The sequence below is a fragment of the Scylla paramamosain genome, unplaced genomic scaffold (genome assembly GCF_035594125.1).
Source record: "Scylla paramamosain isolate STU-SP2022 unplaced genomic scaffold, ASM3559412v1 Contig96, whole genome shotgun sequence".
Taxonomy (NCBI): Eukaryota; Metazoa; Arthropoda; class Malacostraca; order Decapoda; family Portunidae; genus Scylla; species Scylla paramamosain.
Genome location: NW_026973761.1, coordinates 112,501 through 215,000, shown reverse-complemented (window position 1 = coordinate 215,000; position 102,500 = coordinate 112,501). Strand labels below are relative to the sequence as shown.

General features: G+C 41.5%; 2 protein-coding genes across 16 annotated transcripts; one reads left to right on the top strand and one right to left on the bottom strand.

Annotated features, from left to right (window-relative positions):
- The first annotated feature begins 22,068 nt into the window (after positions 1–22,068).
- Positions 22,069–45,882, top strand: LOC135098971 (uncharacterized). Of its 4 annotated transcripts, XM_064001436.1 has the most exons (8): positions 22,616–22,882; positions 34,836–34,904; positions 35,039–35,231; positions 41,781–41,830; positions 42,089–42,218; positions 42,819–42,961; positions 44,338–44,485; positions 45,344–45,542. In XM_064001436.1, exons 3-6 carry the CDS (start codon positions 35,114–35,116, stop codon positions 42,869–42,871), a joined length of 351 nt encoding a protein of 116 aa, XP_063857506.1. In that variant the 5' UTR covers positions 22,616–22,882; positions 34,836–34,904; positions 35,039–35,113; the 3' UTR covers positions 42,872–42,961; positions 44,338–44,485; positions 45,344–45,542. The 4 variants fall into 4 exon arrangements, with proteins under 4 accessions (XP_063857505.1, XP_063857504.1, XP_063857503.1 ...); XM_064001434.1 differs by lacking the exons at positions 34,836–34,904; positions 35,039–35,231; positions 45,344–45,542 and adding an exon at positions 45,710–45,882 and having other exon boundaries at positions 22,117–22,882; XM_064001433.1 differs by lacking the exons at positions 34,836–34,904; positions 35,039–35,231 and having other exon boundaries at positions 22,117–22,882.
- A 331-nt stretch (positions 45,883–46,213) lies between these two features.
- Positions 46,214–87,998, bottom strand: LOC135098969 (lymphocyte-specific helicase-like). Of its 12 annotated transcripts, XM_064001427.1 has the most exons (12): positions 87,818–87,998; positions 71,775–71,853; positions 71,391–71,598; positions 67,428–67,549; positions 66,271–66,452; positions 66,018–66,173; positions 64,280–65,641; positions 60,103–60,259; positions 59,074–59,356; positions 58,338–58,548; positions 57,116–57,375; positions 46,214–46,815 (listed from the first exon to the last, which is right to left on the bottom strand). In XM_064001427.1, exons 7-10 carry the CDS (start codon positions 64,312–64,314, stop codon positions 58,472–58,474), a joined length of 552 nt encoding a protein of 183 aa, XP_063857497.1. In that variant the 5' UTR covers positions 64,315–65,641; positions 66,018–66,173; positions 66,271–66,452; positions 67,428–67,549; positions 71,391–71,598; positions 71,775–71,853; positions 87,818–87,998; the 3' UTR covers positions 46,214–46,815; positions 57,116–57,375; positions 58,338–58,471. The 12 variants fall into 12 exon arrangements, with proteins under 12 accessions (XP_063857497.1, XP_063857493.1, XP_063857499.1 ...); XM_064001423.1 differs by lacking the exon at positions 67,428–67,549 and having other exon boundaries at positions 66,018–66,196; XM_064001429.1 differs by lacking the exon at positions 67,428–67,549 and having other exon boundaries at positions 66,271–66,432.
- Between the last annotated feature and the right edge of the window lie 14,502 nt (positions 87,999–102,500).

The following is a 102,500-nucleotide window of genomic DNA, read 5'->3' as shown; positions in this document are numbered from 1 at the left end:
GACGAGAAAAAGAGTGAGGAATGTACGCCTCCATGCCAGACACTATCACCTCTGTTATGCGCTCAGCACACAAAGACGGGTCTCTGACACGGAAGCATTAGTCATTCCAAGGAAAATCAGCAAAATACCTCCTCAGGTCCCCCTAACTAGCAGAGGCAAAACGCCAGAGGCACCTTCGCTTAGGGGGATCCCGAGGAGGGATTGGAGCGATAGGACAAGATACAGATATGAGATTGTGATCAGAGGAGCCCAACGGAGAAGAAAGGGTAACAGCATAAGCAGAAGGATTAGAGGTCAGGAAAAGGTCAAGAATGTTGGGCGTATCTCCAAGACGGTCAGGAATACGAGTAGGGTGTTGCACCAATTGCTCTAGGTCGTGGAGGATAGCAAAGTTGTACGCTAGTTCACCAGGATGGTCAGTGAAGGGAGAGGAAAGCCAAAGCTGGTGGTGAACATTGAAGTCTCCTTGACACAGACCCTCTACTAAGTACAGGCGTGGTCAAAAGTGTACCATTTTGCACTCATTTTCATTGTGTTTAACTTTTGCTCAATATGAAGTGTGGTCTGCTGACAGCCTCCTTACAGAATAGAGAACAGATAGTGTGTCGGTGGGTCAGAGGACTTAAAGACTGAGAAAATGTCAAAATGTTCGATGCAGTGAAAGTCAATAGAGAATGTTACTCGACTTTTGTCCATGCTTGTACTCGTATTGCTTTTTGTTCCGAGGCCTCATAACTCCGCTTCCCTCATTCCGCCGCATTCAATAACTGTTCCGCGTGCGTGCGTCAGCTGTGATGTGTTGCAGTTTTTCATCACCATATTTCACGAGCTCCGCGCCCCTTCAGACCTTGTGAAGCAATAATTTGTGTGAATTCTGACACACGCGATACCAAATTTATTGTCGGAAAAAACATGAGCTTGTAGCAACGCATCATCACCACCCCTACAAATTTACGTACATGCATACATACCTTCTCTGTTCAAAATTACACATTGAACTTAAGCTTCAACATTTAGTGACATTTATTAACTCAGAGGTTCTTAACTGAGCAAAAATATAAAGACACTAATAAGAGCAACGGCTACTTATTTTGCTGCCATTATCTTTCGAAATTAGAGCATGGACTTACGCTACAACATTCTATTAAACTCAGGAAGCCAAGGCAGTGGAAAGGTGAATGGCGTCATCAACCTTCATCAATTTCTCACGTGTGTTTAGCGTAGTACCTTATGGCATTTCCTTGGGACGACCTGTTCACCTTATGGTAACACGTTAATTATTCTATTTCATCCGCAGGAGCTGGGTTCGGAAATAGCGGTGATTTACATTTACTGAAAGAGGGAGAAAATATCACCTCGGAATGAGGAAGATTGTTCACTTATTCGCGGTCTAATTGTTATTTAGCTGTGGTTAGGTTTGGCTGGTCAGGTCAGGAGTCTGTAGGCGTTGGTTGGACGCGAATACACAGTTATTGAGGTGATTAAAAGTACTCCTGTAAAATGCTACGTGGCATCATCAAAGCGAGGGAGGAGGGAGGAAGGGGGGGGAGCGAGCCCGAGCGACCCTGAAAACAGCTGAGAGATGATGCCACGTAGCATTTTACAGGAGTACTTTTAATCACCGCAATAATGTTGTATAATGCTTATCGGTAAATTGCATGCTTTTTAACACCTCCGTTGCTCCGTGTTGCCTGCTGCCACCACCCCTCCCCAATCTCTCTCTCTCTCTCTCTCTCTCTCTCTCTCTCTCTCTCTCTCTCTCTCTCTCTCTCTCTCTCTCTCTCTCTCTCTCTCTCTCTCTCTCTCTCTCTCTCTTCGATTGTCACAAAGCATCACGCACTCATCCCTTCTCTCCAATACCTCAAACATTCCCTCGTCCCGCCACATACAACCACACTGCTCGCCGTCTAGTCTACACTCACGTATAACAAAATAAAAGGCGAGTAGAACACAGTAAAGAATGCAATTTGCACCGACGTAAAGTGATGGAGATTCCCCGAGGACGCTAATGAAGTCTTATTACTCATCCACTCAGCTGGGTAACTCGCTGAAGTGGGGAAGGAATTAACTAAGGAACCCACCCACACACAAACACTCACCCACACACACACAAACACACACTCACACACACACACACACACACACACACACACACACACACACACACACACACACACACACACACACACCACCATCACGAAGCAAATATTTTCTCACCTCTCAGCAAAGACTGGCCCTCACAGAAAGTTTGTTTCAACCTTCGTGCGAGAAGTAGTAATGCAGAAGTTCATTCCTGTATGCCCAAAAGTATTTAGTAATGGTACAAGGTGTAGTGTAGTGCTGCTTGGAGCGGATTTGTCGGTTCAGGTTAACACGATATCCTGCCCGGAGAGAGCATTCCTGAGCACCCTTGCTGGCGCCCTCTGGCAGTGTGTCAGTGAAGACACTTGGCGAGGACAATGCGCCGTTTTTTGGAAAGGAAAGTGGAATGTTCAGGTAACTCTGCATGCCGAAGTGAATACTGAACGTGTGCTTACGTTTGTTGCTCCTCAGTAATCACCCACGCCGGTGCGGCGGCCGAGGCGCGCTGCTCTACTGCTTTAAACGTGGCTTAGGGAAGTGGCCTGAATCTCCCCAAATAAGACACGTACAAAAATATCAAATGCAATGAAAGCTCAGTGGATCCACACACACTTCACTGCCTAATACCGTACCTCACAATTTTATATAATGAATTTTATTTGGGGCTCAGTAATCATGTTGTTAGTGCTGGAACATTAGGGAGCTTTAAGAGAAGATTACACGGGTTTATGGATGGGAATAATAGATGGAAATAGGTAGGTATATTTGATACAGGGACTGCCACGTGTAAGCCTGGTCCCTTCTTGCAGCTTCCCTTATTTCTTATGTTCTTATATACCATTTAAGTACTCACACACACACACACACACACACACACACACACACACACACACACACACACACACACACACACATACACACACACACACACACACACACACACACACACACACACACACACACACACACACACACACACACACACACACACACACATGTATCAGAGAAAGAGAGAGAGAGAGAGAGAGAGAGAGAGAGAGAGAGAGAGAGAGAGAGAGAGAGAGAGAGATTAATACCAAGACCACCTGGTAATATAATCGCACACTAATAGAATTCCGGGCAATACGCAATAAGTTCATTACTCCCTTATTAAATATAGCGCCTCCTACAAGGCGAGGCAACACACACACACACACACACACACACTAGTAATAGTAGTAGTAATAGTAGTAGTAGTGGTAGTAGTTGTTGTTGTTGTTGTGTTAGTAGCACCATATCATATTAATCAGAATCATTGTAGAGCAGAAATTACATAGCTTCTTGTGCCGCCCCCTCCTTTCTCTCTCTCTCTCTCTCTCTCTCTCTCTCTCTCTCTCTCTCTCTCTCTCTCTCTCTCTCTCTCTCTCTCTCTCTCTCTCTCTCGTTTAGTGTAGCAAGGAAATAGAATATAATTGTTTTGCATACCACATTTCATAGTATTTGTATTGAAACTATTGGTAATGGGAATAAAGGTATTTTACAGAGAGAGAGAGAGAGAGAGAGAGAGAGAGAGAGAGAGAGAGAGAGTCGAATAAAGCATCAATATTTAGTCATGCTGAGCTCCAGTGATCCTCTTACGCCACGATGGAGAGAGAGAGAGAGAGAGAGAGAGAGAGAGAGAGAGAGAGAGAGAGAGAGAGAGAGAGAGAGAGAGAGAGAGAGAGAGAGAGATGGATGCTACTCTTATATGTTCTATAACGACTATGATGATTATTTTGATATACTACTACTACTACTACTAATACTAATACTAATACTACTACTACTACTACTACTACTGCTAATAATAATAATAATAATAATAATAATAATAGTAATAATAATCCTGCTGCTGCTACTACTGCTATTACCACCACCACCACCACCACCACCACCACCACCACCACTACCACCACTACCATGACTACCAACACCACAAAAATGAAAAACATCACTAACAATAATAAACTCAACCATCTCTCTTCTCCGACAGACTCAAAACAGACCACCACCACCACCACCACCACCACCACCACCACTACCTAACGCTGTGTCCAGGCTGGAATGTGTGACCTCTCTGCCAGGAATGTCACCGTCCTCTCACACTCTGACACCAAGTACCTCACAACAACACCTGCAATACTACACCTCTGAGCCCCCCCGGAGGTAAAACGTGATTTTTGAGTTGTATTGTGTTTGCTAAAGTGTTTGCTTCAAAAGAAATGGTTACTTATTTATTTATTTTTTTTTGTGGATGTGTGTTATTTACTTGTGTGTGTGTGTGTGTGTGTGTGTGTGTGTGTGTGTGTGTGTGTGTGTGTGTGTGTTGCCCTATATATAGAACACATTTTTGAGGTAGAACAGTTTACGTGACAACAACCACCGCCATCACCGCCACGCATGGAAACACTTGCCCGGCTCATTACGAGAAGTTACAGTAATTTCTTCCCCGCGTCCCGAGTCTTGTGATCTTTTGAGCCAAACTTACCCCGCAGCTTACGAGTACTTAACACGAGGCGAGTTTGTGTAATTATTTATGTTTGTCTGAGTGGAGCCAATTTGAGCGTGTGGCCCTGAGTGAGGCGCCACACCTGCCTGGCTGCCCTCTTCTAGTCCACGTCCTCTTCCTTTTCCTCTTCGTCTTCGTCTTTTCCTTTATCTTCCTCTTCTTTTTTTCTTCCTTTTCCTCTTCCTCTTTTCCTCCTCCTCTTCCTCCTCCTCCTCCTCCTTTCAGAAATTTTCAATCAATCAGTGCTCCTCCTCCCAGCACCCTATCACCTGAGTTCTCCCTCTTCGTTTTCCATCACAAGATTAAGCATGGTTCCAGCACAACGTAATCCTGGATAGAAAAAAAAAGCTATGGGTGTTTAGATATTGGTCCTGAACTGCTGGTGCAATAATATAATGTCAGTGCAGGCCATAAAATAAATTGGCTTTTCTTTTCCTCCTTTTTTTTTGTGTGTGTAGAAATGACATTTTGAGCGGACTTTTTTGTTATTCATTTATTCTATTTCCTATCTTATTTTTTTTTTATTTATTTACTTACTTATTTTTTTGTCTTTGATCGGTCTTCCTGATACGTAAAATCCTTATAAGGCATGAGATACAGACTTCATGATCTTGGAACACAATATTATTTGTTGCTTTACTAACCGACTACATTATTCTGCAATATTCATGGAAGTTGGAAGAAACAAATGTGCAGCAACATAATACATACAAATTACTGGAAATCCTTCGACAAGCCCGCTGCATGAATACTTTTAGATAAGCACGTCGCATCAGCCTTTCAACTGACGTAATTCACTCCGGCATAATTTTAATTTCTTTTAAATAACATTAAAGTAACAGACAGCTTCGTTAGCCACAGTAGGGCTGTTGCTGGCTGTTCTTTCCTTTGCATTTCTTTGTTCCTCCTCCTCCTCCTCCTCCTCCTCCTCCTCCTCCTCTTCCTGTATTACTGAGGCACCAAATGAGAATAGCTAAATATGCATTTTACGCTAACACTAATTAAACTAAGCATGAGCCCTGGTTTTTGCCCTGTTGTTAGACATGGTGGGACGTCACCGCGTCAGCGTGTTTTCGTGAGCGTGATGATCCTCATACAGCAGCGGTGAAGAGCGAGGCACGTTCCGGGGAGCTCGTAAGTTCCATGTGAATCATGAACTGTACTCTGCTTCACCAAGTCTGTCTTTGCAATTTTGCCACCTGAGGGCACGCCATCATGGCAAGTCTGCCACTGACTGATGCTCTTCCTCGGTGACTGGTTTGCATATTCTCGTCTTGTTTTAAAAAGTGCGGCAAATTTATTCTGTTTCTACCAAATTCATTGCTTAAATACACGATACCAGATTTTTTTTTTCTACTTGGACAATTAGGTGCCATAATAATAGGTAAGAATTTTAGTAGAAATTCAGTATTCTTCTTCAGACAAACGTGAATTGTCCTGCACGAAAAAAATGTAGCAACGGTGCTCCTCAGTACACAACTTGGTGATCCTCGTACAGCGAATGGTGTCTGATGTGAGGGTTGCTGCGAATGCTCAGTGGCAGACGGCAGAGAAATGGCAAGCTTGTTCTCGTATCGGCCAAGAACACTGTGATTATCCAGGCTGTGATTACTGCGACCATTGCTGCTTTGACGTGGTGTCTGAGGCGCTGCAAGGACGTAAGGCTCCCGGTGGACTGTGTGTGGTGGCAGAGCTGTCTTGATATTCCTATCTTGAAATAATTCCAGTCGTTGTAAATGGAAAAGAAAAAAAACGAGTTTTGGGATTTACAAGTGAAAGGGATGAAAACTAACTACTGACAAACACAACAACAACAACAACAACACGCCCTCTCAACCTCTCCACCACCCGCCAACCACTAGCCACCAACCAGAACATCTCCACTCCATCAACCACCACCACCACCACCACCACCGCCACCTCCCCAAACTCCCCAAGCCGCACCCTCTCTACTCACACACACACACATACACACGCACACGCACTCTCTCTCTCTCTCTCTCTCTCTCTCTCTCTCTCTCTCTCTCTCTCTCTCTCTCTCTCTCTCTCTCTCTCTCTCTCTCTCTCTCTCTCAAATCTTGCTCTATGACAGAGGAATTATGAAACACTCAATTGTTTCTCCTTCCCTTCACCAAATATACTTCAAAAATTAAGCGTCAGTACCTCAGCTGATGGTACTTTGGTGAGCTTCACGTGTCATCACCTGTTTGCATTACGTTTTTCCCCCATTATATATCCTTCTTAATCTCAATCTTCATTTCTTCACCTTCCTTGCACTAACAGTCTTCAGAGATCAAGCGTCAGTACTTCAGTTGATGCTACTTTGGTGCGCTTCACGTGTCGTCACCTGTTTGCATTACTTTTCCCTATTTCATCTCCCCAATCTCAGTCCGCGCGTGTCCATTATAAAGAAATGGGGGGGGGGAAAGTATTCTCTCGTGCCAACAGTGTGCCGTGTGGTGGAGGGGGAGGCGTAGACATTAATTAGGGAGCAATGACCCTCTCCCCCAGTAGCCCTGACTCAACAGGTAGTCCTTAGTAAGTGATTAATTACCGTTTGCTACGTATTTACATAACGTTTGTTGCTCACCGCCGCGACACAAGTGGTCCTCATGTTAAGAAATGCTTGCTTTTTAATTTTCTTGTTGCTTATCCTTCACGCGCTGTATTGAACTGAACTGAAAGGGGAAACAAGAAGTGATGTGCAGTCTTTCCATTTCGGCGGAATGAACCTTGCTCAAGTTGCTTTTTAATTTAATATTTCGGATAATTATGAAATAACACTTGTTTTCACTTGAAGATTAGATTATTTTAGATTAGGCTCACTGTTTTCATTGCTGATCCATGCATTATGTAGATCACGAAAAAAGGGGGATGTCTTGCCGAGAAATAAGTAGTGTCTGGGAATTAGTTAGCGAAGGTTATTTCCCTTAAAACGCAATATCTCTCAAAAGCCTAAATGTTTACCGGTGTGCCTCACTCATCCCTCTCCGCTGTGGTGAACTGAAAGGTAACAGCGCTCACCTTTCCGCTACGTGACCACTGAGCATCAGCACAATCAGGTAAGAGTGATGGCGTGGTGCTGTGAGCCGAACACTGGCGGCGATCAGTCCGGCGCCGTACAAAGTGTTTTTTCTATATATATTGTACTGTGCTCAACTTGTATTGATTTTTATACTGAGATATGGAGTGTGCTGTATTCTGAGTCCACAAATCATTAATGCTTGCAAATTTGAGCATTTGATACCTGTCGAGATCAATCCCCCCCAAGCACACACACACACATACACACGCATTACTACACGGGTCGCTTACTCGCCCCGGGTCTCGTACAACACAGAGGATTCTCTCCCGTAAAGTTGTACCATGAGAACCTTTGCCATCGCCGCGACACACAGCACGCCCCTCCTTCCCCGCCTCGGACCCGCTGGCTTGGCGCTCCTCTTGTCCCGGTGAACACTGAACATTGCACCGTGCCGTGGCTCATGTCTTGGCTCACACTCAAACTCAACCGGTCGTCAGGTGTTGCCTCACTTGACGTGCTGCACGATTATCATCCGCTGAAATGCTTGCCGTGACTTACAGGCGGAAAAACTCTGTACCACAGCAAAGTGAGGATAGGATCTGTCTTTGGTGAGAAAAAGCATCATTTGTTTACGATGTTCGATATATGAAGCTGTGTTGTACTTTTAAAAATTGTGTTGTAAGATTATTAATTTCTATTGTTTGAACCTGATTCATTAGGAGAGCTGATGTTGTTCTAGGCCCGCATTAGGTTTTTGTTAGACTACGTGAGTCACGTAAAATAAATTAGATGAATGGTATTTTTAATCGAATTCAAGTCTGCCGTGCATTATTTTACCAGTTCTGTGTCGCGGCTTCTGTAACAAACTGTAACAAACACTGCAGGGGATATTATATTGGGAGGAGGCAGTAGACACCTGCCGAAACGATAATTACTCCCAGTGAGGTGTGCAGCACTGTTCAGGGGGTGCTGTGAACTTATCATTAAACCCAGCTGTGACCTCACTGAACGTTTCCCTTTGTGTCTCACAACACAAGGGGGCAGTCACAGCCTGCCCTCTAAAGACAACTCTCTTCCTCCACACAAACCTACAAGCACCTAATAACACACACACCCTTCACTCAAAAATTTTTAAATCATCATGGCGACTCCTACACCAGCCTCGGAGTCCCAATCTGGGGAGGGGACCATAAATGTCCCCAGGTCGGACTACTTTTCTGTCGAGGACCCTAACCCTCCTATTGTTCTCCGAAACTGTGCCTCCGTGCTTGCACCTTGCCTAGTCAAACTCTTTCAGCTCTGTCTGTCAACATCTACCTTTCCTTCTTGCTGGAAGTTTGCCTACATTCAACCTGTTCCTAAAAAGGGTGACCGTTCTAATCCCTCAAATTACCGTCCTATTGCTTTAATTTCCTGCCTATCTAAAGTTTTTGAATCTATCCTCAACAGGAAGATTCTTAAACATCTATCACTTCACAACCTTCTATCTGATCGCCAGTATGGGTTCTGTCAAGGCCGCTCTACTGGTGATCTTCTGGCTTTCCTTACTGAGTCTTGGTCATCCTCTTTTAGATATTTTGGTGAAACTTTTGCTGTTGCCTTGGACATATCAAAAGCTTTTGATAGAGTCTGACACAAAGCTTTCATTTCCAAACTACCCTCCTACGGCTTCTATCCTTCTCTCTGTAACTTCATCTCAAGTTTCCTTTCTGAACGTTCTATTGCTGCTGTAGTAGACGGTCACTGTTCTTCTCCTAAATCTATTAACAGTGGTGTTCCTCAAGGTTCTGTCCTGTAACCCACTGTCTTCTTATTATTCATTAATGATCTTCTAAACCAAACTTCCTGTCCTATCCACTCCTATGCTGATGATACCACCCTGCACTTTTCCACGTCTTTTCATAGACGTCCAACCCTTCAGGAGGTAAATATTTCACGCAGGGAAGCCACAGAACGCCTGACTTCTGATCTTTCTAAAATTTCTGATTAGGGCAGAGCAAACTTGGTATTGTTCAATGCCTCAAAAACTCAATTCCTCCATCTATCAACTCGACGCAACCTTCCAGACAACTATACCCTCTTCTTCAATGACACTCAACTGTCCCCCTCTTCTACACTGAACATCCTCGGTCTGTCCTTTACTTATAATCTGAACTGGAAACTTCACATCTCATCTCTAGCTAAAACAGCTTCTATGAAGTTAGGTGTTCTGAGACGTCTCCGCCAGTTTTTCTCACCCCCCCAGCTGCTAACTCTGTACAAGGGCCTTATCCGTCCATGTATGGAGTATGCTTCACATGTCTGGGGGGGTTCCACTCATACTGCTCTTCTAGACAGGGTGGAATCAAAAGCTTTTCGTCTCATCAACTCCTCTCCTCTAACTGACCGTCTTCAGCCTCTCTCTCACCGCTGCAATGTTGCATCTCTAGCTGTCTTCTACCGCTATTTTCATGCTAACTGCTCTTCTGATCTCGCTAACTGTATGCCTCCCCTCCTCCCGCGGCCTCGCTGCTCAAGACTTTCTTCTTTCTCTCACCCCTATTCTGTCCACCTCTCTAACGCAAGAGTTAACCAGTATTCTCAATCATTCATCCCTTTCTCTGGTAAACTCTGGAACTCCCTGCCTGCTTCTGTATTTCCACCTTCCTATGACTTGAATTCCTTCAAGAGGGAGGTTTCAAGACACTTATCCATCAATTTTTGACCACTGCTTTGACCCTTTTATGGGACTGGCACTTCAGTGGGCATTTTTTTTATTAGATTTTTGTTGCCCTTGGCCAGTGCCCTTCCTACATAGAAAAAAAAAAAAAATATTGTATTTCTTCACTAATTCACCTCTTTCATAGTTGCTTCCTTCCTCCTGCAGCAGACGGCTCCTTCCTTCCTTCCTTCCTTCCTTCCTTCCTTCCTTCCTTCCCTCTTGTGGCTCAAACTTTTCCGTCCCTCCTGCTCGCGTCCATCGGTTTTCCAGGGGAATGTGGACTCAGATATTCATGTATAAATTTCTTGGTGTAAAATATTCCCTGATAAGTGTTCGTTCTCATTCCACTGAAACTCATTCTTGCATAATCTCTCCCGCACCTTCCCGCTGAATGTAAAAATGGACCATCCCTGCCTTCCCTCCGACACCTTCACCTCCTGCTGTGCACTCCAGTACGGTCCTTATTCTTGTTCATTTCGTCTACCAACCTCTTTTTTCTCCATCACACCTTCACGTCCAGCAGTGTACTCCAACAGATTCCTTATTCCAATTTAATTCGTGTACCAATTTCTATAAACGCACCACCAGATAAGCTTCCTTACTCTAGTTCAGTTAGTCTACCAAACCCCTCGTTTTCTGTGATGCAGCACCAGACATACGCTTACTAGTAGCACGTGCACCTCCCAGCAAGACACCAGCTGCAGGTTCCTTACTTTATATCAGTTTGTCTACTAAGTTTCTCTTTCTCTATGAGGCAGCATCATACACAAGTTTCCTACACCTGCGCCGTCCACGAGCCTGTTCCTTTATGCTTTTCTTTCTCTTCCTCTCTTGATAATTTGGCGTAATGTCAACGGCCGCCCTGAGCCTCCCTCTTAGCGCGTGATCTGTTACTCTTTCTTCCTTTCTTGCTGTGGTTCCTCTTGCTGCTTCTTTCTCTCAGCAATTTCTCCTAGGGTTCCTGTAGCGGATGTAATATCAAGGCTTAACTTCCCTCTTTGCTCGTGATCTACGTACAATTTTTACAGAATTAGCAGAGTGTGTGGAATCAGGTCTCAAATTGTGGTCCCAGTTCATCAGTTTGTTAGTCATTCCCGAAAACAATGTAGCACGACCTATGAAACTCGTAGTAGTAGTAGTAGTAGTAGTAGTAGTAGTAGTAGTACAGGTGACAGGTGTTGCTACTGAGTAATTATATGGCCCAGGATTTGCAGAATGTTTACTGCTGGTGACTGTATACCTCCTTATGTCCCCTCTCCTTCCCTCTCCCTCCACTCTCCTTTCCCCTACTCCTTCCTGCACTCCTTTCTCATGCTTCCTATGTTATTTATTGATTTATTAATTTTCTATCACGCTAATCTTCCCTGTTCTATTCCTTGCCCTTTCTTTTCTCTCTCCCTCGTCATCGCAGCATTTGTATGTAAGTAAGACTTTATTTTGTGACATCATGATATTGCTGAAATCACCACCATCACTACTGACATCAGTATCATTAACATCATCATCACCATCATCATCGTTATCATCATTATCATCATGCTTTCCTAGATTTTAATTACCTCTAGTTCCCCACTAACAAAATTGATTATTCTCTGAAGCAGGAGATAAGTGAGCCACTCAGAAAAGTGAGATTCGACAACAAGAGGGCTGACTTTAGACAGACCGACCCTTCTTATCGCTGCCACATCACCAACATGGGAGTATCTCGTATACCTGTCCATAAGTGAGGTGCTACTACTATTACTATTACTACTACTAATAATAATGATAATGATAATAATAATAATAATAATAATAATAATAATAATAATAATAATAATAATAATAATAATAATATTTTTTATACTGATGTTGCTGCTGCTGCTGCTGCTGCTGCTACTACTACTACCACTACTACTACCACTACCATTATTACAACTACTGCTGCTCCTCCTGCTGCTGCTGCTGCTGGTGCCGCTGCTGCTGTTTTTTTTTTTTTTATGCAAGAGGAGCACTGGCCCTGGGCAACAAAAAGAACGAAAAAAATAACCCACCGAGATGCCAATCCGTAAGGAAAAATAAAAAATAAGATTATCCAAAATTGGAGGGCGAGTGCCTTGAAACCTCCCTCTTCAAAGAGTTCAAGTCATAGGAAGGAGGAAACGCAGAAGCAAACAGGAAATTTCAGAGCTCATCAGTAAAAAGGATGCATGGATGAGAACACAGGTTAACTCTTGCATTAGAGAGGATAGAAGAAGGACAAAGAAGTATTACTTCCTCCGCAGAGTGCTGGGCACCAACACACAAGCTTTCTTCATAACTCTCCTGTAACATTTATTCATCTGCTTGTTTTAGCTATTTATTTATTTATTTATTTGTTCTCTCCGTGGAAGAACACACCGCGCCCTCCTCACTGACGAGTGAGGGGCGGCACGACCACACCGCAGAGCAGTGACACGCGCATACACACACACACACACACACACACACACACACACACACACACCCATCTTATCATTTGTTTGAAATATAAATATCTCTACTTAGATATGTATCTGAGAGAGAGAGAGAGAGAGAGAGAGAGAGAGAGAGAGAGAGAGAGAGAAGGGGGGGAATAATAATAATAATAATAATAATAATAATAATAATAATAATAATAATAATAATAATAATAATAAATTGTTTATTGCATGAAACATGGTTATTCATTTGATCATACACAAGTACAAGTAAAATAAGAAAGCAAATGTAGCTACATCATCAGCTTAGCGTAAGGCCATAAATGCTAAAATGATGAGATAAAATCTATGAGAAATACTATAAAATACTATAAAATAATACCTAAAATAAAGCTAAAACTAAAATAAGACTAGAAACGAAATTAAAATATTGGAGAAATCTAGCTAGATAGTGTAAAAAATCAATACAAATGTGGAGACCTAATTCAACACATTTAACAGTAGATTTCTAAGACTAGATTTGAAACTGTGTAGGCTTCCGGAGGCGGTAATATAGTGAGGGAGCTCATTCCATAACTTGGGCCCACACACCGTAGTGGCCCTGGCACCAGTGTCTGTTTTAGTTCTTTTTATATACAGGTTATTTCCTTGTCTTGTTGTGGTGGTTATATTATCTCTGACTGTGGGAAGGTTCAGGTACCAGTCTGGGTATAGTCCATTCATTGATTTTTACACTGTAGTACACTTCTCTAAATAATATTTGTTTTTCACAGTCAGCCACTCTAGGTCTTTTATGATAGGAGTCACGTGGTCATATTTTCTTGCACCTCCAGTTACAACTTTAGCAGCAAAGTTCTGTAGTTTTTGTACAGTATGAATGAGAGTTTTGTTGGGAGAGCCCCAGATACAAATACAATAATTAATGAGGCTAAGCACTAAAGACTGTACAATAACTTTACGAGTGGGTTTGTCAAAGTTCTCACTAACTCTGTTTATAAACATTAATGTTCCCATTATTTTAGTATTTAATTCTGCAATGTGCACATCAAATAACATGTATTTGTCAAAATAGACACCCAAATTTTTTACATGCGTAGTCGGGTATATATGTACTCCATTACAATTTATAGAAATGTCAGGGGGAACATGGGCTAACAGTTGCCTATTTCCAATGAAAATGCATTGCGTTTTTTTGTTATTTAATAATAGACCATTTGTTAGGAAATAAAGTTCTATATTTTGCAATGCATTTTCAGTGTTGGAGATGAGCTCATCAAAATTTTCGACAGTATCAGCTTCGAGGAATTGGGTGTCATCCGCGTATTGTATCAAAGATGTCTCGACTTTCTCATTAAGATCATTGACGTATATAGAAAATAAAATTGGGCCGAGAATTGAGCCTTGTGGAACCCCGTAACGTACGTTTTCTTTCTTAGATATTGTATTATTTAAGCGAACGGATTGTGATCTATCTTGAATATAATTTGCAAACCAAAAATTGTCAATATTAAGCTTAGTGCACTTATTTAATAAACTATCGTGGCTGATACTGTCAAAGGCTTTTGATAGGTCACATAAAGTCAATACAGAGATTTTCTTTGAGTCCATATTATCATAAATTTTATCTGTAACGACAGTAAGAGCAGTTTCTGTAGACAGTCTAGGACGGAACCCGTGCTGCGTATTAGACAAGAGTTTATTAGTTTCCAAATAATGCGAGAGCTGGCTAACAACTACTTTTTCAAGAATTTCAGAAAGAATGGGTAAAAGAGAAATAGGTCTGTAATTCCTGCTTGATTTTCGTTTGAAAATTCTATTCCGTGTTCCCGGGAGCTATCACAGTCCGTATTTATTTTTTTTTAACTCTCTTTCTCTTTGACTTGTACACTTGAGCGAGAAGTCTCAATGAAGCCCTACATAAAGTACTTTGCAGTTGATGATCTATAATATATCCTGGAACATTGTTACTGACTTTCCTGACATGCTGATACACTGATGTTATTTTATCAACGGAAACTCTCAGGTCGTGCTCCTGACTTTGATGTAATAACGAGTGATGGGTGAGAGGCTTCCTGGTCATTCATGGACGCCTGAAATGTAAGCTTCGGAGACATCACCGGTAATTTTAAGACAAAGTAAACACATGTGTTTGTTTACATTTTAGAAGGTTTCTTTCATAAATCAGAACGTAAGAGTATCAAATTATAGTATCATTTTAGTGCACATGAATCGGATGGAGAGAGTTCTTCATAAGCACGCCGGCCACCCGCCTGCAAGAGTGCTGCTTAAAAAATTTCGAAGAAATTGGCGGAGGGTGCGGAGCTCAGTGTGGAGTGTGGAGTGCTCACAGGAAAGGTTCAATTTTGAATCAAGAAGGGAACTCATCTCCATACCAGCCCGCTCTGGCCTTCTCATCCTGAATTACATATTTTCGCGATGTTTTGATAAAGTCTAAATTTCTTTATACCTTGCCATTTACCAGTGGGATTAGCGACGATTTGGCGCTGAGAGGGTGTCATTATTATAACTTGATTAAGTACACAGACTGATTAAACACTTGGGAATATAGATGGACGGACCTGGAGACGGTCGTGGCTGACTCGGGGAGCGGAGGAAGGAAGGAAGGAAGGAAGGGAGGAAGAAAGGAAGGAAGGAAGAAGGGTGTGTGAAATATCGTTATTGTTGCCAGAGTTCATGAGAAGGAAGCGAAACAGACAATGTGTCAAGAAAACCTAATTGACAGGAAGATGAAACATTCTGTAAAGCAAATCCAAACACGGAAAATAGAGTATAATCGTACAACAGCAAATATTCACCTACTCTCTCTCTCTCTCTCTCTCTCTCTCTCTCTCTCTCTCTCTCTCTCTCTCTCTCTCTCTCTCTCTCTCTCTCTCTCTCTCTCTCTCTCTCTCTCTCTCTCTCTCTCTCACACACACACACACACACACAAGGAAAGGACACACAGGTTACATGAAAATAAAGAAACCTTTAAAAAAAAACCGTGAAATTTCAATCAGTCGCAAAGTGTCTATTTCTATTCATAATAGTGATGAATTGAAATATTTAATCCTAAAGCAAATCTTTAGAAATAATCGCCATAATGTTTGAAGGTGGAATAACTATCTTGAACTATAGATGTATTGAAACCAGGCGGTCACTCAGGAAGGTTTATCATCACGTGTGGTGTGGAAGTGATGGCGGGCCTCGATCATGACGACCAGGACAGAAATGGAGGACTCATTTGCCGCACAGCAGTAAACAAACTTTGTGGCAGCCGAGGAAACGAAAAGCCAGACAGCAGCGGTCGTTTTGAAGACACACCGCCATCTGAGTTGTGATGAGCTGTGATGAAGCCTGATGCACGCGTGACAGCCCAGATAAAATTGCAAGTCTGTAAATAAACTGGCCAAGCCGATTGGAACTTTTCTGTATTAATCTTTTTTTTTCTTTTTTTTTTTTTTTAGAGAGAGAGAGAGAGCGAGAGAGAGAGAGAGAGAGAGAGAGAGAGAGAGAGAGAGAGAGAGAGAGAGAGAGAGAGAGAGAGAGAGAGAGAGAGAGAGAGAGAGAGAGCAGTAATTAAATCCACTGAGTTTTGCTAGACGCTTTGTAATACTTATTTATAAAAACCGCCAATTCCATCATACATCCACTCCAACCGACTATCTGCCATAATGGAGGGAATGAACTCTTTCAGCTTTACTAAACAGAGTGGTGTCAAAAGCTTTCCGCCTCAAAAAACCCCTCCTTTAACTGAGTGTTTCCAATCTCAGCCACTGAGATTGCAATATTGCTTCTCTTGCTGTTTTATAGCGATATTTTCATGCCTGCTGTCTTTCTAAACTTAAACTGCCTACCTCTCATTTCCCATGCTCTTATTGCACACGACTTTGTACTCATTCTGATCCTTATTCTGTCCACACTGCTATTGCAATACTTAATCATTGTCTTCACTCTTTCATTCTCTTCACTAGAAAACTAAGGGAGTCTCTATCTGTTTTCTTCTTTTCCTCCTTCCTACGACTTGAATAGTGTCAAAAGAGGAGTATCAAGACACTTACGCCATTAAAAAATAAATAAATAAATAAAATAACAAGATTTTCAGGAATCTCTTATATAACGTGTTATTTAGAAACGATGTACTTAGCAAGCTCTTTACCTCATTTTTGTGTTTTTTCCAAACTTCCTGACATGTAAAGGAATATCACCAAATACAAAACCCTACATAGACAGATATATAGATACAGACAGGTAGGCAGGAGAACAGATGGAAATTTCTTTAGAAGTGGTCAGTAATTGGCCCATAGGGGAGGCTAGTCATCCAACGGAACAGCGGAAACTGGCGTGGCTTTTCATAGAGTAATTCTGTTTCGTATCTCCCTTTCCTACTCTTGGGGTAGCTGTTCCGTCGGGATATTGCGTCCCTGTCTGTGCTATGGCCTGGAATGGCAGCCTTCTGATGCCCTTAAGAGCACTGCTGCGGTTTCCTTTGGTCGGGTGGCGGGTAAGTGGGCGTGGGGGTGGGACAGGCAGGACTGATGAGGGAGGCACGGGAGGAGGGGTACAAATAACACAGGGAATGAGGTAGACAGGGAGGAAGGAGGAGAGGTATTGTGACGCTTTTTCCTGCGGGATAAGGTCCCTTGGGGGATGACGAGGGGGAGCTGTGATGCTGTGATGGTGTGATGCTGAGGCGACCAGGGCGATAAAGAAAGTGTCAGGGGATCAAGGAGGAGAGAGAGATTGGAGAGGAGGGAAAAGAAGGAAGGAGGAAGGGAAGGGAGTGAGGAAAGAGAGGGAGAATGGAAAAGGGAGGAATGAGGGGAGCAGGAGAAAGGAAAGGTGGGATAGGGGAGGGATGGGGGGAGGGAGGGTCGCCACACCTGTCCCTGTTGGCTTTATTGAGCGGCCAGGTGGAAGTGGTGGGCCGCTCACGGTTATTGTTGTTTACATTTTTATTGGCGATTCTGTGTAGCCTTCATGTAAACTTTTATGCTGGTGGTATTATTATTGTTGTTGTTGCTGTTGTTGTTGTTGTTGTTGTTGTTGTTATTATTATTGTTATTATTATTATTATTATTATTATTATTATTATTATTATTATTATTATTGTTATTATTATTATTATTGTTATTATTATTATCATTATTATTATTATTATCATTATTATTATTACTGCACATACTGAACCGCCACCACCATTACCACCACCACCACCACCATCACAACCACCACCACTCTTTGAGACACTCTAAGAATTAAGAAAAAATTAACAAAAATAGCGTAGCGTGAATGAAATCTTTGCAAGAACAACTTAAACAAGAATAAAGAAACAGATTCACAAAGCCAGGCACACGTAGGCAGAGGGAAACATAGCCAAACCCGACACAAACGAACACTTGATGCATGCTTCATTAGAATTCCCGGTGGATCTGCGTCATCACCTGCGTCTCTCACCACAACAAGCCGAGTCCTGGAAGCACGCGTCTGGTGTTTAATTGCTATCCTCTTCTCACTCTTATAAAAGTCATCCCACGCCTTGTTATTGTTGGAGTTTGTGAGTGTCACATTAAGTAGTGCACGAGAAGAAAGCAAATCGAATACAAACATCGTAACATTGAAAAGTGTTTGCTAATATTCATCAATAAACGAGATATATAGTCATTACATAAACAAACTGGTTAATTAATACCTTCATGTTTCTTCAAGAGCGAACAGTTAAGGTTTTCATGGTCACTGACACATTTAGTTGCTATTATGTGTAAATGCCCCTGCTGTTCGCCTCCTTACATCTGATACCTCCTTGCCTCTCCGTAACAGTGGGGTCAGACACACACACACACACTAGAGATGTATCGGATAGTACAGTTAATTTTAGAGTTCGGAGGAGATGGAGCAGGAGCCGGATATGTATTTCTTTTTAAAATGCTGTTGTAGATGAAATTAGTGCGCTGTGGTGTGAACTGTTTAATCATGACGGGCTCCAGGGAACACCAAGAGAGGCATTTTTGCTACAGATGTTACAGATGTCCACCAATATTTAAAATGGTTTTAGATCACAACCAACAACTCCAAGCTGTGGCCGCCAGATGATGCTTCCTGACCTCAGCAAGGGTGACACTGAACACTGAACCTCCACCAGGAACAACCGTGTCCCGAAAATGTGTCCAGCAAGCCAAGATTTTATTTAGCCTTTCTCATTAATAATGACTACTCTCTCTCTCTCTCTCTCTCTCTCTCTCTCTCTCTCTCTCTCTCTCTCTCTCTCTCTCTCTCTCTCTCTCTCTCTCTCTCTGCCATAACTGCAGGATCTACTGAAACACACTTCATAATGTATATACAAAGCGACTGGTGTGTGTGTGTGTGTGTGTGTGTCTGTGTGTCTGTGTGTGTGTGTGTGTGTGTGTGTGTGTGTGTAAGAGAGAGAGAGAGAGAGAGAGAGAGAGAGAGAGAGAGAGAGAGAGAGAGAGAGAGAGAGAATGTTACAAATTAAAATAAAAATAAAGAACAAACACACATACAGACACACAAAAACACACACACACACACACACACACACACACACACACACACACACACACACACACACACACACACACACACACACACACACACACACACACACACACACACACACACACACACACACACACAAAACAAAACAAAAAAATAAATAAATAAATAAAAAATCAGATAGATGTAGAAGTAACTCCAAACAAAAAAAAGTCGACAGAGAGAATGAATATGAAGTGTGTCTGTTTCCTTTTTTTGTTTTTTCTTGGTTGGACGACTGTTACGTTCCTCTCTCTCTCTCTCTCTCTCTCTCTCTCTCTCTCTCTCTCTCTCTCTCTCTCTCTCTCTCTCTCTCTCTCTCTCTCTCTCTCTCTCTCTCTCTCTCAAAACAAAGATGTTAGTTTATTTTTTCCCTAGAGAAGTGCCAATCGCACAATTTTTTCATTCTTTCCCAGATATCCATAGACACATCTACGTATATCCCCTTTTTTTTCCTTTTCCTCCTCCTCTTATTCCATCTCTATATCCTGCTGCTTCTCTTCTTGTTCCTACTTCATCAGTGGCTCCTTCCTCACGGGCGAATTGGGTGCATTGGAATGAATTACTGCCTGGTTATCCATTTCCTCGATTCGCTGGATAGCATTCCGATCCCCACTGCTAGCTTCAGCTTTACCTCGTCTCTCTCTCTCTCTCTCTCTCTCTCTCTCTCTCTCTCTCTCTCTCTCTCTCTCTCTCTCTCTCTCTCTCTCTCTCTCTCTCTCTCTCTCTCTCTCTCTCTCTCGCTCGCTCGCTCTCTTGCTCTCTTGCTCTCGCCTCCACATAACACTGACCCTGAGATGCTTCAACAAATGTTTCCTCGTATTTCACTTTAGGGAAGACCTCCATTGGAGTCTCTGGTTTATTTTTGTGCATTTGTGTGTGTAAGTTTCTCGTGTTTCCAGCCTGACGTGTTATCTGTTATTTTTGCCCTCGTTTTCACTGTGTTGTTTACCTGAGTGGCTTACTTTTCTTTTATCTTCTTTTTACTGTTTGTTGTGGCCACTGTAAGGTTGGTTGAGTTAAGGAGTTGCCATTACTTTCAACTTCAGTCACAAATTGTTGTTGTTTTGTGCCAGAGGAGGCAGACCGTATTTCTTTCTCTCTGATATTGTTAAGTTATTGTATCTCAATTTCTGTTCTGACCTTGTTTTGCGTTGTGAATAATTACGTATTGTGAGTTGTCCCTGATTCATCATTTATTTGCCAGATTTATTCCACTCCTTGATCTGTTTTTTCTAATATTCTATGCAGTTGATCCGTGTATGGCAGTGAAGGCTCATTGAACACTTGGCTAAGAAGAGGTGCAAATGTCACTTTCGTTTGTCAAGTACATTTTTTAATGTAAACGCATCGCCTTAGCAAGTTCATTTGTATAACCAATTTATTTCATCATTCTTTAAGTTTGTTACGCCTACGCATTGCCTCACCAACTTATTTATACTGAGCTTGTCTTAATTTCATTAGCTTCTTACGCCTACGCAGCAGCTTTAGCCTAACTGTATGACTCGCCTACGAGAAAATCAAGCATTCAAGAGATGCAACACAATCTGCGTCACCTCCCACCGTCCTCCGCCTCCAAGTCTTGAATCCCTAGATGAGAACCTCGCCCGCCACCTGCCGCGTGACGCCGGTCAGTCCGCGCGTCGTGTTTGCCATCGAGGTAAACCAGTCATCGCCATGCAGTGGTCGTCGCGTTGTGTGTAACTCTTCTCTACACTCTGCACTTCCAGATATTTTCTCGTGATTAATTATACTCATTGTCTCGTTCACACTTGTTTTCACTTATTCTGTAATTGCCTTGCCACGCCTGCAACTAATGTCGCTCTCTCTGAAAAACTCGGGATGTCCTTGTTTTCGCCTCAATGTAAATTCAGCTCCTTAAAGTTTCACCTCCGAGGATTCCTCCGTAAAAGAAAAAACATTCGAAATAATTCCGCCCAGGATAAATTCTCTCCTCCTAGCAAAGCGTCATCTAACTTCACGGGAAATGTTCGTGAGTCAGTTAAATATATTCTATCTCCTCTTACATGTCTTATAATTATATTACTTTTTACGCAGTCTGAGTAACTAAGCTTACTCTCTGCTTCTTTTCACCGCGCGTGTTATTATCTTAACGTGGCCTGCAATTGCCTTCACGCCGCTTTTGGTACAACACTACAGACACAGCGCTCACCACCACCACCACCACCACAGCCACCACCACCACAGCCAATAAAGTTAACTGCACCGCGCCACACTTCATCCCCTCCCAGTGATATGCGAGCAATCTTGTTTGTTACATAATATTAATATATATTTTGCATCCTCCGTAATTTCTTTCTTCTTTTGCATTGTGCTCTGGTTTCGCATTCTGTAACAAGAGAATTGTTATTGTTGTTTATTACGTACAAAATCGAATTTTTATCAGTAGTAGCAGTAATAGTAGTAGTAGTAATAGTACTAGTAGTAATAGAAGTTACCAGCACCACCACCACCACCACCACCAACAACAACAGCAACAGCACTGGCAGCAGCAGTAACAGTAGTATTAGTAGTCGTAGTAGTAGTAGTAGTAGTAGTAGTAGTAGTAGTAGTAGTAGTACTAGTCCACGTCATCACTCTTAGTTCTTCCGTTTCTCTTATGGCACATTATGTGAGCACGCCTTTTTTCGTGCATTTTCGTGCCCTTGGCCAGCCTCCTCGACATGTAAGAAAGAAAAAAATCATCATCATTTTCATGTTGATCATTATCATTACCACCGTCATCACCATCGTCGTCTTTTGAGCAGTATATGCATATGGCTCGTGGCAACACCTGATATCAGCGGGTTGAGCACCGCGCGGCCCTGCTGCTTCCCTCAGACAATATTGAAGCGAAATTGCCAATTATATTTCATTTCACATGCAGTGTTTCCATTTCATTATTCGCTGTCATTATATTTCTAGAACGTCTTTCTTCCGTGTTACCTGCCGAGACCAAAATGTCTTTGGTTATTATTATTGTTATTACAACCTGCTCACAGCGCCCCGCCCACTGTCAGCACCGGTAGTTCACGAGAAGCGCCGCTCTTCTCGCTCGATTTAGGCACAGTGTAATACCCGTACCATTTTTCTTGGTATTGATTTACTTGTCATCTGAATTGTGCCGCGATAGATTAAATCATTGCTGACCCCGAGGAAATGACTCAGGGAGTTCATTGTGACACACTGGTGCTCCTCGTGACGTTCCGCCTTTTATTACTTTCGCTTGGGACAAACAGGCAGCGACGTTTTCAGTGGGTGACACCATTGTATTGTTTAACATTATTGTCGTCGTCGTCTTCATCATCATCATCATCATCATCATCATCATCATCATTATGACTACTAGCAATAACAGCGGCAGCAGTAGCAGTATTAAAGTAGAGAAATGTATGCTATACATTTTTATAGACATGACTTTTCACGTGTCCCATTCCCTTCAGCAAACAATAACGTTTTGTCTTCTCTTTTTTCTCAGGTGTGTTGGTGTCCGTGTGTGGGTCTTCTGCAGAATTTGCTCACATCTGCCGTCGCGTGTAGGCGTTACTGTCCCGGAGCAGGTGAGGGAGAAGGTTCGTTTTCTTGCCCTGTTTTGCCCTTCCTCTAATAGTTTTCCTGTCAGATTTTTTTTTTCCACCATACTTTGATAATTCATTAAAGCTGCGCTGAATTCAGAACGATATACTTACTACATTATATATATTGAACAGATCTTACAAGTCCTGCTACCTTGCATAACGAGAGACTATTAGTATATTCAATGAAGGTGTGTGTGTGTGTGTGTGTAATTTATCACTAAACAGAGAACTGTATGATGTAGGGCGTTCCGTGAGAGGTGACGGGAAGAGGGAAGGACGTGGTGACAGGAAGCGGATGGACAAAACAGAATGAGGAAAGAAGAGAAATATTAAAGATGAGGACAAGCTTTGGAAAATACAAGAAATGAGGATGATGCAATGATTACATGTATGAATAACCCTCTCATTTATTTTTTATTTTTTTTTATCTATTTTTTTTTTTTTTTGTTTATTTATTTTGTTTGCGAAATATTTCAGAGTTTTCCGCTTGTATGTCTTTTTCAGTTATTTTTTTTTTCCTCGCCTGTCTCGTGCCATTATGGTGGTGGTTCCCTCTTCACTTAATTCTCCCCATATTCTAAGTTTTCGCTAAGCAAGATGTGTTTACTTTCAATCCTCTTTTTCCTATAATTCCTGGTCTTCTACTTTCGCCTCATCCTTGTACTCGTCCTCCTCCTACTTCTCTTTCTGTTTCTCTTCTTCAGTTTTCTTCTCCACTACCACCCTATTTTCTTCCTTTACTTTCTCCTCTTCATCGTCGTTCTCTTCCTCATAATTCCTGGACTTCCTATAATTCCTGGTCTTCTACTTTTGCCTCGTCCTTGTACTCGTCCTCCTCCTACTTCTCTTTCTGTTTCTCTTCTTCAGTTTTCTTCTCCATTAACACACTATTTCCTTCCTTTACTTTCTCCTCTTCATCGTCGTTCTCTTTGTCATTCTAGTTACCTTTTCTTCATTCTCGCTGTTGCCCTTCTCTTCTTCACCCTCGTTCTCTTTCTCTTCGTCTCTCGTTCTCACTCACATTAGATACACACGTAAAACCCTCTGCTTACTTTAGAATCGTGTGTGTGTGTGTGTGTGTGTGTGTGTGTGTGTGTGTGTGTGTGTGTTTGTGTTAAGGATTTCTTTTCAGCAATATCGAAGCTTTTTTTTTATAGACTCAATAATTCCCATCCTTGACAAAGTGTGTGTAGCGGAGGCAAAGCATAATGTTATGATTTTTGTGCTTGGAAATTATGAAGAATTTTTCACCTTGTATTTAGAAAAGTATTTTACTTGAATACTAAGCAGTTTCTCTCTCTCTCTCTCTCTCTCTCTCTCTCTCTCTCTCTCTCTCTCTCTCTCTCTCTCTCTCTCTCTCTCTCTCTCTCTCTCTCTCTCTCTCTCTCTCTCTCTCTCTTCTCTCTCTCTCTCTCTCTTTTTGTGATCTTTAAGATCACAAAAAAATGACCCTAAGATCACAAAAAAATGACCCTAGGTTAAAGCATTATATAGGGCGTAAGAGAAGTATATATAAGAGATTAAGGGCAGGTGAGGAAGTTTTAAGGACACAGTATAATGAATTAGTTAGAACAGTCAGGAAGTTAACGAGGAAAGCTAAGGAAAATTATGAATTAAAGGTAGCCAGCCAGGCGAAGACGGACCCCAAGGGATTTTATCAGGTATACAGGACGAAAAATAAGGATACTGTAGGTCCATTAAAGGCAGCAGATGGGGAGCTGGTTAGTTCTGGGGAGGAGATTAGTAAACTTCTGAATGATTATTTTTTAACTGTCTTCACTCAGGAAAACATGCAGGATATGCCAGATAGTGAACAGGTGTTTAGAGCAGATGAGTATGAGAAGCTGACGGATATTTCCATAACTAGGGAGATAGTGGAGCAGGAGATAGATAGGCTAAAAAAGTTCAAGTCACCAGGACCTGATGAAATATATCCCAGAGTACTGAAGGAATGTAAAAAGATTATTAGTGAGCCGTTAGTTTCTGTCTTTAGGAAATCACTGGAGTCGGGTGAGGTACCAGAAATGTGGAGGCAGGCTAATGTAGTACCCATCTTTAAGAAAGGGGATAAAACTTTAGCGTCTAATTATAGACCGGTCAGCTTAACTTCAGTTGTAGGTAAAATGTTAGAGTCAATAATAGCCAGGAACATTAGGGAACATTTAGACAAACATAACTTGATAAATCAGACACAGCATGGCTTCACGAAGGGGAAGTCTTGCCTGACAAACTTGTTAAGTTTTTACAGTAAGGTGTACGAGGCAGTAGATAATGGTGATAGTTATGATATCTTATATCTGGACTTTAGTAAAGCATTCGACAAGGTGCCCCATCAAAGGCTCCTGAGAAAGGTTAGGGCGCACGGGATAGATGGGAAGGTGTTAGGTTGGATAGGGTCATGGCTTGGTAACAGGCGACAGAGAGTGCTAATAAACGGCTCGAAATCCGAGTGGGATCATGTCATTAGTGGGGTGCCACAGGGATCAGTATTAGGGCCATTATTATTTCTAATATATATCAATGACTTGGATAGTGGAATTAATAGCGATGTTAGTAAATTTGCGGATGACACAAAGATAGGTAGATTAATTAGGTCAGAAGCGGATGCCATCGCCTTGCAGACAGACTTAGATAGAATGAATGAATGGACGGATAGATGGCAAATGCAATTTAATATCAATAAATGCAAAGTGCTTAGCGTGAGGTCTAAAGCACTGTTCAGGGGGTGCTGTGAACTTATCATTAAACCCAGCTGTGACCTCACTGAACGTTTCCCTTTGTGTCTCACAACACAAGGGGGTAGTCACAGCCTGCCCTCTAAAGACAACTCTCTTCCTCCACACAAAACTACAAGCACCTAATAACACACACACCCTTCACTCAAAAAATTTTAAAATCATGGCGACTCCTACACCAGCCTCGGAGTCCCCATCTGGGGAGGGGACCATAAATGTCCCCAGGTCGGACTGCCTTTCCGTCGACGACCCTAAGTGTCTTGACACCCCCCTCAACTTTTTCTTCATTAACTTCTGCAACATTCGCGGTCTAAGATCTAATTTTCAATCTGTAGAACACCACCTCTCCTCTTCTAAACCTCATCTTCTTTTCCTCACTGAAACTCAGGTGTCTGAGGCAACTGACAGTAGCCCCTTTTCTGTTCCCTCCTACTTTCTCTATCCTCATTTTCGATCCAAAGCTGGATGCTGCGTTTATGTGCGCAATGACTTAACCTGCTCTCGTGCCCACGCTCTTGAATCTTCCGAGTTTTCCACCATCTGGCTACGACTACAGAGTCATTCTCATACTAAATTTATCTGTGCTGTATACCTCTCTCCTAACTCCTCTGACTATAAGAAATTCTTTGACTACTTAACTTCCAAAGTGGAGCACATTCTGACCCTCTTCCCTTTTGCAGAGATCTCCATTCTTGGAGACTTCAATGTTCACCACCAGCTTTGGCTTTCCTCTCCCTTCACTGACCATCCTGGTGAACTAGCCTACAACTTTGCTATCCTCCATGACCTAGAGCAATTGGTGCAACACCCTACTCGTATTCCTGACCGTCTTGGAGATACGCCCAACATTCTTGACCTTTTCCTGACCTCTAATCCTTCTGCTTATGCTGTCACCCTTTCTTCTCCGTTGGGCTCCTCCGATCACAATCTCATATCTTTATCTTGTCCTATCACTCCAATCCCTCCTCAGGATCCCCCAAAGCGAAGGTGCCTCTGGCGTTTTGCCTCTGCTAGTTGGGGGGACCTGAGGCGGTATTTTTCTGATTTTCCTTGGAATGACTACTGCTTCCGTGTCAGAGACCCGTCTTTGTGTGCTGAGCGCATAACAGAGGTGATAGTGTCTGGCATGGAGGCGTACATTCCTCACTCTTTTTCTCGTCCTAAACCTTCTAAACCTTGGTTTAACACAGCTTGTTCTCGTGCTATACATGATAGAGAGGTGGCCCACAAAAGGTACTTAAGCCTTCCTTCACCAGAATCTCATGCACTTTATATTTCTGCCCGGAACCATGCCAAGTCTGTTCTCCAACTAGCCAAAAACTCCTTCATTAACAGAAAATGTCAAAACCTTTCAAGATCTAACTCCCCTCGTGATTTCTGGCATCTAGCCAAAAATATCTCCAATAACTTTGCTTCTTCTTCTTTCCCTCCTCTACTTCAACCAGATGGCACCACTGCTATCACATCTATTTCTAAAGCTGAACTCTTTGCTCAAACCTTTGCTAAAAACTCTACCTTGGACGATTCTGGGCTTGTTCCTCCCTCTCCTCCACCCTCTGACTACTTCATGCCTCGTATTAAAATTCTTCGTAATGATGTTTTCCATCCCCTCGCTGGCCTAAACCCTCAGAAGGCTTATGGACCTGATGGGGTCCCTCCTATTGTTCTCCGAAACTGTGCCTCCGTGCTTGCACCTTGCCTAGTCAAACTCTTTCAGCTCTGTCTGTCAACATCTACCTTTCCTTCTTGCTGGAAGTTTGCCTACATTCAACCTGTTCCTAAAAAGGGTGACCGCTCTAATCCCTCAAACTACCGTCCTATTGCTTTAATTTCCTGCTTATCTAAAGTTTTTGAATCTATCCTCAACAGGAAGATTCTTAAACATCTATCACTTCACAACCTTCTATCTGATCGCCAGTATGGGTTCCGTCAAGGCCGCTCTACTGGTGATCTTCTGGCTTTCCTTACTGAGTCTTGGTCATCCTCTTTTAGAGACTTTGGTGAAACTTTTGCTGTTGCCTTGGACATATCAAAAGCCTTTGATAGAGTCTGGCACAAAGCTTTGATTTCCAAACTACCCTCCTACGGTTTCTATCCTTCTCTCTGTAACTTCATCTCAAGTTTCCTTTCTGACCGTTCTATTGCTGCTGTGGTAGACGGTCACTGTTCTTCTCCTAAATCTATTAACAGTGGTGTTCCTCAGGGTTCTGTCCTGTCACCCACTCTCTTCTTATTATTCATTAATGATCTTCTAAACCAAACTTCTTGTCCTATCCACTCCTATGCTGATGATACCACCCTGCACTTTTCCACGTCTTTTCATAGACGTCCAACCCTTCAGGAGGTAAACATATCACGCAGGGAAGCCACAGAACGCCTGACTTCTGATCTTTCTAAAATTTCTGATTGGGGCAGAGCAAACTTGGTATTGTTCAATGCCTCAAAAACTCAATTCCTCCATCTATCAACTCGACACAATCTTCCAGACAACTATCCCCTCTTCTTCAATGACACTCAACTATCCCCCTCTTCTACACTGAACATCCTTGGTCTGTCCTTTACTTATAATCTGAACTGGAAACTTCACATCTCATCTCTAGCTAAAACAGCTTCTATGAAGTTAGGTGTTCTGAGACGTCTCCGCCAGTTTTTCTCACCCCCCCAGCTGCTAACTCTGTACAAGGGCCTTATCCGTCCATGTATGGAGTATGCTTCACATGTCTGGGGGGGTTCCACTCATACTGCTGTTCTAGACAGGGTGGAATCAAAAGCTTTTCGTCTCATCAACTCCTCTCCTCTAACTGACTGTCTTCAGCCTCTCTCTCACCGCCGCAATGTTGCATCTCTAGCTGTCTTCTACTGCTATTTTCATGCTAACTGCTCTTCTGATCTTGCTAACTGCATGCCTCCCCTCCTTCCGCGGCCTCGCTGCACAAGACTTTCATCTTTCTCTCACTCCTATTCTGTCCACCTCTGTAACGCAAGAGTTAACCAGTATTCTCAATCATTCATCCCTTTCTCTGGTAAACTCTGGAATTCCTTGCCTGCTTCTGTATTTCCACCTTCCTATGACTTGAATTCCTTCAAGAGGGAGGTTTCAAGACACTTATCCACCAATTTTTGACCACTGCTTTGACCCTTTTAGGGACTGGCATTTCAGTGGGCATTTTTTTTTATTAGATTTTTGTTGCCCTTGGCCAGTATCCTTCCTACATAAAAAAAAAAAAGGTAGAGGAAACCCACACAATAGGTACACATTAAACACCCAAACTCTGGTAGGTACAGGGTACGAGAAAGATTTAGGAGTTATAGTTAGCTCTGAACTCCGTCTAGGGAAACAATGCATAGAAGCCAGAAACAAGGCAAATAGGGTACTAGGATTCATTTTTAGGAGTGTTAAAAGTAGAAGGCCGGAGGTAATATTAAAGTTATACTTGGCGCTGGTCAGACCTCATCTAGACTACGCTGTGCAGTTCTGGTCCCCACATTACAGGAAAGATATAGGTCTATTAGAATCAGTACAGAGGAGAATGACTAAAAGGATACAGGGGATGAGGAGTATTCCTTACGAAGCGAGGTTGAAGCGGTTAAATTTACATTCTCTAGAGAGACGTAGGTTAAGAGGGGACCTGATAGAGGTCTTTAAGTGGTATAAGGGTTATAACAAGGGAGATGTAAGCAAAATTCTTAGGATCAGCAACCAGGGTAGAACAAGAAATAACGGGTTCAAGCTTGAAAAATTTAGGTTTAGGAAGGAGATAGGAAAAAATTGGTTCTCGAATAGAGTGGTAGATGAGTGGAACGGACTCAGTAATCATGTAGTTAGTGCTAGGACACTAGAGAGCTTTAAGAGAAGATTAGACAAGTTTATGGATGGGGATGATAGGTGGAAATAGGTAGGAGTGTTTCATACAGGGACTGCCACGTGTAAGCCTGGTCGCTTCTTGCAGCTTCCCTTATTTCTTATGTTCTTATGTTCTTATGTTCTCTCTCTCTCTCTCTCTCTCTCTCTCTCTCTCTCTCTCTCTCTCTCTCTCTCTCTCTCTCTCTCTCTCTCTCTCTCTCTCTCTCTCTCTCTCTCTCTATTTCATATGTTCATAAGAAATGTGCCGAAAATACGACGAAATTCTGCAGCGTGACATTATTGTATATCAGAGTTTTATTAGATCACACCTGCACGCGGCAGACTGGCAGCAGCAGCATTACGTCATGAAGGAAGGAGCGCACACGTATCACCCACACAGCCTGCAGCGGCGCCACGACGCATAAGTTTAGTCTCCTTGCAGGACAACTTTATATACTGCAGGAAAACAAAAGGGAGAGATAGTGTCAGCGAGGAATAATACATGATAAAATTGAAAAAGGTGGCACGAAAAACCAGCAGCGTTCAGGAGCCACGGAAACACACCATGAAACACCACTAGACGTACAAGCTCACCCACAACGAACACACAAACGCACGTACATGACGAATGAGGCGCCCCGTGTGTGCAGCCAGCGTGGAAAATAAATGTTGGGAACTAATCCGGAGGTACTCAAAAGCAGTAATTATAATTGCATGTGGAAAGCGAGGAAATACGCGCGGAATTTTGCAATGTGTTTTCACCCAACCCTGAGAACTTACTTTTGTTTTTGACCCACGCATGCTTGACTACGAGCGATGAGTTCAAAACGATGTGAGTGCCTGTTTCTGTTCCGTGTGTGTGTGTGTGTGTGTGTGTGTGTGTGTGTGTGATGATAAAGGGATGTTAAACAGAAGCAAGCGATAAGTGTGTGCTTTGAAAATCCACGCTACGGAAGTATGTGTGTGTGTGGGTGAGAGAGAGAGAGAGAGAGAAACTGTGTGTGTGTGTGTGTGTGTGTATGGGCGCGCATTTGCTTGGGTGCACATATGTATCAGCTGTGTGTACGTGACGTTGGGGATAGAGAGAAGTGTTTCTTCCGCTCCCATGTACGTACGTAATTTACCAAAGAGCTTTGTCCCTCCATCTTGAAGTGTGTGTGTGTGTGTTTAGTTCCTTGCTTTCTCTTTAAAGCCGCAGAGGCAGAGAAGAGTGATCAATTTCTTCATTCCCTTCCTAGAATGGTAGAGAGAGAGAGAGAGAGAGAGAGAGAGAGAGAGAGAGAGAGAGAGAGAGAGAGAGAAAGAGAGAGATTTAGCTTTCAAACAGTATGAAATATAATGGAATAATGGGGAGAAGAATGAAAAAAAAAGGAGACTTGGAATGCACGCTTGAAAATTAAAAGAAAAACAAAAGATAATAGCAAGAAGACAAAAGATACAACAAAGAGAGAGAGAGAGAGAGAGAGAGAGAGAGAGAGAGAGAGAGAGAGAGAGAGAGAGAGAGAGAGAGAGAGTGGAACAACATATTGTCAAATGTGAAACTGTGTTGGAGATAAATTTGTCTCTTCATATTTGTATTTATTTTTTTTTTTGTTCTCGTTTTTATTTGGCAGTATATTTTTTTTTCGCGCCCTGTTAATTTTACTTTCTCTTTATTTCTAAGCCTTGGTTGGTGTTGATGTGGAGAGATGATACCTTGATAAAGATACATTTATTCAGAGATACGTAATTTGTGTGTGTGTGTGTGTATGTAGAGGTGGACAGGAGTACACTAATTTGAATATTTGCTCTCATATTTATTATTCATTTTATTTACTTATTTATTTATTTATTTTATTCTATTTATTTATTTTTTTTTTTTTTTGGTTAATTCAGATTAGCAGTAGGCGAGCACACACACACACACACACACACACACACACACACACACACACACACACACACACACATGACTTACTGAATACCGAACTGCATGCTCGTAACACGAAAATTTTGTATACATATTGACAAATAAAGGGATGGTGGATATTATACAAACTAGGAAGACGATCTGTTTCGTGTGCGGCTGCCTAAATTTGAAAAAAAAAAATTACTTCTGGCAACAGTCTTAATAATGCTCCCAATGATTCTTGAAATAATTGAAGACGTCTATGGAAAGCAGCTATGAAGAATGGAAAGCTTTATTTTGTTTACCCTGACGAGACCACTTAGAAAAAAGATTACTTTCTTGGAATTGCGGCGAGTGGTGTGCCCCAAGGTTCAGCAGTAACTTCATTTTTATAACTCTTTTTATGTCACTGATATTCCTGGTGGACTGTCGTTACATAGACAGACACTAGACCAGATTAAGATTGTGAAGTAAAACTATTAGTGTTGGCTATAAATGACTTGGGTAAGATGTAAAGATTTAGTAAGGTCTTGCAAGTTCGAGGTTAATGTCTAATGGGTAAATATCTCTCGCCCACTGAAGAGTTGTCTAGTGCTAGTTAAGTGTATCCCTTCATAACAAGACACCACTGACAATAAAAGGAGTAATCGATTGGTTAAACCCTTCATAGTTCATAATCTTCCTGTTGTTCATGAAATTCTTCTTAAGCTGCTTACTTAGGTTAACATATTATCGTACTATTGGCAGTCACAGGATTAGTAAGTCACAAATGAGACTCGAGAATGTTGATAACACAGGGGAAACAAAGGAGCGTGCGATGGCAGTGCAGGATCATTTATCACCGAAAGAAAGCTAATAAATTCATTGGATGTATTGGACATTAGCAATTCAAGCAGGGACAGAGAGATAGCAGAGCCGGTGCTGCTCCTGAAATCTGTGTGTATGACAACAGCGTCATCACCACACAGGAAATGAAATCACAAAAGGGAAAGTGAGCGGCCACAAAAAGGAAAAAAAATATCAACAAAATTACTTGTCCGTATGAAAAAAAAAAAAAAGGCGTGCATAGGAAAAAATAAAAAATAACGAAATCACATACCCACATCACCGTCAGAGAGAGAGAGAGAGAGAGAGAGAGAGAGAGAGAGAGAGAGAGAGAGAGAGAGAGAGAGAGAGAGAGTTTAAAAATACGCGAGGAATAATGTGACTGGAAGATGAAGGAGTCTCACAGAAGGGTAAAGAGAAGATTGTGGCGGGGTAAGAATTGAGAGAGGGGCGAAAGAGGGACGGCGACGAGGTGCAGGGAAGGAAGGCATGGCATAGTGCTGGCGAGGTGAAGGAAACTGTGATGGATGGAGGGAGATGAGCAAAGAGATTAGTGAGGAAGAGGAAGGAAAGGGAAAGCAGGGAAGGAAGAGAGTGAAGGGAGTGAAATAGGTAGGAAAGGAAGGAAAGACAAGAGATGCCAGTCCGTTAGAGGAATGCGAATAGCGGATGAAATGGAGAACATAAAAAAAAAACAAGGAAAAGAGAAGATGAGCAATTGAGCGAATCTGGGAAGAAATCTAAAGTCATTAAGTGAGAGAAAGAGAAAGGGAGAGGAAGAGTCGATTCAAGACGCAGATGCTGGACAGAAGATTGCCTTTTTTTTTTTAATGAAGGTTATATTATTGTTCCTTTTTTTTTTTACTTTCTCTTACTCATGGCATCTCCCAGTTATTCTCTCTCTCTCTCTCTCTCTCTCTCTCTCTCTCTCTCTCTCTCGCCGAAATCCTTCTCTTTTTCCATAGGGACTCATCATCTTCCTACTTCCTTCTTTCCTTTCACCGTTACATTTCTACATTTTCTATCATACCCTGCCAATCTCCACCTTCCCCACTTTTGCCCTCGTCTTTCCGTCATATTTTGTCATATTTTGCCCTCATCTCCTTCCATATTCCTTGCAACCTCATACTTCCCACATTCTTTCCCCTGGCATCTCTCCTCCGTTCCCTCTTTTCTGCTTTCTATTCCCTTTCTTTCCCCCTTTCTTTTATCCTTTCGGCATTTTCTTCCGTTTTTATATCTTTCCATCTCTCTCTCTCTCTCTCTCTCTCTCTCTCTCTCTCTCTCTCTCTCTCTCCTGGCTGCTGGAGGGGAGAGGACGGAGTTTCTAGTGTTTAATCAGCGCCATGTGGGTCGTGATGCTTCCGGAATGACACTGAAGCGCAAGATTTCCGCATTTCAACAGTGTTTTCCAGTGTCTCGTCAGGACAAGCTCATCCTCGCGCGCCCCAGTGAGGAGGAGGGTGGATTGCCGCCTCGTCAAGCAAGGCACAAAAGCAGCGGCGTTCCCCTATGCAGGCACTTGACGGAGCCCGGTTTATATTGTTAGCGGCGCGTCTCTGGAATCAGGTCAAGAAGCCGCATGTGAGCTGAGAACCGCGTCTTTGTAGTGAGTGTAGACTGTGCCGTGGCCTGCTTACTCCTCCTCCTTCTCCTCCTCCTCCTCCTCCTCCTCCTCGTCGTCGTCGTCGTCGTCGTCCTCGTCCTCGTCGTCCCCAGCTCATCTTTTTCTTTCACATTTTATTTTGAAAGATTGTTTTTCTATTATTATTATTATTATTATTATTATTATTATTATTATTATTATTATTATTATTATTATTAATTTGTTTACCTGTCAGTCCAACCTTTTGTTCTCTCTCTCTCTCTCTCTCTCTCTCTTTTCTTCTTGTTCTTCTTCTTGTTCTTCTCCTTGCACTCATTGCCCTTCTACTCTGTTCCCTGTTCCTTGTTCCTCTGTTCCCGGGCGCTCATCAGTACAAGAGGAATGATCACTGTTTTTTACATTTTTTTTATTTATTTGTCTTTTTTTATAGCAACGCGTTCCGTACAGGGAGTTAATTGTACTCGTGACAGTTAATCTCTCGTAACATTTAGCTTCCCTGCAGTAAGTGCCGTTGATGTTGACGCGTGTACTATTGTATATGCGTAGGGTTTCTCTAACGTGAGACTATGAGCGAGTTACTCAACTTTGGCAATACACACTACACACACAACATGATTCAGGAATTGTTAAATCCCTGTATTATCAAGATTCATATATTAAAGCCGCACAATAGCTGTTAGTTGCTGTCAGACACAGTCGTTTAAACATTCGTCACAAACCTGAGTTGAGATGAGATTCGTAAAGCTTCGCATGCGGGAAATCGCTTGTTATAAAAATGTTTCGAAGCTTGGAGCGTCGGAAGGAGGAAACTCAAGTGGCTATCAGTTGCACTTCCATGTATTTTGCCTCAGATATTTTATTGTCCGACGGAGAGAGAAAATGTGTAAAGATTCTTGAAGGTTTCTTGTTGCATTTCTACTTTAATATTTTACTTAAAGAAATACATACCTGATGTTGATCTGAAATTGTTCTGAAGTACGTAAAAGCAACACAAATGAACTGTTTCGGTTTTTTATGATCAACTTCCACCCTCCGAGGCCCGGCTGTCTAGTGGTCGCCAGGCCGTGCTGAGGGAGGGGTGATGTTACCACTGCTCTTCACTTGAGGTAAATTCGTAATCTGGTGTATAATACATCAAATTACAGCTTATTTCGTCTTGTATGGGATTAACTTGGTCGTATATTCAATTATAGATTTGGTAAATGTAGCAACGAAGGCTTAATGACCACTGCTTGTGAAGGTTGCACGTGGCCGCTGCTGAACCCGAGAAACGCCTCAAGCCCGCAGGAGCCACGCAGAGCCTCTGACGTCACTCATGTCCCTGGAACCCTGCCTAAACCGCATTTCCTGCTGCCCACCCAAGTGCCCGTGCCGCTCCTTGTCGCAGCCGCCACACCAAGTCTCACCTTGCTCTGCATGCGCTGAAGGCAATGGCAAGTGACAGATTGGCAACGTTTCAGGTACAATGTAAAGGTTATGGTGGTAGTTATTTTGCCTTTTCATATTGTTGAAAGGGTTTGGTAGGAATGGTGTTTGCAGGAGCATTGCTTAAGAGCTTGGTACATCCCTCCTCCCTTCCCCTCAGCGCTCCACTCAACACTACATTTTGCCGCACCTCATCACACACGAGACCAACCCACACCTCACCATGCACCTACCTATGTCACACCACATCACAGCAGACCACGCCACACCACACCACACCTACCTATGTCACACCACGCCACACCACGGAACGCTACATCACGCTGTCATATCACACTACGCCATATCAAACTAAGCTACACCCAAAACACACCGCATAACGCCCCACTCCACTCCACCCAACCCCACCCCACCCCATTATCCCATTCCACCTGACACTCTACTACTGTTTAATTCTCCAGATCACCACCTGAAATCGGTACACACACACACACACACACACACACACACACACACACACTAAACTGTTTACAACACACAATGAACACGCACGCTTCACTTGAGACTTACAGAGAGTAAATTTAATCGTGACAGTTAATCTCTCGTAACATTTAGCTTCCCTGCAGAGGAGTGTGAAGGAGTTGTTGTTACGTTAGTGGTCCCAGCGGATATACGCGTTGTTTTGGCCTGGCGGAGAGGCAGTCATTAACATCCTCGTAGGTGTGGTATGGCTTATTAGGCAGTCAGTGGAATAACTGGAATCCTTTTGAGGTGGAAAACGACGACGAGGAGGAGGAGGAGGAAGAGGAGGGAAAGGGAGAGGAGGAGGAGAGGGGGAAGAAAGGAAGTGGTGGAGGAGGAGCAGGAGCAGATGAATGGTATGCATGTTCTTGACGACTGTTTTGTTACATTCACTTAGGTGTTATTCATTTTAATTGCACTCCTCACCTGTTCAGCACGTTATTTGTTCATATATTCAGATTAACAGGAGACTTCATGCAGAGTTCGTTAAATCGAAGGTGTGTGCGTGCTTCATAGCAGTTATGCGAGTAAATTCAACTTTAATGTCAAGATGAACTGAGGAACTTTTTTTTTTCCCCTCTCTCATCGCAGTACTGGTAAGAGCGATCAGACTTGCTGTTCAAGTTGGGAACAGTCTGCCTTCTGCAGTTATCTTTCCTTTTACGACTTGGACACTTTAACGTCACTTCCAAAAGTTAAATCGATTTCCATCATTTGGACTTCCTCTTAATGTTCCTCTGGACACAAAGGTACACTCACTCGCCCTCGTCTACATGTAACGTATTTATTTTTTCTATAAGTAACTGTTGTTACGAGTCAGTTTATAAACATCCTCAGTTTATTAAAGGAATGTATATATGTAGAGCTTGTGGGTTGTGGTTTGTACGTGAAGGACTGACGCCCACTCAGCGTGTGAGTGAAGGTTACTGGGGTGGGAGGCGAGGGTCGTTGTGGGAAGCGATCAGCGAGCGATGTGTGGCGTGGTGGGCGTCCACTCGGCTCAGTCAATTGTAGTTTCATTCAAACAAAACATTCTGCCTTCCCTAAAAAAATTGGTTCTCAAATAGAGTGGTAGATGAGTGGAACGGACTCAGTAATCATATAGTTAGTGGTAGGACACTAGAGAGCTTTAAGAGAAGATTAGACAAGTTTATGTATGGGGATAATAGATGGGAATAGGTAGGTGTGTTTCATACAGGGACTGCCACGTGTAAGCCTGGTCGCTTCTTGCAGCTTCCCTTATTTCTTATGTTCTTATGTTCTAAAACAAAGACTACAAGAAAAGAGAGCACTTTTCCGTGTTGCACAACTTTCACCCAGGCTAATGTTTTCTTTGCCATTCTGTGTGGCCTGGACCAGCCAGCCTACCGCGGCCTCCTAGCGGCGCCACTGTAAAGACTTGAAAATCTGTTTCGAGGTCTCCCTGAGGAGACGACTAAACAACACGCGTCCTTGCATGACGTGACAAACAGCGCCGTTCCTCGCGTCTCAAACTGATCCTGGCAAATTGTTCTGGCAGGTCTTCTTTACGGAGAAGCATTGACACTTTTTTTTTCGTATTATCGAACCGGGTGTCCCGAGCCGGATGTTCCGCGCCGCTGGTGGAATATTGCTGCTCAACCAATGCGACAAATCAGCAGCTGAATGTTTCTTGCGCAGTTGACCAAACTTCATTTTCTTCTTTGGCATTTCCCGGATCTGGAAAAGAATCACCATTGGGCGAAGACATAAAGCGCCGGATGGATTTACAGGATTAGAAATCATATGCATTTCGAAAGAGAAACCGGAAAGTATAGTTTGGGTCGGGAGCGCGTCTGTTGGTGCGGCGCCTCCGTGTCTGCTGGGTATCCTCCGTCCCTACCCGCTATCTATCACCACCACCACCACCATTAAAGCTTACCGTCACTCTGCATTGCTAGACGACAGGCAAGACATAGCACGTCCTGAAAATTATATTATCTACTTTATTCACACTACAGCTTCCCCTCCCCTTCCTTGTAGTGCGGAATAAAGGACAATAACAACTTTGAAGAAATTTGAGATTCAACGCCTTCGCAGACTATTGGGTAGGAACTACCAAGCTGTGTTCTCAACGTTAACAACGCAGGTGAAGGGAAATCTGCCTCAGTATCTGGCTCAGTATGTACATTACTATTAATTACGGTCTTCCTACGGTCACTCGGTTTCCTATTACAATACTTCACAACACCTCCCATGAAACAATCAGCGCATTGAAAGGTAACCGTTTTCGCATCAGTGATTGAATATACAGAAACTTGCCTATTCCCATTTCAAAACACTGCATTGCGTTCTGCTAACTAACTGGTATTAGAATTAGGACGCCGCAATAAATAACCCATATGATGCCAGTTTAGACTAGAAGAACGCGTAACCTCTTTCAAAAACAACAACAAAATGTAGTGAGGATCGAACTCACAACCTTTAGGGCGCGCAGACCTTGAGGCAACCCGTGAAATCCGTTCCGCCACGCTTCACGGCCGGCGCTACTGTTCACCGTGCCTGCCTCCTCACCCTGGCCACTGGCAGATGGGAGGCTTCAAGATGATGCATCAACGTAAGAGTCGTTCATGAATTATTAACCTTGGGGGATGGGGGGAGCGGATAAGCGAAAGCGTCTTTTGTTCTATTCTCTGCGGGATCATGATTTCTCAAGTTCAGCGGAATATAAGTGTGTCTGAAGGCGAGTGACTGAAGGGGAAGCGAGGGACAGGAGGAAATAGAATGGGAAAGGGGGATTAAGAGGAATGGGGGGAGGAGAAAGGAAAAGTTGAGCGGGAAAGAAAGGAAAGGAAGGAAATAAAAGGAGTGTAGAAAAGAAAATGAAAGGAGTAAAAGGAAAAGGAAAAAAAGTAGGAAAAAAATTGAGTGACTGTGAAGGAAAGAAAATACTAGGAAATGGAAAGTGAGGGAGAGAAGGAAATGAGGGAAAGGAAAGGAAAAGGAAACTAGGGAGTAAAGAAATGAGAGAGAGAAGAGAAAAAAAAGGCCAATCGAAACAGGAGAGGGAAGAGAAATAAAAACAAGAAAACGAAGAAGAAGTTAGGACGTAAGGGAATGGAAATAAATAAGGAAGGAGGCAAAGAATACAAATGTAAGTTTATCAGAAGGCAATCAGACAGTCAATGCGAATTATCTTCCAGCAGTCAATGCGAATTATCTTCCAGCAAGATTCTTGACCTCAGCCTTCCCAACGCCTGTTCACCACCACCACCACCACCATCTTTGTCCACCGCTCATGTTCCTCCCTTCCATCACAGCTTCCACCACCACCAGAATCATATCACTAGTTTGTGTTCCTTAGAACCAACACACCCTCCCCTCCTCCTCCTCCTCCTCCTCCTCCTCCTCCTCTGCATGGAAGCGATAGCCTCGTATTGTTGTTGCGTTGTTTCCCTTCAACTGATAGACCTTCACGAACACAAAGGTTTCATTCACCTCTCTTGCATACAAATGTTCGACGCAAGATTATTTTTTGTTGGTATAATTGTATGTTTTATTATTTCCTTTCTTTTGCTCTTTTTTAAATTTTTCCATTGTTTGCTTATTTATATTCGTGTGTCAGAGAGAGAGAGAGAGAGAGAGAGAGAGAGAGAATGCCACATGTGATAATGGATACAGTGATTGATGGAGGTAATAAATGTGGAAGGGAGAGGGAAAAATAGTAGTAGAGGGAAAATAATGATCGTGAATATAACAGCAGGTGTGGGATGGAGGTGAATTAAGAGGAGGCGTGGAGGTGGCGGAAGAGGAGGGGGGAAGGCAAGAGTGGGCGTTGTGGAGGAGAGGGGCACAGGTGGTGGAGAGGATAATAGAGTTGGAGTGGTGGTGGTGGTGGCGGCGGCGGTGGTGGTGGTGGTAGGAAGAGTAATGGGGTTGACCAAACAGTTTTTTCTTGTTAATCCTGCAAGTTTTCCTCGTTAGTCTTGTTACTTTTATCCACGGCATTTGGAGAGAGAGAGAGAGAGAGAGAGAGAGAGAGAGAGAGAGAGAGAGAGAGAAATATGAATGGTTTGAATGAAATAAGCCGGATTTATTACAAGGAAGAATTGTATTTCAACGACAATAATTAGACTTGTATGAAAAGGAAACTCGATAGAAAATAAAAGTTAGATTTCCGAGAGCATATGCAAGACTTTTCTACCACCACCACCACCACCACAGCTATGGTCTACACTCCCAAGTTTCTCCACACTCGCTCCACCGCCCACAGCTTCCTCGTATAATATGTTCACGCTTCGCCTTCACATCCAGCAGCAAGCCACGTGTACACAAATAGTTGAGGGAGGGGAGGGGGGGGGAATACGTCTTGGACCGTGGTGTGATTAGGAGGGAGGGAGAGTGGGAGGAAATGGGACGAACAGGAAGGGGAGAAAAGGTGAGGAAAGGAGGTGAGCCAGGGAAGGATGGGAAGTTTGTGGGTTAAATGTTTTTTTTTTTTTTTCTGGTTTATCGCATTGATTACTGGAGATTTGTCTCTTCCAAAAGTGAGGGTTGGTTTCTTCTATCATGTAGATGATTGGTGACTGGCAATAAGCTTATCTCAACTGTGGATGAGTGCAATTGCGGGGAACAGTCAGAGCTGCCTGGGTGGTGAGTCTTGTCGGGATGTCTTGCAGATTTGTATATTCTCAGAATATTCCCACTTGATGAATTCTTAGTAAGTGTGGGCACTTCCGGGGCTTGTGGGCAGAAAAGAAGCCTCAGCTCGGGTCATGGTGGACCTGGATGTAGGTAGTAGCTGTGGTACGGTGTGAAAGCTGGTGGTTTTGGTTGTAGGACATTGAGGTGTCACAGCCTGATTAACTGATACGAACCTGTTATTGCTAATATAACCACTGTGAATCCCTTTCACTGTGGTTTGCTGCTATCACAGTTAACCCAATATATTACTGAGCTGCCTTATGAGAAGGTTTGGTGCTCATGAGTACAACTTTATCATGGTCATCTGCTTGTGGGGAGTTCTTAAGAACTGGCATAAGGTATACATAAATGCATCAATCTTGACTAGTTAAATTCTCACTATGCTTATTATGTTCTAAAACTATAATTGTCATATAATATCAGTGTTATTGCATAGGTTAATTTGAGTGAGTCTCGGGTTTACAGTCCAGTTCCCCTGCTGATGAAAGTTGCATCCCATCTGAGTACAACACTCCACCACAGCCATTGCCACCACCTCCTGCTATCTCCATCTCCACTGCCACCACCGTGCCAGCCAGGCCAGAGGCATGGGATCCTAATGTTCAAGATAAGTGATTCCACTATCTGTGGCCTGGCCATGAACACTAGCCATAAGTTCTGCACATCATAAAAGGCGGTTAAAAGGATGTATTTTATCCCACAACGAAACAAGAATTTCAGGCTGATATAGAATGATAGATTGACAATACCTTAAATAGTAATTTAGTTCAGACTGATTTAATTCAGATTATGGTAATCTTTTGATCAAAGCAAAGTTCAAATAAAATTTTACCAAGTTGTGATTAGTAAGAACCAAGTCCAGTTTTTGGCAGTGATTATTATAATTAATTGTTTTTGATGATTATAACTGTACACACTCCATTGAGCAGATGACCACAGCTTGTAACTGTGGATGCTTACAGCCTGGTGAGGACTTTACTGCAGATCACCGTGTTATGTAGAGGATCTTTTAATTTTACACTTGCAACTATTAGAGCTGCCTGCTGCTGACTGTCGATTATAAAATTCTCTCTCTCTCTCTCTCTCTCTCTCTCTCTCTCTCTCTCTCTCTCTCTCTCTCTCTCTCTGGCACCACTACCATTGTTATTTTTCATGTGTTACAAAGGATATGTTGTGGGTCACATCCATAATACCTGTTATAGATGATGGAAATAATTTATTGTGTGTGTCACCAAATTTGGGAGCAGTAGAACATATCCGCTGTCAGTGCAAGAAGTTACTGATGTAGATCCTTGCAAATCAGGAATTGCTTATGATTTCATGATGTAAATATTTATGCTTGGAAATTGATCAACACATCTCTTTATTTTCAGGTCTAGATTCAGAAGCAATGAAGATGAACCCAGGAGTGCCCCCTTACATGGTAAATAAATTTCATGCTGAAGATATTTATTTATTTATTTTTTTCTATCCTGTCAAAAAAAAAATCACAAACACCACATTAAGGAGGGGATGACAAAAGATTACACCTCTATATATTTTATATTATTTTTACATAAGTAATTTGAAGGGAACTGCATCCAGTTGCCATATATATTTATCTTTTTATTCAATCTCACCAAAAGTATATAGGTTTGATCTTCGTTTCTGTTGAACTAAATAATTGTAAATGTATTGTCAGGTGTACCACATGCCCATGATGTATGGAGGGTTTGGGGACTACAGCTACAACCCTCACTGGGGCTGTAGCATTCCTGTGATGCCTTCCCCTGCTACAGTAGAGGAGGGCAAGCAGACACCCTTGATGCCAGGTTAGATACGTTGTGTTGATCATTTTCAACTTCAGTAGTATATTTTCACCTGACAGCTTTTTTTTTATTTCAGATATACATGATATCACTTACTCTTCTACTAACTTTTTGAAGGCTGTGTAAGTTGAAAGGATAATTGTTTTTGAAGTGTATAATTACATTAAACCTTTATTTTTGTGTAATGACTAATCATAGATGAGGAAGAGCACATCACAATATCCAAAAGTTGCCATATCTGTGGATTCATTCTCATATTTTGCTCTCAACATCATGAAACTGATGTACTGAATACAAATAAATTAATTATACCCATGAACAAAAGAAAAATATCTGTCAGAGTGAGTGCCAGACACATGATGTAAAGCCATGGTAAGCCTGCAGCATGAGGCACTGATAATATTTTGATTACCTTATATTGCCACTTTTTTATTCTATGTAGTTCACTATGTTACACTTTTATGGATTATTATATCTAAACTAAGTTATGTCAAACTTTTGTTCTCTGTACCTTGTTATACAGTGAAGAATCAACATCACTGCTTGCTCATAGATGAGATAAGAGTTGAATATTTCTAATGTTACTTTCTGGAATATATGCAGGAACAGATGGGTATCAGCAGATGGTGGCTGTTGGGGGCTGGGGACAGGGGTAAGTGGGTGATATGCCTCCCCAGTCAGTGCTCTGCCCACCTTCTGCAGCGAAAGGTTATCCTCCTTTGCTGCGAGAGCCGCCGCTCCCTTTTGTGAGTTGGATTAACAGCGTTTGAGTGTTGGAATAGTGTGTCAAGGTATGGGGTTGTTGCTTCAAAACTTCATCAGTGTGTGCCACCTGCTTTATTTGGGTCATTATTTTTCTCTGAGTGATGGTATCTCTCTTATGAATTTTTATTTCTTATCTCCACCTCTATATCTTTGTTTTGAGCAGAAAATAGAGATGTGGTGATGGTGGTAAGTGGTTAATTGCTTTATTTTGCTTCTCCACTTCATTGGGCACTGTGAATTAACGTTAACCAAGTTAGAATTTAACACTTAAAAGATTCCACTACTGTCCCATGTCTTGCTTTTTTTTATTATATTGAAAGAGAAAGGAGAGAAAATTTGGCTCATTTTTTTTGTGCACTGCATTGCAGCTCTTACAAATTTTTATAATGTGAAAAAAATTCCATATGGATTTTTTTTTTTTTTTGGGGGGGGAAGTAGTGAGTGAGATTTATCTAAAGAAAGGAAGTTTGACAGGAGTTAGTATTGTATTTTAATGAGTAGGAAGCAAAAATATTGGTAATAATAAAAGAACAAAACCATCAGTCAGATTTGGATAGCAATCTATTAAAAGAAATAATGGTTCATAAACATTATCTTGCCAGCTTGTAATTAGGAAAAATTTTGAAAAGCAAGATTATAGAAACATAATGTGTGATGATGATATCTTTTAATGATTTTCTTACATGGTTTTTGGTGTGAGATTAACAACCCCTGCTCTATATTAAGAATTTGCATGTTTCTCTAACACTGATATACTGATAACCTAACATCACAATAAAAGGAAGATAATTCTTGAAAAAAACTGCAAATTTTTGTGTTTAAAGTCATTTCCTCAAACTTTCTCGAGAGCATGGGCAGAGAGAAGACTTCTTACATGCTCTTGTCAATTTATTCTCTATTCCAGTCACCTTTCTCTCTCTCTCATTAACTATATTTGGTTTTATTAAACAGTATGTGATAAAGTATTTATCTTGTACTCTATATAGACATACAAAATCAGTTACCTAATTTGAATTGCAAGAATTTATCCTGTTGACTTTACTCCTGGGACTTCACATGGTCTTGCCCACCTCAGAAGAGGCAGGAAGGAGTTCAGGAACTGAGATGTTCCATAATGATAAAGTACTTAGGAGCAAGTGAAGACCTGTTATGACCACTTTTTAAGAAGAATAAGCAAGATAAAGGATTTTTAAATTGATAATTTGGTCCATCAGTATATATTTCATTAATAAACATGATATGCTAGCCTGCTAACACACATGTTGATCACTCCTATATAAATACTGATAGCCTTATGAATATCTTGTGCAAATGAAGAAATAAGTCCAAGATGATGTCAATGATTACCTGTGTACAGCAACCTGAGGGCAGAGACGGAGGGAAAGATGGCCCACCTTTCCACCACCATCACCCATGGGGCCGGGGCCATGGTGGACCCCATCACCAAGGGAGGCACCACTATGTTGCACATCAGTACTCAAATAATCATGGCAACAACTTTCATGGTAAGCTAGAACAAGTTTCTCTCTCTCTCTCATTTAGATTACATTCTATATACATATAGCTAAGGGGTGAAGTGGTGAAGGAATAATTACTCTTGGCTTACTGATGAGATGACCCTCTCTCTCTCTCATTTAGATTACATTCTATATACATATAGCTAAGGGGTGAAGTGGTGAAGGAAATAATTACTCTTGGCTTACTGATGAGATGACCCAAGTTTGAATTCTGAGCCAGATAAAGACTATTTGGACTTGGGAATATGTACAGGATTTAAAACTCTGTTATTTTGAAAGTCAGAAGCCCTGCTTTCAGTCCTAACAAGACACTTTGAGCCAGTGTGATATGGTATTTGGCTTGATCCTTGTCAGTGAATAGGGGAGGCCTTATCCTGTAGTGAAGTGAAAATCCAACAGCCCTACATTCTTGAGGCAGTGTGGAACTTACAGGTGGAAAGCAAAGTGATAATTTTTCCCTTGCTTTGTACTGTATCTCTTCCTCTACCTCCTTCACTTTCCTCTTCCCTGCTCTTTCTTTTTTCAACCAAGTTCATTATACAAACATGCTAAAGTGAAGTGTGAATTAATTTTTTTTTCCCTTCTGTCACTACACACACACACACACACACACACACAAAGTGGATAAAAATGTACAGGTATATTAATGGCAGGCAATTTAATACAAGTAAAATACACTTATGCTTCATTAGAAGTCAAAATGTAAGAAGATAAACAAAAGAGGTGAAGAAAAATAGAGGATGATAGTGATAAAATTAAAGGATTAGGGAAACTCTCTCTCTCTCTCTCTCTCTCTCTGTCTGTCCCTGATCTCATTAAGTGATCTCAGCAAGTGTTTCCCAACAGCATGTCATTGAAAATCTGGACCTGTCCGGGCTTGTGAAGGACACTCATTGGCAGTGGGTGGCAGTGACAGACTCAAGAGCAGTACATCCTGCAGGACTGGGCCATGAGGCCACTGAAGGACACCGCTCATTCTGCAGGAAGAGTGTGGCTGTAAGGAGCAGTACAGGATCCCAGAGAAGGAATGTTGTGTGGGGGAGAGAGAGAGAGTTATTTTTTTTTATTTGTATTTTTTTTTCTTTTTTCCTATATCTTCTATCCTGCTTTTTTCTGTTATTCTGTTAGAAATGTTTTTTCAGCTTTTCTTTTTTGTTTCTTCTACCTTTATTTATTTATATTCTTTTCTGATGGAAGATACATTATGTTCAGTGTGTGCCAAGGTGACACCACTCTCCACCTCACCTGGGAACATCACCTGCAACACCCTCTCATCCCAGCCTCACCTAACAGCCATCAGTCATCAACTGCTGCCTTGTATATAATAGTTTTCATATAACCTTCTGTCTTCTGTATCTTGAAGTGAGTAAAGAAAAAAAAATGGAGTTGATGTGGTTGGTCATTGTCCTTGGGGGGAAAGAAAAATGGAAAAAAAAAAAAAGAGTTGATGTGGTTGGTCAGCAGTGAAGGAACGATGACCTATGACGTAAGTCTATATATAGACCAAGTTTAAGATGCAATTTCTACATAGAGGTCCCAGGTCAGGGTGTCTATAGAATTCTGACCCTCCCTGACTGAAGGGAGGGATGTGGCCTCTATGTGCAAATCACAGCTTAGAGACCAGGTCCTTCCTTCACTGCTGGGGGAAATTGAAACCAACCACATCAACTCTTTTTTTGAGCTTAAGGCAGATTACAACGAAATTTTTATTCTTTCAACATGACAAGCAGTTTCTGAAGTTTGCACATGCCTTTCCATGCAGAAAAAAGGTTGCTGGATGCTAGAATTGAGAGTTTCCCAGCCTCAGGACAGCAACACCACTAGACCACCGCCCACAAGTGTTGGGCTGATGTGTAGCTCAGGTTCTGCAACATTCAGCAAAGGCCACTCACTTCTCCACTTCTATCAGGACTCCACTTGTACTTTGAAGACACAGTGTTGACAGAGCTGAACAGAGCTGCATCATTTTCACTCTATGATGGCCCAATTCAGTCATAACACTTCACTTGAGGACAGTTGACTGGCACTCCATCCATGACGAATGAAAACCCAATTCTGCCGAGACTCTGTTGGGTTGACCGGCACCAGGTTTCACCATCCACTCCATCTCCTTCAGCACGGCTTCAACTCCTGCCAGTCCATTGCTCTCCACTCCTGCAATGATCACCTGCTGGTCCCTCCTGACTCCCCAGGCTTCAAGGGACTGGTGGGCAGGGCTGCAGCATGAATTAACTGTCAAGGCATGAGTGAGGTAGGGTGGCCTAAGCTTTCTTGCATCAAGGCAGCAGCAGGCAGTCTTTCACTCTCCTGCATAAATCCTGCAAGCAAATAGTTCTTAGTGATACACTCTGGATAACCTTCTGTAGCTACAGAACCTATACATGATCAAAACAGTATTTTTTTTATGTAGAAGGGACATTGGCCAAGGGCAACAAAAATCCAATAAATAAAAAAAGCCCACTGAGATGCCAGTCCCAGAAAAGGGTCCAAAGCAGTGGTCAAAAACTGAAGGATAAGTTTCTTGAAACCCTCTTGAAGGGATTCAAGTCATAGGAATGTGGAAATACTGAAGCAGGCAAGGAGTTCCAGAGTTTATCAGAGAAAGGGATGAACGATTGAGAATACTGGTTAACTCTTGCAATAGAGAGGTGGACAGAATAGGGGAGGAGGGGAGGCATTCAGTTAGCAAGATCAGAAGAGCAGTTAGCATGAAAATAGTGGAAGAAGACAGCTAGAGATGCAACACTGTGGTGATGAGAGAGAGGCTGAAGACAGTCAGTCAGAGGAGAGGAGTTGATGAGACGAAAAGCTTTTGATTCCACCCTGTCTAGAAGAGTGGTATGAGTGGAACCCCCTCCCCTAGACATGTGAAGCATACTCCATACATGGATGGATAAGGCCCTTGTAGAGTTAGCAGCTGGGTAGGGGGAGAGAGGGTGAGAAAAACTGGCAGAGATGTCCCAGAACACCTAACTTCTTAGAAGCTGTTTTGGCTAGAGATGAGATGTGAAGTTTCTAGTTCAGATTATAAGTAAAGGACAGACCGAGGATGTTCAGTGCAGAAGAGGGGGACAGTTGAGTATCACTGAAGAAGACAACCTTCCAGTTGTCTGGAAGGTTGTGTTGAGGATACAAGTAATTTTCTCATGGTATTTAATCTGGAAATAACTAGGTAATTCATAAGATAAATACATTTGTGTTTAGATAAGAAATGGGTGTGCATGTGTATGGGGACTTGATATAAGTATTTAAATACATAAAACAAACTAATGAAGATCATATATGTAATTTTCTCATGGTAAGTAATCAGAAAATAACTAGGTAATTCATAAGTTATTTTTGTGTTTAGATGAGAAATGTGTGTGTGTGTGTGTGTGTGTGTGTGTGTGTGTGTGTGTGTGTGTGTGTGTGTGTGTGTGTGTGTGTGTGTGTGTGTGTGAATAAAGTTAATATAAGTAATTTTCTCACAGTAAGTAATCAGAAAATAACTAGGTAATTCATAAGCTAATTACATTTGTGTTTAGATAAGGAATGGGTGTGTGTGCACGTGGAAAGTTGATAGAAGTATTTAAAAGAACAAAACAAATGAGGGTGATGTAAGTAATTTCCTCATGGTAAGTAATCAGAAAATAACTAGGTAATTGATAAGCTAAATACATTTGTGTTCAGATAAGGGATCGGTGTGTGTGTGTGTGTGTGTGTGTGTGTGTGTGTGTGTGTGTGTGTGTGTGTGTGTGTGTGTGTGTGTGTGTGTGTGTGTGTGTGGGGTCTTGATAGAAACATTTAAATGAATAAAACAAACTAATAAAGGTGGTATAAGTAATTTTCTCACAGTAACTAATCAAAAAAATAACTAGGTAATTCATAAGCTAATTACATTTATGTTTAGATAAGAAATGGGTGTGTAAAAGTAAAGGACAGACTGAGGATGTTCAGTGTAGAAGAGGGGGGCAGTTGAGTGTCACTGAAGAAGAGGGGATAGTTGTCTGGAAGGTTGTGCAGGGTGGTTTCACCAGCGTAGGAGTGGATAGGACAAGAAGTTTGGTTTAGAAGGTCATTGATGATTAATAAGAAGAGAGTGGATGACAGGACAAAACACTGAGGAACACCACTGTTAATAGATTTAGGAGAACAGTGACTGTCTACCACAGCAGCAACAGAATGGTCAGAAAAGAAACTTGAGATGAAATTACAGAGAAAAGGTAGAAGTCGTAGGAGGGTAGTTTGGAAATCAAAGCTTTGTGCAAGACTCTATCAAAAGCTTTTGATATGTCCAAGGCAACAGCAAAAGTTTCACCAAAATCTCTAAAAGAGGATGGCCAAGACTCGGTAAGGAAAGCCAGAAGATCACCAGTAGAGCGGCCTTGATGGAACCCATACTGGCGATCAGATGGAAGGCTGTGAAGTGACATGTTTAAGAATCTTCCTGTTGAGGATAGATTCAAAAACTTAGATAAGCAGGAAATTAAAGCAATAGGATGGTAGTTTGAGGGATTAGAACAGTCACCCTTTTCAGGAACAAGTTGAATGTAGGCAAACTTCCAGCAAGAAGGAAAGGTAGATGTTGACTGACAGAGCTGAAAGAGATTGACTAGGCAAGGTGCAAGCACGGAAGCACAGTTTCGGAGAACAATAGGAGGGACCCCATCAGGTCCATAAACCTTCCAATGGTTTAGGCCAGCGAGGGCATGGAAAACATCATTATGAAGAATTTTAATAGGTAGCATGAAGTAGTCAAGAGGGTGGAGGAGAGGGAGGAACAAGCCCAGAATCGTCCAAGGTAGGCCAGCGAGGGCATGGAAAACATTATTATGAAGAATTTTAATAGGTAGCATGAAGTAGTCAAGAGGGTGGAGGAGAGGGAGGAACAAGCCCAGAATCGTCCAAGGTAGAGTTTTTAGCAAAGGTTTGGGCAAAGAGTTCAGCTTTAGAAATAGATGTGATAGCAGTGGTGCCATCTGGTTGAAATAGAGGAGGGAAAAAAAGAAGCAGCAAAGTTATTGGAGATATTTTGGGCTAGATGCCAGAAGTCACAAGGGGAGTTAGATCTTAAAAGATTTTGACACTTTCTGTTAATGAAGGATTTTTTGGCTAGTTGGAGAACAGACTTAGCATGGTCCCAGGCAGAAATATAAAGTGCATGAGATTCTGGTGATGGACGGCTTAAGTACCTTTTGTGGGCTACCTCTCTATCATATATAGCACAAGAACGGGGTTTGGAAGGTTTAGGTTGAGAAAAAGAGTGAGGAATGTATGCCTCCATGCCAAACACTATCACCTTTGTTATGCACTCAGTATACAAAGACGGGTCTCTGACACGGAAGCAGTAGTCATTCCAAGGAAAATCAGCAAAATACCTCCTCAGGTCCCCCCAACTAGCAGAGGCAAAACGCCAGAGGCACCTTCGCTTAGGGGGATCCTGAGGAGGAATGGGAGTGATAGGACAAGATACAGATATGAGATTGTGGTTGGAGGAGCCCAACAGAGAAGAAAGAGTGACAGCATAAGCAGGATTAGAGGTCAGGAAAAAGTCAAGAATGTTGGGTGTATCTCCAAGAGTCAGGAATACAAGTAGGGTGTTGCACCAATTGCTCTAGGTCGTGGAGGATAGCAAAGTTGAAGGCTAGTTCACCAGGATGGTCAGTGAAGGGAGAGGAAAACCAAAGCTGGTGGTGAACACTGAAGTCTCCAAGAATGGAGATCTTTGCAAACGGGAAGAGAGTCATAAAGTGCTCCACTTTGGAAGTTAAGTAGTCAAAGAATTTGGTAAGAGTGTTTTGTATGTAGAAAAGGATGATAGATTGTTGGGAAATGATGTTATGGGTGTGGTAGAGAGCATGTTTGATGTAGGAAAGGATGTGTGCTTGTAGTGGGGATGTTCACATGTAGGAAAATGGTGTAGAAGTGTTGTGTTGGTGAGTAGGGGACAGTAGTGGGTGTAGGTAAGAAGTGGGGAGAGAAAGAAGAAGATTAGTTATTATTATTATTATTGTTATTATTATTATTAATTTTACTTATTTATCTTATGTCTGGTTTACATGTGTGTGTGTGTGTGTGTGTGTGTGTGTGTGTGTTCAAATCTCCTCTTACTGTCTAATTATTTTGTTTATCTATATATGTATCTATGTTTGTAATCTGGCTTTCTATTTATTCATCTGTTTGTTTATATTATATATTTATTTGTCTTTCTTTTTTTCCATCTATCTATCTATCGCACTGTACTTACCAACCTGTTTTGTCTGTCTGTGTCAATGTCTACTCATTTCTACACTAGCTAACCTATCTATCTATTTATCTATCTGTCTGTCTATCTATCTATCTATCTACCTATCTGTCTGTCTGTATATCTATCTGTCTATCTCCCTATCTATCTGTCTATCTATGCAAGACTGATGTTTTTTCATGTGTCTGTGTTTGTCTTTTAAATACTTTTTGTTATTGGTGAGATTGTTAAGTTATTTGTAGTTCAAGTAATTCACCATAACACTTACTAGTTATCATTATTGTTACTATAATAATTCTACAATTTCATAGTTTTCCATCAGACTTATTACTTAATTTTCACATCAAGTTAATAAAAATTAGTTAAACAAGGCCTCGAAGGATTTTTAAGAATTCTTTGTTTGTTGTTATTGCAATAGATTGTTCTTGTATCATATCATCAGAACTTAACTACACTACTTCATTCCATCTATGTATTATGACTATATAAACTAGACTGCACATATTTTCTTAAACAATTCTCATACATTTTTTTTCATTTTAGCATGTGCACAGTGAACAGAAAATAGGAGTACACATTTTTTTCACAGCCACTCAAAAATGCCACACACATCACACACAAATTGTGCACTTCACATTCACTTCTTGCCTCAACACCTATACATATAATTTTAGATGCAGCAAACATCTTTACATCTCCTTTACCCTTCAACAAATATTTCAGCAGGAAGAATCTACAAACTGTACTGTTTTGGTGCTTTGGTATATATATAGATAGACAGATAGACAGATAGATAGATAGATAAATAGGTAGATAATGTGTGTGTGTGTGTGTGTGTGTGTGTGTGTGTGTGTGTGTGTGTGTTGTGGTGCTTTGTTATATAGATAGATAGGTAGACTGTGTGTGTGTGTGTTGTAGTGCTTTGGTATATACATAGATAGACAGATAGATTGATACAGATAGATAGATAGATAGATAGATAGATAGATAGATAGTAATAATAATAATAATAATAATAAACGGTTTATTATTTAGGCAGTTAACAAACTGAAAATGTACAGAGGGGGTGGGGAAATACTTAACATTAATCCTAAAGGTAAGTCTAATCTAGAAGGGACTACTGATTGATGGCTCGCACCAGATAGTGTGTGTGTGTGTGTGTGTGTGTGTGTGTGTGTGTGTGTGTGTGTGTGTGTGTGTGTGTGTGTGTGTGTGTGTGTGTGTGTGTTGTGGTGCTTTGGTATATACATAGATAGATAGATAGAGTGAGATAGATAGATAGATAGATAGATATAGAGATAGATAGATAGATAGATAGTGTGTGTGTGTGTGTGTGTGTGTGTGTGTGTGTGTGTGTGTGTGTGTGTGTGTGTGTGTGTGTTTGTAAGGATATGTAGATAGGTAGATAGAATAGTGTGCGTGTGGGAGAAAAAAAAAAGGCTTGCTAATCCTCTCCCAGAAAATAAACAAATAAATAAATAAATAAATAAATAAAAAATAAGGAATAAAAAAGTGTTTTTAAGAGTCTGTATTTGTGGTCTTAAATAAATATATCAAACTCTTTCTTGTTTATTTGTAATGTAAAACACTTTCATTAAATTCGTGTGCTGATGTTTAATTTTTTTTTCCTAGTAATGTTACCGCCAAGCGGATGAAAGTTGTTGTGCAAGCGAGTTTGTCAATGAGGACGGAAAGGAGCTGGAGGTGAGGGCAAGGACCAAGACAAGGCCTAAGTCAGCGAATTTCTTGTACGGTCGGTGTTGAGGTAGTGTTGATGTAAGGAGATGAAGGATGCTTGTTATGACATGAGGCTAAGATGAGGCCGGCCTTATCGCTGTCGCTAATGGATAACGATGGACAGGGTAGGAACCCAGGCAGTAACTGAGGACGATAGGGACACTTTGCTGAGGACACTCATGCAGGGAGGGCGTGTATCGGTGCAGAGAGAGAAGTAGATAGACCTACCTAGAGCACCTGTCAGAAAGGGCGTGCGCATTACTTAACGATTACCCCAAGACCCAAACACGTAAGTGTAACAACTGTCTGTGTAAGAATACATTATCCCATAAGTAACGTGCAGAATCATACCTGTATTACACAAATTATTCATACAGAATATTGTCTATGATCATTAATGTATGTGTTCAGGTTTTGACCAAATTCAAGTGGATCCAACTGGATTCAATCAGATACAATAAATGATTCGTGTCATCGTGTGGGTCTGAATCAACATTCGCCGCCTGCTGACGGAAGTCAAAACGTGCTTTGACGCACGCTTGAGGTAGACAGTGCTGTGTGACCTGAGAAGGCACCCTGGAAGCAGCATCAACGCCGGACACACGGAGTGGACGTCACCCCTGGCAGCAGACATCACAAGAAGAGATGAAAGGTCCCCAACCAGGACTGGGTAGTGTGCGTGTTCATTCGTGTGTTTGTGGTGACGCACGGAGCGGCAGGCAGCAAGCCTGCCCGTGGGAAAGCTGGGGTAGAGAGTGTGTTCCTTCGTGTGTTGGTAGTGGCGCACGGAACGACGGGCAGTCACCCTACTCCTTGGAGGAATGGGTAAGGAGTGTGTGTTCGTTCGTGCGTTAGCGGTAGCCATGGAGCAGCGGACGTCCTCCCTACTCCTCCGAGGACTGGGTAGGGAGTGTGTTCATTTGTGCGTTGGCGGCGACGCACGGAGCAGCGGACGGCCTCCCTGCTCCTCCAAGGACTGGGTGGGGAGTGTGTGTTTGTTCGTGTGTTGGCGGTGACGCACGGAGTGGCGGATGGCCAACCTGCTCCTCCAAGGACCTGGGGAGGAAGGGTGTGTTCGCTCGAGTGTTAGCGGTGGCTCATGGAGCGGCGGGAGGCAAGCCCGGCCCTCCAAGGTTGAGGTAAAGAGTGTGTTCGTTTGGGTGTTGACTGTAGCTCACGGTGACCCACAGAGCCACTGACGGCCTTCTCACTCCCTCCAATACCAGAGGGAGAGGACCTGCTTTGGACTCAGATGTGGGGGCAGGAGCGAATTATTGCGTGAAGAGGACCTGGTTTGGACCCAGACGCGGGCAGGAGCAAATTATTGCATGAAGAGGACCTGCTTTGGACCCAGACAGGGGGCAGGAGCGAATTATTGTGTAAAGAGGACCTGTTATGACCCTGACGCTTATACCAGGGAACGAGTTTGTATGCTTGCAGAGGTCAGACACTATCAGGGAGAGAGCTTGTGTGCTGGCAGACACCAGACACCAATAGGAACGGAGTTTGTGTACTTGCAGGGATCAAACATTATCAAGGAGTAAGCTGGTGTGCTTACAAAGACCAGACACCATCAGAGAGTGAGCTTGTGTGCTTGTAGGGAGCAGACACCCTCAGCGACTGAGCTCGTGTGCTTGCAGGGAGCAGATACAATCAGGAAGTGAGCTTGTGTGCTTGCAGGGATCAGGCTCCATCAGGGAGTGCATTTGTATGCATGCATAGGCTAGACACCACCAGAGGGTGAGCTTGTGTGCTTGCAGGCATCAGACACCATCAGGGAGCGAGCTTGTGTGTGTGCTTGCAGGGATCAGACACCATCAGGGAGTAAGATTGTGTGCTTAAAGAGACCAGAATTCATCAGGAAGTGAGCTTGTGTACTTGCAGGGATCAAGACACCACCAGAGGGTGAGTTCGTGTGCTTGCAGAGGCTAAACACTACCAGGGAGTGATTTGTGTGCTTATGGCTGTGTGCTTACAGAGGACAGAGGCGAGATGGTATCATTGGTTGCCTGCAACAACGCTCAAGCGAGGGGTTTGAGTGTCTTGGGATCAGACACCTTGCATGAACAAGAGAGGAAGCAAGGTCACTCCAGATGGATTCTTAATTCTTGGAGCCGAACTGGACGTAGTAGACCAGGGGGAGGACAAGGATTCTTCAATGCTTGCATGTGAACACCGAGTCACGGGAACCTCACCAGGGGGAGCGCATCGTAAGAAGAAAGACCACTAGAGATCCTGACATCTTTGAATGCTAACCTTTAAAACTCTGTGGTCACAGTTATGTCGTTATGCACATCAGCCTGAGGACTGACACGGTGGTAATGAACAAAGAACCTCCATGAACTGAGAACTGGTGTGATGCTGAGGGTATGAAACTCGTTCTTGACCAGAGATGAGGGTGAAACCTGTCGTAAATGTAACATACTGACGGAGCTGGAAACATGTCCAAGCTTTCCTAACCGATGCCCAGTGACCGCCGTGTGGTTGCAGATATCGCCAGTCGGTACTGTACATAATGATGCCTCGCCAGTGGTGTGAATGACTACGTTACAGAGTTTTTCCCCTGCAGCTTGAACCCAAACGTAAATGTCGGGGTTTTTACACTCATTAACGTAATTGCTTTCCCACCATGTGCCATTGTCTAGTTCAGGTATTGATCACATTGAATTGTTAGTCAGTTGATCAGGTGAAGAGACTTATCTGCTATCTGCTATGGAGAAAGACCATGTGCACAACTCTAACTCATTCACTCCTGAGAAAAGGGCCAACAGTTATGAACTCTGTTGGGTGACGCTGGGACTAAGTGAGTTTACGTAATATGTGAATTTCAAGCGAAGCCCGACAAGGGGAGTGTTACCGCCAAGCAGGTGAAAGAAGTTGTTGTGCAAGCGAGTTTGTCAATGAGGAAGGAAAGGACCTGGAAGTCAGGGCAAGGACCAAGACGAGGCCTAAGTCAGCGAATTTCTTGTACGGTCGGTGTTGAGGTAGTGTTGATGTAAGGAGATGAAGGATGCTTGTTATGACATGAGGCTAAGATGAGGCCGGCCTTATCGCTGTCGCTAATGGATAACGATGGACAGGGTAGGAACCCAGGCAGTAACTGAGGACGATAGGGACACTTTGCTGAGGACACTCATGCAGGGAGGGCGTGTATCGGTGCAGAGAGAGAAGTAGATAGACCTACCTAGAGCACCTGTCAGAAAGGGCGTGCGCATTACTTAACGATTACCCCAAGACCCAAACACGTAAGTGTAACAACTGTCTGTGTAAGAATACATTATCCTATAAGTAACGTGCAGAATCATACCTGTATTACACAAATTATTCATACAGAATATTGTCTATGATCATTAATGTATGTCTTCAGGTTTTGACTGAATTCAAGTGGATCCAACCAGATTCAATCAGATACAATAAATGATTCGTGTCATCGTGTGGGTCTGAATCAACATTCATCGGCTGCTGGTGGTAACAAGTAATATAAATAAAACTTCAATATATTTCAAGCGTTATTTAAGATTTGCCTGTACACAAATATGAAGTTGATGTGTTCACTATTACAGGAACTTAAAAAAATAACAAAATAAAATAAAGTAAATAAATAATAAAAATCTAAATCTATCATAATTACCTACCCAGAATTTCAAAGGACAAATAACGAGATCATTTGCAATTCCAATGAAAAAATAAAAAAATAAAAATAAATAAATAAATAAATAAATAAATAAACAAACAAAAATAATAAATAAATAAATAAATATTAATAAACAAACTATCCTAACATTAGCATCACCACACAGTATAATGAATAAAAAAATAAAATAAATAAAATAAATAAATAAATAGATAAATAAATAGATAAATAAATAAATAAAAATAAATAAATACATAAAAAAAGAACAAATAAATAAATAAGACTATCGTAACATTAACATCATCTCAAAGTAGTCAAGAATTAAATTTAAACAACATTTATAATTTGCGTTCCTGCTTGTACTAAACACTTAAATTCGGGATCTGCACTTGTGAGTTTGTGTTTCCAGAAGTGAGAGTGCATTTGTGGTGCCCAGCCCTGCTACACACTGCAAAACTGAGAGAGAGAGAGAGAGAGAGAGAGAGAGAGAGAGAGAGAGAGTTACTATGTATACGAAAAAAATATCTAATTAAAAGAAAAATTATGACATCAAGTTACTGCAACAAGATTTTGAAGCTTTTCTGATTACTGCAACAAGATTTTAAGGCTTTTCTGAAGGTTCTAAGAGGTAAAATTATGAAACAATTAACTGCATCCATTACGTAATTGACGTGCGGTCTGTGAGTCCCTAGAGAGCACGGGAACGGGTTTCACAGGATTTGTGGTTCGTGAGTACTGTACACACTGTAAACGTAATCTATTTTTCACTTTTTGAAATTTATTCGGCATAATGAAGATTATACCTTACATGTATTGTTTCACACCAGTCAAGTACAATATGACATGCTGCTGAACATACACAATACAGTAGTAGTAGTAGAATGTTACAAAAATATTGAGGTGAACTCTAAATGTCATGAAATTTAGCTACCAAATAGTTAGAGAGAGAGAGAGAGAGAGGTAACCTAACTTAACCTAACCCAACCCAACTAAACCTAACCTAACCTGACCTGACCCAACTGACCTTCTGTGACCCCTGGAGTCCACCGACGACTGATTATCCACACTGGGGGTCCTTCTTGACACCTGATAGTCATGACCACCACCAGCAGTAGTAGTAGTAGTAGTTAAATGGAGGGACTTGGGGCTCTCTCCTCGTACCCTGGTGGTGGTCATGATGGTGGTGGTGATGGAGGTGGGGGGGGGATGCGGGGCTAACCTGGTGCTGTGGTGGGAGAAGCTGCGACCCCCAACGTCATAGAACTTGATTGAAACATGCTTTGCCTGCGGAAGTGGTGCTGGTGGTAGTAGTAGTAGTAGTAGTAGTAGTAGTAGTAGTAGTAGTAGTAGTAGTAGTAGTAGTAATAGTAGTAGTAGTAGCAGCAGACTTGAGTATTTATATCCACCACCCTAGAATAAAACTTAGTAATTTTGTAACACACGATCTCCCTCTCCTAAATCCAAATTGTTGCTTTATCAATATTATTATTATTATTATTATTAATTATTAATCAAATATTATTAATTTATTAATAATAATAATAATAACAATAATAATAATAATAATAATAATAATAATAGTAATGGTAATAATAATAATAATAATAATAATAATATTGAAAAAAAGATGTAATTGTAAAAGTATATTACAATTACACAAACAGGTAATTACATGAAGATGAATATTCTAAAATTGCCTTTTCTGTTACCAATTAAAAGAAAATAAATAAATAATGATAATAATAATTACTTTCCTTGTTACAAATTAAGTGAAAAAATAAATAAATAATAAAAATAATTACTTTCCTTGGCAGATTAAAGGAATAAATAAAATAACAAAAATAACTGAAAAATAACAAAGAAAACAAAAATATGACAAAATATTAATAATAATAATAATAATAATAATAATAATAATAATAATAATAATAATAATAATAGATGGAATATTTATCAGAGAATATTAAACTAAACAAACAAACAAACAAACAGACAGACACAAAAAGACAAACTGGCAGTGAGATTAAATGAATGGAGAGAGAGAGAGAGAGAGAGAGAGAGAGAGAGAGAGAGAGAGAGAGAGAGAGAGAGAGAGAGAGAGAGAGAGAGAGAGAGAGAGAGAGAGAGAGAGAGATAATAATAATAATAATAATAATAATAATAATAAAATAATAATAATAATAATAATAATAATAATAATAATAATAATAATAAATAAAAATATAAAAAAATCAATATTCTTTAACCTTAAAGGAATCAAATTTGTCATTCCTTTACATCCTTCTTCCTCTTTCTATTAATTCTTCTTCATTATTTATCCTTTTATTAATTTTCTTCCTTTCTTCCTTTCAATCTTCTAAAATGACCTTGAAAACTCCAGTCAGCTTCTTCTCCTCTTCTTCTTGGTCAGGTCACTTCTGTGGAGCAGTTGGTTTAGCTCCTCTTTGGTGATGTGACCTGCAAGAGGTCACATCAGGATCCCTTCCCCCTAAAAATGTCAAAAATACACAAAAAAAAAAAAAAAAAAAAAAAAAAAAAAACTGAAAAATATCCTAATTTATCCTAAAACACACAAAAACATCCTTAGTTATTCCAAAACAACCAAAAATACCAAATCAACCTAAAACATCCAAAAACACAAAAACACAAAAAAACCGTTAGTTATTCCAAAACACCCAAAAACACCCAAAAAACACCCAAACTCCCCAAAATAACCTTATCTAACCCAACACCTCAATACACCCTTATCTACCACAAAAACACCCCAATACACCCTTATCTACCACAAAAACACCCCAATACACCCTTATCTACCCCAAAAATACCTCAATACACCCTTATCTACCCCTAAAAACATCTCAGTACACCATTATCTACACCAAAAAAACCTCAGTATACCCTTACCTCCCCCAAACTGCCCAAAAACATCCCAAAACACCCTTATTTCCCCAAAACCCCACTAAAATACCCTCAATAACCCACCATGGCCCTTGCTAGCCCTGTGTTCCTTATGGTGGTCGTGTTGCTTCAGCAGGGACAGCAGCTCCGCCTCACCCACCACCCTCTGGAAGCTCCGGTCTCCCTGGCTGGCGTCTCGGAACTTGCCGGACCGGATAATCAAGCGCTCTAGTTTGCGTTTGGTCCCTGCTCTCTCCACTGTCCACTCGTCAGTGCTGGCTGCGGTGATCAGGCAGAGGACAAGGACTGGGGACATTTGGCCCGTGCGGTGGCAGTGGTCCTGGGCTTGGAGGTCACACTGTGGGTTCTGTTTGGGTCGGATCAGGTCATGTTAGGTTGGGATGTGAAAAAGTGATGAAATGTGAGTAATCTGACGGAAATGTGTGCGTATTTTGTCTCAGAATGCAATAGAACACACACTCACACAAAAAAAAAACTCCAAATGTACCTAAACACCACAAACACACTCAAATACAGTCAAACAACACCCCAAAACACACAAAAACACTCCAAACATACTCACACACCACAAAAACACTACAAACACATCCCAAACACTCAAAAACACCCCAAAATACACAAAAACACACAATAAACACAAACACCACCAAAAATTAAAAAAAACACCCACAAAAACACCCCTACACTCCCACAAGCACACACAAACACCCCCCCCAAAAAAAAATCTACCACAAACATCCACAAACACCACAAACACACCCATAAATACCCGAACACCTCAAAAACACACAAAACACACACACACAAAAAAGCCCACAAACACACCCTTACCCCCACAAACACAGCCACACACATCCAATAAATAAATAAAATAAATAAATAAATAAATAATTAAATAAAAAATAAACACTATCTGAATAATAATCACAAAAAAATAACATTAAAAAAATCAGATAAAATACCAAAAAAACAAATAAATAAATAAAATTAAACACATTTATCTACACCAAAACACACCAAAACACACACAAACATACAAACACTCCAAAAACACCACAAAACCCTCCCAAACACACACACACATACACACACCTTTGACACAAACGCCTCCATGTTGCTTGTGAGAGTTGCCGTGTACAGTGAGAGCTGGAGGGGAGTCACTGGGGTGTACACAAGCAACTCTCTCTTCGGTGGAATGTCCGAGTTTACATCTCTCTTCACCTGCCGCTGAAAAAAATGTGCTGGGAATCTGTGGGGAGGTGTTAGCTTAGGGTAGGGTAGGTTAGGGTGTGGTTTGCTTGGGTTACATTAAGTTAGGTCAGGAGAAACACCCTTGAGAACCCTGCTACCTGTATTTAAAAGGCTGTAGTTGAAGTTACTGTGGTTTTAAAGGGTGTTTTTAAGGTTCCAGTGACAGATTAACATTTCTGCATTACTGACAGGAGATACACCCTTGTTAACCCTGCTACCTGTATTTAAAAGGCTGTAGTTGAAGTTACTGTGGTTTTCAAGGGTGTTTTTCAGGTTCTAGTAACAGATTAACAACATTTCTGCATTACTGACAGGAGAAACACCCTTGTTAACCCTGATACCTGTATTTAAAAGGCTGTAGTTAAAGTTACTGTGGTTTTCAAGGGTGTTTTTAAGGTTCCAGTAACAGATTAACATTTCTGCATTACTGACCGGAGAAACACCCTTGAGAACCCTGCTACCTGTATTTGAAAGTCTATAGTTGAAGTTACTGTGGTTTTCAAGGGTGTTTTTAAGGTTAACATTTGTATATTACTAATGAGAGAAATACACTCCCAAACACACCCACATCTCCTAAAACCCAAAACACACCCAAACCTATGCAAAACTCCCCAAAACACTCCAAACACACCAAAACACACACAAACCAACCCAAACAGACACCAGAACACACTCAAACATAATAATTATAACTATAATAATTAATAATAATAATAATAACCATTCCTTTCCTGTCTTCTCCACTCTTTCATTCCTATCATGCCCTAACTCAGTCAGTATCACTTGCATCATCTCATACCTGTCTCTGGCATACTTCACACACTCCAGCACCACATGTTCCACCGTCTCATCCTCTCCCATGTCACATATCTGGCACACTTTGCTGCGGGACTCAGACCACCTGTAACTCCTTGCATTCACATCCATACACTGTGCCCTCGCTCGGAAGAGAAGATCACCGCCCAGGCTTCCATCATACCACCTTTCATACCTCGAGGCCTCTTTCTCCTTGTACCATTCCAGGGTCTTCTTTCTTTCCATTTCATTCTTCCATTCATTCAATCCCACACATTTCACTTCTTTGTCTATCTCATTCTTCCATTTTCTCACATCCCATTCGGCTCCCACTCTGCCTCCTCTTGTTACCACCCATTCACACTCATTTTGATTCCTCCCAGCCATTCTTATTGCCCACACCACTTGCAATTCATTCCTGTCTGTCATTCTCATGCATCTCTTCCTCCATTTGCTTCCACTTTCATTCCACAGGTACACCTTCCTTGCTATTCTTGCATCATCCATTCTCTCAAGCCTAATCTTGTACCTAAGTGTGGCTTTTGTGAGTCTTTCTCTAAAGGTGCTCCATCCCATGTCACCTCTCAAGGCTTCAACTGCTGTATACCTCGGTGCACTCAGTGCCATCCTTGCTACTCTATTCTGGCCCACTTCTAACTTATCAATTTCACTTTCATTCCATGCAATCACATCCATACCATACATTATACATGGCACAGCCACACTCTTCCCCACTTCTCTCAACACATCATACTTACTTGCTCTCATCCTTGCCGCGCTTCCCAATCAACCTACCCACTGGTTTAGCATACTTATCTTTTCATTCTTTGCCTTTGCACACCCACTAGGACTCATCCACATCCCTAAGTACTTGTATTCTTGCACCTGTCTCAACTCATTCTCTCCAAGTCTCCATACCACATTACTTTCATCCTCTGATCTATTCACAATCATTACTTTGCTTTTCTCACTGCTAAACCTTACTCCAAAGTCTTTACCATAGCCATCAACTACATCCAACAAACTTTGAAGTTCATCTGCCGATTCACTCGTAACAACTACATCATCTGCATAAAGGAGCACACATACTTTATCATTCCCCACACTTACCCCTACATTCATTCTTCTCATCCTGGCTGCTAGCTCCTCTGTATACAGGCTAAAAAGGGTTGGTGACAATATACAGCCCTGCCTAACTCCTCTCTCACTCTTCACCCAGTCTCTTTCTATGTCTCCTAGTCTGTATCTAGCTCTTGTGTCCACATACATACTTTGCACTATGTTAACTATCTTTGCACTCAATCCAATCTTTTCTAAGACTCTACCTAGCATTTCTCTGTTCACTCTATCATAAGCTTTCTCTATATCCAGAAAACCTAGGTACAATTTACCCCCATCCTTCTTTTTCTTCTCTATCATTTCATTCACCACAAACATATTGTCCTCAGCTCTCCTATCCCTACGAAAACCATTCTGTTCTTCACCCAGCAATCCAGCTCTCTCAATCCATTTACACAGTCTCTCATTCAACACTGCACTGAAAACTTTACCTATTGTATTCACTAATGCAATTGGCCTGTAGTTCTTTAGATCATTCTTACTCTTAGATGCCCCCTTATGCAACAGACACACTCGGCTCTCATTCCACTTTCTTGGCACTCTCTCTTCATCCCACACTCGGTTGAATAACTCAGTCATTCTGTCTATCACTACCTCCCCACCATTCTTGTAGAACTCATAGGGTATATCATCTGGACCTGCTGCCTTGCCATTCTTCTGCCTTCTCACACACCTCTCCACTTCATCCCTACTGATTCTTTCATCCAGTTCATCTGCATTCTTCCTTTCCAGTGTTACACATCCTTCTCTCACACTAAACATCTCACCTACCCCACCTACTTCTTCCCAGAACCCTTTGATTGCCTCCCTGATTCCCTCCTTCTCTGTTATAACTACACCCTCCACTTTTAGATTCTCCACACCAACACTGCCTGACATATTCTCACCTCTCATAAACTTGTACCATTCACGGCCACCTTCCATACCTTTCTCCCTTAAAGATTGAATCACACTCCTTTCACTCTTCACTTTAGCACTCATTATCATTCGCCTTGTGAACCGCTGCTGCTTCACATATGCTGCCCATGCATTCTGATACTCATTCTCTGCCTCATCGCTTTCATGCCTCTTTTTCCTCAGCCATCTACACTGTCTACTCATTCTCTTTCGCTCCTTCCTAGCCGCTCTGATTTAATCATTCCACCATGGTTTACATACATTTTTTCTTCTACCTACTTTCACAAATCCTATCTGGTTCTCAGCAGCACCCCTCACGTCCTCAACCAGTTTCTCATTCAGATGCTCCACGTCATGCACACTTTCGTCGTCCCAGCTTCTCTCACTCAGTTCAACCTGAAAGTTCTCCCACCCTACATCTCTCAGTCTCCACTTCTTTTTCTTACTTGCCACTTTCACTTCATTCCCACCCTGCATCAAGCACTCCACAACCAGCATGTTGTGATCAGACACAATATCAACCAAACCATCCTCATCTATCCACATGTGCGACACAATTTCACGCATTCTTCCATTCACCAACATGTAGTCAATTGCCGATTCCTGTTCTCTTGCACTCCAAGTCACACGCCCCTCAGCCAAAGAAACATTCAGATTTTCCAGCTCCAGTTCATCAACAAACTCTCCAAGCATTTCACCATTCCTGTTCACCTGTTCCCCCAGTATTCCCACATGTGCATTCATGTCACCCATAACTAGCACTCTCCTCTCCATGCTCTCTCACAACTTTCTTAAGTATGTCATACTTCCTCCTATTTTCCCTCTCTGCTCTTTCACCCATGACAGTCATGTACGCTACCACCAGTACCACCTTCTCTGGTCTGCCACGACCATCCATGCATTCCACTCTGACTGCAAGCACATCCTCACTACTTGTACACTCCCCCACATCAATCTCCTCTACTTTCAGTCCTCTTTCTTTCTTGTAGAGTAGGGCTACGCCTGCTCCCAGTGTTTCCTGTGCCTTACGCCCCTTTCCAATCATAACATACTCGCATCCCTCCATTCGTACATCATCTCTCAGGTGAGTCTCAGTGAGCCCGACTAAGTCGAACCTCCACTCCCTGAGCTCCTTGCATACATCCTCAAACTTGCCCACACCCCATCCTCTCACATTCATACAGCCAATCTTCAAACATTTACTTGCCTGGCTAGTCTCTTTTCTTCCATATTCGCTGACATCAGTGGGTCCTCCTCGTCATGCCTCGTCCACACAATACACCTGTCTCGCCCTCATCCACTCGGCCAGTCGACGTCCTAGCCTCTCATTCCCGTTGTGGTTGAGGTGGACCCCGTCTCTCCCGAAGAATTTGTCCTGGTCGAGGATCCCATCCATGTCCAGGAAGCTCACGTTGCCCTTCTTCCCTGCCATCCATTCCATTTTGACCTTCATGAGTTCCATGCATATCTTGCGGTTCGTTTCTCTTCTGACCTTCTCATACTGCACTCCTTCCCGTGGGCGCCGCAGGACCCCCACCACAGCCACACACATCTTTTCTTCTGCTGCCCTCACTGCTTCTATCACTTCCTTTACTGTCTCTTCTGCGTATTGGAGTCCTCCATCTTGATCTTGGTCTTGATCTTGATGCTACAGGTGGCACAGGATCACTCCTGAGCCAGGCCTTTGGATCGGCAACTCCTGTAGAAGGGGGGGAAAAAAGAGAAACGAACAGCATCCTCTATCCTAATTGTTCGTACATCTGGCACACCACATTCTCTCCAGAAACTCTTTCACTGCCTCAATCATCCTTTCATTCGCCTCTCTTCACAGTCCCAGCAACAACACCATCCACTCTTTTCCTGTCTTCTCCACTCTCTCATCCCTGTCATGCCCTAACTCAGTCAGTATCACTTTCATCATCTCATTCCTGTCTCTGTTCTCTTTCCAATCTGAAGTTCCTCAGCTTCCCAGTCATCTCAATTATACTGTGGCTTAGGTGGAGGTGGGTGAATTTTTATTGTAGTGGAGTTTGATAGCAATTCCTTCTGCTGTTATAGGTTTGATGGAAATAAAATAACATTAATCTGTAGCATATCTATTTACTGTGCGAGCTGATTGGAATCAAACTTATAAATTTCATCACTGAGAGAAATAGCATTTTATCTCTCTGGTAAGACTAGTTCCTTTTGAAATACAACTAAGCATGAATACTTCTATTAATTTTAAATGACTGAAGGGTTGATTAATAATGACTGTCTTTCAGGTGATAATTGGACAGCAGCAGCAACAGACTCGCATCTTGAACCACAAGACAAAAACCTCCATGTCTTCACCAATAAGCTGTACAAGATCATACACCAGACATCAGGCAGCTGAGAGTGAAACGAAGAGTGGAACAGACACGTACAGTGAATGTGAGAGGATGAAGGTGTAGCTCATGTGGTGCCCTCATTGAGGGATTGACATCTAGGTGCAAGAACATCTGCATCAACGGCATGCTACAGGTCATCTTTGCCCATGTGGTGCAAGGCTGCAGTGACTGCAATACTCCTCTTCTTCAGTCACAATCTGAAAACAATCACTCAATCACTACCCTCTTCAGAATATATTAAATCTGAATTTTTTTTGTGTGAATCCTAGATATAAGACGATTTTCAGCTGTGAATCTCAATGTATTTGAGTTTAATTCCAAATTATTCACAAAGAATGATGACAAAACCTTAAATTCGATTTAGGCATCATGATGCAATGGGGAAACTTTCAGGTGTGTGTCAAATATCACACTTTCTTCACACAGCAGTTCCTATATGTATGTACATGTTCAATTTTACTAAATTACCATAGAGTGTGTAAAAGATTTAATCAAAGATTCTGTAATGACATACCCACAAGGTCAGTTACATGAGTATCTCAACTAAGCCACAACACAAAGTAATATACAAACTTCCAGTCTGGAGAGAGGCTCAGTATCTGAACAGTAAATCCACTTGAAGGGACCATGGTTGATATCTGCTTCATGAAGTCTCTCCCAGATATGTACTACTGTTGTTGATATATATGATGGCTCACAAATCATTTGCCCATACTTTATCTGTACTCTCTGTGAAAATGTAAATGAAATAACTGACACAAAGTTATTGAGAATGCACACAAAGTTATTGAGAATGCACAAAATTCAAACTCATTTAAATACACACACAGTACTTAAGTGATTCCAGATCCTGCTGTAAGAGCCCCCTCACTCAGAGTACACCTGCAGACTCCTCAGAGACAAGGCAATAGGGACCAGACAGCACTGCTCCATAACAGCCTTGGTGTGCAAATTCAGAGCCACTAGGAAGTCTCAACTCACCAAGGCTCTGATGAAAATTTTGAACCTCTGCAATGATTACTGGCATTAGACAAAAGAAGAGTAATGTTCATTGACAGGAAAGCTCCTTCATGACAAAGTTATCATACTATAATTCTAAAATACACTGCAGGTGGTAAAACATCCTGATGTGTGTGTGATGGTGTCATGTTCTTTTTAGTTAAACGTTATAATGAAGGAGAGTAAATGCAGTGATTAAGGGAGGAAATCCATTGTCATTATGATTTTTTCCATGATACTTAGTGACAGAGGAATAAATATGAAAGAATTGCTAGAAGTCAAGCTCAGGTGAAATTTGAAATTCAGAGGCATGCCTTCACCGCTACTACTGCCTCTTTCTATAAATATAAGGAATATGGAGCTATTGCACGAGAATGAGAAGAAAATATAATTTTGCTTATCGGACATGAAAATAATGAATGGCATACAAAGAGGAAATTACTAAAACAGAATAACACGAGATATTGGAGCTCCAAAAGGGAAGATAGATGCATAAACAAGCAGCAAGATTTTACCTGCATAAAAAAAGGACAAACCAGTAGCCAGCAAAGACGACACCTAACTGTTAACAATAAGGAACAAGATGGCGCCGAGGACACATACACAGGACATCTTTATGCTGAATGAAGGAAGACAAGATACAATTCAGACAAAACTCAAGGTGGTCACCTAAATTATGATCACTAAATAAGGAAACGCTTTTGGTATCACAGGACAGTGAAGATGGCATGATAAATGACTGAGATAGAATTAGGTCACTAATATGTACTTCCTAACTAATTTCAAGCTGTTAGTAATTAACTGAGTTATATCAGTGCTGTTTCGTAATTAAAATACACAACTGCAGTGAAGACATCTGGAATCACTGTGAGAGAGAGAGAGAGAGAGAGAGAGAGAGAGAGAGAGAGAGAGAGAGAGAGAGAGAGAGAGAGAGAGAGAGAGAGAGAGAGAGAGAGACTCAACTACCATGAACTATAAACTTGCCTGGACTATTAGATTGTTAAACTTTAGGTGAGCCTTTCCATTGCTTTCTGTGCACTTTTCATCTTAGCACATTCGACGTATTTCCTTAAACTCCACTGAGGTTTGGTGTCCACTGTTGACAGCTGCCAATACACAGAGGTTGCATACATTGTTTCAGAGAAAATGGACAGGAAGCATCATGAGGATATGGTCACGGTTATAAAATCTAATACTTGTTTCGCAGTAAAACACGCAAGGATACAGTAACACATTAACAACGTAGGATACGAATGCCAATAACTGCTTGTTTTTAATTTGTTTACAGGCAGGTTTCATAGAAAATTAATAAGTTATTTCTCTTGACATCAGTAGTTACTTTCATTCGCTTCTTCAGAAATCAACTTCCATTATTAATGACGTTGCCCCGCTCATTAATACTGAACATAGGCTTTGCTTCAAACAACTTTTAAATCTAGTTAAGAATTTCACTACTAAGGTCAATAAGCATTTCTTGAAATAATCATTCAGTGCGTTTCTTCCCAGACCGCAATAACCTCAGGTGATGTGATATTTACCCATTTGTAATGATGATAACACTATTTCACTGCCTAAAAATCTCTACTCACCATCGAGTTTGTTCGCGTTTTGATACCAGGTCATTTTGTACTTTTTCGTCTACTTAGGAACAGTTTCAGTAATAGTAATAGTCTTTGGCTTAGTTAAAGACTATTCCGGAGGAGGAGGAGGAGGAGGAGGAGGAGGAGGACACTGCACCATGACTCCCAGAACATTGAATGATATGAATATGCACTGCGTAAATAAATGGGCTAATCTGCTATCAAGCTCTATTCCAGAGTCGTTTAAAAACATTCGCTGAAAGACTGGCCAGCTGCACTGACTAGTAAATACTCCCCACACACTCGTATGCAAGCTTGTGGGGTATCAGCTGCCTCTCCCTCCCAACATTCAAAGTGCATCTAAATGAGCCAGCTATATCGACCTCTTACTGATTCCGTGTGCGCTCTGAGGGGACATCCGTGGAAGAGGTTTTAAACAAAGTGACTGGAATAAATTTGCTTTCAGAGTTGATTGCATTTCTACGACATTCTGTCCTGAAGGAAGAAATGCTATCAAGTTAATAGCTTAGGGTATAATTTTTTTTTTCTCAATAAAAGGCTGCATACTAAAGTGAATGATTAAGTAACCCTGTACACATTTGAGAATCATTTGCTTTATTTCACTTTAGGAAAAAGGTTGCCTGAGACGCACACACATACACACTAAAGCATAACTCACTGTCTCCACACCATGACTGTCCTGTAGCACTCCCTTACTGGCAGCTGAGTCACAACACCGGTTTGAGAACACCGCGGCATGTTCTCTTCCTTACTTTTCGTGACAGACAGATGGAAACCCGCGATGACATACTATTTACAGCCCCCACTTACTTCACTTATCTACCTGCTTAGCTAAGAACAAGTTAATTTACCCAAAGTGATGAATTTGAGATCTAAAACTCAAATACCAGTTAATACGTGAACTAACGACCTGTTTTACATTAAGATTTCCACAATGAACAAGAAAGTAATGGTTAGTAGTCGCCAGATATCTTTTTAAATGAATTGTAGAATGTGAAATAATTTTAAGCGAATGTAAACTACTAAAACCAACAATAAACCAACATCAGACGAACAATTAACAGGTGCAAGTGTTCCATGATTGTCCTGCCACATCCAGCAGGACGCCAAGTGATCCATAAAACAAGTCTGCGGAGCACCGAAGCGTATCTACTCCCTTAATTTTGGTAGTGTACGGATGAAACCCATTCCAGACAAGCGATTCCCACTCTTTGCTACTAGTTACTTAATTTCCTATTTACTTATCAACCTACCCTACTTACTACCTATCCACCTACCTAATTATAGCCTGTTTATTCTACTGCCCAGCTACCAAGCCTATTAACTTCCCTATATACCTACTTACATACAACTGTCCTGCTTACCTACCTACCTGTCTGCAATTTCGTCTACACAAGAGGTACTTCCCTCTCCTAGAAGCACCAAGGCACTATCGCACAACGGGAGTCATCCACCACTGATCAATAACTGAGGGATAAACGAAAAATAAAGTTGGGAGGGACTGAAATATGTAGCAAGGGTGAGGCTGGGTCGTGGGCTGCGTGACGACTTGTCAACCCGAGATTCCAGGAAAAGACATGAGGTACACCAAGAACGTAATGGAGATGAGTACGGGAGTGAAAGTGTAGTAATGCAGGTCAGGAGTAAGGAACGCACGCTATGTAAATCCCAGGCGAATCTAGTCCTGTCTCTCCTTTGACGTCACGCAGGGAAGCAAACATGAATGAATTTTACTGGCGAGAAGGTGCGTCAATACAACACTCCTGCGTGTGGGCGGTGTGCAGATCAGCAAGGTAAGGAGGCAGAGACGGGAAGAACGTCAACCACAAGTTTATATACGCCGCAGCAAATCAGGTTATTATACAACAAAAGAGAAATGGTAAAGAAAAAAATAAATAGAAAAAAAAAACCTATTTGTCGTTAAAAAGAACTAGATACCATTAACTAGAAAGTAATCCAGGAATATTTAGGTGATGTGCAAAGATGAAAGAATCCAAAGAAAACCATGATTAGTAAGAGCACCATTAAATATACAGTATCAAATAATTAATGCAGAATATAAAAAAAAAGTCGAAATCTTTTCCGGAAATAGCGTTCGATAGCGCGGCTCACATACAGCTTATTGCAAACTCCGTGATTGGATTCATTCAAGCCCGACAACTTAATAAAGGTGTGATAGGAGTATTCATCTTTATGGCTGTTAACTGAACTACGTGGCTAACACTTACCATTGCATTTACTACTAAAACTGCTCTCTCTCTCTCTTGCTCAGTCACACACACACACACACACACACACACACATATATGGTGACGTTCCTAAGGGCCTTCCCTACACCACTCTCCGCCGGAAACCAGGACGTCAGGAAGCATCTCAGAGGCGCACAACCAAAAGCTTTGTCTCGTCCCTGAAGACTGACTGGTAAAGTTGTTGTGGGAGTCCTAGCAGTGGCTTCTGTGAGTGTGAGTGTGTTTGTGTCATGGTAATCTATCATGCTTTGCGTGTTTCTCTGACAGCACAAGGATAAAGGTCAAGGGCTACAAGTAAATATCACAAAAATGCCATCCGCTGTACGCTGTGCCTCCTCTAGGCCACGAAGCCTCGGTACACGAGAGGCTATTCTGTGAAGGAAAAAATCGGCTATCAATATAATTTCTCTTATTGTGAAAATACACAAACTAAGCAAAAAAAATGTGCACTAATTTCCTAAGGATGTCGCCTGCAGGTAAGAAGAGTGTAAGTCCAGGAATCTGTTTCATCATGACCACGAAGGGAAGCCGAAACTTACGAAGACGAGAAACACACACACACACACACACACATACACACACACACGTTATATTCTACGACTTAGACACACAACCAAGGAAGCTGAAGCATCTAGCCAAAAAACGTAGATGATTTAGAGCATTCAAAAACCACCCAGGCGTCAGTTCGATTTTAAAGTGAGGCCTCACGTCCACCACTTCATTACACCGACTATTCATCCACAGCCAACAAAGGTTACTGATCTCAGGTTGAAAGGTGGTCACGAGGTTAACCAGAAATATTGCAGTGAAGATGAAACTTAAAACTCGATTAAATCCGGTAAAATCCTCTTATTCATCACGCGTGAGAGAGAGAGAGAGAGAGAGAGAGAGAGAGAGAGGCAGGTATAAGTTGATTAAGGCAAACGGGAAGGAAATTGTTCATCATCATTAACCTAACGCTGCATTCATCTAGGTTCACAATGGTGTGTATGTGTGTTCCTCTCATTTTAAAAATTTGCACTCACTTTGAATAACAATCACTGGGAAAAAGTATACGTAAAAGAAATAACAATTAAAACTTTCTAAAATTCACTTACCACCATAACAACCACCATCACCACCACGATTTCTAGATGCTGCATCCGCAAATACCATCATCACCACCACCACAGTCCCGCACATTCACCATCGCTATCACCATCACCACCACCGGTGTAGACAACACCGCCACGTCCACACAGAATGCCAGGCCAGCACACAGAGAGGCACAAACACGAGGGTCACAATGAGCTCGGTCGTTTGCCTCTGAAACACAAAACCGTCGTTCATCAGATGGAAGAACGAGGCAATGAAAGAGCAAACTGGTGTATCTCTCTCAGTATCAACAGTTTGGCGAAAAAAAATTATCTTTTTTTATGCCTCATTAATCGTGCAGGCCAACAAACATGCAAACAAACACGCGGCACAGTCCCAGTGGTCACCTGCATGGCCGACAAGGGTTCATCGAGTCTGTGTTCACTGCCTCTGGTTCTGGACGAGTTTCGAAGCACTTTGTGAAGCCTGAGGGATTAATTTATTTGTTTGTTAGTGATTCAGCCTTTCCGTTTGTTACTCTCGGTGAAAATACCTGAGTTTATTTTGGGTATAACTTCTGGTTTGTCTTTCTGAAATAAAACTGACTTATTTTCACTTACACACACACAAGAAAAAAAAAAAAAATCACATACACGTAATGACAGTTCACTATCCCGCATCAATTCTATGACCACTGTAGATATCATGTACTTCTTACTTCCTATTTACTTTCTATTAATGTACATAATAAAAAAAAAGTTTATTTTTAACACTCACTCTTTGCCTTTGTCTAATACCACGACGGCCGTTTTCTGCACTTACTCCGTCAATAGCACTTTTATTTTTCACCGAGTCCTTCATTGCCTGTTATCATAAAATCTATTTTCGTTTCTCTTTGATGTAACAGTGCTTCATCACATCCACTACCAGGCTTCACTTTCCTGACGGGAGCTATTCTGGTTCAATGAAGAGCTTCGAGCGGAATTTCTCAGGAGATTGCTACGTTCCTCTGTCTTCCCTGTTCAAAAATGACCCTACATTATTCTACAGTTCAGCTTGTGGTGTAGGTAGTAGTAGTTATACAGGACATACTTCGTTGTGTGTGTGTTTAAAGCTCCAGTATTTTTCCGGTAAGAGTGACGGCATGGACGCGTGCATCAGCCTCCCCACAATGGCTATGAAATGTAACACACTAAACTAATTAAGGATGGGAAACTGTATCGCGGTGGTTGTGTTTCTCTCACCGGCCGAGGTTATACGCCCCGAGCACCAGACAACTTCACTATGAGGAGGCACTACGGAGTTTTAGTTTTAAGCTTCTGTACGTTTTCTATCTTTCTGAATGACTGACTGGCCTCCTGCCTCTTGATTCGTTTCCACATTCTGTACGTTTAATACGTCTTTCTGACTGACTGACCGCCTTTCTTTGTTCGTTGTCACTTCGTTCTCACTTTATGTATGTCTTATTAATCTTTCTAACTGATAGACTGACTTTCTTAGTTCCTTCTCACTTTCTTTATCTTTTATCTATCTTTCTGCCTGACTAACCGACTCTCTCTCTCTCTCTCTCTCTCTCTCTCTCTCTCTCTCTCTCTCTCTCTCTCTCTCATAAGAACATAAGAGCATAAGAAATAAGGGAAGCTGCAAGAAGCGACCAGGCTTACACGTGGCAGTCCCTGTATGAAACACACCTACCTATTTCCATCTGTTATCCCCATCCATACACTTGTCTAATCTTCTCTTAAAGCTCTCTAGTGTCCTAGCACTAACTACATGATTACTGAGTCCGTTCCACTCATCTACCACTCTATTTGAGAACCAATTTTTTCCTATCTCCTTCCTAAACCTAAATTTTTCAAGCTTGAACCCGTTATTTCTTGTTCTACCCTGGTTGCTGATCCTAAGAATTTTGCTTACATCTCCCTTGTTATAACCCTTATACCACTTAAAGACTTCTATCAGGTCCCCTCTTAACCTACGTCTCTCTAGAGAATGTAAATTTAACCGCTTCAACCTCGCTTCGTAAGGAATACTCCTCATCCCCTGTATCCTTTTAGTCATTCTCCTCTGTACTGATTCTAATAGACCTATATCTTTCCTGTAATGTGGGGACCAGAACTGCACAGCGTAGTCTAGATGAGGTCTGACCAGCGCCAAGTATAACTTTAATATTACTTCCGGCCTTCTACTTTTAACACTCCTAAAAATGAATCCTAGTACCCTATTTGCCTTGTTTCTGGCTTCTATGCATTGTTTCCCTAGACGGAGTTCAGAGCTAACTATAACTCCTAAATCTTTCTCGTACCCTGTACCTACCAGAGTTTGGGTGTTTAATGTGTACCTATTGTGTGGGTTTCCTCTACCTACGCTAAGCACTTTGCATTTATTGATATTAAATTGCATTTGCCATCTATCCGTCCATTCATTCATTCTATCTAAGTCTGTCTGCAAGGCGATGGCATCCGCTTCTGACCTAATTAATCTACCTATCTTTGTGTCATCCGCAAATTTACTAACATCGCTACTAATTCCACTATCCAAGTCATTGATATATATTAGAAATAATAATGGCCCTAATACTGATCCCTGTGGCACCCCACTAATGACATGACCCCACTCGGATTTCGAGCCGTTTATTAGCACTCTCTGTCGCCTGTTACCAAGCCATGACCCTATCCAACCTAACACCTTCCCATCTATCCCGTGCGCCCTAACCTTTCTCAGGAGCCTTTGATGGGGCACCTTGTCGAATGCTTTACTAAAGTCCAGATATAAGATATCATAACTATCACCATTATCTACTGCCTCGTACACCTTACTGTAAAAACTTAACAAGTTTGTCAGGCAAGACTTCCCCTTCGTGAAGCCATGCTGTGTTATGTTTGTCTAAATGTTCCCTAATGTTCCTGGCTATTATTGACTCTAACATTTTACCTACAACTGAAGTTAAGCTGACAGGTCTATAATTAGACGCTAAAGTTTTATCCCCTTTCTTAAAGATGGGTACTACATTAGCCTGCCTCCACATTACTGGTACCTCACCCGACTCCAGTGATTTCCTAAAGACAGAAACTAACGGCTCACTAATAATCTCTTTACATTCCTTAAGTACTCTGGGATATATTTCATCAGGTCCTGGCGACTTGAACTTTTTTAACCTATCTATCTCCTGCTCCACTATCTCCCTAGTTATGGAAATATCCGTCAGCTTCTCATACTCATCTGCTCTAAACACCTGTTCACTATCTGGCATATCGTGCATGTTTTCCTGACTGAAGACAGTTAAAAAATAATCATTCAGAAGTTTACTAATCTCCTCCCCAGAACTAACCAGCTCCCCATCTGCTGCCTTTAATGGACCTACAGTATCCTTATTCTTCGTCCTGTATACCTGATAAAATCCCTTGGGGTCCGTCTTCGCCTGGCTGGCTACCTTTAATTCATAATTGTCCTTAGCTTTCCTCGTTAACTTCCTGACTGTTCTAACTAATTCATTATACTGTGTCCTTAAAACTTCCTCACCTGCCTTTAATCTCTTATATATACTTCTCTTACGCCCTATATAATGCTTTAACCTAGCAGTCATCCATTTAGGGTAATTTTTTTGTGATCTTATTGTTTTATGCGGGATATTTGCTAACTGACCTGTATGAACTTTATCTACGAAATATTTATACAATTCATCTACATTTACTTCACCTAATCCCCTCATCTCGTTCCCTACCATCCTCTCCCCTCCCTCATCAACTCGCCTCGACCTTACCTCTCTCATTTCAGCATGACCTGACATTCCAACATACTCACACCTATCTCCCCCCTTCCTCTTTCCTCCTCCTTTCTGGAGCCTCACCTCACCTCCCTCATCCTGCCTTATCTCTCTGAACTCCGTCCCTGACCTGACCTCACCCTGCATCCTTTGCCAGCACTTTGTTAGCACTCTCTCTCTCTCTCTCTCTCTCTCTCTCTCTCTCTCTCTCTCTCTCTCTCTCTCTCTCTCTCTCTCTCTCTCACATACACACACATACACACACACACACACACAAAACCACTGCCTAGTCAGCAACTCCATTCACGCCACCATCCATGTCACTGAGAAATATAATCCATCAAGTTGAATATTGAAACTTGCGGGCGATACAGGCCAGAGATCACTCACATGCTGAGACAAACTACGATTTTTCATGCTGGGCCACTGCGAAAGGAGGCCAACCATCCATACCACTGAGAAATAAACCATCATACCGAACATAGAACACTGCAGACGATACAGGCTTAGGATGAACAAAAATCACTACAGTGTGCGCCATAATGCGATTACAGAGGGCGAGTAGGGAAGCTGCAACTCTCCCCTCTCTATTTACTCTCTTTGTATTGGTTTGCTTCATGTTTTCTGTTATCACCCTTCGTTCTAGAATTGCCGTTTTGCATCTCAGGAGGGAAAGCAAGAGTGCATAACATTATCTCCTTTAACACACTCACACACACACACACCTTAACACTGTATTAAGCCAAGCCCCCTCAGCTGCCTCCCTTCACTTCATCTTTTACGTCTTGAGGGAAAGAATAATAACGAAAAAAGAGAAGAAATATCAGGGTGGGTGCCGGGAAAGAAAATGGGGTCGAGGGTCAAGAGAAAACTGGGGTAATTAGGGAGGGTAACTGTGATATTTAGACTTCCCAGGAGAACTTTAAGCCTCCCCCACACACCACTAAGAAGAGCGGAGGAGTGAGGGGGAAAAAAAAGTGAAGCGAGAAGTGTGTGGTGAGAAAAGAAGGAGGAAAGCTGGAGAAGAAAATATTAAGACGCTTTATGAAGTATTGAATAAAGGGACGAAGAAAAAGAGAGGGAGAGAGGGAGAGAGAAGAGGGATGGAGGGAAGGAAACAGACAAGGAAGGGGAAGTATATGATAAAAATAAAGTGTAAAAGAATCCTCGCGTAATGGAATTCAATTTACATTTTTGCGCGCTTGTCTTGTTCATGAATTACGCTACAAGTGGATCTGGGCGGCGTTGTGAATACGTGGTGCTCGACAGTAATTAATTCCACTCGCTGATAATGAGGAAAATAACATTACATCATTATAAATTGTCGCTTCATTTCTTTCTTTTCTATTTCGAGGGATTAATCTGTACGGAAGGGAGGGAGAGGATGGGAAAGAGAGGGAGGGAGAAAGTAAGTGTGTGGGACAGTTGTTTAGTGAATGTTTGTGATGCGCGAATGTGTGTGTGTGTGTGTGTGTGTGTGTGTGTGTGTGTGTGTGTGTGTGTGTGTGTGTGTGTGTGTGTGTGTGTGTGTGTGTGTGTGTGTGTGTGTGTGTGTGTGTGTGTCGTGGATAAGTAGTGCAAAAATAGTTCAATTTCATGAGTATTTAAGTTGCATCTCGCCATGGTAAATATTTCCGGTGCCTTATTTATTTATTTATTTGTTTATTTTTTTTTCCGGTTAGTAAAGATTCAATATCTGGAGCAAAGGAAAAACTGCGTCACCAGTCACTATAACTTTCATCTCTGCAGGCTTTCCCAGGCATCTCTTGGGCGAGTCAAAAGCTTTTCATTTCATTAACTCTTCTCTTTAAACTGACGGACTGTAAATCCTCACTCGCCTTCGTAATGTGGCATCTCATTTTTTTATCTTATATAGTTATACGGTTATCAATGATTTGTACTTCTTTTAATTAACTGTCTACAATTTTTTTTTTTTTTTTACTCTGCGTCGTAATGTTGCATCTCTGTTTATTTTCTTCTCTCATAAGATTATCCATAATTTCTGCTTCTTTTAACTATATTATTTTTTTTCACTCTACGTCTCTTTCTATCTTCTATCATACTATTATCAATTATTTCTGCTTCTTTTAATTGACAGTTTTCATTTTTTTTTTTTTTTACACACTGCCGTAACATTGGATTTGTTTTTATCTTCTGCCAACATACGATTATCCATATATTAACTCCATGTTACCCAACACTTCCTGGCTAGGAACTGTCTGCCTCGTCATGGACCCAAATTCAGGCCAGGGATCAAAAAAGTGAAGACCATCAAGCTCAATCCCCCAAAAGCCACGCCACCAAACTCACGCGGGAGGGAGTGATCAGTGGGTGAAGTATCTTAGTGACGCAATAAGTATCTGTTGCTCAAAGTTTTAGTGGAGTGTTAACACCTTCACATCGAAACATATGAATCAAGCTTAAAAACTGAGGATTCTTTTCAAGGACACGCGGTTCGTTCCAAAGTGTGTGGGCGAGTGGAGACAACTGTGTGGTGCGAGAGAACACATATTTCCTTCTGGAGTATAACAAGTGTATGTGGGAGAAAATGTGAGGCAAGAAGTTCCTTATCAAGGCCAGAAAAATAACAATGAAAGGGATTCTCTCTCTCTCTCTCTCTCTCTCTCTCTCTCTCTCTCTCTCTCTCTCTCTCTCTCTCTCTCTCTTGTTCGCACGACGACACTAAGATGGAAAACATGAAGGAAAAGGGATGAAGGCGTCTGGCCTCGCCTACAACACACACACACACACACACATTTTCAAACACATACATGAAAGAAGACTTAGTTCGGGGCTGTGGGAAGGCAGAGGGAGCAAATGTGAGGAGGAGGAGGAGGAGGAGGAGGAGGAGGAGGAGGAGGAGGAGGAGGAGGTGGAGGAGGAGGAGGTGGAGGAGGAGGAGTAAAAGAAAACGGAAAAAAAAGCCAGGAGGATGAAAAACAAGAACAGGAAAGAAAAGAAAAAGAAATTTAATCAGAAAGGAGAACATATGAGCTGGAGACAACGGTACTTACTGAATCCAGAGAGACAAAAGAACAGTTCACCAAGACTTACGTTCTTAGAAACAAAAACCTAAAAAGATATTTCCACATTTTCGATGTGTTTTTTTCCCACTAACAAGAGAAATGGGCAGGCACAATTTAAACTGGAAGATGATAAAGAAAAATAAAAATTATGTACTAAAAAGGAAGAACTGAGAAGAGTTTTTTGAGATTTTTAAAATTTTTCTTCTGCTAAGAAAAAAAATGGCAGGGAAACTATTTTAACTGAGAGAAGATGAAGGAAATGCAAAATATATATATATATATACATATATATATATATATATATATATATATATATATATATATATATATATATATATATATATATATATATATATATAAAAGCAGGAACTAAGAATGTTTTCTAATCCGTATTTTCTCCCCCGCCCACACACACACACACACACACACACACACACGAACTAGGAAAGGTTGAACGAAACGAAAAAAAAAAAAAAACATGAAATAAAACAGGTGAATATACGAGAAATACATCCACTCATTGACAATAAAACAGAACAACAAGAAAGAACCAATGACAAACTGAAGGATGACGGGAACAATACTCATACTTCAAAAAGAAGGAGAAAGATGCTGAATACACAGGGGAGGATGAAGGAAACCAAGAAAAAACCCTTAAAAACACGGAAAAAGTAAATATACGAGTACTACAAACACTCTTTCACAATACGACATAAGAAAACAAGGAATGATTGACAAACTGAAGGATGGGAACAATACCTGTATTAAAAAAGGACATAAAAAGACACTGAATATACATACATACTTTCCCAATGCCAAGGTAACGTGAAGGTAACTAGCTCAGTGAGGATGACGGGAACACTCCATTCCACGCCCGAACCACCTGAGGATGCTGAGGGCAAGAGTCCAGAGCAGACTTTTATAGGTACGTCCAGCACACAGGGGAGGAAAAAAGGGAAAAGAAAATGTTCGTGAATATGAAAAAAAAGACAAGTACCCAAGTTAGAAAATGTAAGAAAATTCCTGGCATGTGAAAATAAAACAAATGAAGGAAAGTCGTGATATCGAGACAAGAAGAACACAAATGAAACACGTGTTGTTGATATTACTAAGAACTAAGTCTGTCTGTCTCTCTGTTTCTTTGTCTGTCTCCTTGTCTGTCTACCTGCTTGTCTGTCTCATGTTTTTTTCTTTTTTTTTCCAGTAATGAGGTTGAGTTAAGTGATGAAACTAAAACCATTCAAAGCAGAAAGGTCGATAACCCTAACTGAAAAGTAACGAAACTCAAAAAACTTTGACTATCAGAAAAAAAAAAAAAACTATATTCTAAGTGCAAGGCATGCTTAGGGCGCCGATATCCTCTTGATTGTGCCCTTCTGGCCCAAAAATTGCGTTTTGTGTCAGCAGCGCAGTTTGTTAACTCTTTCACTGATAAGATCTTCGTTTGTTAAGATTGAAAACATTGTACAAAATGCATACAGAAAGAAGGAAAGAGTGTGTGGAGGGTAATTTAAGAAAATGTAGTACATAAGAAAGTATCTAAAAAGTTGTAGACGGATACAGAAAAGTATTTGCCTAGCAGTGAAAGGATTAATATCCCAGATGGCACTGTACGCAGCAATGCCCACTGCAAACTGGGGCCTTGTCTCATTTAAAAGGCAAATGGAAACTTGCACCATGTAATACAGGGAAATGGAAAAAAAGTGACATCCCTTAAATAAAAAAAATAAAAATAAAAAAAAGAGGAAAGAAAAGCAAGCTGGTGGCATCCAATCTCTCTTCGGGTCCCTTTACGAACTGATAGAGGGAACGCCGGCGGTAAATAATGATCGCAGGAGAGGAAAGCTAACAAGATAATGAGATTCAGGTCCAGACAGACAGACAGACAGACAGACAGGCGCTCTGACACCCAGCGTACCCATGTTTAAGGATGGTGGAGACGACAGTGGCGGTGGCGGTGGCGGTGGCAGTGGCGGTGGCAGTGGCGGTGGTGGTAAAACAAGTGATGGGTAAATGGTGGCGAGGGAGAAGGCGGAAATGGAAGCAAGGAAAAGATAAGGATGAAAAAAGAAAAAAAAAAGTGCAGCAATTTCCTCCGCGAAATTAGAAGAACGAGATAACACTTGGAGAAGAGACACGTGGGAAATTAGAAAGGAAAAGAGAAGAGAAGAAAAGAAAAGAGAAGAAGAGAAAGGAGAGAGAGAGAGAGAGAGAGAGAGAGAGAGAGAGAGAGAGAGAGAGAGAGAGAGAGAGAGAGAGAGAGAGAGAGAGAGACTTTTACATAAATTAGGTACAAGAAAAAAAATAAGGTACAGGATTAAAGATTTGGGTATGTAAAATAAACTTTGCTAAATCTTAAAAAAAAAAAAAAAAAAGGCAAAGTAATATGTAAATCTGTAAAAAAAAAAAAAGAAAAAAAACTAACAAATATATTTATATGCACAACAATCTGCTTCTGGTATATATCAAGCTGCACCCAAGAAAGAAAATATTTTGAGAAAGGCAAGCCAAAAGAAAGAAAGAAAAAAAAAAGTAAAGACCAATTCAATGCGAGATAATTTTCCACTCTCCATTTCCCCCAAGAATCTCTGTACTTACCTCATATGAATACCACAATATTTTCTTTTTCTTTACTTGCTAACTCTGTCTGTTGTTGCTGTTCTCGTTGTTTTGGTTAATAGCCCTTCAAAACATTCACCTCACTTCCTTTACACAACTCTGTGATCCTCTACAGACTCCCACATGGTGCCCATAACCACCTGTTGCAGTGTTATCTTCAGTATTTTAGGATTCAGGCCTCTCTGTGACAGTTCCTTATCTCCCGAAAACTTGTTACAACACTTCTCTATCGCTCTCTCCACCTTCTGTCTTCGTCTCTCCGGTATTCATAGTTTTCTGTCTTTCATTAATATCTCCCCCCTACCAATTTTGTTGATTAGATTTGCTTAACATTGTCGTCCTTTATGCCTTATATTAAATTGCAGAGATTGAGTGTAATGAATCTTTATATATTTTATTTCTATTTAGTTGATAGTCTTTCAGCAAGTGTAGTAACCAAATGATGATGATGATAATAATGACGTATAGGCTGATAATGACAAGTCTCTATAAAACTTATTTCATAACTTTTTAGTTTAACTTAGTTCATTGTTTTTATCTATATATTTATCTGCTTTTAACTTGATTTTTTTTTTTATTTTTATTCGAGTTTTTTTTTATGTATTTATTTACTAATTTACTTATTCGTTCATTCATTCATTCTTTCTTTCATCCGTTGGTTCATTCACTTGATATCTTTATCTTGGTAAACGCTTAACTTTTTTTTATATCTAAACAGCACAATACAGCTTGGAACCGCTTTACATATTTGATCAGACTATACACTATTATATAAACACAAAAATTGACACGCTTCCTCCACGTAAATTAAATGGGTTTGAATTTATAGGTCAAGAGATGGTTCACACTCCCTCCTCCTCTCGAAGGTGTTATTTGTTATAGAAAGGGAAATATGTAAGCGAATATATTACTTCCTCGTGTTGCCCGCTGAGATAATTTAAGACTGCCATTGGCTATAAATAACACTTGAGGTGGTGGTGTATGTGAGGTGCGCGGTCAGGGTTCCTCTTAACATAATCTATATTCATTTTTCTTCATGTTGTTTGTTGTGTTCGTGTGGTAGATTTGCCATTTGTGAACGCTGAGGGGCAGATCCCATTAATTCTTCCACCTTTTGTAATTCTTTCCTTTGGATTACGTAGAGTAGTTTACATCATTCCGACACGTATTCATTGTTATTCATTGTATCGTCCTTTTCATCGTCGTTTTCACCGCTTATCGTTGCTCTTCTACGTTATTTTCAACATCAATTCTTCCTCCTTTTGTAATTCCTTCCGTTGGATTGGAGTTGTTTGTCTCATTCCGATATGTATGATTTTGTTATTCATTGTATCGTCCTCCACATCATCGGCCTTTTCATCCCCTGTCGTTGTTGTAGTTCTTTTCAACATTAAATAGGGTAAAGTGGAAGGGTGTGGGCTTGACCAGTCGCAGGAATTATAGAACATCAGCCGGACGGACAAGATCATTGGATAAGTGAAGGAGTGAGGCAGCAAAACCTCTTCAGGCTCACCTCTTCATATCACATCGCCACGTATCCTTTCATAATTTCATCACCCAGAAGGCACCAGTGATATGAATACTCTCTGCGATGTTATTCAAGAGGTTGTGGTGGCAAGGAGTCAATTTGAAATCTCTTAATCCGGTGATAAAGTGACTGGTTAAGATTGAAATTTCATCACTATTGTCATTTTTTTTTTTTTACGATTTCAGTGGTGGATAAATTCTTCTCCTGACCTTCTTCACTCATCTGTCGGTTGCCTGCCCATTAAAGGTCATTCCTACAGAACTTTTTATTTTATTTTTCCATTTTTGTATCCGTCTGCACTACCGTCTTTTTTTTTTTTTTTTTTACGATATCTTGGTTAATAAAATAAAAGCAAACACGTTGCTCTCCCTTACAGAGATGACTCTTCACTGCCTTACCCACCCGACGAGTGATATAAAATGCCAAACAGCGACAAGTACGGACTCACCCTCTCCACTCTAATATAAAATGAGAAACAAAGTCGAAAGCATTTCATTTAGCTTCACACCCACGCCACTCCCAATGGCTCAGCGCTGTCATGAGTCTGGAATAAATCACGAGGAAGAAGTTTGTTATGCTGGATCTCTTTCGCCTCATGTCAGCCTTCGAATCTCTGAGAAAAAGAGGTGGATGTTTAAGATTCTTTTTCGTTCTGAAAGAATATCCTGTTCGTATAGAAGCTGACTGATGTGTAATTACCGTCTATTCATCTGTGTGTGTGTGTGTGTGTGTGTGTGTGTGTGTGTGTGTGTGTGTTATATCTTTGTAAATAAGAAAATAGAACGAGATTTCTTTTTTTCTTCTTGTCTTATGACACAAAGATGAATGAAGTTTTCTTATTTATTGTCTCCATATATTTTGTTATTTGCATTTCTTTGTCATAAAGTTTGAGTGAGCATTAAACAGCTTTTACTGTAAATCTGCATTTATATATCGTTTGATTCTACTTCGTTGTAAAGTAAAAAGAAAAAAAAGTTACGTCAGTTTCATCAAAAAGTTTGCACGGTGATCGAGTCAGCAAACTTAATGCTCTGAAGGCCACGACTGTACTTAATGCTCTGAAGGCCACGACTGTACTTAATGCTCTGAAGGCCACGACTGTACTTAATGCTCTGAAGGCCACGACTGTACTTAATGCTCTGAAGGCCACGACTGTACTTAATGCTCTGAAGGCCACGACTGTACTTAATGCTCTGAAGGCCACGACTGTACTTAATGCTCTGAAGGCCACGACTGTACTTAATGCTCTGAAGGCCACGACTGTACTTAATGCTCTGAAGGCCACGACTGTACTTAATGCTCTGAAGGCCACGACTGTACTTAATGCTCTGAAGGCCACGACTGTACTTAATGCTCTGAAGGCCACGACTGTACTTAATGCTCTGAAGGCCACGACTGGGCTTAATTATGACAGCTCCCTGACGTCACTGGTAAATCGGGAAGTCCAGAATGAGGAAGTTGTTAATGTTACTGAAGGCAAGAGAAGATAATGAGAAGTTATCACACCACCACATTCCCCACGACGTCATCGCCGCACCAGATATCATGTTCATTTCGGAATGCTTATTAGTATCAAGCCACGACCTTTGAGCCTCACGCCACCACATCCTTCACATAAACGACCGCCGCTATCAGTTGCTGGTATTAATCATGTTGCTCTTTATACAAGCTTATGAAAATTTATAATGCTATTAGTGGTTCAGCTACTCTGTGTGTGTGTGTGTGTGTGTGTGTGTGTGTGTGTGTGTGTGTGTGTGTGTGTGTGTGTGTGTGTGTGTGTATATGTGTGTGTGTGTATATGTGTGTGTGTGTGTGTGTGTGTGTGTGTGTGTGTGTGTGTGTGTGTGTGTGTGTGTGTGTGTGTGTGTGTGTGTGTGTGTGTGTGTGTGTGTGTGTGTATATGTGTGTGTGTGTATATGTGTGTGTGTGTGTGTGTGTGTGTGTGTGTGTGTATATGTGTGTGTATATGTGTGTGTGTGTGTGTGTGTGTGTGTGTGTGTGTGTGTGTGTGTGTGTGTGTGTGTGTGTGTGTGTGTGTGTGTATATGTGTGTGTGTGTGTGTGTGTGTGTGTGTATATGTGTGTGTATATGTGTGTGTGTGTGTGTGTGTGTGTGTGTGTGTGTGTGTATATGTGTGTGTGTGTGTGTGTGTGTGTGTGTGTGTGTGTGTGTGTGTGTGTGTGTGTGTGTGTGTGTGTGTGTGTGTGTGTGTGTGTGTATATGTGTGTGTGTGTGTGTGTGTGTGTGTGTGTGTGTGTGTGTGTGTGTGTGTGTGTGTGTGTGTGTGTGTGTGTGTGTGTATGTGTGTGTGTATATGTGTGTGTGTGTGTGTGTGTGTGTGTGTGTGTGTGTGTGTGTGTGTGTGTGTGTGTGTGTGTGATTTCCAAAATTCGAAGATTTGCACGCTTCACAGTATTCTTTTATAAACAATGGTGAGTTTTTAATTTTTCAAAGCTCCGTGGTAATTCGGCAATAACAAATACTTTACTTGATCCAGTATTTGTAAAATAATCCCAAAATATACACGATAATGGGCGCTACTACTGACGCCTAAGCCTCTACACTGTATCTTCCACTAAGAAATATTGAATACACAATTTTCTCACTCGTTTGAACAAATAGCCACATATAAATCAAATTAATGTAGTTTTGTACATACGCTTGAGGAACACAGCTCAAGTCTTTTATTTGTTTCAGGATCCCTATTCTTATGTGTGTGATTAAGTAGAGGCATCGTGCAAGGCGGCAGTTCAGGGCCAGCACGCCGCCATGTGCTGTCTCCATTGTTTCGTAACCTTGAAAGAAGTAATTGCCACGCCCATCACTGTCTTTGGAAAAAAAAAAAAGTATTATTTTAATGATGTACTGCGTTACACTTTAAAGGCGCTGCTAAAATCCAGTCTGTAGTGATTCCGAAAAGTTCTAAGTATGAAGTCGTGTAGTGATGCTCAATATTCACTGATCATTATGTTGAAATTCATCGATTTACACAAATTGATGTTTTGCGCCGACACTTTTCTCTCTTAGATGGACTTCAAGACAAAAGCTACGAGTTTATAGCATACAGCCACAGCTCATACCCAGTGACAGTCAGTAAGTCAGACTGTATCAGATTGTTATGGCTCGAGTTACAAAGAACCGTGAGCCTTGAGTGTCCTGTCATGGGTTTGATCCCTGCCACCTCCTTTTTACCTGTATGTTATTTATTCACGAGCAATCCAAGCGCTCTAAAACACGCTCATTCTCATAAATCTGGATCAACCATAGATGTTTCTGATATTTCGTCTGTTCCAAGTTATGCTGGATAGTTCCTTAATATTTGTGAGAGTTTTAGATGAATGGTTTGCCAGAGATATGGTTGGCATTATAGTTCTATCGGTTATTTTATATACCATTATTTTTGTTACATAGACATCACTCGCAGGCAGGTTATGCTTGGCTCATATGGAACATTCACCCGCATATTTACCTGCCAGAAAGAAAAAAAGGTCTGTAGATTAATTATGTCAGTTTTGTAATAGTATACTCGCTAATATAAGTGACTGATGAACATTTAACGTTTTTCCTTGAACTTTAATGTTCTATATATGATTTAGTATCTGAGAGAGAGAGAGAGAGAGAGAGAGAGAGAGAGTCCCTTTCATACAAGCTGCGCCACTGTGTTAACATTTAATTATTGTCTTTCATTATTGTCTTTCTTCTCAGTGTCTTTCCCCATCTCTCTATCTCCCTCCCTCTACCTACCCTCCTCGCCCTCTTTCCCTTCCTCCCCTCGTCATACAGAACTGTAGTCTAATTGCATCCCTTGGTCCCTGTTTGCTCTCGAGTCCTACCAATTCCATTACGTAATTATTCGGGTCATTATGGGGAGGATAAACAAAAAAAAAAAAAGAAGGCAATACTCAGAGAGATGCATGATGATGTTTCATTTGGGTTTAATTTGACGAAGTGTTGCACGGAAGAGGGTATTACGAAGCCGGGCGTTGCGTTGCCTTGTCATTTGTTCCCGCCTCGCTCCGTCATTTCCGCACCGCCGGGATGCTAATGTTGTAACACACGAGAGTGGCGCATTGCATAAAACTTAGATTAGACAGACTTGGGTAGGCAGAGGTTGGGATGACTGCTTGATGCTGCTCTCTCTCTCTCTCTCTCTCTCTCTCTCTCTCTCTCTCTCTCTCTCTCTCTCTCTCTCTCTCTCTCTCTCAGCATTACTTATTCTCTCCTCTTATTTTTTTTTTTCATTTCTATCATCTCTCCATATTCACTTTCCTCCTCCTCTATTTCCATTTCACCCCTTCCTCTCCACAGTTCTGATTCTCTCCATTAGATTTTTATCCATTATTTATTCATATTCTCCCTTCCTCCACTCTTCTTTCCCTTACCTTCCCTTCTCTTCCACCCACTGCTCCTTCTTTCCTTCCTTGCTGCCAATTTCCCTCCTTTACCCTTTGTTTATTTTATTCTTTCTTTTATATTCCCTTTCTTTCTTACTTTCCTTTCCTCCTTCCATCGTTGCTTCTCTCTTAACGTTTGAGTTCTCCCTCCTTACACTCCTCCTACAGACGATGAAAGGGAAACAAGGGGAAAAAACAACGTGCCCATGATTACTATTCACTCTCACTACCACCTCACTCCTTCCTTTCCCTGCCACCCACACTCCACTGGAAACATTATAGAAACTCTCATGCAAGAAATACGTACATATTTCTTTTTATGTGTGTGAGTATGTGTTGCTGTATTTTTTCCTGTGTACTAGTAGAGGCGTTTCAGAAACTGGAGACGTGAGAGAGAGAGAGAGAGAGAGAGAGAGAGAGAGAGAGAGAGAGAGAGAGAGAGAGAGAGAGAGAGAGAGAGAGAGAGTTGATTAGCTAGTTACTTGACAGACAGACAAACAGACAAAAAGCACACACATCAAAAATTACTCCAAAAGGAAAATAGACAGACAGACAGACAGACAGACAGACAGACAGACAGACAGACAGGTATAAAGACATTAACTTTATCAATAGGAGACAGTAAAACAAACAGACTACGACATAAACAAACAAAACACTAAAAGATACACATACAAACATACAAACAGAAGAGTAAGGAGAGGTAGACAGACAGGTCAGCAGAAGAGGCAGGACAGATAGACAGATAAGCAAACAGGACAGACAAGGAAGGAAGGAAGGAAGGAAGAAGAGCGCAGGAATGTTTGCTTGTTTAAGGGAGAAGTAAAACAAAGCCCCACTTCAGAGCCCTCAGTCCCCCTACCCTTTCTTTTTCATCAGCTTCCGAGGTGTGAGAAAGGAGTCAGAGAGAGGCAGGGAGAGGGAAGAGGAGGAGGAAGTGAGAGCAAGTGAACAGGGGAAAGGATATAACTGAGTGAAGGGTGGATGGATGGAAATTACTGATGATGGAAAGGAGGAAGAAGAGAGAAGAGCGAGGAGGAGGAGGAGGAGGAAGAGGAAGAGCGTTAGTTGAAGGTTATTGTAAAACAACTATAACAAAGCTGCACATTTACATCACCTCAGACAGGGCACACACACACAACGAGGGCCAGGTCAGTGGGAGTGCTTCTTAATTAAGGTTAGAGGACAAGTTTGTCTCCACCCGAGGTTCTTCACTGATTAAAGTTCCAGGAATGAGAGGCGAGATGAAAGTGTGCCGGAGTGGAGTCCCTCAGGATACATCGTTGGGTTTGGAGAACACCAACTCTCCTGAAAAAAAAGTGGTGTCGCTCGTTTTTAATTTCTAACCTCTCTCTCTCTCTCTCTCTCTCTCTCTCTCTCTCTCTCTCTCTCTCTCTCTCTCTCTCTCTCTCTCTCTCTCTCTCTCTCTCTCTTCCTGGCCTTCATTATCCTCCCTCTCTGACGCCTCCACCTCACCTCCCTTCACGTCAGCCTCTCTCGCCAACACGAGGCTCGCGACACCACACGGCAGAAGTGCGTCGCGTCCCACCATTGTGTTCCTCCCGTCATTCATACCTTTGCGCGAACACTGCGCCTGCTCACAAATGTTGTCTCATGAGCGGCTTTCGTCTGGGGAAAAATGCCTCTTAAATTAAGCTTTTTGAGAGGGCGAGTTACGGCCCAGACTCCAGAAGAATCACGGCAAAAGGCGATGCTCTTCTTACTTTATATATCACCGAACCCTAACGCTCTGGAACGCACGAGGGACACTGTAACAGAGGACACGTCGAGGGAAGTGTCAAAGTGTACAGTGACATATACATGGTAACTTCTGAACTGCGACACTGGGTGGAAGATGAAGGGGGGTGGCACTGAAGGAGGTGGAACAGAGAATGTGGAGTGCCTACTGAGGGGATGAAGGGAGGGGATCACGCAATGGGGTGTTGTATTTCAGAAGGAGAGGATGAAAGAGAGAGAGAGAGAGAGAGAGAGAGAGAGAGAGAGAGAGAGAGAGAGAGAGAGAGAGAGAGAGAGAGAATCAGGCCCTTCCGGTAAGGATGAAGAAAGGAAGGAAGGAGAGAAGGAGGAGGTAGAGACAGCGCTAGGAGTAATAAGGAGAGGCAGGGAGAGAGGAGGAGGAGGAGGAGGAGGGAGATGAGACTAAAATAAGTCACGTATTAAAGTTTTGCATGTTTTACTTTGGAGATGAGAAAGTGTAGCATAAAAGTTTACATGTAGAGTACCCGGGCTCTTTATTTTCTCTCACGGAGCGACACAACAACGACAACAATTTTCTGGGCTGAAATTTACGTTCAAATATTCGTTTTACTTCTCAAGAAACTCCACAACATTACTGGAGTTACAGTAAATAATTTTGTTCTGTGTGTCTGTGTAATAATAATAATAAAAATAATAATAATAATAATAATAATAATAATAATGTCTGTGTGTGTGTGTGTGTGTGTGTGTGTGTGTGTGTAGTCGAATTTATGCTCAAATATTCGTTTTACTTCTCAAGAAACTCGACAGCATTACTAAAATTAGTGTAAATACTTTTCTTGTGTGTGTATGTGTGTGTGTGTGTGTGTGTGTGTGTGTGTGTGTGTGTGTGTGTGTGTGTGTGTGTGTGTGTGTTCATTAGGGCAGACGACGCAAGTCCAGGGAGAAGACTAACAAGGGGGTCACTAACACATTTAGCCGCTCACGTACCTGAAGGTAGGAACAAGATTATAAAGGATTACAAAGGATTACGAGCAGCAAAGGACCTTCAGATGCTTGTAAGGCTGATGGACTTCACTCTTTTAAATAAGTCTATTATCAAGGGCAAATGAGCAGTATGGCATTAGTGGGTCTTGTTTATCCCTTCTGGTAAATCTCGCTGGAACAAGAAAAAGTGATCACTCATTACTGCGGAAAACAAATCGGGTCTACATATGAGAATAACAGAAAAAATAAGCTGCAATTCACAAGTGCGTTTGTTTAAAGGGGAGAGTTTAAGCGGCATTATGTTAATGCACTAAGTGTAGAGTGTAGGTATGGCCAGGGTGGGTTTGTCTAGGGTGTTGGCAGGCTGTGTTTGTCAAGGGATGGTTGGGGAACGTTACCCAGAGCTTTCCAGTGAGGGGGCAGTGAATCGCGCCATGACTACGTACTGAATCTATATACTTTCCAGTGCGGGTTACTATATTTGAAACCATTAAAAACAAAATAAACGCGTATTCATTTAATAACATGTATAGTTTGAACAGCACCAGTTTCATCTTTCCAGAATAGCCATATTTTTTTTTTTTACATGAAAGGTCATTCCTGCTTTTTGTAATCATTGCTTATTAATTGACTATGAAGTAATCAACTGGTGAGAAAAAGACCACCTCAGTCTTTCGTGAGCTGCGGCACTGCGCCAGTCGATGCCAGATTCTGCTTACGAACTTTTCATTCTATCCCATTTCTTGTCTGGTCTCCCACTACTGCGTCGATAATCTTTTCCGGGTTGAGTCCGTCAGTCCCTCGCTTCATTTAGTGTCTGCCTTCACGGAAACTTGAAAATGTCCTGCCAATCTTCATTTATGCTCCATTATAGTTTATATTATAACGTCTTTCATTTTGCTATATTTTCCTTGACCATGCTAATATTTCAACGTTTCAACGTTTCAACGTTTTAGTTCCTGCTTTCACACTATTTGCCTTCCATAATAGCCATAAGTTAACAAATCATAAATTAATAGCACATAAGTAGGAAATTCAAAGGCCTCCAAGAGTTTTCGATCAGGTGATTTGCATGCATTATTCCAGCGAGGAGAGTTGATGTCAAAATTATGAACCTTGGCCGCACACACACGAGACACTGCAGAGATTACTAATACTAATACATCACCATGTCTGAGCTTTGCAGGAATCTCATGTTGTTGTATTGTGGAAACCTAATCAAACAGTATATAATTTTACTGTCAGGACCACCGCGACATAATCCCCACGCAAGGCTAACAATAGTAATCTTCCAGGCAACTCCTGCGTTTGCTGAGAGTTGTATGTGGTGGTTACCAAGAGCAGGGAACGGTAGAGGCTCACTGGAACTGAGTTAGGTCACGGCCAAGGCAAACAGTACGTTATTTCTCAGTTAAATAGCGTTTTCAATAGCATTCTATTTTTGTAGTTAATGAAACTGCCTGTTTAAGCTTAAGTTTCGTACATCCCTTAATAACGTTATTAATAAGTAGTAGGTTTGATTTCGTGCATAATTTCCTGGCTGTGATAAGATGCTAGTCTCAAACTAAGAACGACAAAAGGAAGCTGGAGAGACAGAGAAACAGATAAAGATATATATGAAAAAAAAATAAATAAATAAATAAGATACAAGTAACGGGTTAGGCTTGAACAGACAGGTAGTCGACAGATTTTGATACATAGAAAACTGGCGATGGCTGTTGTTCTATAGTATATGCATAATCTCTCTCTCTCTCTCTCTCTCTCTCTCTCTCTCTCTCTCTCTCTCTCTCTCTCTCTCTCTCTCTCTCTCTCTCTCACGTTGTAGTTAAAGAATTCTTACCACCTCAAGACATATACTGCGATAACTGCACACACACACACACACACACACACACAAAGAACGGAAGACTGATTACCAACATAAAACCGCGAAGAGAGTTCATCATGGACTTCATACGAACGAAAAGTGGGTGAAAGAGAGAGAGAGAGAGAGAGAGAGAGAGAGAGAGAGAGAGAGAGAGAGAGAGAGAGAGAGAGAGAGAGAGAGAGAGAGAGAGAAAGCATCAATTTCTTATCTGACCTTTCCACGAACAAATCACATGCACAGGAACTGCAATAATGTCAATGAACGTGTAAGACCTTTTACAGACTGACCTTCTGGTGTAAAACTTGAGAATCCTTGAAATAACCACCAAATAAAGAGGAATACCATTTATCTAAAGAATCCTTCCATAAAAGATTAAAGCATTATATAGGGAGTAAGAAAAGTATATATAAGAGATTAAGGGCAGGTGAAGAAGCTTTAAGTTAGAACAGTCAGGAAGTTAACGAGGAAAGCTAAGGACAATTATGAAACAAAGGTAGCCAGCCAGGCGAAGACAGACCCCAAGGGATTTTATCAGGTATACAGGACGAAGAATAAGGATACTGTAGGTCCATTAAAGGCAGCAGATGGGGAGCTGGTTAGTTCTGGGGAGGAGATTAGTAAACTTCTGAATGATTATTTTTTAACTGTCTTCACCCAGGAAAACATGCAGGATATGCCAGATAGTGAACAGATGATTAGAGCAGATGAGAATGAGAAGCTGACAGATATTTCCATAACTAGAGAGATAGTGGAACAGGAAATAGATAGGCTAAAAAAGTTCAAGACACCAGGACCGATGAAATATATCCCAGAGTACTTAAGGAATGCAAAGAGATTATTAGTGAGCCGTTAGTTTCTGTCTTTAGGAAATCACTGGAGTCGGGTGAGGTACCAGTAATGTGGAGGCAGGCTAATGTAGTACCCATCTTTAAGAAAGGAGATAAAACTTTAGCGTCTAATTATAGACCTGTCAGCTTAACTTCAGTTGTAGGTAAAATGTTAGAGTCAATAATAGCGAGGAACATTAGGGAACATTTAGACAAACATAACTTGATAAATCAGTCACAGCATGGCTTCACGAAGGGGAAGTCTTGCCTGACAAACTTGTTAAGTTTTTACAGTAAGGTGTACGAGGCAGTAGATAATGGTGATAGTTATGATATCTTATATCTGGACTCAAGTAAAGCATTTGACAAGGTGCCCCATCAAAGGCTCCTGAGAAAGGTTAGGGCACACGGGATAGATGGGAAGATGTTAGGCTGGATAGGGTCATGGCTTAGTGACAGACGACAAAGAGTTGTAATAAACGGCTCGAAATCCGAGTGGGGTCATGTCATTAGTTGGGTGCCACAGGGATCAGTATTAGGGACATTGTTATTTCTAATATATATCAATGACTTGGATAGTGGAATTAGTAGTGATGTTAGTAAATATGCGGATGACACAAAGATAGGTAGATTAATTAGGTCAGAATCGGATGCCATCGCCTTGCAGGCAGATTTAGATAGAATGAATGAATGGACGGACAGATGGGAAATGCAATTTAATATCAATAAATGCAAAGTGCTTAGCGTAGGTAGAGGAAACCCACACAATAGGTACACATTAAACACCCAAACTCTGGTAGGTACAGGGTACGAGAAAGATTTAGGAGTTATAGTTAGCTCTGAACTCCGTCTAGGGAAAAAATGCATAGAAGCCAGAAACAAGGCAAATAGGGTACTAGGATTCATTTTTAGGAGTGTTAAAAGTAGAAGGCCGGAAGTAACATTAAAGTTGGCGCTGGTCAGACCTCATCTAGACTACGCTGTGCAGTTCTGGTCCCCACATTACAGGAAAGATATAGGTCTATTAGAATCAGTGCAGAGGAGAATGACTAAAAGGATACAGGGGATGAGGAGTATTCCTTACGAGGCGAGGTTGAAGTTGTTAAATTTACATTCTTTAGAGAGACGTAGGTTAAGAGGGGACCTGATAGAAGTCTTTAAGTGGTATAAGGGTTATAAGAAAGAGGATGTAAGCAAAAGGATCAGCAACCAGGGTAGAACAAGAAATAACGGTTCAAGTTTGAAAAATTTAGGTTTAGGAAGGAAATAGAAAAAAAAAAGGTTCTCAAATAGAGTGGTAGATGAATGGAACGGACTCAGTTGTCATGTAGTTAGTGCTAGGACACTAGAGAGCTTTAAGAGAAGATTAGACAGGTTTATGGATGGGGATAACAGATGGAAATAGGTAGGTATATGGTCGCTTCTTGCAGCTTCCCTTATTTCTTATGTTCTCCCTGCAGGCCTGACTATCTCCTTTCCTCTCTCTGTCCCTCACGGATTGACTTGCTTCCTTCCTCCCTCCCCTCTTCCTCCCTCCCACCCCCCTCCCTCCCCCTCCCCCTCCCTCCCTCCACCCCTCTCTCCTTCTCGTAAACACGCGTCATTATCAAAAGTTCGCTGCCACACGTCACTGCCACTGGAGGAGGAGGAAGAGGAGGAGGAAAAGGAGGAGGAGAAGGAAGTGCAGGAAGCGAAGAGGAGGATATAAAAAAATACAGTAATTCTCTCTCTCTCTCTCTCTCTCTCTCTCTCTCTCTCTCTCTCTCTCTCTCTCTCTCTCTCTCTCTCTCTCTCTCTCTCTCTCATGTAACAGGTCTAAAGACAGCACATTCTCCCTGCAGTAATCAAAAGACATCTGGTTGTGTAAGAAAATGTTATATTTGTGTGTGTGTGTGTGTGTGTGTGTGTGTGTGTGTGTGTGTGTGTGTGTGTGTGTGTAATTGGTTTGATGATATGTAATTTTCTTGTTTTTTATTCTTTTTTTTGTGTGTGTGTGTTCTGTTACATCCTAATTACTCTTACAATGATTGTTTTTTCTTCATCCTCCTCTTCTTCCTCCTCTTCCTGGTCCTCTTCTTCCTCTTCTTCCTCTTCTTCCTTATCTCCTCCCTTTCCGTTATGTATCACAGGAAACTTGTTACGAATTTCGTTTCACCACTTCAAGTCCTCCTCCTCCTCCTCCTCCTCCTCCTCCTCCTCCTCCTATTTAATTTTCTCTTTCTCTTCTTGCAGTACCTAACATTTCGCGTCCAATACTTCAACGACACACACACACACACACACACACACACACACACACACACACACACACACACACACACACACACACACACACACACACACACACACACACTTCACCATGTAAACAAAACCTTAATTGACTCCTCTTCACGCTTCCACCTTCTCTTCCTCCTCGTCCTCCTCCTCATCCTCCTCCTCCTCTATTGAAAGTTATCACATGGTAGGACAATCACACATGAAGGAAAATCTCACCTCCTCCAACTCCTCCCCCTCCTCCTCCTCCTCCTCGTCTTAACAATCTTAAAGAGGAGAAAATTATTTGTGGAAACCAACAGTACGATTGTGTGTGTGTGTATGTGTGTGTGTGTGTTCCTAGAGAGGTGGTGGTGATGGTGGTGGTGATGGTTGTGATGATGTTGATGGTGGTAGTTGTTGGTGGTGATGGTGGTGGTTGTGGTGATGGTGTTGATGGTGTTGGTTATGGCGATGGTGTTGGTTATGGTGATGGTGGTGGTGACAAGGAATAGAATGGGGACACAGTAATGATAATAATTTTAGAATATATATGAAAAAACTTTTCATATATATCCTGTTGAACAGTGCTCGGCCCTGTTCAAAAGAACAGGGCCGAGCACAGATCCCTGTGGTACACCACTTAAAACTTCTCGCCAGTTTGAAAATTTACCATTTTAAAACAACGCGCTGCTTTCTCTCAGAGCCATTTGAGAAGTTTTCCATCTATACCGTGTGACTTCAATTTAACTAGTAATCACTTGTGGGGAACTTTGTCAAAAGGTTTTTTTAAAAATCTAGATACACTATATCTACTGCCTTTGTTTCGTCGTACATGGTGAAAATATCATTAAAGAAATCAAGCAGATTAGTTAGACAAGAACGTCTGTTTCGAGAGCCATGCTGGGAGTCAATGATTAAATCATTTACTTCTAGAAAGTTCACTAAATTATTGCGAATTGCCGTTTCCACAAGGTTACATACTACAGATGTAAGGCTGATAGGTCTGTAGTTACTTGGAAGTGAATTGTCTTCTTTCTTTTCTAAGGCGGTAACGTTAGCTAACTTCCAATCCTTGGGAACCTTACCGCAGTTAAATGATTTGGTGAAAAGCAATGAAAGGGACTTACAAATTTGAAATTTAGTTTCTTTCAAGACATGTGGTGCAATACCGTCTGGGCCGGTGGCTTTGTCAGTTTTCATTTTATCAATTATTTCGTCTTCATGAAAAACGCAGACACTTAAAGGGGTTATGTTGTGGAGTATAAGGGGTGGTTCGGGGATTATATGAGTGTTTTTTTCTGTAAAAACTGAAGCAAAATGATTATTTAGTGTGTCCGCGATCTGAGTTTCTTCGTTGACAAAATTACCGTTATCTAGTGTAATTTTCTTAATGTGAGATGTAATGACTTTTTTTTATTTCGAACGTAACTGTAAAATTCTTTGGGATTGGATTTAGCAATGCTTGCAATATACATTTCTAGATTTTTCTTACTCTGTCTAATGAGCTTTTTTGATTCGCGTCGAAGTCTGTCATATTGTAATTTATCGGCCTCATTCTGAGAGGACAAATATTTACGGTAGGCACGATTTTTCTGCAGTAGTTGTGACTCAGTGTTGTTTGTCCACCATTTAGGTTTGTTTCTCTTGCATGGACGTCTTTTACGCATAGGGATACATGTCTTCACACCATTTTATAAAATGTATTTAAATTTCGCTCATGATTCTTCAGTGTTACTTTCACCAAGTCCAGCGTTCCAATCTGCGACAGAAAGAATTGACCTGAGTCTCTCGTAGTCTCCTTTTTTGTACATGAAAACTTTTTCGTTGCTAATAATGTCTTTGTATGCTTGAAGGTTGATGTTAAAGGAGACAATCTTGTGGTCACCTGTACTAAATTCAGGACCAATATTAACGTTAGATATGAAGTCATCGTTTGTTGAAAGAACAAGATCTAATATGTTGTCACCTCGTGTGGGTCCTTGAACGTGTTGCTTTAGAGAACATTGCAATAAATTATTATACAAGTCGTGACCAGAGTGAGAGTTAAGTGGATTTCCCCATGAGTTAACAGGTAGATTGAAGTCTCCACAGATGACTGTATCAAAAGTGTTACTTATTTCAGTGATTTGATCTTGTAAATTCTTATCGGAGGAAACATTGTGAACCGGAGGCCTATAAATAAGACCTATAGCAGTTTTCTTAGAACGTACTCTTAAATGCAAGAAGACTGAATCTATATTGTTAATCTTTTCGGTTTTTAGTATGGTTGGCTGAAGACTGGCTTTCACATACAGCAATACACCGCCACCTATCCTGTCTTTATTTTCACTGCTGAACATTTCATAACCTGGCAAGTTGTATTCCGCAAGAAAGTCTCTGTTTGCAGAGTTCAGCCAAGATTCAGTAATACCAATAATGTGGTAGTTTTCTACAGCTGCCAGGGTTTCTAAATCTGAAAATTTATTTCTAAGGCTGCGAGCGTTGATTAGGCAAGCTTTTATAGTGTTGCACATGGAGGTTGGGTTGTGCGAGGAGGCTACTAAGAGCCTGGGGCTACACGATCTTGCTGGTCGTTTTTTGGTCTGAAAATAGAAACTTTATTACTAAGGAGTCTACCAAGTCGTGCTGCTCCAATTCCATTTAGGTGTAAACCATCCGGCTGAAATAGAGAAGGTTTATTGTAAAAGTTGTCCCATAGATTAACAAAGTCTACACCTTCCTCTGTGCAAAGAGAACGGAGACGGCTGTTAGTGCTGAAGGCTCTGTTGTAGAAGACAGCCGGTGCCCTGATGCGGGGGAGGATACCTGAAACAATAATATTATTGGATTTAGTTTTGAAGCGCTGTATCATCCTCTTGAACTTTTCCATGAGCTCTTCAGACCTAGTGTTTTCAACATCATTTGTACCTGCGTGAATAATAAAGAGGGTGTTATTGTTAGATCCGCAGGCTGCCTCGTCACATGCTGCCGTGATGTCGTCTAAGCGTCCACCAGGCATGCAAAGACGCTTACGTGTCCTCCGAGCCCTGCCACAGAACTCAGAGAGCTGACCTCTGACTATTGAGTCGCCGACCAGTCTCGTCTCTTGTGCATCTTCCTCCTCTTCAGCTAGGATCTGGTACCTGTTGTGTGTTGAGATGGGCAAAAAGTTTTTAACATTAGTGGTGGTGGCACGATTTTTGACTAATATGAATGGTGACTCTGCAAGCTCAGCGTGTGGGCGGGCAGGAGCCCCTAGAGTGGAGGAGGCAGGGTCTGTCAGGGATGGCAGGAACATCTGTGGAGGTGCAACCTGTATTAGAAACAACGAACTCTTTTAGTGTTTCTAGCTGTTGCACGACGTCCTCATACTGCTTGCACTTCTCGTATTTCTCGTTGAGTCTCTCTATCTTGCTATGGAGGTGACACAACCTGCAGGCAGAAGAATTTCTAAAATACTCGTATTGAGGGGCAAACCTGCCACGACAGGCTTCGCACTGTCTGAGAAGAGAAGGCATGACTGATTAATCAGAGCACTTTCGAAATTTCAGATAAGATGTGAGTAGGAGGAGGAGGAGGAGGAGGAGGGAGGAGGAGGAGGAGTAAGGTGGTGCTGTCGAGACGCGGCTTGGGAGGGAGGAGGGAAGGAGGGAGGAGAGGAAAGAAGAGAGAGGAGAGAGGAGAGAGAGAGAGAGAGAGAGAGAGAGAGAGAGAGAGAGAGAGAGAGAGAGAGGAGAGAGAGAGAGAGAGGAGAGAGAGGTATTGGAGGAGGAGGAGAGGAGAGATGGACGGAGGTAAGAAGGGAGGGAGGAGAGGAGAGATGGAAGGAGTAGAGGGAGGGAGGGAAAGAAGAGAGAAAGAAGGGAGGAAAAAAAGCTCGCAGGAGGAAACGGAAAAGTCTGATATCTATAAAAAGAGGGAATGTTGTGGCCATTGTTGAGAGAGAGAGAGAGAGAGAGAGAGAGAAGAGGAGAGAGAGAGAGAGAGAGAGAGAGAGAGAGACGTTTAATATAATGAGACGATTATTGCTCATTCACTGTTTACCGTCTTTCTCTCTCTCTCCTCTCTCTCTCTCGTCTCTCTCTCTCTCTCTCTCTCTCTCTCTCTCTCGTGAAGGTGTGTTATATGGAGTGTTTCAATAATTGTTTTAGTTGTCTGGAATAGTTTTCTTGATTTATAGAGGGCATTAGTTATGTATTATTATTATTATTATTATTATTATTATTATTATTATGGTGAACGTAATCACACGGTTACCATTTGTAAGGAGAGTAATTATTGTTAAGTGAGTGAGACATGACGTGAATGATATAAGTAAAGTGACGAATGAATAACTGAATGAAATGAAATGAGTGAATGAAAAGCAATATAAGTGAAGGAGGTAAGTTAATGAGTTAGGTGTGGTTTTGGTTCTGTATCGAAATTAATATGCAATGAAATATACGGTAGTGTGAGTTTGGGTCGTGACAAGAGCACACTTATGGAGAAAATTAGAGTTGTAGTGTTTATTACAGAAGTCATTGTTGTGGATTTTACAGGCAAGAGTTCTCAGTGATGTGCTTTTCTGCCTCTTCTGTTTATAACTCTTAAAAAATATATACATAAAATCAAATGCATAATGATAAGTGATTCAATGTTTTTCTTTTTTTCCCTCGATCTCTTTCCTCTCCGTCTTGTTGTTTTTTCCTCTGTTACTTTTACTTATTATTCCATTTTCTTGCACTTCAAAAAAAAAAAAATAATGCTGGTAAGATATTCGCTGTTTAACATTTTTTTTCTTGTTGTCTTTGTTCTTCGTTTCTTTTTTTCTTCTTCGCTTTTCTTCATTATATTGTTTCCACTATTTTTGATTTATTATTTTGTAGTGTTTCCTCTCTTTTAGTCACGTTCTGTTTCCTTAGTTACTTTTCTCTCATGTTTTTTTTTCCCACTCCTTGTATTTTTTTCCTATTTTTTTAGTTTTTTTTTTTTCTATGTTCTCGGTTTATATAATTTAAGTTGTTTATTCTTCCTTACTTTATTTTTAGTTTCCGTTCTTCTTTTCCTCCTCTTCCTTATTTTCGCTTTCCTCTGTTTTTCTTTCTTTCCTTTCTCGTTTTATCTCCATTTTTCTCTTTTTTTTTTTCCTCTCCCCTTGTTCAATTTTGGTTTCCCTATTCCTTGTTACCTTATTTCAACTTTCCATTCTTCCCTTTATCCAGTTTCCCTGTCTCCCTGTTTCCCCTTCCATCTCCTTCCTTCTCCCTATTATCATCTTCCTCTAACCCTTCGTGTGTGTGTGTGTGTGTGTGTGTGTGTGTGTGTGTGTGTGTGTGTGTACGGGCGCCTTATCCACCCTCACGTAGGCTCCATTAGGCCTATTGACCCAGCCTATTTGTGTACATAAGTTCAGGCATGTACGTAAACTACTGCTGTGTGTAAGTAAACTGGGGTATTGTGTATGTGTGTATGTATGTATGTATGTATGTATGTATGTATGTGTGTAGCTGTAGGGAAACTTTGTGCCATTTCATTCAAATTTATTGTTGATTTATTTTTTTATTTTATCTTATCTTATTTTTTTTTGCTTGAAGGAAAATTTTATTCTATTTTTTTTACTTGTAATGAAATTTTTTGTTAATTTTCTTTAATTTTATTATTTTCTTGGGGTAAGTTCATTGACTGTTTTTTTTTCTGTGTTTGTATGTCTGCCTCTGTCTGTCTGTCTGTCTGTGGTTCTCTCTCTCTCTCTCTCTTCTCTCTCTCTCTCTCGTCTCTCTCTCTCTCTCTCTCTCTCTCTCTCTCTCTCTCTCTCTGTGTGTGTGTGTGTGTGTGATTTCACATAATTCTTCGTATTTTTCCATAATAATAATATACTCTTTGATTTTCCTCACAATTCCATCATAAACTACTGGGAAAACATTCACTCATATAATATATTTTCCAATTCTCTATAATATTTTCTTTGATTCATTGCGTCCATTAAACCCAAACATCATTCTTCTTCTCTTTACATCACGTAAACTGCTTCTCTTCTCCCATATACACAACCACAACCACCATCGCCGCCGTAACCACCACCACCACCACCACCACCACCACTACCACGACCTGTCCACCCTTCCTTCTTTCAGTCTATTGAAGGCCATCCCAACAAAACTTCTCTCGATTAACTTCTCTCTCCTCCCTCCCTCTCTTCCTTCAGGCTATTTCAGGAAAACTTTTATTCATTAACTTCTTCCTCTTTTCCTTCAGTCTATTTCAGGACATTCCAGGAAAAATTATCTCCTTTAACACACACACACACACACACACACACACACACACACACACAAGCTCAGATCACTACCAGACCGCCCTAAGGAGACCTAACTAGTTTAGATAAGCTCAAATCACTATTGAACCACATAAAGAAACTCAAACAAGCCCTAACAAGCCTTAAAAGACCAGATTATCCAAAGCAAGCCCAATAACCCTCGTAGCTAGCGTCACAGGGCTAAGGAGAGTTGTATGCAAAGACCACAAGCCTGATGTAACCCAACACAATCCTTTTTTCCTTTTGTACATCCCTTTTTTTCCCACACCACACCCCTTATCATAACCACACAAGCTCAAATCACTCTCCTAATAAGCCCAGACGAGCCCACTGACTCTCGTAGCGTTCAAAGTACATAACCCTGATTTAACCCGCGCGCTGCCGGCCACTTTTATCCTAAACCAACCCGTGCTGCCAGCCAATTTTGCATATTTTTTTTATGCTTTCAAAAAATCCTAAATCATGTAAAAATAATGAAAACACGTTGTCTTTAGAAAGTAAAAAAAAACAAAAAAAAAATCACCTGAGAAGTTGTCTGATGTTGGTGCGCATATGGTGTGATGCTGATACTCGTAGTGTGCTCGGTGCTATCCATTTTTAATCAACACCAGTATTCGTAAATTATGTTAAGTGACCTCGGTAATGGATTATTTGTTTATATATTACATATATCAACACTATCAATATGCATAGCCTATGCATAGGTAGGCTACTCGTATGATAGTAGTGCTTGGTACATTTTTACATTTTCACTCAGCTGTACATAGTCTTTGTCATGTACAGAATCATCATCAGACATGTCTGATAACATTTCATCACTACTAGAAGAAAGTAAAGCAGAGATAATCTCATCACACAACCCACGTCGGCGCGCCATGACCGCTTCCTCCGGTGGTTGTACAAGCTCTCACGAGTCTGACGTGATCGCCGCGCCGCGCGCCGCCTGGGGGCCACTCAAGGAGCATACAAACAAACTAACACATTCAGTGCGTAGGGTGGAGCTTGGAGTATACTTAGTGTGTTTTTTATAAAGTTATTTAGACAAATAAACATACTAGAATTTTTTTTAGATTGCCGCCGTGAATACACGGCGGTGGCACTGAGCGCGGGTAAGCTAGATGCCGTAAATTTACGGCGGTGGCACTGCGCGGGTTAATCCAACACCTAAGCCCTTTATCGTCTAGTATACCCATCTTTTTACCCCACACCCTTTATCGTAACGACATAACCCCAAATCATTCTTCTAGACACCCTTAATAACACGTAATAAGCCCAGTAACCCTCGCAGCGTAGCGTCGGGGGGCTAAGGAGTGTTACATGCAAAGTCCACAAGCTTGATTTAATCCGTGTTTACACCCTGCCTAGCCGCGCCTGAGTCTCCGGCGGCTGTTCAAGGCTTAGTGGGGCAGCGTCTTGGAGCGAGGCGCACGTGGAGTGAAACATTGGCTAGTCAAACACAAAGCGGCGATATTTCAAGCCCGACTACTCTCTTTTAACTGAGGGGGAGGAGGAGGAGGAGGAGGAGGAAAAAAGGGGCCTCGTACATCCTTTTATTATTTTGTAAAATGTTCTTAAAGGGAGAAACTGAGAGGCAAAGGCAATTATTGTGATGTATCTGACCTAGGGAGAGGAGGGAGAGGGGAGACTGTGAGGGGAGCGAGGGAGAGGAAGAGAGAGAGAGAGAGAGGGAGAGAGTTATGGTGGGAGGGAGAGAATTACTGGTGGGAAGGAGAAGCGAAGGGAGAGAGAGAGTCATGGGTGGGTAGGAAAAGAGAGAGAGAGAGAGAGAGAGAGAGAGAGAGAGAGAGAGAGAGAGAGAGAGAGGGCGGGGAATGAGGGAGGTACAATGACATGGTATGTAGACAGTGAG

What these genes read in the sequence shown, in the direction of transcription:
- LOC135098971 (XM_064001434.1), top strand. Translation starts at nt 22,711, where the DNA reads ATGTATGCTATACATTTTTATAGACATGACTTTTCACGTGTCCCATTC. An exon ending in GCGTTACTGTCCCGGAGCAG is followed by an intron (nt 22,883 to 41,780) that starts GTGAGGGAGAAG and finishes CTTTATTTTCAG; the next exon opens with GTCTAGATTCAGAAGCAATG. An exon ending in CAGGAGTGCCCCCTTACATG is followed by an intron (nt 41,831 to 42,088) that starts GTAAATAAATTT and finishes ATGTATTGTCAG; the next exon opens with GTGTACCACATGCCCATGAT.
- LOC135098969 (XM_064001427.1), bottom strand. Translation starts at nt 64,314, where the DNA reads ATGTCAGCGAATATGGAAGAAAAGAGACTAGCCAG. An exon ending in GAAGAAAAGAGACTAGCCAG is followed by an intron (nt 60,260 to 64,279) that starts GCAAGTAAATGT and finishes ACCTCCCCACAG; the next exon opens with ATTCCCAGCACATTTTTTTC. An exon ending in CAGGGCTAGCAAGGGCCATG is followed by an intron (nt 58,549 to 59,073) that starts GTGGGTTATTGA and finishes GACCTCTTGCAG; the next exon opens with GTCACATCACCAAAGAGGAG.